We start from the raw sequence: 144179 nt of genomic DNA, 5'->3' as shown, positions 1-144179 counted from the left end.
CACCACCTCACCTGCCTCAGACTACCTCACAGTACCTCACTTGCCTCAGACTACCTCACACCTACCTCACCTGCCTCACACTACCTCAACAACTAAGGTCTTCGTTATCAAGTATTGTTCACTCCGTCTACAATAAATCGGTACACTAAATAATGTAGCCGATGATGTGGTTAGCCAGTGAGGGTCTTCTGGGACTATTCCTTGACACTGGGTGAAGCAGCTCGTTAACTTGGGGTGTGGTTGTTGTGTTGGCGATTGATTATACACCTTAAACAAATTCACGCCTAGGTGGCCCTTGGGTCGGTCATCCTCGAGGGGCAACCATTACTATTTCTATTATTATTATTATTATTATTAGTGTTAAAGGGGGCTTGTGTTTACTGACAAAAATACATGTTTAAAGACCTTAGTTGTTGTAGTGTAGTAATACATTATAATATCAACAAGACCTTAAACTCCAGTAGACAGTTCAATACAAGTCTTTCTTAGTTGACTGACTGACTGACTGACTGACTGGGAGAAACAACCTTCCGTGACCCTGGCCCGCTCTCAGCCTGCCAGGGGACCTCATCCACGCCCCACCACCTGGAGGCAACTGGTCACCACGTTGTACACATCTTCTACAGCTCTGGCCAGGAGTTACGAAGTCGTGACTATGATACTTTATGTAAGATCACCTGAACATTAGACACCCCAGCTTATTTAAACGTGAGATTAGACACCCCAGCTTATTTAAACGTGAGATTATATACCCCAGCTTATTTCACCTTGAGATTAGACACCCCAGCTATTTCAACGTGAGATTAGACATCCCAGCTTATTTAAACGTGAGATTAGACACCCCAGCTTATTTCAACGTGAGATTAGACATCCCAGCTTATTTAAACGTGAGATTAGACACCCCAGCTTATTTCACCTGAAGATTAGACACCCCGCTTATTTCAACGTGAGATTAGACACCCCAGCTTATTTAAACATGAGATTAGACACCCAAGCTTATTTCACATTGAGATTAGACACCCCAGCTTATTTAAACGTGAGATTATACACCACAGCTTATTTCAACTTGAGATTCGACACCCCAGCTTATTTCAACGTGAGATTAGACACCCCAGCTTATTTCACCTTGAGATTAGACACCCCAGCTTATTTCACCTTGAGATTAGACACTCCAGCTTATTCCAACCTTAAAATTAACCACGCTAACGTAACCCAACCTAACTCTTACCTAACGTAACCTAACCTAACTTAACCTAACCCGGCGTAACTTCACCTGGAGATGAAACACCCTAACGTTACATGAGGGTTGGTTAGGGTTAGGTTATGTGATACATTGTGTAAACTGTACCTACCTGGGGTGTCTGACCTGCTGACCTTAACCTCTACCTTTGAAGTAAAAAGTAAGAGGGAGAGGAAGTGGTGAAAGGTGAAGACCACTGAGTTTTGATCTTCATCTGGGGGAGGGGAGGAGGAATGGGGGAGGTAGGGAGGAGGTGAGAGAGGGAGGGAGGGAGGGAGGGAAGAGGAAGGGAAGGAGGGAGGGAAAAAGGAGGAGGAGAGAGGAGGGAGGAGGAGGAAGAGGAAGGAGGGAAGGAGGAGGGAGGGAGAGGAGGTGAGGGAAGAGGTAAGGGAGGAAGGAGGAAAGGAATGAGTAGGAGTAAGAGAGGGAGGAGGGAGGTACACCTGAGGATACACCCAACCATTATGACCAGTACACAAACTGGCCTCACCTTACACACCCCACAACACCCACAGGTGAGCCCAGGGGTGTGTTACCTGCCCAAGGTGTGTGTTACCTGCCCAGGGTGTGTGTGTGTTACCTGCCCAGGGTGTGTGTGTGTGTGTGTGTTACCTGCCCAGGGTGTGTGTTGCCCAGGGTGTGTGTTACCTGCCCAGGTGTGTTATCTGCCCAGGGTGTGTGTTACCTGCCCAGGGTGTGTGTTACCTGCCCAGGGGTGTGTGTGTTACCTGCCCAGGTGTGTGTACCTGCCAGGGTGTGTGTTACCTGCCCAGGGTGTGTGTTACCTGCCCAGGGTGTGTGTTACCTGCCCAGGGTGTGTGTGTGTTACCTGCCCAGGGGGTGTGTTACCTGCCCAGGTGTGTGTGTTACCTGCCCAGGTGTGTGTTACCTGCCCAGGGGTGTGTGTGTTACCTGCCCAGGGTGTGTGTGTTACCTGCCCAGGTGTGTTACCTGCCCAGGGTGTGTGTTACCCCAGTGTGTGTTACCTGCCCAGGGTGTGTGTTACCTGCCCAGGGTGTGTGTTACCTGCCCAGGGTGTGTGTTACCTGCCCAGGTGTGTGTTACCTGCCCAGGGGTGTGTGTGTGTTACCTGCCCAGGTGTGTGTGTTACCTGCCCAGGGGTGTGTGTGTTACCTGCCCAGGTGTGTGTGTTACCTGCCCAGGGTGTGTGTGTTACCTGCCCAGTGTGTGTGTTACCTGCCCAGGGTGTGTGTTACCTGCCCAGGGTGTGTGTGTTACCTGCCCAAGGTGTGTTACCTGCCCAGGGGTGTGTGTGTGTTACCTGCCCAGGTGTGTGTGTTACCTGCCCAGGGTGTGTGTGTGTGTTACCTGCCCAAGGGTGTGTGTTACCTGCCCAGGGGTGTGTGTTACCTGCCCAGGGTGTGTGTTACCTGCCCAGGGTGTGTGTTACCTGCCCAGGGGTGTGTGTTACCTGCCCAGGTGTGTGTTACCTGCCCAGGTGTGTGTTACCTGCCCAGGGTGTGTGTGTTACCTGCCCAGGGTGTGTGTGTTACCTGCCCAGGGTGTGTGTTACCTGCCCAGGGTGTGTGTTACCTGCCCAGGTGGTGTTACCTGCCCTGGGTGTGTGTTACCTGCCCAGGGGGTGTGTGTTACCTGCCCAGGGTGTGTGTTGGCCTGCCCAGGGGGTGTGTGTGTTACCTGCCCAGGGTGTGTGTTACCTGCCCAGGGTGTGTGTTACCTGCCCAGGGTGTGTGTTACCTGCCCAGGGGTGTGTGTGTTACCTGCCCAGGGTGTGTTACCTGCCCAGGGTGTGTGTTACCTGCCCAGGGTGTGTGTTACCTGCCCAGGGTGTGTGTTACCTGCCCGGGGTGTGTGTTACCTGCCCAGGTGTGTGTTACCTGCCCAGGGTGTGTGTTACCTGCCCAGGGTGTGTGTTACCTGCCCAGGGTGTGTGTTACCTGCCCGTGTGTGTTACCTGCCCACGGTGTGCTACCTGTGGTCTGACAACACACAAGGCTATGACAGGTATTCTGCACACCTGTGATCAACTCCACAAAACACTCTGGAGGTCACATAGGTCTGACCACACACTACTGATGCTGGCACTACTGTGTGTGTGTGTGTGTGTGTATTGTGTGTGTGTGTGTGTGTGTGTGTGTGTGTGTGTGTGTGTGTGTGTGTGTAGTGTGTGTGTCGGCATGTGTGGTCTAAGTTCTCGGTAGCAGGCAGCTAAAAACAGGAGGTACTACTGCCTGGGAAGATATTTGAAGCATAATGTGCCTAATGGTAGACCCTGCTGCTCATGTGACCCAGCCCAGGTTGCCGATCTGACTTTCTGCCTCATTTAACAATAACAGTCCCAATTGTTTCTCTTACTTTGACAACACACAACATACATATATTGTTTCTACTATTGATCTTTTTTATTTCTTTATGATTCTTTATTATTATTATTACATTTTCCCAGCCCCGATGTGGGTCAGTGACCTGTACCCGGGTGGGCTAATACCCAAAAAAAATAATAATAATTAAAAAAAAAGTGGAGTAGCGTTTGTGTGAATGTACAGATAAATCCATGTACACGTAAAGAAGAGCCAGTGTACATTCCGGAGCATTCATGTACGTAGAACTTAAGAAGAGCATGTGTGAGTGTACACGTTATGATCTTCATTAAAACACTGGCCACAGTCTGACTCGTCTGCTCAGTGTTGTCAACGTCATCACCACTAGACAGCAGCTGATGATTGTGGACGTTGGTACCACTGTTGGAACGACCAGGTGATTGGCTCATTATGACTCAATTATTATCGTTGCCAACCCACCACCACCCCCCCCCCTTCTTTTAATGATACACATACATACACATACATACATACATACATACATACATACAGACACACATACATACACATACATACACATACATACATATACTGTATTATTATCAACGTATTTTGTTAAGTATTATTATTAGTAAGAAGAAGAAGAAAAAGAAGAAGACGAAGAAGAAGAAGAAACAAAAGAAGAAACAAAAGAAGAAGAAGACGAAGAAGAAGAAACAAAAAGAAGAAGAAGAAGAAGAAACAAAAGAAGAAACAAAAGAAGAAGAAGAAGAAGAAGAAGAAGAAACAAAAGAAGAAGAAGAAGAAGAAACAAAAGAAGAAGAAGACGAAGAAACAAAAGAAGAAACAAAAGAAGAAGAAGACAAGAAGAAGAAGAAACAGAAGAAGAAACAAAAGAAGAAGAAGACGAAGAAGAAGAAGAAACAGAAGAAGAAACAAAAGAAGAAACAAAAGAAGAAGAAGAAGACAAGAAGAAGACGAAGAAGAAGACGAAGAAGAAGAAGAAACAGAAGAAGAAACAAAAGAAGAAGAAGACGAAGAAACAAAAGAAGAAGAAGAAGAAACAAAAGAAGAAGAAGAAGAAACAAAAGAAGAAGAAGACGAAGAAACAAAAGAAGAAGAAAAAACAAAAGAAGAAACAAAAGAAGAAGAAACAGAAGAAGAAGAACAAGAAGAAGAAACAGAAGAAGAAGAAGAAGAAGAAACAAAAGAAGAAACAAAAGAAGAAGAAGACGAAGAAGAAGAAGAAACAAAAGAAGAAACAAAAGAAGAAGAAGACGAAGAAACAAAGAAGAAAACAAAAGAAGAAGAAACAAAAGAAGAAACAAAAGAAGAAGAAGACGAAGAAGAAGAAGAAACAGAAGAAGAAACAAAAGAAGAAACAAAAGAAGAAGAAGACGAAGAAGAAGAAGAAACAAAAGAAGAAACAAAAGAAGAAGAAACAAAAGAAGAAACAAAAGAAGAAGAAGACAAAGAAGAAGAAAACAGAAGAAGAAACAAAAGAAGAAAACAAAAAGAAGAAGAAACAAAAGAAGAAACAAAGAAGAAACAAAAGAAGAAGAAGAAGAAGAAGAAACAAAGCAAGAAACAAAAAAAAGAAACAAAAGAAGAAAAAAGAAGAAACAAAAGAAGAAGAAGAAGAAGAAGAAACAGAAGAAGAAGAAACAAAAGAAGAAGAAGAAGAAGAATAAAAAGAAGAAGAAGAAGAAACAGAAGAAGAAGAAACAAAAGAAGAAGAAGAAGAAGAAACAGAAGAAGAAGAAACAAAAGAAGAAGAAGAAGAAGAAACAGAAGAAGAAGAAACAAAGAAGAAGAAGAAGAAGAAACAAAGAAGAAGAAACAAAAAAGAAGAAGAAGAAGAAAACAAAAGAAGAAGAAGACGAAGAAGAAGAAGAAACAGAAGAAGAAACAAAAGAAGAAGAAACAAAAGAAGAAACAAAAGAAGAAAAACAAAAGAAGAAGAAGAAGAAGAAGAAGAAACAGAAGAAGAAGAAGAAACAAAAGAAGAAGAAGAAGAAGAAACAAAAGAAGAAGAAGAAGAAGAAACAGAAGAAGAAGAAACAAAAGAAGAAGAAGAAGAAGAAACAGAAGAAGAAGAACAAAAGAAGAAGAAGAAGAAGAAACAGAAGAAGAAGAAACAAAAGAAGAAGAAGAAGAAGAAACAAAGAAGAAGAAACAAAAAGAAGAAGAAGAAGAAGAAAACAAAAGAAGAAGAAGAAAAGCAGAAGAAAACAAAAAGAAGAAAAAGAAGAAAGAAAACAAAGAAGAAGAAGACGAAGAAGAAGAAGAAGAAACAAAAAAAGAAGACAAAAGAAGAAAACAAAAGAAGAAGAAGAAACAAAAGAAGAAGAAGAACAAGAAGAAGAAGACGAAGAAGAAGGAAACAGAAGAAGAAACAAAAGAAGAAGAAAACAAAAGAAGAAGAAACAAAGAAGAGGAAACAAAAGAAGAAGAAAAAGAAAACAAAAGAAGAAGAAAAAAGAAAAAACAAAAAGAAGACGAACAAGAAGAAACAGAAGAAGAAAAGAAGAAGAAAAAAGAAGAAACAGAAGAAACAAAAGACGAAGAATAAAACAAAATAAGAAGAAACAAAAGAAGAAGAAACAGACAGACAGGTTAGGTTATGAGGGTGGTGATATGGTGGTATTGTGGCGTGGGGTGGGTGTTAGGTGGAGGAGGGCGGGGTCACTGGCCAACGGTGATGACAAACAAAGCCTGTGTGTGTGTGTGTGTGTGTGTATGTGTGTGTGTGTGTGTATGTGTGTGTGTGTGTAATAAAATCATAATGACAGGGGTTAACGTCAAACTTAAAGGTGAACTGCACACACAATAACACACACTGTTAGATAATGGAGCGAACTGGCTTGGTTAGGGTTAGGTTAGGTTAGGCTTATATCTACACCCTCATATTTGAACATGGCTGACCTAGGGTGAGGGTGTGTGGTGAGGGAGACTCTAGGGTGAGGGGTGTGGTGAGGGAGACCTAGGTGAGGTGTGTGGGTGAGGAGACCTAGGTGAGGGTGTGTGGTGAGGGAGAACTGAGGTGAGGGGTGTGGGGAGAGACTCGAGGGTGAGGGTGTGTGGTGAGGGAGACTCTAGGTGGTGTGTGAGGGGAGACCCTAGGGTGAGGGTGTGTGTGAGGAGACCTAGGTGAGGGGTGTGGTGGGTGAGGAGACCTAGGTGAGGGGTGGTGAGGAGACTCTAGGGTGAGGGGGTGAGGAGACCTAGGGTGAGGGTGGGAGAGGAGACTCTAGGGTGAGGGGTGTGGTGAGGGACCTAGGGGTGGGGGGTGTGTGGTGAGGGGAGACCCTAGGTGAGGGGTGTGGTGAGGAGACTCTGGGGTGAGGGGTGTGTGGAGGGGAGACCGAGGGTGAGGGGTGTGGAGGTGGTGAGGAGACTCTAGGTGAGGGTGTGTGGTGAGGAGACCTGAGGGTGAGGGGTGTGGTGAGGGAGACCCCAGGGTGAGGGAGGAAGAGGAGACCTAAGGTGAGGGTGTGGTGAGGGGGAGACTCAAGGTGAGGGGTGTGGTGAGGAGACTGAGGGGTGTGGAGGGGGGGACTCAGGGAGGGTGTGTGTGAGGGGACTTAGGGTGAGGGGTGAGGGAGACCTAGGGTGAGGTGGTGAGGGGACTTAGGTGAGGGGTAGGGGGACCTAGGTGAGGGTGTGTGGTGAGGGGACTTAGGTGAGGTGTGGTGAGGGGACTCTGGGGTGAGGGGTGTGGTGAGACTTAGGTGAGGGTGTGTGGTGAGCACCCCTAAGGTGAGGGTGTGTGGTGAGGGGAGACTCAGGGAGGGTGTGTGGTGAGGGGACTCTAGGGTGAGGGTGGAGGTGAGGAGACTTAGGGTGAGGGTGTGTGGTGAGAGACTCTAGGGTGAGGTGTGAGGGGACCTAGGTGAGGTGTGAGGAGACCTGAGGGGTGGGGGGTGTGAGGTGAGGAGACTCTAGGATGAGGTGAGGAGGGAAACCCAGGGAGAGGGTGTGTGGTGAGGAGACTCTAGGTGAGGGGTGTGGTGAGGGAGACTTAGGGGTGAGGGGTGTGGTGAGAGGAGACCTAGGGTGAGGTGGGTGAGGGGGACCTGAGGTGAGGGGTGGAGGAGACTCTGGGTGAGGGTGTGGTGAGGAGACTTAGGGGAGGGGTGTGTGGTGAGGAGACTCTAGGGTGAGGGGGTGTGTGGTGAGGGAGACTCTAGGGTGAGGGTGTGTGGTGGGGACCAAGGGTGAGGGGTGTGGTGAGGGACTCTAGGGTGAGGGGTGAGGTGAGGGAGACCTCGAGGGTGAGGGGTGTGAGAGACCTAGGGTGGGGGTGTGGAGGTGAGGGGAAACTCTAGGGAGAGGGGGAGGAGACTTAGGTGAGGGGTGTGTGAGGGAGACCTAGGGTGAGGGTGTGTGGGTGAGCCTGAGGGAGGGGCAGGTGAGGGGTGTATGAGGGAGACCTAGGTGAGGTGTGTAGAGAGACTCTAGGGTGAGGGGTGTGTGGTGAGGGAGACTTAGGTGAGGGGTGTGTGAGGATCAGGTGAGGTGTGAGAGGAGACCTAGGTGAGGTGTGGTGAGAAACCCAGGCAGGAGGGATGAGTGGGGCCTTAGGTGAGGGGTGTGGTGAGAAACCTAGGGTGAGGGTGTGTGAGGAGACTCTAGGGTGAGGGGTGGTGAGGGAGACCCAGGTGAGGGGTGTGTATGAGGAGACCCAGGGTGAGGTGTGTGGTGAGGAGACCGGGGTGAGGTGGTGAGGGAAACCTAGGGTGAGGGTGGATGAGGGAGACCCTTAGGTGAGGTGTGGTGAGGGAGACCTAGGTGAGGGGTGGTGAGGGAGACCCTAGGGTGAGGTGTGTGAGGGGGACTGAGGGTGAGGGTGTGTGTGGATGAGGAGACTCTAGGTGAGGGTGTGTAGGAAACCTAGGGGAGGGTGTGAGGAGACCTAGGGTGAGGGTGTGTGATGAGGGAGACCTTAGGTGAGGGGTGTGTGGTGAGAGACCTAGGGAGGGGGTGTGGTGAGGGAGACTCTAAGGTGAGGACCGAGGGTGAGGGTGATGAGGAGACTTAGGGGGAGGGGTGTGGTGAGGAAACTTAGGGGTGAGGGGTGTGTGAGGAGACTCAGGGTGAGGTGTGTGGTGATGAGGAGACTTGAAGGTGGGGTGTGTGGTGAGGAGACTTAGGTGAGGTGTGTGGTGAGGAGACCTAGGTGAGGGGGGTGAGGGAGACCCTATGAGGGGTGTGTGAGGAGACCTAGGGGAGGGGGTGTGGTTAGGGAGACTCTGGAGGGCAGGTGGTGAGGAGACCTGGGGTGAGGGGTGGTGAGGGAGACCGAGGGTGAGGGGTGTGTGGTGAGGAGACCTAGGGTGAGGGTGTGTGGTGAGGAGACTGAGGGGTGTGGTGAGGAGACTGAGGGCAGGGGGTGTGTGGGGAGACTGAGGGGGGTGTGTGTGGTGAGGGAGACCAGGGGAGAGGGTGGTGGGTGAGGAGACTGAGAGGGGTGGTGAGGGAGACTGAGGGTGAGGGGTGGGTGAGGGAGACTAGGGAGGGGGTGTGTGGGTGAGGGACTTAGGGGTGAGGGGGTGAGAGGAGACTTAGGGTGAGGGGTGTGGTGGTGAGGGAGACTAGGGTGAGGGTGTGTGTGAGGACCTGCCTGAGACAACAGTCATTTCACCAGGATGCCTCACTTTCTCTCACACCCACACACACACAACACACAACACACACACACACACACACACACAATCGCTAGATTAAGGTTAGATATAATACCTCAGCATGCCCCAAGCAGATGTAAACAAAACTCAAAAGTGTGTACACATATGGCCACACACTCTGAACACTACGTCTCGACTGTGTGAAGATAGAACCTTTTAGGGACAGGTCCAAGCAACACTGTGTGTGAAATGGCACAACACTTCATCTCTAAAGGCAAGATAGCCGACATATTAAGATTGTATCCACTTTGCACTTTAACTATATCAGTTCTCATGTACAGAACCAAATACACAATGTACTTGAATACTTTACGTAAATGTGAATAACAGTGTGAGGCCAGACATACTGCTTCACACGCCTGTACCACGCATTTGTGAATAAGCACTTTATATAGAACTAAACAAATAGAATTGAAATAATGTGTAACATTCAGTGCCATAATATCCTGACCACGGGGTTACTTATTAGACCTGTTGTAAACTCTACCGTATCTCATCTCTACCATATCAACCTACCACCTCAACATTCCACCTCTCAACACACTTCACTCTCAACACACCACTTCTCCACCACTACATACTCTCCCACCAGACCATCTTCCTACCATTATGACCATCAACGTGGGAATTATCTGTCCACGAGTCACATATATCACCAGTCCGACACACCTGGCACACACATGCACGGGAAGACAAGAGTCGAGGCGGCAGGGTCAGGGTGGTAGGTCGAGGCAGCAGGGTCAGGGCAGTCGGGGCGGCAGGGTCAGTGGTAAGGTCGAGGCAAGGGACCGGGCGGCAGGTCAGGGTGGTAGGGTCGAGACGGTGGGGTCGAGGCGGCAGGGTCAGGTGTAGGGCCGAGACGGTAGGTCAGGTGGGCAGGTCGAGACGGCAGGGTCGAGACGGCAGGGCTCACTGGTCTAACAGCTTTTCCAGTCTAGGTTCCACGTCATTTGTTTTTCCTGTACATCAATTAAATATTTCTGACCTATGACAGTGTTTCCAGGATGACACTAACTGGGCAATACTGTCAGATCCCGGACCTGCGACAGTGTTTCCAGGAGCCGACACTAACTGGGCAATACTCGTCAGGACCCCGACCTGCGACAGTGTTTCCAGGAGCAGACACTATCCGGCAATACTGGTCGGATCCTGACCTGCGACAGTGTTTCCAGGAGCTGACACTACCTGGCAATACTGTCAGATCCTGGACCTATGACAGTGTTTCCAGGAGCTGACACTAACTGGCAATACTGTCAGGATCCAGGACCTATGACAGTGTTTCCGGAGCTGACACTAACTGGGCAATACTGTCAGGATCCTGGACCTATGACAGTGTTTCCAGGAGCTGACACTAACCGGGCATTGCTGCAGGATCCAGGACCCATGACAGTGTTTCCAGGAGCTGACACTAACTGGGCATACCTCAGGATCCGACCTATGACAGTGTTTCCAGGAGCTGACACTAACCGGGCAATACTGTCAGTTTCCGGACCTACGACAGTGTTTCCAGGAGCTGACACTAACTGGGCATTGCTGCAGTGATCCTGACCTATGACAGTGTTTCCAGGAGCTGACACTAACTGGGCATTGCTGTCAGTTTCCGGACCCATGACAGTGTTTCCAGGAGCTGACACAAACCGGGCATTGCCGTTTCCAGACCTATGACAGTGTTTCCGAGCCGACACTAACTGCATTGCTGTCAGGATCCTGACCTATGACAGTGTTTCCAGGATGACACAACTGGGCAGCGTCAGATCCTGGACCATGACAGTTCCAGGAGCCGACACTAACTGGGCATTGCTGCCGCCAGGACCTATGACAGTGTTTCCAGGAGCTGACACTAACTGGGCATTGCTGTCAGGATCCCGACCGGCGACAGTGTTTCCAGGAGCTGACACTAACTGGGCATTGCTGTCAGTTTCAGGACCTATGACAGTGTTTCCAGGAGCTGACACTAACTGGGCATTGCTGCAGGTTCCAGGACCTATGACAGTGTTTCCAGAGCTGACACTAACTGGGCATTGCTGCAGTGATCCTGGACCTATGACAGTGTTTCCAGGAGCTGACACTAACTGCACATGCCGCCCAGGACCTATGACAGTGTTTCCAGGAGCTGACACTAACTGGGCATTGCTGTCAGGATCCCGGACCTATGACAGTGTTTCCAGGAGCTGACACTAACTGGGCATTGCTGTCAGTTTCTGGACCTATGACAGTGGTTCCAGGAGCTGACACTAACTGGGCATTGCTGTCAGTTTCCAGGACCTATGACAGTGTTTCCAGGAGCTGACACTAACTGGGCATTGCTGTCAGTTTCAGGACCTGTGACAGTGTTTCCGAGCTGACATCAACTGGGCATTGTCAGGATCCTGACCTATGACAGTGTTTCCAGGAGCTGACACTAACTGGGCATTGCTGTCAGGATCCTGACCTATACAGTGTTTCCAGGAGCGACACTCAACTGGGCATTGCTGCCGCTTCAGGACCCATGACAGTGTTTCCAGGAGCTGACACTAACTGGGCATTGTCAGGATCCTGACCTATGACAGTTTCCAGGAGCCGACACTCAACTGGGCATTGCCGCTCTGGACCTATGACAGTGTTTCCAGGAGCTGACACTAACTGGGCATTGCTGCAGCCTTAGGATCTGACACAATTACGACCATCCAGGGGCCCAACCAGCCACAAAGAACTCATCCAGGGGCCCCAACTAGCCACAGAGAATCCATCTAGGGCCCAACTAGCCCCAGAAAACTCATCCAGGGCCCAACTAGCCACAGCGAATCCATCTAGGGCCCAACTAGCCCCAGAAAACTCATCCAGGGGCCCAACTAGCCACGAAGAACTCATCCAGGGGTCCAACTAGCCACAAAGAACTGATCCAAGGGCCCAACTAGCCACAAAGAACTCATCCAGGGGCCCAACTAGCTGCCAGAGAACTCATCCAGGGCCCAACTAGCCACAGAGAACTCATCCAGGGGCCCAAATTAGCCACAGAGAACTCATCCAGGGACCCAACTAGCCCCAGAAAACTCATCCAGGGCCCAACTAGCCACGAAGAACTCATCCAGGGGCCCAACTAGCACAAAGAACTCATCCAGCCCAACTAGCCAGCAGCAGATGTAGGTCAGAGCCCCCGGAAGATCAAACACCGACAAGGCCGCCACACACACACACACACACACACACACACACACACACACACACACACACACACACACACACACACACACACACACACTTCATACATATTTATAGAACTTTCATCCACTCATACACACTTTCATATATGCATACATACATACATACATACATACATACATACATACATACACACACATACACGCAAACCTTCATACATACAGACACACATACACACATTATCTTCACTACTACACCAGCATGGAAAACACAATGACTGCCAGTTAATATTACCACGAACGTAATAACTCGAGGTAATGAACTTCAACAGGTGATATATGAACGTGTCTACCTGTGATGTATGAACGTGTCTACCTGTGATACATGAACGTGTCTACCTGTGATATATGAACGTGTCTACCTGTGATATATGAACGTGTCTACCTGTGATATATGAACGTGTCTACCTGTGATGTATGAACGTGTCTACCTGTGATGTATGAACGTGTCTACCTGTGATGCATGAACGTGTCTACCGTGATGTGGAACGTGTTCACCTGTGATGTATGAACGTGTCTACCTGTGATGCTGAACGTGTCCACCTGTGATGCATGAACGTGTCTACCTGTGATATATGAACGTGTTCACCTGTGATATATGAACGTGTCTACCTGTGATATATGAACGTGTCTACCTGTGATATATGAACGTGTCTACCTGTGAATATATGAACGTGTCTACCTGTGATATATGAACGTGTCTACCTGTGATATATGAACGGGTCTACCTGTGATATATGAACGTGTCTACCTGTGATATATGAACGTGTCTACCTGTGATATATGAACGTGTCTACCTGTGATATGAACGTGTCTACCTGTGATATATGAACGTGTTTACCTGTGATATATGAACGTGTCTACCTGTGATATATGAACGTGTACCTGTGATATATGAACGTTCACCTGTGATGTATGAACGTGTGTACCTGTGATATATGAACGTTCCTGTGATATATGAACGTGTCTACCTGTGATATATATGAACGTGTCTACCTGTGATATATGAACGTGTCTACCTGTATGTATGAACGTTCACCTGTGATGTACGAACGTGTCTACCTGTGATATATGAACGTCTACCTGTGATATATGAACGTGTCTACCTGTGATATATGAACGTGTTCTACCTGTGATATATGAACGTGTCTACCTGTGATATATGAACGTGTCTACCTGTGATATATGAACGTATCTATGAAATTATTTTACTACGCTCGCAAAAATAACAACAAAATCATAGGTTTGACTTCAGAAATACGAATAAAAAACAAGTGACGATCGATAATAATAACTCTATTCGCTTCCCAAACGTTTAATTTTTTAATGATTTTTTTGTTTGTCATGATATTGAGTGAAGTAAGCATGACCGAGTTTGCATTATTATTATTTTTTTAACTTAATAGTAACCTGTCGACACACAAGCTCACATGACCCTAAGCTAGTGGGTTAAAACAAATGAAACGAGGGATTCGTCCACTCAGCCTTTCACCCGTCTACTTTAGCCAGCCAGCCAGTCACACACTTATACTGCCAACCAGTCAGTCACTCATCCAGCCACCCACCTACCTACCTATACCTGCCCACTCACGTAACCAGCCACCCACCCTGCCAGCCATCAACCACCCACCTACTTAACTGCCCACCCACCCACTTACCTGCCCACTACCCACCTGACCAGCCACCCACCTACCTGCCCACCTAGCCACCCTGTACAGACAGCCACCACCTCCACCACCACCTGCCACCCACCCACCTGACCAGCAACCCACTTACCTGCTCACCCATCCACCTGCCCACCCACCAAACCAGCCAATCACAATACAGCTTCTTCTACCACTGACGTACTGTAATCAGCATTTTATAACGAGTTTAAGCTACACCCTGATGACTGAGGGTAATGTAGTGAATCACACACCTGGTAGTGAATCACACACCTGGTAGTGAATCACACACCTGGTACATTAAGAAACACGTAAAGTTAACAGAAAAAAATATTGCTCACAGTTATGATCCAAAATTAATCACCGTAATTAAAAAATAAAAATAAAAAAATAAAAAATAAAAATAAATAAAATAAATAGTAATAAAAATAAAAAAAATAGAAAAAAAAAAAAATAAAAAATTAAATAAAGTCACTCGTATTGTTTAAAAATATATGAAAGTCACTTAAATAAAAGCTAAATTAATTCATAATATGTGAAAAAAATAATCACGTTATGGTAATAGTTAAGATCTTTGTTGATCACACACACACGCACACATGTCAACAAAGGTGTGTGTGTGTGTGTGTGTGGCAAACATCAGAGTACTGTAGGTAACTGAGTTGGTGAGGACTGAGCACAGAGGTGGGAGGTGGTGGTGGTGGGTGGAGGTGTGGGTGGTGGAGGGTGGTGGTGGAGGTGTGGTGAGGTGTGGTGGGTGGTGGTGTGAGGTGTGTGGTGGTGGTGGTGAGGTGGGTGGTGAGGTGGTGGGTGGGAGGTGGTGGTGGGTGGGTGAGGTGTGGTGGTGGTGGTGGTGAGGTGGTGGTGAGGTGTGGTGGAGGTGTGGTGGTGGGTGAGGTGTGGTGGGTGAGGTGTGTGGTGGTGGTGAGGTGGTGGTGAGGTGTGGTGGTGGTGGTGTGTGGTGGTGGTGGTGGAGGTGTGTGGTGGAGGTGTGGGTGTGGGTGGTGGGAGGTGTGGTGGTGGGTGTGTGGAGGTGTGGTGGTGGTGGTGTGTGGTGGTGGTGGGAGGTGTGGGTGGTGAGGTGTAGTGGTGGGTGGGTGGAGGTGTGGGTGGTGGTGGTGGTGGGAGGTGGGTGGGTGGGAGGTGGTGGTGGTGAGGTGTGGTGGTGGTGAGGTGTGGTGGTGGTGGGTGGTTGGTGGTGGGGTGGGGTGTGGTGGTGGGTGGGGTGTGGTGGTGGTGGTGGGGTGTGGTGGTGGTGGGTGGTGTGGTGGGGGTGTGGTGGTGGGTGGGGTGGGTGTGGTGTGGTGGTGGTGAGGTGGTGGTGTGGTGGAGAGGTGGGGGTGGTGGTGGTGAGGTGTTGGGTGGTGGTGGGGTGGTGGGTGGTGAGGTGTGGTGGTGGTGGTGAGTGGGTGGTGGTGGGGGTGGTGGTGGTGGTGGTGTGGTGGTGGGTGTGGTGGTGGTGGTGGGGTGTGGTGGTGGTGGTGGTGGTGGGTGGTGGTGGGGTGTGTGGTGGTGGGTGGGGGTGTGGTGGGGGTGTGTGGTGGTGTGGTGGGTGTGGTTGTGGTGGTGTGGTGGTGGTGGTGTGGGTGGTGTGGGTGTGTGTGTGGGTGGTGGTGGGTGTGTGGTGGTGGTGGTGAGGTGTGAGTGGGTGGTGGGTGGGGTGTGGTGGTGGTGGGTGAGGTGTGGTGGTGGTGAGGTGTGGTGGTGGTGGGTGAGGTGTGGTGGGTGGTGGTGGTGTGGTGGTGGTGGGTTTGGTGGTGGTGGGTGAGGTTAGTGGTGGTGGGTGGTGAGGTGGTGGGTGGGTGGTGTGGTGTGGTGGTTGTGGTGATGTGGTGGAGTGGTGGGTGAGGTGTGGTGGTTGGTGGTGGTGGTGGGGAGGTGTGGTGGTGGTGGGGAGGTGTGGGTGGTGGTGGGGGAGGTGTGGTGGTGATGGAGGTGTGGTGGTGGTGGAGGTGTGGTGGTGGAGGTGTGGTGGAGGAGGTGTGGTGGTGGTGGGTGGGAGGTGTGGGTGGTAGGTGTGGTGGTGGTGGTGGGAGTGTGGTGGTGATGGAGGGAGGTGTGGTGGTAAGGTGTGGTGGTGGTGGTGAAGGTGTGGTGGTGGGAGGTGGTGGTAGGTGTGGGGGAGGTGTGGTGGGAGGTGTGGTGGGAGGGGGAGGTTGGTGGTGGTGGAGGAGGTGGTGGTGGAGGGAAAGGGGTGGGTGGTGGAGGAGGTGGTGGTGGTGGTGGGGGAGGTGTGGTGGTGGTGGGAGTGTGGGGGTGGTGGGGGGGTGTGGTGGGTGGTGAGGAGTGTGGTGGTAAGGTGGTGGGTGGTGTGTGGTGTGGTGGGGGAGGTTGGTGGGTGGTGGGTGGAGGTGTGGTGGTGGGAGGTGTGGGTGGTGGGAGGTGTGGTGGGGGGAGGTGTGTGAGGTGGTGGTGGAGGAGTCTGGTGGTGGTGGTGGGGGGGGAGGTGGGAGAAGGATGGCAACTGATGATGGGAAGTAGGAGGGAGAAGAGGTGGAGGAGGAGAAAGAGGTGGGAGGAGGAAGAGAAGGAGGAGGAGGAGGAGGAAGAGAAGGAGGAGGAGGAGGAAGAGAAGGAGGAGGAGGAGGTAGTATTACAGTTAGCCACCAACACCAAGACGTCATGAAGCACACGGAGAGAGAGAGAGAGAGAGAGAGAGCAGTAATACCACTCTCAGTTCCCACCACAACACCGCCTATTAATTACAACCACAAACAACCACAACCACAACCTGAATCGATTATACACGAAAATAACACACGAATACAGTCGTTTGTTTTGAATGAATACCGATTACAGGTCGAATACAGATAATAACCCCCCCCCTCTGATTGGTCACTGTAATCTGACTGTTATGTACGTCTAACAGCTGTAATAGTGTGTGTGTGTGTGAGCTCTACACCGTGACCCACACACTACTGCTGTATTATGTAGTCTGGAATGTAATCAACCAACAGATGGTTAAGCTCTACCATCACAAGAGTGTTTGCATCACCAGACACCCCAGCATAATGCCAAAGCAACCTAACCAAACCATAACACAGCTAACCTAACCTAACCTCCCTCAACCTAGCAACCCACGCTAATCTAAGCTAACATACCACTTCTAACCTAAACTGTTCGAATCTAAACTACAACCTAACCTACCTACCGACCTACCCCTGAGGCATGTTGTGGTCTATCATCAAAGTGAAATAAACTGGGGTGTATAATCTTCAGGTGGTCCTTATGTCAACAACACGCTATACTTATTTCTCCAAAAGTTTGTTGAGTCTGATAATTTAACAAACTCAACAAACTTTATTATTTTACAAACTATATAAAACCAGTTTTTTTATTTATTTATTTATTTTTGGTAAAGAGTAAATTTTAACTGTGTGTGTGCGTGTGTGTGTGTGTGTGTGTTTTGTCTAATGGTAGACCCTGCAGCCATATGGCATCACAAAATTGTAGACCAGTCCCCAGGTTGCTGATCTGACTTTCTGCCTCATTTACACACACAATTGCAGGATCTCATTTCTCTTAATATTGACAACACAACATATATTGTTTCTACTTGACTCGTTTTAATTTTTGTAATGGTTCTTTATCACCCCGATGTGGTCAGGGTGGGCTGATCCCCGTAAAAAACAAAACAAACTAATCAACAAACTTGGACCACAATATATTACAAAACACATCAACAATACGTTATCTTCACCAATAATACAGGAGAGCTTTACGTTATCTTCACCGTGGCGTCAACTATCAGGTGTGTCCAGATAAAGATCATCACGGTGCACCAGAAGACAGGAACCTAGTTTACACCATCAGACTCAGGTGTTCTCATCAGCTGGTTTTGATTTTGTTACTTAAGTTGAGATACTTCTCTTTCACCTCTCTCTCTCCTCTCTCTCTCTCTCTCTCTCTCTCTCCTTCCATCCTTTCCTCTCCCTCTTCTCCTCTCCCCCTCTCTCTCACCTTTGCCAGAATATTTTAAAGCAGTTAAAATTGAACGTGTGACCCAGTGCTGTGTGTTTAGAGATCACCGCCAACGACCACCCTGACCTACTTGGGTGGGTGGGTGGATGGGTGGGTGGCAGAGGTGAGTGGCAGGGGTGGGGCTTCCTCCTACCCCCATCCCTCTGCACCTGCATTCACTATCATCGTAGAGACTCGTAATCAATAACTCGTGAACTACTCGTAATGTTATGTGACCAGTGTCTTCCTAAGCCCCCCAAGTGAAGCCCCGGTATATGTACAACGTGAGGTAGGTCAAGAGGAAGGTTAGGCAGGAGATGGATAAAGCCATCAAGGTTAACGGGGGCTAACGGTATATGCAGTCTTAGTGAAGTTAGGTTTGATTAGTGTTACATTTAGGTTTGTTTAGGGTTAGGTTGTGTTTGGTTAGGGTTGGTTAGGGTTGTGTTAGGTTAGTGTTTGGTTAGGGTTGGTATAGGGTTAGGTTAGTGTTTGGTTAGGGTTAGGTTAGTGTTTGGTTAGAGTTAGGTTAGGGTTGTGTTAGGTTAGTGTTACGTTAGGTTTGGTTAGGTTAGGTTAGTGTTAGGTTAGGGTTGTGTTAGGTTAGTGTTACGTTAGGTTTGGTTAGTTTGGGTTGTGTGTTGTTTTGGTTGTGGGTGGTGTTAGGGTTGTGTTAGGTTTGTATTAGTGTTTGGTTGGGGTTGGTTTAGTGTTTGGTTAGGGTTGTGTTAGGGGTTGTGTTAGGTTAGGTCGTTAGAGTTGTTACGTTAGTTTGGTTGGTTAGGTTAGTTTGTTGGGTTGAGTTAGTTAGGTTGTGTTTGGTTAGGTTTGTTAGGTTAGTGTTACGTTAGGTTTGGTTAGGGTTAGGTTAGTGTTTGGTTAGGGTTGTGTTAGGTTAGTTGTGTTAGGTTAATGTTACTGTGTTTGGTTAGTTAGGTTAGTGTTTGGTTAGGGTTGTGTTAGGTTAGTTGTTAGGTTAGGGTTGTGTTAGGTTAGTGTTACGTTAGGTTTGGTTAGGGTTAGGTTAGTGTTTGGTTAGGGTTGTGTTAGGTTAGGTTGTTAGTTAATGTTACGTTGTGTTTGGTTAGGTTAGGTTAGGTTTGGTTAGGGTTGTTAGGTTAGTGCTACGTTAGGTTTGGGTTAGGTTAGTGTTAGGTTAGGGTTGTGTTAGTTTGTATTAGTGTTTGGTTAGGTTAGTGTTTGGTTAGGGTTGTGTTAGGTTAGGGTTGTGTTAGGTTAATGTTACGTTATGTTTGGTTAGGGTTAGGTTAGTGTTTGGTTAGGGTTGTGTTAGGTTAGTGTTACGTTAGGTTTGGGTTAGGTTAGTGTTAGGTTAGGGTTGTGTTAGGTTTGTATTAGTGTTTGGTTACGGTTGTGTTAGGTTAGTGTTAGGTTATTAAAAATAGTGTCAGAATAATCGAGAGAGAAAACTGTTGTCGTGAACTTCATGTTGTTGACCCGAGTGCTTGAGTCTCCCTTCAGATGACCTTTAGTGTGTGTGTGTGTGTGTGTGTGTGTGTGTGTGTGTGTGTGTGTGTGTGTGTGTGTGTGTGTGAGTCTGTGTGTGTGTGTGTGTGAGTCTGTGTGTGTGAGTCTGTGTGTGAGTGTGTGTGTGTGAGTCTGTGTGTGTGTGTGTGTGTGTGAGTGTGTGTGTGTGTGAGTCTGGGTGAGTGTGTGTGAGTCTGTGTGTGAGTGTGTGTTTGTGAGTCTGTGTGTGAACTAGATAATAATATTATATACTCAATTCCACAGTATGACTTCACTTGACATCATCTTCCACAGTATGACTTCACTTGACATCATTTTCCACAGTATGACTTCACCTGACATCATCTTCCACAGAATGACATCACTTGACATCATCTTCCACAGTATGACTTCACTTGACATCATCTTCCACAGTATGACTTCACTTGACATCATCTTCCAACAAACTACAACAATAAACAAACCTTCTACCACTACTGAGGCTACAGGGGGGGGGGGACGGGGGGGACTGAGTGAAGGGGAGAGGAACAATGAAAAAGAAGGAGGATGATCCAGGGAAGACTTGAGAGGAAGAAAGGGAGGATGAGGAGGAAGGAAGAGAAAGAGAAGAGGAGGGAGGAAGATGAGATATTATGAGGCGGGAAGATAGAGGGAGGGAGGGAGGGGGAGGAAGACAGAGGATGGAACATAAGAATGAAGGAAATTGCAGCAGACCTATTACCCCTATCACTCATATATCCATCCAACCTGTGTTTGAAGCTACTCAGCGTATTCGAGTTAATGATGATATTTGGTAAGTTGTTCCACTCGTCCACTACTCTATTCCAAACCAATGTTTACCTATCTCACGTCTAAATCTAAACTTGTCTAATTAAAAACCATTGTTACGAGTTCGCTCTGGTTGGATAGTTTGAGTACCTTTGTTATATCACCTTTCTTTAGCCCTGACTTCCATTTATACACCTTGATCATGTCGCCCCTCACTCAACGTCTCTCGAGGGAGTGCAAATTAAGATGCTTTAACCTGTCTCTGTACTCAAGGTTCCTAATGCCCGGGATTATTCTTGTCATTCTCCTCTGTATTCTTTCTAGAGATTCTATATCCATTCTGTAATACGGTAACCAGAACTGCATCGCGTAATCCGAGTGAAGTCTCACAAGCGCAAGATATAGTTTTAGGATGACCTCTCTAGTCTTGTAACTAACACTCCTTTGTTTGAACCAAAGTACTCTATTAACCTTGTTTCGAGCAAATACACATTGTTTACTTGGCTTAAGATTCCTACTTATCATTACTCCTAAATCTTTCTCACAGTCGTATTTCTCTATAACATCGTTGTTCATCTGGTTTCTCTGTTTACATCTCCTAGACTAAGTACTTTACATTTGTCCATATTGAGTTTCACCTGCCATTTTTCAGACCATTCAAAAATTAATTATCTTCCTGTAGTTTTGCGGAGTCCTCGTCAGATTTAATTACACGCCCTATTTTAGTGTCATCAGCAAATGTACTTGTGTTGCTGTCTACGCCGTTATCTATGTCGTTTAGGAAGGAAGGAAAGGGAGGGAGGGAGGGAGGTCTACTAATATTAGGTAGTGCAAAAACAGTGACAGGCTAATAAGACTTATAAGGGTGAGCAGTGCAGCCTTAACAGTGTGTGTGTGTGTGTGTGTGTGTGTGTGAAAGGCTTCGGGAATCAATGGTATGGCCAGCACACAAGGAGAGACCAAAGTCACAGATGACAAACCTAACCTAACCTAACCTAATCTAACCTAACCTAACCTAACCTAATCTAACCTAACCTAACCTAATCTAATCTAACCTAATCTAATCTAACCTAACCTAACCTAACCTAACCTAACCTAACCTAACCTAACCTAACCTACCCTAACCTAATCTACCCTAACCTGTCCTAACTTAACCTAGATTAAGCTAATAACCTCACGCTACCATAATCAAGCCAAAACAATTTAAGTTACAAGCACATTTCCCTTATCGTAACCGCAACCGCGAATAATCAGATCATAATGTTTACCGTTGTTTAACCGCGGCAGTTCTAACCACACACAGACACAAGGTTACACACGCCTCCCCTAACTTATACACACACACAAGCTAGGTCACACAACACAATCCTCCCCTTTCCCACACGGGGCCCGGACAAAAGCCCCCTAGGACAAAAGCCCCCTAGGACAAAAGCCCCCTCGGACAAAAGCCCCCTAGGACAAAAGCCCCTGACAAAAGCCCCCTAGGCAAAGCCCTCAAAAAGCCCTCGATAAAAGCCCCCAGTAAAATTTCAAAATAGCACAGAAGCCCCCTGTTTTTATGTTAAAGAGAGGGTCATTAGAATTTATTAAAAATATAGATTTAAATATGAAATTATTACAATTTAAATAATAAGAATATTTTACCTTCATGTTCATTCTGTATTTACTGAGGTGACTACAGCGAGGTCAGGGGAGTAATTAGGTTAGGTTAGGTTAGGTTAGGTTAGGTTAGGTTAGGTTAGAGAAGTGTTCATAAACTGTAAAAATATAAATTATTTTTAAAAATTCTTATTATTTCTCCTGGGGACTTTTGTCATACACCCACTATACCAACCCTATGGACACACACTGTATACCCTCATACGCGTGGATAGACAGACAGACAGATAGACATATAGTAGATAGATAGACATACAGTAGATAGATAGATAAGTAGATAACTAGATAGAGAAATATACTGAGCGAGATAGATAGATATATACCGAGGTATTTCTTCAGAAAAAATCCTCATACAAATTCACCTTGATGCAGCAGGTATATAAATAATGTATATAGACAATTATAAACAGTACGTCAAGTTAAAAGTGTGACGTCACTATGACATCACCAGGGTTTATAAACAGTACGTCAAGTTAAAAGTGTGACGTCACTATGACATCACCAGGGTATATAAACAATTCTAAACAGTACGTCAAGTTAAAGGTGTGACGTCACTATGACATCACCAAAGTATATAAACAATCATAAACATACGTCAAGTTAAAGGTGTGACGTCACTATGACATCACCAGGGTATATAAACAATTATAAACAGTACGTCAAGTTAAAGGTGTGACGTCACTATGACATCACCAGGGTATATAAACAATTATAAACATACGTCAAGTTAAAGGTGTGACGTCACTATGACATCACCAGGGTATATAAACAATTATAAACAGTACGTCAAGTTAAAGGTGTGACGTCACTATGACATCACCAGGGTATATAAACAATTATAAACAGTACGTCAAGTTAAAGGTGTGACGTCACTATGACATCACCAGGGTATATAAACAATTATAAACAGTACGTCAAGTTAAACGTGTGACGTCACTATGACATCACCAGAGTATATAAACAATTATAAACAGTACGTCAAGTTAAAGGTGTGACGTCACTATGACATCACCAGGGTATATAAACAATTATAAACATACGTCAAGTTAAAGGTGTGACGTCACTATGACATCACCAGGGTATATAAACAATTATAAACAGTACGTCAAGTTAAAGGTGTGACGTCACTATGACATCACCAGGGTATATAAACAATTATAAACATACGTCAAGTTAAAGGTGTGACGTCACTATGACATCACCAGAACAAACACAATCAGCTGTTACTGTGACGTCATTCAACACTTTTACGAAGGTGTCCGATGAAATTCAGAATGAACACACCGACTCCTGTCTCGGTAGGGTTGTCAAAATCCTTCGTCCGTTGACATATTGTTCACACACACATGTATACGTTTTGGGGGCGACTGTACGTAATACCAATTGTTCATGTACGTATTAATATTTTTTTCTGTACGTAATATAACTTTCAATCTCAATTGTTATACATGAATTTCTTGTCATTATTCCTTCCTTAACTTTGTCCAAGTCTTAATTAACATCCATTTAGATGGGCATGGTTAGGTTAGATCATGTTACGTTATGTTATGATAATCTCCACTCGGAGTGTTGCCGGTGTGTTATCCAGGTTGGATGTGAGTAAGGCGCATGGACCGGACGGAATACCCCCTCGTGTTCTGAGGGAGTGTGCTGAAGCCCTGGCCCCTGTGCGTGCTCGCCTCTTTTGCCTTTGCCTCAAAACCCAAACTTTTCCTTCTTCTTGGAAGCATGCCTTGGTTCAGCCCATCCCGAAGAAGGGTGACCATTCTAATTCCTCTAACTATCGCCCCATTGCCCTAACTTCATCCCTCTCTAAGACTTTCAAAACTATCTTGAACTCCCATTTTCTCCGTCACCTTCAACTCTTTTCTCTTTTGTCGGATCACCAGTCTGGCTTTCGCCAGGCGAGATCTACTGGTGATCTGCTCTCCTACTGCACCCATCTTTGGTCATCCTCTCTTAGGGATTATGGGGAAACTTTCGTCGTGGCCCTCGACATCTCCAAAGCATTTGACAGGGTACGGCAGAAATCTTTGCTTTCTAAACTTCCCTCTTATGGTTTCTCTCCCCCACTTTGTTCTCTAATTTCTAGCTTCCTTGAGAACCGAACCATGGCAGTTGTTGTCGAGGGAACGATCTCTCGCTCTTTCTCTACACAATAGTGGTGTCCCACAGGGTTCTGTTCTTTCACCTTTTCTCTTCCTTCTTTTCATCAATGATTTACTTCACACTACAACTAATTCTATCCATTCTTACGCTGATGATACTACTCTTCACTCTTCCCCATAACTCTCAAACTAGATCCATTTCTAGAGCTGATATCGTTTCATCTATCAATGCGGATCTGTGCAGCATCTCCGAATGGGGAGGTAGAAATTTGTTTAAATTCAATAGTAATAAAACACAGTATTTACCAATTACACTTTCCAAAATAGAAGATCTTCCACCAATCACATTTCAAGACGCAACCATTTTGCCAAATTCTAAAATACATATGCTAGGCCTCACCATTTCCTCTAATATGTCATAGAAGCCACATATCCTCAACATAGCTAAAGCTGCCTCCCGAAAGCTGTGAATACTGTACAGACCGTAGCTACTTCACTCCTGAGCAGTTGCGTCAAGTATATAAGGGATTCACTCGTCCTAACTTGGAGTACTGCTCTCATATCTGGGGTGTCTCTTCTTCTGCCCAACTGTTAAATAGAGTTGAATCAAAGGCATTTCGTCTTATAAACTCTCCTCCTTTAGTTGACAATCTCTCTTCGCCGCGATGTTGCTTCATTCTCTTTCTTTTACAGATACTTTAACGGGCAATGTTCGGTAGATTTGGCATCCTGTGTAACACTTGTCTTGCCCGGGGTGCCCACCGTTTCTGTGTGGATGTCGGTCCCACTAGACTAACCCGTTATAGTACACCCTTCTTTCCTCACACAGCCAAACTGTGGAATGCTCTGCCTTCTTGTGTGTTTCCATACTCATACAATCTGTCTCACTTTAAAAAGCTGGTTTTCCGGCATCTACTCGGTGTAGAGTACAGAATTTTCTCCTCTATTTTTTATTTTTACTCTTATTTTTACCCCCCCCACCCCCCTTTGTGGGTTCAATGGCCTGTGTCCGGGTGGGCTACTCCCCGTAAAGAAGGCTAGTTTAGGTCAGTGTCTAGACTGGAGTGTATGTGACCTCACCACCAAGATGGAGGCTACTTGTTTACCTGTTGTACTGTAAAAAACCGGAGCACCGTCTGAAGTCTCTCTCTCTCTCTCTCCACACACACAAATACTATCACCTCTCTCACACACACGCACCTCTCAACCCACATACACACAAGTACAATCACCCCACAGATACACACACGCACAAAAACACTATCACCCCTCACACACACACACACACACACACACATTAACAATTACACAGTTGAGAAATAAACCAATATAAGAAATTACCAGCTGTCTACCATTCTGTACCTAACACTGACATATCTACACATTACTGATAATAAACAGATTACCTTCCCCTGAGAGAGAGAGAGAGAGAGAGAGAGAGAGAGAGAGAGAGAGAGAGCCTAATCATTGTGACGTAACGCTTAGCTAATCCTCAAATATGTGGTGGAGGTGATTGTGTGATGTTTTATGGGGGGTTGGTAGTGAGTGATGGTGTCAATGGTGAGGTGATGGTTGTCAGTGGTTGTGATTGATGGTGGTAGAGGTGGTGAGAGAGTGGCGATGATAGTAGCAGTGAGCGGTGGTGGTTGATGGTGTCAGTGGTTGTGATTGATGGTGGTAGCAGTGGTGAGAGAGTGGTGATGGTAGTAGCAGTGAGCGGTGGTGGTTGATGGTGTCAGTGGTGGATGGTACTGGTAAATATCATGGTGATTGGTGGTCAGGCTGATTGGTTACCGTTAAGCTGGGGAGCCTATTAGAACTGGGGCCTAGTAGAACTGGGGCCTCTGTTAGAACTGAGATGTAATGGGAACTGGGGCCCTGTGGGAGCCAAGGGCCTGTTAGAACTGGGGTACCTGTTAGAACTGGGAACCCTATTAGAACTGGGTCTAATAGAACTGGGGTCTGTGGGACTGGGGCCTGTTAGAACTGGGAGATCTATTAGAACTGGGGCCTGTTGGAACTGGGGCCTGTGGGAGCTGGGGTCTGTGGGAGCTGGGGCTAATAGAACTGGGGCCCTGTGGGAACTGGGGCCTATTAGAGACTGGGGCCTACAATGGGCCTGGGGGCCTGTGGGCCTGGGGCCTGTTGAGGCCCCAGGGCCTGTTGGAACTGGGGCCTATTAGGAACTGGGGTCCTAATGGGAACTGGGGCCCTGTGAGCTGGGGCCTGTGGGGAACTGGGGCCTGTTGGGAACTGGGGCCTGTGTGGGAACTGGGGCCTGTTAGAACTGGGGCCTGTTAGACTTCAGGGCTAATAAACTGGGTCCTAATAGAACTGGGGCCTGTTAGAACTGGGGCCTGTTGGAACTGGGGTCCTATTAGGAACTGGGGCCTGGTAGAACTGGAGCCTATTAGACCTGGGGCCTGTTGAACTGGGGCCTGTTGGAGACTGGGGCCTATTAGAGACTGGGTCCTATTGGGACTGGGGCCTGTTGGAACTGGGGTCCTGTGTAGAACTGGGGCCTATTAGAACTGGGGCCTATTAGACCTGGGGCCTGTTAGAACTGGGGCCTGTGGAACTGGGGCCCTGTAGAACTGGGAGTCCTGTGTGGGGCAGGGCCCTAATAGAACTGGGGCCCTATTAGAACTGGGGGCCTGTAGAACTGGGGCCTGTTGGGGCAGGGGCCTGTTAGAGGCACTGGGGCCCTGTGGGGAACTGGGTCCTGTTAGAACTGGGGCCTATTAGAACTGGGGCCTATTAGACCTGGGGCCTATTAGAACGGGCCAATTAGAACTGGGTCCTATTAGAACTGGGGCCTATTAGAACGGGCCAATTAGAACTGGGTCCTATTAGAACTGGGGCCTGTTAGAACTGGGGCCTGTTAGAACTGGGGCCTATTAAAACTAGGACCTATTAGAATTGGGACCCATGCGAGTTAAAGCCTAACCTAACCAAGTTAAAAAGTAAACCTAACCTTTGTAAATTAAAATGTCAACTTAACCTAACCTTTGTAAATTAGAATGTAAACTTAACCTAACCTACACTGGTCCCCGCCGCCTACTATATAAACAACAGATATGTTACGACAACGACGGTGTGTGTGATTGGTTAATACTGTTGACCAATGACAGACAAGTGATCACCTGAAAATTAGCGCCCAGTTAATTTCACTTGATGATTAAACACCCTAACGTTACCAGGGAGGGTTAGGTTAGGTTAGGTAGGTTAATCTTTGGTTCAGTTTTGGTCACCGTGAGGAGGATGACAAAATTAACCCCAGGCACTAGGGACCTCGAGTATAGAGACAGATTAAGAAAACAGAATAAATGGAAATCAGGGTTAAATAAACACGATATAACTAATGTACTTAAACTATATCAAATCAGGAGCGAACACAGAGCAATAATAACCTTTAGACAAGAGAAAATATACAACAAGGAGGGAAATTAGATAAATAATGGTTTAGATTTACTTTAGAAAGAAGAATTGTTGATGGCTGGTACACTAGAACACAGGCTGGGGAGAATAACGTGTGATAACGGCTGGGAGTAAACAGAGCAGCCTAGTATGGACCAAGGAGATGTTCAGAACTTGAAGCGATAAAAATTTTCTGGTGGTCAAAATAACATTGGGGTTAGGTTAGAACACGGAAATGAATTAAGTTAACCTTCATTAACACTTAACACTAAAATACTCATGTATGTGAAATGTGTTATAGAAGAAAATACGAGTCACTAGGAGGAAGAGAAATAATAAAATAAAATAAAATGAAAATGATAAAATTAAACGAAAACAAAAACGGTAAAAATAAAACGGTTAAATTAAAAGAAAAAAACAACGGTAAAATTAAAATAAAACAGTTAAATTAAATAAAAAACGGTAAAATGAAAAAAAAAGGAGGAGGATTTAGGGGTATTCTATTGTGTAGAGGTCAGTGACAGGAGGTACGGTACCCAACCCACTCATCTACTGACGGGGCGCTACCAACACACACACACATGGGCCCCGTGAAGTTTAATCACCTTTATTAATGTTTAATCGCCTGTTTCAACTTAACGACGAGGATAACATAGCTGGGTTTAAAACACGAGTGACTTTATGCTAATTTTACCTCGTGTTAAGTGATGCCGTTTCTATTCTCGTTCAGTGGTTAATGAGGCAGGTTGTGGTTAATGAGGAGGGTGTTGTGGTTAATGAGGCAGGTTGTGGTTAATGAGGAGGGTGTTGTGGTTAATGAGGCAGGTTGTGGTTAATGAGGAGGGTGTTGTGGTTAATGAGGGAGGTGGTTATAGTTAATGGGGTTGGGCCGATAAGTAATTTGGCCAATTAGCGATTAATCGGCCGATTATTAAGAAATTTAAATGTGATTAATCTTCATGAAATTATCGGCACAGTACCACCAAGTTAAAGACATCACCCTAATGTTATTTTCGGCTTTAGTTTTGCTGCCCACCTGCCATCTCCTATATAGGGAGCAAATGGTTCTAGTATTTCCCACTCTTATAAAGCCTAGTGTTGTGTAGTTGTGCCTTGTAACATCTCGTTCTGTACATCCTGGTTGTAATTAGTTAGACGTTCCCATTTCTCTGGTTGTGGTCATTCTAGATGATAATATAAATGGTAGTGTGAATAACAATGTACCAGACCTCTCAATCCTTCTCCTAACTTCTCAATAACAGTCTATTTGGGACCTCAGTGTCTAAATATAATTATAGTTTGTATTTACTTTAAATATCACTTTTTATTTTTAATTCTAATAACAAATCCGTACATGTTGGTTGTTATTTGTTATTTAAGTAACACAAAAACATATCCCGCGCTTGCCTGAACATACACTTACAAGACATGACACACCAACACCGTATGATCAAGAGCCTTACCTGAATTATTAATATTTTTTTACCTATGTACTGTAGACTTGTAGGTTGGATGTTAATGTGCTGTAATATAAATGTTGAAATATTTCACATTTCTTGATTGCGATAAAAGGCAATTTTATATAATTTTCTCAATTTAGATCTGCAGCAATATTTATGTTGAATTCTATAAAATAAAATTAAAGTTGAATTTTGTTACTTTGGTTGATTAATCATGATTGATTCCTCGTTTGATATCAATGAGGTAACAAAATATTGTTGTTCTAAGTCAGGTAAACCAGACATACAATGTCAGTAAACAGCTTGAAAGTAAAAGAGATTTTTGTTGTTTATAAAAGAATTTGTTCTCTTATTTTCATAGTTTTCTGTCTGTCTATATTTTTAATAAGTTCCATAATATGGGAAAGAGAGTAAAATAGGAGCACATGAAACTAATATAAATAATGTAACTAATATACCGTACACTTATATAGGAACTTGCTAGAAATAAAAGCTTTGGAAAGAGGCGTCAACACCAGCAAGTGCAGCGTACTTAATATTGGAAGAACAAATACACCTTTTCATATATCCGTTGAGACATTGTTACATAACTATTTGACAAATTTCACTACCGAATGACAGAACACACATCGAATGACAATCTAAAATAACTGTTGGTGGTATGTCATTCTCCAATTGTTACATTCTCAAACTATATGTAGACTGTCGGTTTATTGTTCACGTCTGTCAACTTCATAACTTATGTCAATCACTTCCGTTAGCATGAAGGAACAGTTATTTTAGATTGTCATTCGATATGTGTTCTGTCATTCGGTTATGAAATTTGTCAAATAGTTATGTAACAATGTCTCAACGGATATGTGAAAAGGTGTACTGTCAATGTATACAGCCTTAACAACATCAACCTAGAGAAGTCGACTTGTGAAAGAGACATAGGGGTACTTGTAAGCCCGGACCTACGGCCTAGAAAACAGTGCGTTAATGTTCGAAATAAGGCAAACAGAGTATTAGGTTTTATATCTAGAAGTGTAAGTAATAAGGGTGCAGAGGTCTTATTGCAACTATATCTTGCGTTAGTCAGGCCGCACCTCGATTACGCTGTTCAGTTCTGGTGCCCTTATTATAGAATGGTTATCAATTCACTGGAATCGGTGCATCGAAGAATGACGTAAATGATTCCGGGACTTAGAAACCTTCCATATCAGGATAGGTTAAAAAAAATAAACTTGCATTCCCTAGAAAGACGAAGAGTGCGGGGAGATATGATAGAAGTATTTAAGTAGGTGAAAGGAATCAATAACGGCGATATCGATAAAGTTCTTATAATATCCGAGCAGGATAGGACTCCGAGCAACGGAATTAAATTGGATAAGTTTAGGTTTAGGAGGGAGATAGGAAGAAACTGGTTCACAAATGGGGTGGTGGACGAGTGGAACAAGCTTAGCAATTTGTAGTAAGTGCTGGAACGCTGGAAAGTTTTAAAAGGAGACTGGAAAGATTCATGGATGATAGAGAGTGGTAGTAACTCGCGACAGGAGCTGCCATGCACAGGCCAACCAGCCTATTGCAGACTCCTCATGTTCTTATCAGAGTTTTGGCCAGATCACCATACTGACATTAATACCTTATAGCGGTAAATATGAAATTACAGGGATAAACTTCAACTAATCGGCCCGATTAATCGGTCAAAAAGCCGATTACTGATTAATCAGCAAATTGGCCGATTAGGTGGAATACCGATTACCTACCGATTAATCGGTCCAACCCTAGTGGTTAACGTGTAGTTGTAGTTAATGAACAAGGTTGTGGATAATGGGGAGGTTGTTGTGGTCAGAGAGCTGGCTAGTGGAGATTTCAACGCTGAGGCAGCACATTATCCAGAGACACGTGTTGGTAAAGGGTATCGCCTGAACATTAGCCCTCCCCCCCCCAGCTTATATCACCTGGAGATTAATCACCCCTGTGTTACCTGGGGGATTAGGTTAGGTATGTAAGGAAAGACTGGGATAGGTAAGGTTAGGTTTGGTTAGGTTGTTAGATTAGGTTAGGTTTGGATAGGTTAGGTTATGCAAGGTTAGATTAGGTTAGGTTATGCAAGGTTAGATTAGGTTAGGTTATGCAAGGTTAGATTAGGTTAGGTTTGATCATGTAAGGTAATATGAATTCATGTTATACTGGTTAAAGTTCCGTTAGAATGATTAATAGTATTCAGGTGTAATGTGGTAGGGGGTGGTACTCCTGAGGTGGTCTGGTCCTGCTAGGCGGAGGTCGGCGACATTATATGTGTAAATAATGGCTCTCCCACACCACACTACTCATTTTCCCGTCTGTCGGTTTATAATCATCTGCATTTAGCCTGTATATGTTTCTTTGTTCCATATTACAACCATTTACGCAAAAAAGCCAAATACTGTAGTAACGTTTGTTTATGTTCTTCAATCATCTGTTTTTCTTTCCCCAAACTACATCCACCATTTTTCATTTATCTTATATTTATATCGTTTACGCTTATCTACACATACAAATAACGCTCTCGGTTTTTAACACTGATCATACTATGTCATGAGCGCATTTTATAACGTTAAATAAATTTCATCTTATTCTCGCGTCATCGGTTCCCAGGGATGGAGGCGCCTCACTCACTCAGTCTTCCTCGCCGGGAGTGCGCAGGCGTCGCCCCGCCCTCCCGTTACTCTCCGCTGGCTACAAGTGCATTATTTAATCATGTATACAACGTTTCAACTTCAAGCAGAATTATGCAACATACTGTCTCTGTTATTTTGACTGTTATTGTAGTGAACTGACTGTTAATCCCCCCACCTCAAGATGTAACTGTCTAATGAAAACTTATAAATACACTCAACTAACTGACTGGTGGATGTAACTGTAAAGGCTGACGAATTATGTAAATGACACCAACTAACACACTTTACTTCATTTACCTGCACAGAATACTAACGACAATTCAACTAATAATTACCAGAGCATCCTAAACACACATAGCAGTTGGTGACATCCTGTAACTAACATTAGAAACCGTTACAGTAATAAAACATGTAATTAGCTCACTTACCCTACGGCAGAGAGAGAGAGAGAGAGAGAGAGAGAGAGAGACTAAACTGACTGACTGACGTATTGTACCGAACCTATATACGTGGGCAGTGAGTCAAGTGGAAGCTGGCTACTGATTTTGTTTTATTTTATCTATCTATCGACTGAGTGTGACGTCACCACCGCCTGACGTATACACTGATAATATCGACCATCAGAACACGTCATCCTCAGACAAGGTCCAGTAAGCGTCACATACTTCCTCTCTCCAGGATATAAAGACAAGAAAAAACGGATAAATATTAATAACAACAGCAACACAACAATAACAATAATAACAATAATAATAATAATAATAATAATAATAATAATAATAATAATTCTCATGATTGATAGAATCTCACATTACACATGCAGTACTCCCTCACATGTCAGCACCCCGTAACTCCCCTCCCCACCCCTCACCCCCTGCCCACTACTCTCCCCACAGTGCGACACCAGTGACCTTTCCAAGAGGTCTACTGTGTTTACCCACCTGCCTCTTCCCACTCATTTCCCTCTCCCCCACTCTCACCACGGCCTTCCCTCACCTAGTCCTCTCAGTTCCTGCTTTACTTCTCTCCCCCCCCTCACCCACCACACTCCTCCCTCACCCCACCCCCACAACCCTCCCCTCCACCCACCCCACACCCACCTACCCTCCCCTCCCTCCCTCCCCCCACCCACACCCACCTACACCCATCCCTCCCTCCTCACCCACCCACACCTTCCCTCACCCACCCCACACTCTTCCCTCACCCCTTCTCACCCCTTCCCTCACCCCACCCCTCTTCCCTCACCCACCCACCCACCCACAGCCTTCCCTCACCCACCCACCTCCCTCACCCACCCACAGCCCTCCTCACCCACCCACTCCTCCCTCACCCACCCACACTCCCTCCCTCACCCCACCCCACAACCCTCACCCCACCCTCTCCCTCACCCACCCCACACCCATCCCCCCCCCCTCCCCACCCACCCCATCCCTCCCTCACCCCACCCATCCCCTCCCTCACCCACCCACACACCATCCCCCTCCCTCACCCCACCCACCCCTTCTCACCCCACCCACAACCCTCCCCCACCCCACCTCTCCCTCACCCCACCCACACCCTTCTCTCACCCATCCACAACCCTCCCTCACCACCCACAACCCTCCCTCACCCCATCCCCCCTTCCCTCACCCACCCACAACTCTCCCCTCACCCACCCACACCCTTCCCTCACCCCACCCACACCCCACCCACACTCTTCCCTCACCCACCCACACACCCATCCCTCCCTCCCCTCACCCACCCCACCCCTTCCCTCACCCACCTACACTCTTCCCTCACCCACCCACCCCATCCCCCCCTCCCCCACCCACAACCCTTCCCTCACCCACCCACACCCTTCCCTCCCTCACCCACCCACAGCCCCCCTCACCCCACCCTCCTCCCTCACCCACCTAACCCCCTCACCCACACCCACTCTTCCCTCACCCATCCTCTCCTCCCTCACCCCCCCCCCCTCACCCCACCCACCCACCCTTCTCTCACCCACAGCCTCCCTCACCCACCCCCACCCTCCCACCCACCCACCCATCCCTCCCTCCACCCACCCACCTCTTCCCCTAACCCACCCACTCTTCCCTCACCTCCCTCCTTACCCCAGCCTTCCCTGACCCCACCCTCCTTCCTCCCTCCTCCCCTCCTCACCCACCCACAACCCTCCCTCACCCACCCACACTCTTCCCTCATCCACACACCATCCCCCCTCCCTGACCCACCCACAACCCTCCCTCACCCACCCCCCTTCCCCCCCACCCACCCACACACCCTTCCCTCACCCACCTGACCTCCCTCACCCCACCCACACCCTTCCTTCCCTCCCTCCCTCACCCCACCCACATGAAGCCACCTGCTGCTCTAAGTCGACATTCTATCCGTTTAAAAGAAAATCAAACACCAAGACCCTTCCTAAAGCCTCTGTGTGTGTGTGTGTGTGTGTGTGTGTGTGTGTGTGTGTGTGTGTGTGTGTGTGTGTGTGTGTGTGTGTGTGTGTGTGTGTGTGTGTGTGAGTGATATGTATATGTTTGTGCGTGTGTGTGTGTGTGTGTGTGTGTGTGTGTGGTGTGTGTGTGTGTGTGTGTGTGTATGTATGTATGTATGTGTGTATGTATGTGTGTATGTATGTATGTATGTACGTATGTGTGAGTGTATGATGTATGTATGTACGTATGTGTGAGTGTATGATGTGCGTGTGTATGTATGTATGTACGCATGTGTGAGTGTATGATGTATGTATGTATGTACGTATGTGTGAGTGTATGATGTGCGTGTGTATGTATGTACGAGTGTATGTATGTGTAGTCGTAACTCACACCAGGTAAGGGATATAACTTGAAAGGGAGATTTAACCAGACAATATAACTGGCTGGCATTAAGTTCACGCTGGAGGAATTTGTTTCTAACCTAACCTAACTTCACCTAAACTACCTAACTTAACTTCACCTAAACTAACACAACTTAACCTAAACTACCTAACTTAACCTAACTTAACTTACCTAAACTAACACAACTTAACCTAAACTACCTAACTTAACCTAACTTACCTAAAGTAACACAACTTAACCTAAACTACCAAACTTAATCTAACTTACCTAAACTAACACAACTTAACCTAAACTACCTAACTTAACCTAACTTACCTAAAATAACACAACTTAACCTAAACTACCTAACTTAACCTAATTTAACTTACCTAAATTAACTTAATATAACTTAACCCACCCTAACCTAACGTAATATTACCTAACCTAACTTAATATAACTTAACGTAACCAAGTCTAACCTAACATAACTTACCTAAATTAACTTAATATAAGTTAACCCACCCTAACCCAACCAAGTTCACCTAACCTAACCTAACCTGACCTAACCCAACCCAAGTTCACCTAACCTAACTTAACCTAAACTCAACTAAGCCAACCTATTCTAACCTAATCAATTCTAATCCAACGTAACCTAACCTCTCTAACTTAACGTAACCCAACTTCATCTAACTTAACCTAATCGTACATAAATTGATCTAACTTAACCTAACAATCTAGTCTAATCTATAGTAACATCGCTTCACTTAAATCAGCCTAACTTAACCTAACCTAACCTACTGTACCTTACTCTACCCCTAACTTAACCTACGCTGAATATAACCAAACTTTAACCTAACTTAACTTTACCTAATCTCAGTAGTTCTTTACCCGGACAGGAGAGAGAGAGAGAGAGAGAGAGAGAGAGAGAGAGAGAGAGAGAGAGAGAGAGAGAGAGAGTTAAAATTACCCCTGATTCAGAATTCATTAAATTAACTATATATTCCTAATTAAATAAAAGAAAACGCAATTAAGTAAAACAGAACGGTAACTGAAATAAATACCAATGTCAACTTTTCCACTGATCTTCAACTCAAGGCTGTAAATAATATGGTTTTGTTTACGTAAAATGTTGGCGGGAAGAAGCAATGCAAACTTTTACATTGGTCATGGTCGAACGATTGGAAATATTACGCTGTCCAAAAAAATTAGCCTGTGATTATTTCAAACTAAATTAATCTATCTTGTAATTTAAACTAGAAAAAATTTGTCTTAATTTAACCTAATCTAGTTTAAGTTACAATTGATTTTAACCTTCGCTTGCATTAATCTAACTTACCCGTATTTACCCTGAGAACCGAGGTCTAATTTAACATTAACCTTAATTTAACCCAAAAATTTATACATAATTTAACAGAGGACTGGACATACAAAACCTTGAACATATGGTATTTTGTCCGCTATAGTTTCCATAGTGTCAATTTGTCCAGAGGCAAACTATTTAGTCCAGCGCAAAAAAACTAGACACCGCAGCTTACTTCACCTGACGAGTAAACACCTCAACGCTTATCTTTCCCCACCAAGTAACATTAGGTCATTAGGTGAGGGGAGGGGGGTCTAATCCATATCACGTAGTCGAAATTTTGTCCAGGGGAAAATTATTGTGTGGTGGGGGGTTTTGGCCAAGCACCCAGGAAGAGCGCGGTTCAACCTTGGACAACGACTCTTACTGCTCTCACGAGGGGGCAGCCATTGTTGTATTGTTGCCACACACTCCTGAACTTTGACTGTGGTAAGCTGTGTGTTCCTCATGCCCTCAGCGATACATCTCTCTATAAAACTTATACCAAAAACACCATTAAAACAAACAAACAGACAAACACACACACACTGTACACCGATCAAATCAAAACTATAACTAAGTAAATTATTGATTGTGCTGCTTGTGCATTAGAAAAGTAGCTACCATGGCCTCAAAGAACACCTCGCAGGATGTGTAAATGTTGAAGAACGTTGACCTTGAGTAGACACGCGACTCTTGTACTCAACACCACCTCGGGCTGATGATACACAAGTACTATTATTTATCATGCTTCAGTGAGTAAGCTTAGCCAGCGGTAACAGTAGAGCAGACACGAAGCTTTTGACGGGGGCTTTAAGACAATACAGGTTACTAATATCGACTTTTACTACCTCTATACAGTAGGCCACCAAGAAATACTGTATACATGATGCATTTTCCATCGTCGTTCAGTTGCAATTAGCGACGATATGGATTCATTCACCGTACAGATAATCCTAGTTAAAGTCACAGACAACTATAAATCGACCAAGAAGCAGAAACACCACACACTGGGCGTGGACATATTAAACTGTTGACTTGTAACTTGTGACCTCCTCTCCGGGCAATGTTCGGTGGCTTCATCCTTGTCTTGCCCGGGGTGCCCACCGTTTCTGTGTGGATGTCGGTCCCACTAGACTAACCCGTTATAGTACCTCCTTCTTTCCTCACACAGCCACACTGTGGAATGCTCTGCCTTCTTGTGTGTTTCCATAGTCGTACGATGTCTCACTTTAAAAAACTGGTTTTCCGGCAATTTTTTTTATTTATTTTTTTGTTTACAGGATTAGCCCACCCAGGCACAGGTCAATGACCTTTATCAGGGCCTGGGGGGCGAAATATAATAATAATAATAATAATAATAATAATAATAATAATAATAATAATAATAATAATAATAATAATAATAATAATAATAATAATAATAATAATAATAATTAATAAAAATGAAAAAAATAATAAAAAAATGAAAAATATTAAATAAAAATATAATAATTATATAATAAAGGACCTTAAATAAATACAAAAAAAACGGAGCAACAGTGAGAAATAATATATGTATGTTGTGTTGTCAAAGTAAGAGAAACAATTGAGACCTGCAATTGTGTGTAAATGAGGCAGAAAGTCAGATCAGCAACCTGGGACTTGATCACATGAGGCAGCAGGGTTTTACCACTGTACAGTAGATTAACATTTTTTTTTTCAGGTCTATTGTTTTCTCTTATTTCCCACCACAGGCCTCGTTGTGGGCCGATATTAATGACCTGTGCCCGCGAGGGCTATTCTCCGTAAAATGAATAAATGAATAAATAAATAAATAAATAAATAAATAAATAAATAAATAAATATATATATATATATATATATATATATATATATATATATATATATATATATATATATATATATATAATAATAATAATAATAATAAAAGTATAAATACTTTGGTAAGTTATGGTTTCCTAAGGTCAGATATTTTCAGATATACGTCCGATATCGGATGGTTTGGTTGGCAGGTGTTTGGGTACCTGGCAATTGATCACACAAGTCATAATTTTGGCTGCGTTAGTTTAGGTCAGATTAGATCGTTAGGTTAGGGTAAGTAAGGTTAGGGTAAGTTAGATTTGGCTGGGTTAGGGTAAGTTAGGTTAGATAGGGTTAGGATAGGTTAGATTAGGATAGGTTAGATTAGGATAGGTTAGATTAGGATAGGTTAGGTTAGGATAAGTTAGGTTAGGTTCCTGGGTACAGGAAACCTTACCACCCCATTGCCTATTATGACCAAGAAATCCTCTTTTCTGAAAATATAATTAGTACCATTTTACATACAAACAACGCTATTTTATCCGTAACATATAATGTTCATTTAAAGTTCGGGAGGTCTTGATGCGCCCCTCCTCCTCCTATGTATATTTAGTCCGACCTGCTATAATACCTCACTGGCACAAAGTCGAAGTGATAAAAACTCTAACCTAACTTATTGTATCATGCCAAAATGCAACAAGGTTCAGCCAAACTTAAGCCAACAGCTTAACAGAAGGGAAACATGATGGATCTTCAAATAAATGTTCTGGAATATATTATGTGTACAGTATTTGGCAGAAATCAGAGTCAGTTTTCGAATACTGAGTTCACCACAACAATACTTCGTACAGGTAAAAATGTTATCACTTCGGATAATACAAATAGCATTATGCAATTGTATATATATCTATAAAAACAGCATATTATACATAACTCCAAATACAAACTGTCTGACCTAAACTTTAAAGATCACTAACATTACCCAGACAACTTGTACAGACAGGTTATACAACCGTGATGAAACATTTCTTGGTCCAGTTGTGAGTCAGCCGCGAGCCCCACCACAACCTTGTCAATATAGAGGTCCTCCACACCCACCCGCCGCGCCGTCCAGTACGACCCAACCTTTACTGACATATTTAAGATGGCACAGTACACGCATACTGTATGACTACCGTGTGTTCTGCAACGCCTAGTATATGTCCATCATTATTCAACCCAATACGGTTAATATGTTTCATAACCTTACATTGTAATACGTCATTGATAAGGAAAACTTAATCGTCTGTACTATTATTATAATGTAAACACTGTGCACTGCCTGTTGTAAAGTTGTATCACGATCAACTCTGGTAACTTAGAGCTGTGAGGTCAGGTCGATGTACTGAGGAGGAAGATGTTACAAACCTGTAATATGTGAACCATACTAGCCTTCACACGTCTACTGTGGGTCTGTTTATAGTGATAACTGTTGTGCACCTATCTTAATTAACGCTGTCTAGTAGACACGTATAACACGAGGACTGTGGATATGTTGTAACTGATTATAATAGGTCTTGTGGACAAGTGAGAATGCGATAGGTAGTAGGCAGCTATCAAACAGGGAGGTACTACGGCCTGGGAACATATTGGAAGCATAATGTGTTGTCTAATGGTAGACCCTGCTGCCATATGGCATCACAAAAATTGTGACCAAGTCCCAGGTTTCTGATCCGTCTTTCTGCCTCATTTACACACAATTGCAGGGTCTCAATTGTTTCTCTTACTTTGACAACACAACATACTGTACATATATCGTTTCACATTTTTTTTTCATTTTTGTATTTCTTTATTTTATTATTATTATTAGTGTTGTTATTATTACTATCATTATTAATTTATTATTTTATTGTAAATTTTGTATTTTTATTGTAAATTTTATTTACTATGAATTATTATTATTATTATTACATCCCCCCAGGCCCCGATGTGGGTCAATGACCTGTGTCCGGGTGGGCTAATCGCCGAAAAAAGAAGTTCTAACCAGCAGCATTCAGTGGACACATATACTGTATAGTTATATATACTTCATAACAAGTGGCCTGATGGGCACGTTACAACTAACAGGTAGCTATTACGGGTCTGTTCATAACAACAATGAATAATTAGTATTGTGGACTTCCGTAGGAGGGCCCCAACCTATGTTAATACAGTATCTGCCAAGTAAATTACCTTAAAGACACAAAGCTTTCTTCAGTTCCACTCTTCCACTACCAAAAGTCTGATGACTGAGCCAAGTTTATTAGCATTAGCAACTGAAGTACTTTTACCCAGATATGTGTTTAAAAATATACATTTTTGCAGTGGAGAACGAAAACAGTTACAAAGCGAAAAAAACAATCTGGAAAATTGTTAAGCCGACATTATCAATCGGGTGTGACGCATGAAGTCTGCCAGCAAGAGGAAGGAATACATAAGATGAAGTAGAAGTGACGTAGCTACAGAACAATATGTGAGGTAAACAGGATGTAGTAAGAGAGAGATGTGGAAGTAAAAGTGTTGATCAGGGTCAGCTGAGGTGGTGTGGACATACTGAGAGATGGATGTTTGTAGCCCTTGTTATATACCACAAGACAACTATCTATTACAGCACTAAGACTGTATAAATGACACAATGAAACACGGATGCATATGTGTGTTTTGTTCCGTCCAATCTGTACTATAATACGAAAACGGCAAAAACGGATTCATTTATATTCTATCAAGTGGCCTATACCTATTCGCACCGTACATGACTTTTGATCCAAAGTATATAATTGTTCCATAGGTCACTGACCTTTTCAGCTATAGTTTTAAATACCTTCCCAATAAAATTTAATTGTAAAAAAAAAAGTATTGCTTAGTCTCACTGCAGCGTGGGAACACCGCACCTCCCGCCCGTTACTGGTGTTGTCAAGTTAGTAACGTTGTCAACTGTCATGGATCTCCGAACACCAGTATTCCCTACAACACTCCCGTTAGTTCGCCAGGATTCGAACCCTCGACCTACTGGTGAGGTCGTTGATTATATGTTCAAAGTCCGCATGTTATATGGACTAAAAATGAAGTATATATATGGTACCTTGTGTTTCATACCAGCTGGATTCGGTAAAATGCTACTAACACCACATACGCGGCACGGGCAGTTCCCAATGAGGTTCACGGCGCCATCAGCTTGATGAACAGGCTTTGTGTGAAATATAACAGAGCCTAGGACTGCGTTTAGTGTCCTTGTGGGTTGGTCGGTTGCGTTCCCTAGTCCCACCCAGTATGTCGAGGGTTCGAATCCTGGCTGGTGAGGTCGTTGATTATATTTATATATATATATATATATATATATATATATATATATATATATATATAAAAGAAACACTGTTTTAGTTAACAGGTGCACATTTTGAACCATTATACTGTATGTCAAATTGCCTCCGGAAAACTTGAGTCGCCCCAACTGGGTGGTGTATCAGTGCTCAACTCCAACTCCGGTGTTATTGACCGCTTTATGCCTCCACTAGGCACCATAAACTTTCATACTCATTTTCTTATCAAAATATCCGGGATAACCAACGCACCGGGTAAATGATTTATTAAAAGTAGGTGTACTGCTGAAATGTGTTGGCCAAAGCATAAATAATGATTCCACATCCAGAAGGGATTACCACGTCACTTTACAGTACGATACAGTGTGCAACTACTGGACAGTAACAAAAAACAGCAGACGCGTTTGTCAAACACTTACCGTGCCACTAGCTCCCAATATGTCTGAATAAATGACAAAACGCAAATAAATAAACAAAATACGACCGAACTTGCAGTATCTATCTCCATAAGGCGTTCTCTCACACCAAACACTACAATAAAGTACAAAAATCCCTCCAGTCGTTCTCCTCAAGAGTGGACACATATACAGGACAGGTGGACCTACAAACGGATATGGCCAAGATCAATAAGCCCCTGAATATAGTGGCGGTATATAAGAAGATACAAGGTAAAATTCTCCGAGAAGAATGCGCCATTTTCTTGGTACTGGCTGATAGTAGCTGGTGAAGCGAGGGCAACAACAGCACATTAACAGATCATTACTCAGTCCTCAACTAACCGAGAACTTTCTCCTGTAGTACACTGCCCAGCATCACAGGAATCAGTACTTCTAGTATTTACAGATGACTCACTTTATAGAATGGACTTATTTGGCCGCGTTTCAGTATCGCCCAATCCTAGACTGACTGATCCATTTTTTCGCGAAGAGGATAAGTTTTCTAGTGCGGCTTCACACACCAATTATTATTATATGGCTTTTAATGCACTCCAACAACTAAAGTTTTAAGATGCTTATTCGAAATCGGTAAATACACGGATATTACAAAGAATAATGAAATATTTGTTATTCATGTTGACGTACAGTAATGCATTACTTCATCAGCTAACGTCTTTAAGCGTGTGTATATATACTAGTCATCAACGGTATAAAAAAAAAAAAAAATAAAAACGTTAAACTATCTGCCAATTTCCATTTCTTGGTCACCGTTATTTAGTAGGCAGCTACCAAACAGGGAGGTACTACCGCTTGGGAAGATATTGGAAGCATAATGTGTTGTCTTATGGTAGACCCTGCTGCCATATGGCATCACCAAAATTGTGACCAAGTTCCAGGTTGCTGATCTGACTTTCTGCCTCATTTACACACAATTGCAGGGTCTCAATTGTTTCTCTTACTATTGACAACACAACATACATATATTGTTTCTCACTTAGTCTTTTTTTTATTTTTTTATTTCTTTGTTATTATTATTATTATTATTATTATTATTATTATTATTATTATTATTATTTCGCCCCCCAGGCCCCGATGTGGGTCAGTGATCTGTGCCCGGGTGGGCTAATACCCGTAAAAAAAAATAGCGCGTATACCGTATTAGGTGGGGGGGGGGCAGTAGTTACTCTAGTTTTATACTCAGCAAGTACATCCACATGCTCTTACTGCCATTTGAGTTTATTCCAGGTCGAAGATATCCAAGAACGTTTGTAAAAAGCAGTAGCTGAACCATAAAAAGTTGCGTTCGAAAAATATACGCCAACTCCCTTGAGTTACTTTGTTTTATAAACAAAATCCCTTAAACTGTACTTTACTTCCTATTCACGCTGATTTGTTATATTTTTTCTGTTTTTAAACACTTCCTTAGATTTTTTCTCTTATTTTATGATCATAGCAAACAAGACAGCTGTGCAAGTAAATGTCCGCCATCATCAAGTAATGTTTCTAATGCAAATAATTAATAATTTCAGCCTATATTTGCCAGCCAATGTAGAAATTTGATCTGAGAATCTTGGGGCAATCCTTGTTCCTCGTTGTAGTTGAGTTGCCAATTCATTAAAATAATTTCTTCGTTATTTAACCAAATATAAGAACAATTGGAAACTTCTCATGACCTTAAATAACAATGAATAGTTTATTATTATAATAATTCTACCTTTGGATTGTTTAATATTTATCCTGACAGTAATGCAGCCGAAAATAGATGCACCAATCACAATCACCTTTACATACAACCTTACTTTACCAAATATTGCCAGGTAAAATTGCGAGCACGAGACCCAGGGTGAGGTGGGTGCATCTTTGGCTGACTGTACGTACTAAACTTGTAATACGCGTTTAAACCTTAGTAGTTAAAAGCTAGGTAATACATTATAATTACATAACATCAACACTGTATCCCAACTTACTGTTTCATTCCGCTAGTCGATATCTGATGGCAATTTACATGAACAGGCAAGGTATTAAATTATCTTACCCGGGTCCTTTGGAAAAATAAACATCATCTTTGTCTCAAGGTACCTGTGGCAAGCTTAAAAGACCTGATTAACACACCTGGATAAAGATAAAATTACGATAAGCAATCTTGAGTACAAACACCACACCTCGGTGTTAATGAGATACGTTTTCAATTTTGTTTTAAACCTGACAAAAGTAGTGGTCACTCCTTCAGGTTATCAAAAAGTCACCATTGAAGTTACACAGATGAGACATTTTTCATCTTCAAATTTGGGCCACCATTTGATAATTTTTTTTTCATTTATTTACATTTTTACTTTATTTCTGAAAGTAACCAGAGATTCAACCTATATTTTCCGCCACTATCCACGCCCTCAAACCCCAAAGCTCTTCTGCCGTCATGGTACATCTACAATGGACAACGTTTCCCTTCACCTACAACGCATATCACTGCCGATCACATCCACTACAGACTTCTATGGTAACTCGAGCGGTCCTCAGATGTGAACTATACTGAACTAGTTTTGGAACGTCACTATCACTCTTCGACCACAATGTAACGTACATTTCTTCAGGAAGGTTCTCTCCACACTACAAACCCTGGACATTATACCGCTTTCCTAAAGGAGGGAAGTTTTTCCTGAATATACATAGTTTGTTCAACTAATTCCCTTCACTTTCTAATCATGTGGTTGAAAGAGGAAAGGAAACGAGGGGAAGAATAGATAGAGGAGGAATGAGGGAAGCGAAGAAAGGAAATGAAAAGGTGGAAAGGAAAGGAAAAGGTGGAAAAGGAGTTAAGGGAAGGAATGGGAATAATAACTACCGGTATTCTAAACATTTAACATCACGTGTAAACCAAAACTACTTCCGTTACATTTTGGGTTGAATAAACTATTTATCAACCAGTTTCCAGGGTGATAGAGGCAGGAACCACGGCACAGGGTCCTTGGGCAGTTCTAGGATGAGGAAGCGAATCGTAATTTGCCTCAATAAACTCGTCGATTATATAGATTATCAAAGTAATTAAGATGACTTGGTGCTGTAGCCTTAACACAAATTGAAACAGTCAGTTGATAATACAAATAAAAGGTGAACAGCTCTTGTGGTTTTCTGACTCTCCGGAAGTTCCACGGGTAAAGCATATAGCATCAATCGTTCACCTAATTTCGTCTGATAATCAACACGTTAAGTTTTATTTCCTCGTACTCGATAATACTTCCTGCAAGTTCGTTTCATAATGTCAAGTGTAATACTAACTTTTATCTGTCACAAGTGGTTCTTTTATGAATATACATTCTGCCATTATTATTATTTTAAGATGAAAACAAGAACGTTCATGGTGGCTTTGTTACACTCCCACATTTACAACACAACTTACATGGTCATAATTCATTACCTTATTTCCTTAGTTGGAGTACATGTTCGACAGTGGACACCATAAGTCATACTGTACAGTATCTCGAAATTATTATTCTATGTAATACCATAAACAGCGACGGTATGTGTATGTCTGTTTAGTTCATTATGTTTTATCAGGTTATTTGTTTAGTGAACTTTGGAGAATTAATGCAATATTCAACTTATAAATGTTTTGCCAAAATATATTGACTATTAATTACCTGTGACAACCTTAACCCAAGCTGTTCATGAACATCCTTCTAGGTCAAAATCATTATTCATGCGACTCCATACCAACATTAACCAGGTAAGTATATAGGTCTATTGTAGTTTATGGCGAGCAGTTTTTCCCTCGAGCCTCACTAAAAGGTGACCGTGGGTACGTATGTATTTAACAAACTTTCCTTTAATATTGAAAAACATACGACGCAGCTTTTTGTTGGGTCAATCAGATTACCCAAAAATACTATGTTTATGCACTTTTGGGGGAGGTAGGTTGTCAGTGAATCAAATTAATGTTTACTACTACTACAGACTACATAGCACTGCTACTATTATTATTGTTACATAGTGCACTTTTTAAACTCATCACCGTTATAACAATTATTTCAGAAGTATTAGTTTTCAGCGCGTTCAATGTGGCGTGTATGAAAGTCAAAAAAAGGTTATATAAAGTACTGTATACAATATACAGTAGTACTCACGTGAACCGTCCATACCGGCCAACACTATAAAAGCTTCAATAATGATAGACGTTTACTTGAACAAGAAAACCAAACATTTTGTTACTTCCAGATGTGAGATGGACAGTAATGCAACTTTTTAATACAACACAAGGACAACCATCACAGCCTGACAAAAATTATCAATATAGCACTCAGACAGAAGACTCAAACCCTCACTGCAGTGTAGACCAATATATTTTTTTTCATCTAGCTAAAGAACATTGTAAAAAAGCAACTTTTGGTTATCCAGCACAAAAACACGCCTCCAGGAAAATTCTGGGTCAGTGGGTGTTGAGGTGGACACAACACGCGGCCTCCAGGATACATCCGCCCTGCCTGCACTATTCATTCAACACCCAAGTATGAATCGCAGGTTAAGTTACTACACATGATAAATCAACTTATCATTTGTTTTTATTGCATCATGTAAAGCATGGAAACATATAATCGACAGTGAATAAAAGCGTCCCTGCCTATCCGTCGGCAAAATAATGAGCTAACCAGCTGTCGCAATGAGAAAAGTCCCGTTAACTGGAATTCAAACGTGTTTCCCCAGACAAATTATGATTAATATTATTATGTCAAAGTTAGTAAATTACTAATCACAAACCCGTATACTGCATATTGTTACTCAAAATGCAAGCATAATCATTTCGATACGCTGTTGAAGTTATTGGCCAAATTTTGTTCAACCTTGTCTCCTGCGAAAAAACACTGTTGTTTCTTACGTACCATAGACTTGAGAACAAAAGATGTATTACAAGCAATAGATAAAAAATAAACTGTATACAGCCTATGGCTTCTAAAGTTGACGTTGACATTTATCTGGTGTACAGTAGTCACCAACATACGTTCGTAGGCCGCCTTGCTTCCTACGACTATGGAATGTTTCTGAATTTTCACACCAACGTACGCACATCACACACAGTATAATTTCTACAGCAAATCATCGGATATATCTTCTAATTATAATGTCAAATCATTAAGAATCAATGTACAGAACAACACTTAATATAGCCAAGGCCAGAATACACCACCACATCCTTACCCAATTTTTCGTTGAAACCCAGAAATACCAATAAAAATTTTTTTCGAGTTTTGTACATTTACATTACGGTGACTTTGTGCCACGCTATTTTTAAAGACTTCTATTGTAAACCTACCACCAGTACGGCTAGTAAGCTGATAAATGGTGAAATAATAATAATAATAATAATAAAATCTTGGTGACCAAATGCGTTAATAAACCTGTAACTTGATGCAAGTGAAAAAAAATACTTTAGTAATTGTGATAGTCAACCAAATTTACGCATGTATTACACCTTTTTGTTTTTAGTACCATCTTACTGTTGAATGTTGGGTCCAAGAACCAATTTATCATACAAACATAACGCTAAACCTTAGCATACTTTAAAGTTTAAAGTCTTCCCGTCAGTGACTGCAGTTTTCTTTGCAGGTGTAGTCTAATCAAACAAAAGCGTATAATTTATCCTTTCAATTACTATCTCATCAATTGTACATCAAGCTATTTTCCAGAAATAGATCAGCGAACCAAACGTGGAATCAGTGGCAGTGTTCCAGTACACCTGCAGCCTAGCGCTTGGGAGGTGCCACAGTGGGAGGGGGGGGGGAGACTGACGTTGTACACGCATTGTGTTCTTCCAGGATCTTTATAACTGCGGTGCACATGATGGAACTACAAATAACTATAATTTACTTAATTTCAATGACCGGGTTTCTAAGGTCGCAGCATATGTGTATTCTTTGTTCGAAAAAGACAATTGTAATAGATATCTAGTTCATGATTTATTTGCTGAGGGCAGCAAATAAACTTTGGTCATTATCTCCCGACACGTCCCACATTTCCTCCCTCCTCCCTCCACATCACTGGTGGGTACCGTCCTGCACCAAGCCTCTGTTCGCCTGGAGTTGAGACAATATAATCCTGAACAAAGTGAAAGCTCATTAGTAACTACAATCTTAATTGTATAATTGTGGAAACGTGCACCCATCAAACACACTCGTAGAAAAACTGACCTATCTTGCATACCAGAAACACTAACGAGAAGAGATTACCACGAAACTGTCGCATAAAAGCAGGCAGTTAGTGACCATAGTACAATGCATGTTGGTATAGGGTAACATTAATGAAAGCACTGGTGAAGACCTACAAAGTTTGTCATGAGTGTTAACGGTACTTACATCCTCAGAGGGGATATCGTAGCACTCGGCGATCTTTTGGTAAAGTTCCTTGACATTTGTGAAGCCCGAGATAATGCCTGTAGGGGATCCATGAGCTTGCTGACAGTGGAACACTAACTTGGGCCGTGTAACAGGTGGATCTGGGGGCGTTGTGTGGCCATTTGTGGGCGGCCTGGTAGTGGGGTGATGGGCGTGCGTGTCGTCCACACCATTGCTTCCATCCTCACGTTTCCTAGGCTTGAACAGTGGCATGATGGGTCACGCGTATGGCGCGGGGCCGTGTACACTATAACACATGCGCTCTTTGGCGCCTCACTATTAATACAGACGGCGAAGCGGTAGCAACAGTAGCAGTTCCACTAAAGCTATAACTAGCTGTCGCAGCGGCGGTACAGCAACACTATGGTGGCCTCACACTGACTGACTGTCGGGCGGCCGCGGTAGGGCGGAGTTCCGGTGTTCTCCCGGTCACCCTCCCAATACTACCGTTCACCGCCACCTCACCATCCATTTTATGTATTGCTACTCATGTATTCCTTCATTTATTATATTGAATAATTTCAAATAAGTGATGGATGTGCAATGATGCAACTATTTTCTATAATAGATCATTAGAAATACAGTATCCCCTTTTGGCCAATGTGTTTTGAAATGTGAGCGTTGTTCAGTGAAATATTGGAGTACGTGTCGTGTGCAGCAGCTGTGGCGGGAGGCGAGACTTGCCTCCCTGCACAGCTCTCCAGGTAATACTCTACCTGCTTTATACTTCACTTATTATTATATCGTAATGCTCGTATATTTTTTTCGTCTATTCAATGATTAGTTAATCTATTTTGATTTTCAGTTCAAGATCATTAGCCACTGGTGCATTGTAGTCCTTCGCTGCTTGTTTTGATGGCTGTCAATGTTTTCTTAAACGATGTTTATTAAATCATCAAACTCGATATATTTGTGTATATATAATGGACGCGTCTCAAGATGTCTATTCATATAATGTCACTATTAATAACGGGGTCGTTGTATTACGTCACCCCCTGCGCAGTTCAAATATTTCTGCTTATCATGTCGGGTTTATCAGATGGCTGTCACTGTCGCCCTTGCTCGTCACCACTTTTATCTAGTAATATTATTTAATCAGTATGTTATACCAGACACCAGTTATGGGCCTCGACACCCAGCAGCCACGAGATAAATAACTATTACTTTGCTGGTATGTTAAGTTTAGCAGTAATGTCTCTTTAAGTTGAACTCATTACCAACAGATCTCACGCTCTGGTTAAAACAATGATGTCGCCCGCACTATCTGTCCGTCAGTACTAGTGCCCTGGGACATACCCCGACTGATACCTCTTGGAATGTTAAATATATATATATATATATATATATATATATATATATATATATATATATATATATAACCCAGTGTGATACCTACACCTAGGAAAAGAGAAATATAAAAATAGCATTTTTTCTTCATTATGATCTATCACAGGGACAAGCTAAGTCTTACTCCTTATCAGCAGTGTCCAGGAAAGTGCTATTAACAAAATATTTGAGATTGAGGTTGTATCCTATGTGTAGGGTCCGGTAGTTTTCAAAATGTTACAGACCATTTACCAGTCTCTAGACCATTTATACAGCTCATGCAGGTCTTTCTACAGTGGTGCGACATCATCTTGACTTGCTTCCTGCCCAATTATCTTCGTGTCGTCCGCAAACTTGACTATGTGGCTTAATATATTTTCATCTTATCATTTATATAGATCACAAACAGGCTGGGTTGCCTGTCTTCGAGCCAGTTGTCATCCAGTACAAATTTTTGGGGTGAAATAAACTGGGATATCCAAACTTCAGGTAAACCCATATATACCTGTAGATACAAAAGATATGAATATTCAAACACACGGTGATAATTAGAGGCGTCTATATACAGTATATATTTATTCAGTAGGATTCTCGGGGTACAGGACAACTTTTTTCTATACGAGTCTCTGAAAGTGCTAGTTTAGGTGAACAAGAAAGGTAAAAACAGTACCATTTCTCCGATCAATAATTCTTTGACAAATATAGATTTTTCGTTGTTGTGAAATTACACAGAATGTTGTAATAGAGGGAGAGAAAGATATGTTGCCCCCAAGTACTGTACTGTGGGGTACTGGTTGTTTGGTTCACACTCGGGATGCGGTCCGACTAATTACCCAAATGTAGCCGCAATGAAGTCAAATAATGGTCGTACAAGCGTAATTCGGGCTGTGAATCACTTCTCGATTATTATTTGGTCATAATAAAAAAAATTGGTAAACTCAATTTAATCTGAGTAATAGATCACATGCATCGACGGAGCGAGAATTACCCAAATGTACTGTAGTGGACGTCCCTACAACTGCGTAGCCGCATACCACCTGCTACGTCTTCCCTAGCAACCAAACGAGCGGCCCAAGGGGGGGGCGTCATCAGATGCCACAGTATCCTAGCAACGGAGTCAAAAGAACAGGGTTTCCCACGGATGACTCACGGGTGACTCACGGCTGCTGTGTATATAAGCTCTGTCTCTCCATTGAGATTCATTCTGGCCTCTCTTCTTGAACACGCAACACCTCCTCCTCCGCTGCTGCCTGGCGGTCCTCTCTCCCGCTGGTGAGCATGGCGACCCACCAGCTGTCCTTCTCTGAGCGTCCTCACCAACCAGCTCTCTCATTCTGCTCTCGGTTCCTGAACACGCAACACCTCCTCCCAGCAAGCTCCTCGCTGTCCCGTTCTCATTCAACCTGGAGGCCAGCAACAGGCAACATCTTCTCTAACGAAGCTCCTGCACCTCTACCTCCTTCAACAAGCTACTCACCGAACGTGCCTACTGAGCAGCTCCTCACCACACGGCACCTCCAGCACCAGACTGTCTACCATATAACTTATATTATATAAGAAAACCACCTTAGAGTTTCCATCCATCCTGAGTGCTAGACAACATTATATCACGAAACCCTACAGGTACCCAAATGTAGCCGCAATGAAGTCAAATGATGGTCGTACAAGCGTAATTCGGGCTGTGAATCACTTCTCGATTATTATTTGGTGTCATAAAGTCAAAAAAATTGGTAAACTTAATTTAATCTGAGTTGTGTTGTGTTAGGTTAGATTAGGTTAGGTTAGGTACATGCACTTGATCTATTAACTCAGATTAAATTAAGTTCACCAATTTTTTGTGACTTTGTGACACCAAATACTAGTCGAGAAGTGATTGGCAGTCCGATTTATTCATCTAGGACCATTATTTGACTTCATTGCGACTACATTTGGGTAATTCCTCGCTCCGTCGGTACATGCACGCTATCTATTAACTCAGATTAAAGTAAGTTTTCCAATTTTTTGTGACTTTCTGACACCAAATACTAGTCGAGAAGTGATTGGCAGTCCAATTTATTCATCTAGGACCATTATTTGACTTCATTCCGGCTATATTTGGGTACATTTGGGTAATTAGTCGGACCCTCAGGATGGGATGGAGAATCTCTAATGTACTCTCTGTATACATGTTGTATTAGATATTACTAATGCAACCTTGGTGCTGGGAAGGCCCAGCATGATTACAAGCATTGTGTAGAGAGAGAGCTGGTTGGTGAAAGTGCTCAGAGGAGGACCAGCTTGTGGGTCGCGCCATGCTGCGCAGCGAAATCCCACCAGGCAGGAAAAGGCTGGAAGATGTTGTTTGCTGGTGGCTGTGGGTAGTGGAGTGTTCACCTGCCACTGGGTGTATGGGTCGCCATGGTCGCCAGCTGGGCGAGGGCCGCCGGGCAGGGCAGGAGGTGGTGGTGACCCACTTGCTGCAGCTGTGGCTAGAAAGAGGTGAGTCTGCGGGTCAGGTCTTATATATGCGTGGGTAGGCGTGGCTTAATAGTTGACCTCCGTCATATGAAGCGGCGCTGGTTGACCTAGACCACGAAGCATACACTGGGGAATTCGCGGGGTCGGCTACTCGGCGACAAACAGTGTTTGTAGGGGAGGAATCCACTAAAATACTCCCCCTTCCCTCCAGGCGGTGTAGGAGACTTGTTGTCTGCAGGATTGCATGGCACATGTGAGGCAGAACGGGCGGTGCATGCCACATGTGAGACATATCGGCGAGGGCGTGGATGAGCCGGCCGCTAAGGGGGGCAACTCTGTCTAGATACACGAGATCTGTGGGAGAAAAGAGGGGGAAGGAGGGTGTGTGGGGGCGATGAATGTTGTGCTTCCCTCGCGACAGGTACAGAGTCCTCAGATGCGCCTGCTGGGGTATGTGGGTCTGGGTCAGGAGCAGGGGCTGCGTAAGAGGGTCTATGACAACAGCAGGGTCCACGACAGCAGCAGGGTGCAGAACAGTAGCAGGGAGTACCTGAGGGAAAAAAGAGGGGTCTGTGGGTCGCACTCAGGCGCATGGGCCGCGTCGGGAGCAGGGGCTGCCAGGCAGGAGCGGAGGAGAGTCCAGGACAGTGGCAGGGGGTACTGCTGGGCCGGGGGCGGCGTCTGAGGCAGGACGGGTGTGCTGGGATCGGTAGGACGTGGTGCTTGGGGCAGGAAGAGGAGCTGGTGTCTGCTTAGAGAAGCAGTGCTGCTCTAGGGTGTCTAACCTGCGGTGTAGAGACAGTAGTTGTAGAGCCGATGAGAGCTGCTTCTGTGTGGATAAGCCAGTCTTCCATGTTGCTTGAAGACTGGGAGAGTGATCAGTTTCTCCTCCATCCTGTGTGAGTGGTCACTCCAGGGTCACCATTTTTGGGGTAAGGGTTATTTTGGTTCACACTCAGGATGGGATGGAGAAAGGAAACTCACAATGTGCTCTCTGTATACATGTTGTATTGGATGTACAATGCAGCTTGGTGCTGGGAAGGCAGCATGGTTACAAGCGTTGAGTAGAGAGAGCTGGTTGGTGAGGGTGCTCAGAGGAGGACCAGCTTGTGGGTCGCCATGCTCGCCGGCAGGAGTGAGGACTGCCTGGCAGGAGCGGAGGTGGTGGTGTTACTTGCTGCAGCTAGAAGAAGAGGTAGGTCACCACGAGGTCAGGTCTTATATAGTGGAGGTAGGCGTGACTTAATAGTTGACCTCCGTCATGTAAGGCGGCGCTGGTTGACCTAGACCACGAGGCATACACTGGGGAATTCGCGGGGTCGGCTACTCAGCGACAAACAGCGTTTGTAGGGGAGGAATCCACTACAGTATCACCATCAAAGAAACTGAAGACATTTCATGGCACACTATTAATTTTTTCCTTTCAAATTTGTGTAGGTTAATAGGTTCAAGCCGATTTATCCAATTAAATTATAACCCTTTTGGTATTGTACCGAAATGTTTTGTTCACAGCAAGGTATATAGCATGATAATTCACCTTTCTTAGTTTTCAGGTGTTGTGTCAGCAAGTGAAGGAATTCCATATCAAACATTGTCAGTTGCATTTTCTTCCATAAACACATTTAGTGTGGAAAAGATGTACAAATTGTTATTCTTAACTTTTTGTAGCCAGACATCCAGCTTCATGTGAAAGGCATTCATTATTTCCACAAAATCCTGTAAGATGGCATTTTCTTCATGAAGTGAGAGATTAAGTGAAATCAGAATAGTAGTGTACTGTTATAAAGAAATCCATTAAGTGCATAATTCTGGGCATCATAATATATAAAAATTCAGATTTACTCCACACAGCACAGAGGCTACTTTAATAGGCACCCTCTTGATACATCCTCATAATAATTGAACATCACCCATCTGAACATTAGAACCAACATATTTGGACAATACTGTACTGTTGTGGAGAAGTTTCAGTGGTTTTATGACCCTGAAGAAAAATGCTTGGTGGCCCCTGAGTTACAGGATCTAGCCGGCAGGTAGCCCTCAGTAGTCGGGTGCTGTACCTCTCCTCCCCCTCATTCAGGTCAATAATAGATTTCAGATTCATTTAAAAAAAATTTATTTACAGGGTTTTTTTTTTGTGTGTGTGCTCATAAATTACCATTTTGGGATCAAGTGGAACAGGACATTTAACATACAGTTTTGGATTTTACTATCAAACTTATCTAAAAACTGGGACCAGTATCAAAAGTTTAAATTTTGACCACCCCCCCCCCGTTCTATCATACCCAACCCTACCCTCCTAACCCATCCTTACCCTACCCATTCCAACCCTTCCCTCCCCTACACAACCCTTTCCCTCCCCTTCCCTCTACCACCAGAATGCTTCAGTAAAATAATTGTATAAATATGAGCCATAACCAAGATGCATCAACAGCACCATCCATACTCCTACACTGAACATAAGAGATGCCATTTTGACAAACATAATTCTGTATCTTCCACAAGTTTCACTTGTTATCAAAGTACAGTATATCTGATCAATTCTAAACATTAATATGAAAATCAAGTAAAACAAATTTATTTAAAAATTAAATTAATTTAGCATTAATAAAATAACTCTAAAGAAAATGACAGGCAAATATGTTATTAATACAAGAGGTACTAAAAATATAAATACTTTTACGATAAAAACTAACCTATGTGATAACCATTAAGCTTTTAAATTCATGCAGTAAAAACTGCTCACAAATGTTTACCAGGTACTGTACAGTTATTTAGATAAGAGGATGTGATATAATCATCATCTCTCTAAGTCTACATACATCATATAAAAACCGAATAAATTAACTTACATGCTAATAATTATCAGTAATTAAGTGTGCACCAGTAATTTATTAGTGGTGTCACTGACAGTACAGTATGCAGAAGTATAACAAAATAAATATTGCAACTGTGAAGGATAATGTTTTGTTTAAGACAATCACAGACAATGACCAGTTATGAAAAACTATTCCATTACTCCTGTATCTACAGGAAATTCAGTAGCATAAAATTTTATGTCTGAGACCCCTGGGTAAAAATTTCCAATCTTTCTATTGAATTTTTATGCATCCCAGAGTCAGGGATCCTTGCCATCAGTTCCCACCCTGTGGCCTGGCATTAGGCTACAAAATTTTGCTTCAACATGTCCGATGGCAATTGAGTCACCAGAGTTGTGCCCATCTCCTGGACTCTGCTGCATTTTCTGGGCTGGTGCCCTGGGTCTGTAGTGGTAAGTGGGAGGGCATCTCATATTGGTTTTACCCAACAATTGCCATTAGGTTTTTGCAGCTATCCCACACAAGCATGGAAAATGGCCATAAAACATTGAGGTTTCTAAGATACTGTAATGGATGGAAATGTTCCCAAACAATTAGGTCAATTAGTGACACATGGTGATCTATGGGTGAACAATCCAGTCCACTGCAAAATATAGTATCATTGAGTTGATGTCACACAACCTCACCATTGCCATCGACCTGATTTGACTTTAACCTCTTGTGTGACCCAGGAACTGTTGGCAGTGACAATTTTGACATCAAATTAATTGGAATCCAATCAGCAGAATTTCAATGTATCCAACTGTATACCCACTAAAAATTACTACTCTGCATAATCAACACAGGATTGTGTGTAAGGGACAAGGAACCTTGCATACAAGTTAATCCAGTGCCAGATTTTGGAGTGTTCAGAGTGTGTGGCCAAACAGGACCCTCACATTTTTACGGGCACCCTCCTTTAAACATAGAAAATAAGATATAGAGAGCTTGTTCCTTTAGGTTTATGTTTATTGGTACTGCCTAGTTAGTTTTCCATTGTAGTAGGTAGTTGGCAATCTGGGAGGGGGGTGTGTATAAGTTAGGATACACTGTTACTTACTTAGAGGTTAAAGGTAAAAATAAATTTATAACATTCTTGGTCTAGGGTAATCAATGTTTTTAGGGTATATTACTTTTATAACAGAACGACTTGTGGGTGTGTTACTTAAATTAGGAAGTGTGGAGCTCAGGGCCCCCACACGTCTGAACCGCACAGGGTCCCCACAGGTCTAAATCCGGCACTGAGTTAACTACAGTATATTGTCACCTTAGGAGAAATTGGGTTTAGTCTATTCCAAATTAAATGTGGTGGAACCAGTACAAGAATCCACAGTAAAACATGAGAACTGCAAACAGTACTTAATACTGTATAGCCATAAAGTTGTTTAGTCACTGATACTGTATTGACTACAGCTAGACCCAGACTTACGACGGGGTTAGGGACCCAAATCCAGGTCGTAAGTCCGAATGGTCGTAAGTCCGACATAGATAAAAAAAAATATATATATTATTTTTTTTTTAATAAAAAATCTACAATGAAATACAGTACAGTAAAAGTAATAAATAATGAGGAATGGATACAGTACAGTGAAAGTAATAAATAATGAGGAATGGATACAGTGTGACTGAGCACTAACCTTTAATGTAGTCAGCTGAATGCACATGGGGCCCTCATAATTTTCTAATTATACATGGAGACTACATTAACTGGAAACGTTTCGGTATAGAAAATGCGTCATTTGGAGAAGAAAAAAAAAATGGTCACAACTGCGGCGGTCGTAAGTCCCGACGGTCGTAAGTCGAAGCAGTCGTAAGTCGGGGTCTAGCTGTACTTGACTCCAAAATTGGTGGGTGATCTATCATCCAAATTTAGTAAGGCACATACTGTACTACAGATTGGCCACTTCATACACAAACAAAGACCTTTTTCTTTTCAGGGTGAAAGTGGCCAAAACTTCTGGATTTAAAACTAAAATCAATAGGTTCCTAGATACCAGGTATGCTTCAGAGTAACTCTGAAGCATCTAACACGTGGAAACCAAAATATTACCAGATAGACAATTTCACTTTTTTTTTCATTTCAAATTCTATTATCCTGTCATAATCCTGGTACTGTACAATAAACTCTTGCCATTCGCAGGTTTGCGATCCATGATTTCGACGATTTACAGTAAGCAGATGGTGGCTACGATGGCTAGCTTGCGAGCCTTTTCCCTCAGCGCAACGAGTCACACCATGGTTGAGCGTGAACAGAGGGAGTTCTGTTCACGTTCAACCATTGCCTGTAACGCAGCATCTCGTGTTGTACTCTCAAAACTTTAGTGTTTCTGTGTGAAAATGACCCCTAACAGACTGCCTAGTGTCATTGCTAGCGATGCGAGTGGAGTGAAATGTAAAAGACAGAAATCAGTGATGACCCCGACAAAAAAAGTTGAATTATTAGACAAGTTAAAGGAAGGGATGATTGCTGCAGCAGGTGGTCGGTTGTTTGGTATAGGTATACAGTAGTGCACTAAGGTAGTTTAAGTTGCTATTCGCGGTTTTGCCAATTTGCGCCATTCCTCGGAACCTATCCCCCGCGAATAACAATGGTTTACTGTACACTATTGACATGTCCAGAAACATGAAGTATGATAAAGCATAATGGTTGAAAGAAAACTAAGAAATGAAATTCTAAGCATAAAGCAGAAAGACTAACAATACAAAAATACATTAAAAAACTTTGGATACTTTTATAACCAACAAGATGCAATTTTTTAAATATTACACCAATGAGCTTGTACGTTTAACCTAATGAGTTCCCAGGAACCATACACATTTGCATTTGTGTTGTACAATACTTGAGAAATAAAATAAAATTATACAACTAAATGCAAGATCTTTCTTGGTCCAACTGCAGCCCCCCCCCCCCCCAAATAGGGGTCAGCATTGAGGAACCAGCTGTCCAAAGGCAAGAGCGAGTTCATACTGCCATGCCACTGCACATGTGCCCCAGGAAGCCTATAAAAAAGAGACCCAGGTTCAACACCTCAGCAGCCCGAGGGAGGAGGGAGGAATCTTCTGAGTTACCCAGTCAATGCTACTTTTGAAATTAAATTTACTGATCACTCCCTCACCTACTGTATAACTGATGCTGGGGATCAGTGACTCAGGTACACTCACACCAATGGAAGTAGGGACTTCAAACAACATCACATCTTTCTATCTTGGGAACCACAGTAAAGAGCACACAGGTTTCAAGTTGCCATACAAGCCAAATATCCAAATGGATTGTCCCTATTTTCTAAGAGCACCATATCTAATATCCATAATCCTCCCCAGAGGAGTGACTTCAAAAGCAAGTCTCACAAGAAGGTCAAGAAAAATGCAGTTCCCAAGGTCACACACACACAAGGATAAAACCTGGCTGAACGAGTTTATGATGTGTACATTTATGGTAAATCAAACAATTCCTCCACAAAAGGTGGATTTGGGGAAAGGTACAGTATCTGAAGTGTGAAATATGACAACAAAGATAGAGTGGTGAAAAGGTTTAAATGTTAATGTACAGTGTTAAGATAGCTTACAGTATATTCTTGTTTGTAAAATGAAAAGCACAAAGTGGAAAGAGTGACAAGCTATTTGGAGTTTAAAAATCTTAAGATACAAATAAAAGATGCACTCTTATGTATACTAAGGAGACCTCAGTCACCATCATAAAGAGGGTAAGAGGAAGCAGATGCCTGAGCAGGTCCTCTTTCACAGGTACATCAATAAATTAGATGATAGGATGGAAAAATTACAGTTATCAGATATGATATGATAAAAAAAAATCATTAAAATATCAGTTGGATTAGTGAGCCAATTCAGGATACATAGAGAACACTTACGGCAAGAATGAATAAATGAAAGACATGAGTGAGGCGTCCAGCAGGTCCTGAGAAAACTTAAGGTAAGATGAACGAGTGAGGAAAGACATATCTGCTGAGGAAATTATAGTCTAGAGGAGAGGAAATTTTTCAGTACTGTATTGTACTAACCTGTGAGAATGTTAATTGAAGTGGTAACCCAAAGATCAGGACAGTGTAAGTGTATACAGGTACTGTACTTGTATATAATGAGAAACACCAAGTCAAACACTGTACTAAGAGATCAACCATGTTTACCAGGGTATTCAAATATCCCTGATCTAAATTTGATATTCTACATTAAATTAAAGTCATTACCTTGCATAATATTAATTGACTGTTTTTCCACATCTTATAAGGGCCGCCACCCTCTTTTCATATAAAAGGGACCTGGACCCCCCTTTCATACATTTGGACCCAATTTTTATGATTTCTGGTATTAATTACCAGTAATTTGCCTAATGGCTCCAGGTACAGTATTTTGCCATACTGTAATCTGTCCTTGGTTATACTTTATATTTTTATTATATGTGAACTTCTCTGTAACATCATTACTTCTACCAAATCCACATGCACACACTGTCTGAACCACCTTCTGAAAATCCTGGATCCGCCCGTCTTTATTTATAAATGCAACTAAACATCAGCCTATCTTTCAACAAAAAGATAAACGTCATCTATATACAATAGTTACCTACGTAAGTAGAAAAAAAAATCTTTTGAACCATTTCCCACAACAGAGGGATGGTAACTCCCATGTGTAGTTTATCCCAGGACATTGATGAGGCTGGTGGCCCCTCACACCACATATTGAATTTGTCTATCATGGGTTGAGTTCAGAACTCTTACCAAGAAAGCCATGAAGACATTTATCTACAGTATCTATGTAACAAAAAATTTCAACACAAAACTAATATTATATTCTTTGTTACTAAACTCTTTCTCTCTCATAAAGTAAATGGGTTGTCAGCTAATTTCAAATTTGAATTAGGCTGACAATAAATTTCTTCTTCTGAATCAGAGTCAAATATAGTACCAATTTGAGTCCTATTTTTCCTTAAGACATTAAAATCTGGAGGTATCTTCCCCAGCATTCGATACTCTCCTGAGCTGTTCCTGATTCCATAACAAAAATATGTCAGCAGCCCTGAAATTAAAAGGTGACGATAATTCAAAATGTTTCACTAACACAAAAATAAAAATGTATCAATTAGTTTTGAAAGATATAAATATCATCATTAATCATAAATATATATATTTTGAAAAAAAAAAAAAAAAATTCAGGTCTTACCATTGTTATTCATCTTCGAAATTGGGTTCCACTAAAGCAAGCCCAGAGCAGCAGAACAAGCTTTCTGAACAATTATAGGTGATGGCAGTTAGGCTGAGACACAGTGAGGTTGTCATGCCACTCTCATGGACTACACACTTCATGCTCATCTAGACAGTACAGTAGTATCATGCAGAGGAGAGCAGAGTGGGGTTATATGGCTAAAGGTCAGATGACAGATACAATAAGGCACTATAGTTAGATAATAAAGTCTTGTTTCAACCATCAATAACCCTTAATGGCGGCTAAGCAAAGGACTCTGACACCCATATTTGCACAATGGAATACAAGGTACATGAAATGTTCACTGTTGATGGCCAACATCCCTACAGCTAACTTCCGCTGATGATGGCCACTGTCCCTACAGCTAACTTCCGCTGATGATGGCCACTGTCTTCCACAGCTAACTTCCACTGATGATGGTCACCGTCCCTACAGCTAACTTCCACTGATGATGGCACTGTCCCTACAGCTAACTTCCACTGATGATGGCACTGTCCCTACAGCTAACTTCCACTGATGATGGCCACTGTCCCTACAGCTAACTTCCACTGATGATGGCCACTGTCCCTACAGCTAACTTCCACTGATGATGGCCACTGTCCCTACAGCTAACTTCCACTGATGATGGCCACTGTCCCTACAGCTAACTTCCACTGATGATGGCCACTGTCCCTACAGCTAACTTCCACTGATGATGGCCACTGTCCCTACAGCTAACTTCCACTGATGATGGCCACTGTCCCTACAGCTAACTTCCACTGATGATGGCCACTGTCCCTACAGCTAACTTCCACTGATGATGGCCACTATCCCTACAGCTAACTTCCACTGATGATGGCCACCATTTAAGGGTAAAGTTATAAAGGACACACCATTAAGACACAGATTTCATATGAATCCATGACTGATATAGAGTACTAGAATAAAAAAACCTGCTAGTATGGCACAAATACACTTCTCACATAACTAATGTTTTAGTTACTCAGTTAATGCAGTATGGGAGTGACCACCACAGCAATGTTGCCTTTATATTTTGGTGAAAGGTCAAATGAGCACCAATCCTGATAAGCCACAACTTATGCTACCCAAACCCATTTTCTATAAATATCTTTACATCTCACTTCTGTGTTTGAAATAGAAGTTATGGGCTAAATTAGCTTGTCCTAAAGGGTCCTAATTCCAATCCAATGAAATTTATTTACTTTTTAGATGCAAATTGCCTTTTAACAACAATTTAATATAAGGTACAGTACTATAAACAACACATCCTCTCAAGTTGATCCATATGAAGAAGCAGACGTCGGAACAGAATAAGATCAAGAGGAGGTCTTCTCAGCTTAATGAGGCAACAGAAACTAACATGACTGGAGCTAGAACTTTCCTTTAAGGCTCAGAGGGGTTCAAACTGAATGAGCTGTGGGTTTCATCTTCTGACCCGAAGCACTGAGTCGGCCATCAGATAAAATGAACCTGAATATTTAATGATGTGAGAAAGTGCAGCTCACAATAAAAATTGTTCCACCTTGTCGATTTTGATACTGTACTGTGAAAAGAAAGTGGGTCCCATAGGTATGACTGCCCATTAGTGACAGTGTGGAACTGCATACTAAGCCTTTGGTATACAAGGAGTCAGCATGGTCAGTACTGCACTTGACTGTCTTCATTTCTCCAAGTTGTAAACTGAGGTACCCATTTACAGCTGGGTGAACTGGAAGTGGCCAAGAATTGAACCACCGACCCCCAGAAGAGAAGGCAATACTGTAACCTGCTGTAAAACATGTCAGGGACAGTACTCTGATAACAGGTAAGCTCTGACAGGGTATTGAGTGGCACTGATCTCACAGGGGTCTAATTGAACCTTCCAGTATGTTGGTAAAAAATTAAATCGGAGAACATACTGTACAGAGGAACTTCAAATGTCAACAAAAAACAGCAAACATTTGTTGATTGGGATGAAGTATAGTATATAGCTGGAATATTGGCAATAGTGGTAGATGGATAAGTACAAGAGCTCACACATCTAATGCAAGTGGTAGCAGTGGTACAGTATTATCATTAGTACAGTACTGTGGTGGTAAAATAGTACACAGGAACCTCACACAATTACTTATGAATAGACCATAACATCCATACAAGGCAGTGGTGGACTGTCAGGTGTAATAAACTTTGTGTATTCAATTCCCATACATTAAAAAAAAAGTTCCATCATCAAATATTCTACAGGAAGAAGATGAACTAAATGTAAGAGTAATCTACCAAGGCATCCTACCGTCTGGGTTATCCTTTCATCCCTGCCCTCATATTAAGTCATGTCTAAATGAACATGCATTGGAGATCATTAACATCACCAGCACTCACTGTTTTACAGTGTGGGTTAGCAGTGATTATCTGATGACATGGTGTCTTGGTTGTCATCAGGCAAATTTGAAACAAGTTTTATGGCTTTTACTGACACGAGCTTCACGGCTGGTGACAAACTATGGGGTCGTGTAGCTCGTGACCCCAGGCAGACAGTGGGCCTCTACCTATCTAAATACATATATGTACATGACAAAACTGATATAATGTGACTCCTGTGTACCAAAAGCAGAAGGAACTGGAAGTAAGGCAGTGGCAGTAGTAGTGGTGGGTGTCAGACAGTTACAGTAAGGGTTGAGAGCTACAGATACAGACCTAAATCTTGAGCAGTTTTTTTAAGAGACAATTTGCATTTATTATGTAACTCAAGTAAGAATAAGTTAAGCATTTATTTGTCAGTAATATGGATGTGGCTAAAAGATGAAACATTTGTTAAATTATTTATTGTTCATTAAAATACATAAGAGTATTGTCATCAATACACACCCAAAGAGTGAGAGTAAGAGTATTTCTGATGATAAAAACATCTTCACAGGGCAAGAGGAACAGGCTGGGAAGGATGGAGGGCAAGAGGAACAGGCTGGGAAGGATGGAGGGCAAGAGGAAAAGGCTGGGAAGGAAGGAGGGCAAGAGAAACAGGCTGGGAAGGATGGAGGGCAAGAGGAGCAGGGTGGGAAGGAAGGGAGGAAGGCAAGAATGAAAATAAGTGCACATAAGTGTCTCTAATGTTAAAACATACAATATTCATGTAGCTGGAGGGACTGGCAGACTGTTTCAGGAACCTCAAGATTACCAGTAATCTGCCTTTTTTATAAAAATTGTCAATACAGTACAGTAATATATTCAGAAACTTTACCTACGACTGTAAATATAGGAAATACCGTACTGCATTCTATCACATCTGGTAATCATATATCAAACATTATCACAAGAGTCAAGAACCTTCATCTACAACAAACTTAAGTGATGTAAATACAACATCTGAAGCAATGCAAAGATGAAAAGCTATGAACATTATCTACAACATAAGAACATTCAGTATAAGATATAAAATTCAATACAAAGTGTACATTTGAGAATCATAAATAAAATAAACTTATAGGTCAAGTACAGTATTGCTTTAACCACTTCTGTATAAACAGCAACAACACCCTTCCGTAAGACAGTTTTGCATACAGTACAGTACCACCCATAAAGAACTCACTGTAAGGCATTCTTCTCAAATACAGTTATCATAAAAACACAATTACAACACATTCAGGATTTTTTTAAGAATGTTTTCAGTTTCTTGTCCTTTAGATTTTATAACACACTGCTCAGTATAAATATACCTCTAATAAAAATGGTGCTTACTACTTGCCATATACAGTGGCCCCTCGATTAACGAGCGATTCAATGAACAAAATTTTGGCTAACGAATTAGCTCCCACAAGGATTTTCAATTCCATTAAAGAACAAAACTTTGATTAACGACAGCCTTATGAAAAACACACTTTGTTGTGCGCATCAGCTAATAGGATAGTCTGCCATTACAGTATGTGGTTCTGTCTACATTCATTTACAGTTGAGTAAATATCAAGAAAGTTGTGCTCTTGAATATTTTTGCATTTTTTATATTAAAATTCATGGTCATTCTGAAGTTAAGTAAACATATTGATAATATATATACAGTACAGGGAACAGTTTTTGTGTGCCAATCAGCTGATCAAATCACCCACCAACGCTTCTCAGTTTAACTTTGTTTACAGTGGAGTGAACATCCAGTTTGTTGGTCTCTTGATATTTTTGCATTTTTTACATTAAAATTATTGGTCATTCTGAAATTTAGTTAACATATTGATAATATAAAGTGTAGAAATTATTATGAAACATGAAGAAGGCATTAAAACCAGTGCACTCTGTAAAGATATGGCATGTCATCATCGACTGCCTCTACAATCAGCTGTTTGATATGTAAACAAAGCTGCCGGGAATATGACATACACACCTCAAAGTAAGTTAAAATGTAGCATTCTATTATTTATTATTTATTATTGTGCATTATACAGTACAGTACAGTACAGTACTGTATTTAGTTTATATTTAATGGTTTGTTAATTGTATTACCGGTATACAGTACAGTACTGTACTTTATATGTACTTTTTCTGTGAGTTGGAACCAATTACCCAATATCCCATTGAAATAATAGATTCAGTTAACGAAATTTTCGGTTAACAAACGACTCTGTGGAACCAATTGTGTTCGTTAATCGAGGGACCACTGTACTGCCATTAATTTGATCTTTTTTTTTTGTTAAATGATTCTTAGTACTGTAGCTACAAAACAGCAATTGTAAGAAAGAGTTCCTTAGGGGTAGTACAGTTACAGCACACTACAGATTAAGCCTGTTTTAGGTACAGAGAGACAGTGAGGCTGGCAATGTACTTGACTACTTTCACTTACCTAACTGTAAGGTTATTTACCCTTTCACAGTTGGGGTAAATTTGGGTTTCCTCAAGTGCAAATCAATGACACTCAGGAGAGGAGGCAAAGAACTGTACTGTATACACCAGGCCTCTGCACCCTTACCAAACACCTTTATTAGCTTATTAAAGCTTTCATTACATAATTCCTAATAATTGCCAATTAAGGCTATTGTGTCTATCAACATTTGTTAAATTATTTTAACAGATTGCATACTACCTGGCAATCATTAACCCAAGTTTATCTAAACCTCTGTATAAAATAATTCCCTATTTGTCAAAGACTGTCTAATTTATTATAAACAAATCTTGTTTGAAATTTTCCACTAATTATCAAACATTGCCTTTAGTTTTTTAAAACTACCGTATTAGTAGAGGAAACACTCTATGAATACCTCCAGTTTCATTATCTTGTAATTTTTCGTCTTTATCTCCTTTATGAGCATCATCCACAGGCATGCTCACAGGGTCTATCCTTTCAGTTGTTTTCTCATTCTCAGAAAGTTCATTTTGTTCTTTTGGCTTTTCTTCAGTTATGGATGATACCGGTTCACTTACCACCAAATCTCTATTTTCTTCAGTATGAATCTGTACATCCTCTGTTGAGTTATCCAATTTGTTATCAACCTAATTTTTTCCCAATAAATTTTCAGCAACTGAGTTTGTTTCAACAGATTTTTCAGAGATTGAATCTTTGATCTCTATTTTCTCTTCATCACCAGAAAATATTTTACTTTCCCCCCGTTCCCTTATAGTGTCAAGCCCCTCAGACAATAAAGATCCTTTGCTGAATACTTTCTTAAATTCCCTAGTCGGACTTGTTATGGTAGGACTAGGGAGGTCATCTATAAAGCTGCCAAAACTTGCTCCGGACAAGACACTTTCCAGGGAATCATCACTTCCCACAGTGAACATTTTGCGTTCATTATTCTCTTCTTTCTGGTCTTCACTTGCAGCCATTTCAGAATAACCTTTTAATTTAGAATTTATCTCATTCATCAGCGTTTTTTGTGCATCTGTCTGCTCTAGAAATGGGTCTTTCTTGTCACCCAGAGGACTCACAAGAGGTGATACCTGATTGCTGCTGTCATTATCAGAGCTACTGCCTGGCTCCTTAACTGGAATAATGACAAACTTGTTACCTAAACGACGAGCAAAAGGACTGTCTGGAGATGATGGTGGTATGCCATCAAAGCTAGAATTTCGCTTTAATTTTTTAAATGGGTGTCTTTGTGACACAGGTGAACTTGGTACACTACTGTGGAAGGATGGCAGGAGTGGTACAGAGTGGGAGCCTTTTAAAGCTGGACCATCTTCAGTTTTATTTCTAACTAATATATTATTATTTTCTAATTCATTTTCTAGAGGATCAACTTTTTTCTTCATTTTTTTATCAACCTTGGCATAAAGAGGTTCTGTGTCTTTCTTAAACTGATCTGGTGATTCAGGTTTTCCCTCTTTCTGCAAATTCTCTGTTGACAAAGTTTGTTCTTTATCCTCAACCTCTGCCTTAACTTCCCCAGTGGTCTTTTCTGTGTCCAAAAGCTGAGCCTTAACATCCTTGAGAGCTGCATATCCAGGATCAGTTTGATCATCTTCCATGTCACATAATTTGTCTTCATTTTCCTTAAAATAAATTTCAATAGATTCATATTCTGAACTACTTTTTTCTTTCTCAATAAATTTAGGTTCTTCATTTCTTCCTGAAGAATCGTTTTCAACTTCACTGTTGCTTACAGAAGATATTTCCCCTGGTAGAGACGGCAACTTTCTGCCCTGAATTTCATCACCGGACAACTTATTGCAGTCAGTAACTTCTTCCGGGCTAATTTCATCGTCGGACAACTTATTGCAGTCAGTAACTTCTTCCGGGCTAATTTCATCGTCGGACAACCTATTGCCGTCAGTAACTTCTTCCGGGCTATTATCATTTTTCTCAAGATATGTTGCACAAGTCTCACTCTCAAGTCGTTCTTTTTTCCCTCTTGCAGGCTCATTAACCATTTTATCAAGAGAAGCCAAGGCATTCTGAATTTCAGGGTCACAAAGACTGTCATTCTTAGAAGCACTAGTACCTGCAGGCAGCACATCCTGAACCTTTACAGTAACAAGAGGAGACTGTGGTAATGCAGTACTCTTCTGTTTGGTTTTGGGCACTGCTTTAGGAGTGTTAGGTTCAGAGTTCATGGGTGTGGCCGGCTGTATCTGAATAGTGGGAATTACAAGCCGATTTGGATTCTTTAAGCCATCTCCAATGAAACCTGGATTGTTTAACCCATATCTAGGATGACTTGGTGAAAGTTCCTCTGAACTGTTCCTCAACCCATAGCCAAAGTAGATAACAAAGCCTACATGCAAAGGAAAGTGCAAAAAACAAAGTGTTAGTGCCATGCAGTGGTTAGTAAAAAGCAATAAGTTTAAATAAGCTGTACATTATACAGTACTGTACAACAAATCAGAAAAGGATGATACACCAGAGTTAACAGATATTATCAGCTGAACTAATAAGTAAGAAAATAAATGTTAATTCTGTTTTTACTTTTTAAGCAAACGTTTATTTTTAGTGTTCACAATGATGCTCTTACTGTACCTGTTACAATGTTAGTGTAAAATATATCATACAGTACACCAGGAATAAATGTTATCAGAGGATCCCACTTCCTAAGAGTGCTCACAATTATTAGACAAATATTTCTTATATGAAATTTTTTTTTTTAACTGATGGTGTGGGCAAAATTTAAGGTGAACACTTAGGGGCTCATCTTCAAGTGATCCATTAAAGCTTAAATTGCATATGGTCTTGTTCGTGGTCTCAGGGTTAGTCTTGTCAGCAGGTAAGCCTTCTTCAAACTATTTTTTATTACTTGCAATAAAATATCAGCAACAGTTAGATCTAAGATACAGTATTGATACACTGATTACTTCTTAAGTTGAGGGGGAATGGGTAGGGGAATATACTACAGGTTGTACCTCTCTAGTCTGGCATTCTGTGGTCCGGAAACTCCCGTGGTCCGGAACGATTTTAGTTTGTCCAGTAGGTAGATAGGCAGCTTTTTTTTTTGTTTTTGTTTTTTTTACTTATCTGAATTATTATTACAGGACTATTAAATTTTTGCCCCTCAGGCCCCAATGTGGGTCAGTGACCTATGCCCGGGTGGGCTAATCCCCTTAAAAAAAAAAAGCCGCGGGAAATTAAGGTTTGTTTACATCCGGCAGTTCGGCTGCTCTCTCTCTCTCTCTGCTTGTCTATACAGAGTACAACATTTAACCCTTCAATATATATGAGCAGTAAATAAGTGTTGCTTTCATATTCTTATGTAGAGTAATGACGATATGTTTTCACATGTGCGCACTTACATACGCGCAGTCTCACTTTTTTTTTTACCATTAATGGTTAGCTACTTATATTGTTCCATTTATTAACATTAAATAACATTACAGGTACTTCAAACAACCATATTATTTTTTTTACATTAATTTTACTACAGCTAAAATCAGGGTCTTATTTTCTTCAGTTTTATATGTCGAACCAATCAGTCACTGGTTTCGTAAGCTTTAACATAAACAATGCCGGCAGCCGTCTCGTCTCCTCTAATATTCCACGTATTATTAATAAATTGTATTGTTAATTTTGCACACACAAACATTAATTGAATAAAAACAAATTCAGAAACATTAATTAAAATATATATGAACAGTAATAAGTGTTGCTTTCATATTCTTATGTAAAGTAATGACGATATGTTTTCACGTGTGCGCATGCGCACTTACATACGCGATCTCTCTTTTTTCTTTACCATTATCGTTAGCTACTTCTATTGTTCCATTTATTAACATTAAATAACATGACAGTCGACCCTCGTTAAAACGGACTAATAGGGGGGGAAGGGTGTCCGTTTTAGCCGATTGTCCGAATTAACCGATTTAGGGGTTAATATTGCATTATACAGCTATGTGTATGTTTATTTGAGTGCCCCGTCATAGGAGTCCGTTTTCTCTCACTTCAGCACTCCTGAGTCGTCCGTTTTCTCTTAATCTTAGAGTGCACCAGAGACTGTTATATCTTAGTGGTGACACAGAATTTGATATTGCAACTGGGGTTGCAATTGTTGAGGCAACTTAGGTATGTCTGATTACAGTTGGAATATTCAAGATCCATTGTGAGTGATGTTTAAAGCTTCAACTGTCTTTATGGTTGGTAAAACTTGTCAAGTCTGTCAGTCTGAATGGCATGTGCGAGGCCTTGTGTTTGTACAACCGCTAAATATATAAATATATAATGTTATGATAATTATCAGAAACACATAGGCATAATGAGGTTTATTACAAAGTGATGAAAAGAATACTGTACAGTGGCTAGTCCACAAAACATGTAGCCATGTCTCTTTATTTGAGTGCCCCGTCATAGGAGTCCGTTTTCTCTTAATCTTAGAGTGCACCAGGGACTTTGTTATTTCTTAGTAGTGACACAGAATTTGAAATTGCAACCCCAATTGCAACTGGGACAATCCCAGAACCAGAAATTTGATATGGATAGTTCAGATTTCGTCCGATTTATCCGAAATCCGGATTAAAGGGGTCCGAATTAACGAGGGTCGACTGTACTTAAAACAACCATATTAATTTTACTACAGCTACAACCAAGGTCTTATTTTCTTCAGTTTTATATGTAGAACCAGTCAGTCACTGGTTTTGTAATCAACGAAAACAATGCTGTGTCATTTCCTCGTGTGTTTTAATATTCTACGTATTATTAATGAATTGTATTGCTCATTTTGCACACATAAACATTAATTCAATAAAAAAGACATTGAGTAATAAACAATAATGAATCTTTTGTACAGAAGAGAAATGACGCTGTTTACATGATTATGCACGTTGTCTGCACGTTGGCGGGCCGTTCAAACCCGTCGAAATTCAAGTTTCCGCCGTCAAAATTTTTATTTATTTATTTTTTGTGTGTTCCAATAAAATACGTTAAGAATTAAAAACTCGCGAAAGTTAAGAAGCTACTATACGACATTTAACCCTTCAATATGTCTTCAAAGAGACCATGATGCAGAGAAAGTGGTGCTAGTGCTTCCAAGCATAAGCACAAGTCACTATCTATCCAGGAAAAGGGTGAATTTCCATGGTCCGGCACCGGTCAGGTCCCAAGGTTGCCGGACTAGAGAGGTACAATCTGTACCGGGTATGGGGGAGTGTATTAGTCAGTGTGAGGTGTAAAGGCAAGAGGTTTCCTTCTTTGTTAGTACTGTACTGTGCATTAAGTGTCATGCTCACTTAATGTAACAAGAGAAGCAAACTACAAAGAATATACTACATGCATAGGGTCTAAATGTATACTTACCAATGACCATCCAAATCAGAAATCGTTCCCAGGTTTGATATGGCAGGTTACACATTAGGTACAGGTTAAAGAAGGCACTGAGGGCAGGGGTCCAAGGCACAAATGGCACCTGAAAATACAGTTAAGAAAATCAGCTATGCTTTTTAAATTAATGTTCTAAATGTTTCAACAAAAGAATTTTGTACCCAACAAGTAAACACAGTAAACCTTCATCATCATGAGTACTACAGTACAACCTTTTACTGTTGTACACAAGTACCTGCTGCCTGTATCAACATAGTCACCAAACCATAAACTCATTATTGCAGTACAATGGTGAGAGATGCTAATACAGGTATCTCACATTACTAATTACAACCTAATCTACACTACATCATGTTCCGTCCATCACAGTTGTTACTGTATTAAAATAAAATCCATGAGTAAAGAACTACAGTATATGGAGGAATGAATGTTTAGCGTGAGGTAAACTGCTTGCTGTGCTTGACGACACTTAGTCAAACACAATACAGAAGTGCTGTAAGACCTAATTAATTAATAGGCCCTATTTAGCGATATGTATCATATGCAATATCTGAAGGAGTGATTTGCAGTTAAGGAAGCCAAACACAAGCCAATGTGTGGATGTGGTGATGTGTGGATGTGGTGATGTGTGTGTGTGTGTGTGTGTGTGTGTGTGTGTGTGTGTGTGTGTGTGTGTTGCAGCCTAAGCACTGATCAACTGCTCGAGAGACCTCTCAGTAATTTGTTACAGCCAAATCTATATCCTGTACACTATAGCATAACAATCATCGCTACGAATTGTCTAATAACCATCTGTTGAAATCCCTGGAGCCCGATGTTCAGCTGTATCACGACCACATCAATGCTAGCCGTCAACAAAACATTACCTAGTTCTTCACCCGCCAACCACCACAGCCAGCCCAAGTCAGTGATAGTGAGGATATGGACTTCGAGGGGTTTGACGGGGAGGCCCTGCTAGCCTCTGTGGTGGATAGAGATACAGGTGAGGGCCAATAATCTGCCCTCTGCCTCGGAACCAACCCCCATCCCCGTGTGCCCAGCCATCTCTTCTACTAAAGTAAGTGTTAAAAAACCTAATATTATTGATATTTCTCTTATATATTAATTGTGTGTGCAAACCATCATAAAATTAAGATGTTACTTTTACTACACTGTATGTATTGTGTCGGCAATAGCCAAAAAAAATGGTAGTCTGGCGGTCGGTCCGGTCTCTAATTCAATTAATCCCATAGGTTCTGTTATTTTATTTACGCATTTCGCTTTATACGCGGACCTCCATGGGTTTAATTAACCTCGTAAAACCAGACTATAGTGTATATATATTTAGTGATTTAAGGGCAATTTAGGGATTTTTAGGAGTTTCTTACTTAATGCGAGGTCCCAAGAATGTAACCCCCGCGTAAGTTGCGAGTCTACTGTACTGTACCAGCATTGTCTATACTGAATCAATGCAAAATTGTAATAATGATTTACTGTACGTGTATAAGTATCTATCTACAAAATATATTGTATAAACTCTTAAATTAAATTTTCTTGCATTCACACACAAACTTATAGACATACTGTATACTGATAAAAACACTATATGGACTCCAATACACAAACAAATACTAAAAAGCATAAAAGTGTAATAATAATAATAATGATAAACTGTGATTGTATAACACTATAATTACACAAGATACCAATAACTTTTTTCTTTGTATTTTTATTTTATCTTAACACTGTACCGATGTTATGTAATGACTAGACAGTATTATGGTACAGTATTGGGGTGGACATATTGGTACAGTGTCTCGGTGATCCCTGGACCTTTATCTTTATATTCCCATTACAGTACAGTACTTCATGATGCTCTAACTGCATGATGTCACAATAACCCAACTCCTTCAGGAATGCTCACCTGTGTAACAATGATGACTTTCTGATTTACATATAACTACATGCTGAAATATTTCATTAGGGTACAGACCCATCAGCTACTGTATCTGTCTCTGTCTGTATATCATTTCACAGATAATTCATTCTATTGACAATATTCTTATACATTATCTTGAAGTTTCATGTATTTTAGGGATTTCTCAAACACAATGAGGAAATTTTCCCTTTATTCAATAATGAGAGGCTAATTTTCTGCAATTTTCCTTAGTGTGAACTTCAGGATTTCCCTAAAATTTCTGCCTTTTCCCTCAGTTTTTTCTTACAAGGCACAATAAACTTCAAAATGCCAATTATTCTAGTTTCCTGTTTGTATGAGAACTCTTTTAAACAAATTCAAGCTAATCAACATGAGTCAAAGCTTCCTTTACATTCTGTACTATACTATTATAAAGTACTGTAAGCTGAGTCACGCAGACACTCCTCCACATATCAAACATTTCTCAAGATTTATTCCATCAAGACAATCCTCTAGAGCAGTGGTTCTTAACCGTTTTACTACCTCGCCCCCTCTAGGAATTGGTCCTTCCCTCCACGCTCCCCTTGCATCTATGAATAAAATTCCCTCCCAGATTTTAAAGAAATATGAAAAATATTGTGTTTTTAGTCTTTTTATTGAGTATAAATTAGTGAGATACTTGACACTGCTTCTTAGCTATTAGATCTTGAATGCGTGGTTGAAAGCCAGAGAGTGCACAACGTAAATCCCCTTCAACGTTCAGCCTGTTTCTGTACTTGGTCTTGACAGCAATGAGCGTGGAAAATGCAGCTTCACAAAGATACGTAGATCCGAACATAGTTAGAATCCGAAGAGCCTGATGTGAGATCAGAGGGTAAACAGGAAGGTATTTGACCCAGAACGTCTCAAGATCCAGTTCTTTGAAGTCTTCCTTAACTGTGGAGTTGAACTTCAACTCAAGAAACTCCTCTTGCACCTCATCCGAAACATCAGCTACTTCATATTGAAATGGGTTCCTGATGAATTTCCAGGCTTCACGCTTCTCATCAATCTCTGGGAAGTATCTGATGAATTTTGTTTTCAAGTCAGTTAGATGAGTGATTATTTGTTTCTTTAACTCAGATTCAAGGTTACCGTGAATGAAAGCAGAATCCAAGTTACTAAAACTGGCTGTATTTCCCTGCTGAATTCGACACTTCCAGAGGTCGAGTTTGGACATGAAGGTTCGAATGGTGTCGTGGTGCATGATGATGTTGATGTTTTTCCCTTGTAGTTTAAGGTTAAGAGCATTCAACGCTTCGAAGATGTCCACCAGGTAAGCTAGAGATAGCTGAAAGCCTTCAGACTGGAACTTGTCATGGAGATCTGCCTTCTGCTTCGAATCAAGAAATATTACTACTTCTTCTAGTAGTTCATAAAGCCGTCCAAGCATATTCCCCTTTGATAGCCATCGTACGTTCGTGTGAAAAAGCAAGGTTTCATGTTCAGATTCCATATCCTTACACAGCAGTTTGAAGAGACGACTGTTTAAGGCTCCAGCTTTGATAAAGTTGACTACCTTGATAGCCACGTTCAGGACATCCCTCATTTCAGCAGGTAAAGTTCTGGATACTAAGGATTCACGATGAAGTATGCAGTGTGTACCTACAACAGACGGATTTTTTTCTTTCACCATTGTAATGAATCCAGACTACAGACCAAGCATGGCTGGAGCCCCATCAGTGCACACCCCTACCAGAGAGTCCCACGAAAGTTGGTTTTCCTGAAAGAAGTTTGATACATCATGAAAAATAGCTGCTGCTGTTGTACAACTTTCCATGGGGTAACAGAACAGCATTTCCTCTTTTACACTGTTGCCTGACACGAAACGAGCATATATCAGTAGCTGAGAACACTGAGCGATGTCAGTCGTTTCGTCACACTGGATGGCAAAAACAAGAGACTCTCTTACTTGGTCGAGAAATTGATCGTGATGTCATGAGACAAATCATCGATCCTTCAAAACTTGCGAATAACAAACAGAGCAACACATGCGTGTTCACAATTCACCAATAAACTTATTTTTTCATAACCTTCTAAATATTAGCCCACGCTCTTGTTAAGAGAATAAAAACTATAATTATAATTAGAGAAATTCCTACTTTTTCCGTAGGGCTTGCGCTCCCCCTGGAAATTACTGACGTACCCCAGGTTAAGAACCACTGCTCTAGAGCAACATCAACTTCACTTTACTCTCTCATTACCACCATTTACCTCTTATACAGGGCTGTACTCCTGTTAGTCATTCACATTACAAGGTCCCACGGTCTCACCATCCATATTTTCCTTCACAAACTCATAACAGTTGATCTCTTTTTAACGTTCTCATTGTTTCCAATTGAAATGTACACTCAACCAGAACATCCTTGTATCCTTGTCCAGTATGTTTCCCAGTTTTTTAAAGATAAGTACTGTACTGTACTGTTAGTTATGTCTGCTGTAGGAGTAAAATTCAGAATACCATGCATTTACAAGAGTTGTACTGACAGGGTATCTACAAGTAAAGACAACTTACATGAAATAAATACAGACCAATAACCAGTACAATATATGATGTGCCCCATTTGTACCTGTTGAAACAAAAGGCATGACTCTTGAAGTAAACATCATTACCAATAGTTTAAACTTGACTTACACATTCACCTTCATGATGGATTAATCATGAAATTTTATTTTGCTGGTGGAACCTGTAGCCAAGTGGCTCTTGCAATACAGGAAAACTTCCGAGTGATTTTTGATCCCTTTAACTGCACTCTTTGTGTCTGCCAGGGGTGGTCTGTTAAAAATCATCTCACTGGTCACCCTTCCTTTACACCCCACCCAAGCGGCTAACGAGCTGATCAGTGGTGAAGAGGATAAAGTAAAAGTAACAGCCAACCTCCTCACAGAAGACATACTGTATGCTCAGGTTGCCCACTCCCATAGAGGAGGGATGAGGGACAAAAGGTTGGAGGTTTGGCGTGAACCAAAGTCTAATAATTCAGTAACAACCATAGAATTACAGGACTGTGAGGGAAGGTACCTGATATATAGTGGACTGTGAAGGAAGGTACCTGATATATAATGGATTTTCACGTTCACTGCCTCATTATCATCATCATCAATGCCACCAAAATTATACTCACACAACCCAGTCCTACTAGCAAGGGATGAACCAACAGCAAGATGGGATGGTTCTTAACACTACCCTTATTTTGCTGAAATCTCTTGAAACATTTGTGGCTCAATATAATGAACTTGAAAAAAGAAAGAAAGAAAAAAAGATGGTACTGTACATAGATTTTTGGTACAACATACTATCAACAGCAAGTGACATGGGTTTGGTGCGATATAATGTACATTGCATGACTAATCCCACACGATTATGGTCATGTTTCCAAACTCAACTAGACTCCAAAATAAAAGTTGCAAGGTGAGATCTTCTTTTTTGTAGCCGATATATTGCCTCTGAACCTGTCTAAATGTATCAATGTATGTGGTGAGATTGTGAGAGGTTTGGTTTCGGAGGTCAACTGGATGAACTGATTGATGATGAAATTTGATCAGTTCTTTAATACAGTGACCCCTCCGTTAACGAACTCAATCCGTTCCAGAAGGTCATTCGTTAACCGAAAAGTTCGTTAACCGAAACCATTGTTTCAATGGGTTTTTGGGTAATTGGTTCCAGCTCACCGAAAATTTCCTAAATTCAACAAAAATGGTAGAAAAGTTCACTTACTTTGAGGTGTGTATGTAGAAGGCTCCTGGATGATGATGATGATGATGGGATTTAGAATAGGGGTGGAGGAGAAGGAAGAAGAGAAGGCATTGGGGTGGAAGAGAAGTCACCCCATGGCGCCATTCCACCCATAAAATTTTAGCTCCCTTGGTGTAATTCAAGATTATTTTCTTTAAATCAACACTGCACTGCATTATATATTGTCAATATGTAAAACATATTTCAAAATGACCAATAATTTGCTTGGAAACACAGAAAAAAAGCGTTTAGTTGAAGAGAGTTTCAAGCAAGATGTTACCTCCAGTGAAAACAGAGAGAGACTAACTCCTGTTTGCTGTGTTAAGAGGCTGGATGCCGCGCATTAAACTAGTCACTTTACCTTCAATTATGTTCAATAATTGTTAAAATGACTAAAAAATTGAATATTAAACTTTTAAAATTATTGAATAGTATAAACTTCTTGATATTTACTAAAATAGTAAGGAATTTAAGCCCTAGAACCGATTTAATGTATTGGCAGACTGATACTAAAGCTGGTTGCCCGGTCAGTGCAAGCAAAAACATGTTGAGGTCGGTTCGTAAGAACTTCGTTAACCGAATTTTTTTTCGTTAACTGAATTGAAGATCCTTATGGAAGGCAGTTCGTTAATCGAAATTACGTTAACCGAGGTGTTCGTTAAACGAGGGGTCACTGTATATCTAGATTATATTTACTCCCTAGACTTAGAGAAGTGTCTTGGTAAGGAGGTAGAGTAACTCAACTGTTTCAAATGGATAAAAAAAAAGAAGTAATGCAGTACTGAGAAGTTCATGTACCACCTGATATATGGTAAGAATTTGAGATCATGCTACTTATATACTTTTGTCTGATGGCCAGGAAGCATAGCATTCAACGATCATTCTTACACCTGAAACTCCTCAAAAATGATCTATGCCCCATGATGGATGGCTCTGAGCAGACCTAATTAGTTGTCTCTGATGAGTACCGAGACATTTTGTGCGGCCTTAACTTCAACATAATAAATGACTGCTAACAGGAAAGCATGGAAGGTGTTTATTACATTAAATTATTATTATTTTTTTTTATACTTTTGTAAATACAGTTTTAAAGCATTGTTTCAGTAGCACCAGGGCCACCACAGTGTTTAACCTGACACTAACAAAACTTAACTTAAGTTGGCTCACACACCCCTTGAGGAATTTATTTATGGTTTAACACTTAATCAAATATATGCCCAGTAAATCCTCATCAACAAGGAATATAGACTTTAACATGCAGGCTCGTCAAACACCACACTGTATCTAGCCAAAACAGACTCGGCTACTAGCCATCCTATACATATGAACCAGTTTTGTGGGAACCACAGCAAGACCCACAAATAAATGGACTGTTTTGTGGGGAAACTACTGTAAGTCCAAAACTCTGGTGCTCTGACTAGCCACTTGTAGGATGCTAACCAGGTCTCAGAAGGGTGTAAACAAGCATTCGAAACAATTTAAACACAAAATTAAAATATTTAACAACACCTGATCCAAGGTAAACCCCAGACAATCACTTTCTACAATTGTGTCAAGAGATTTATCTTTGAAGTAACCATGCATTTCAGGTAAAGACGATTAGACATGACCAAACACTGTTGTAGTTAGCCGGGAACGGATATATGTTAGGTATGAGAAATCTGGATTAGTGTGGATTCACAGACTGCAGCATTATGGTATGGTGGGAGCTGAATGGTTAGATTCACTTAAAGCAAACTGCCTGCCTTCTTCCCCCTACCTACCAGATCCTTCCAAGGAGGAGGACAACTGCCTCACATGCCCTATTAATTGAGGATGCCTCTGCAGGAAAAAAGAAGAGTGATTATTTAGATAATAATTAACAGATCAACCCTGGCATAGGGGCCTAGTCAAAGAGCAAAGTTTATGGATATAATAAGAGGCGTTTGGCTTAGGGCATTAACTTAGAAAATAAGAAGACACTGTCAAATGGAAACTTCAGTTATTGAGACTGTGAATAAATAAAAATATGAATAAATGAATAGATAGACATTCCAAGCAGGTCATATAGTTTGATGCTCATTCACTGTGAAAGGTTACACAACTGTTCTCCTGCCAAATACCTACAACAACCTACCCCAAGTTCAATTTTCTTTACATTCCTTACAGTATATTCAGTACTTCTCACACCTAAACAACTAAAGCAACTCCAAACTACAAGAAGTCAGGAAGCTCCTTGTGGTTGAATGAGTAGAATGGGTCAAACCGAGTCCACCTGGGAGGTCAACACTCAGTTCACTTTTCTACACAATGACTGTCAATGTTACCTCAACACTCCACACCACTTCTCACCAAATCCTTCCTTACCCTGCCTCAGCATAACTCACTCACTTGGCTTTGTGAATACCAGAGACAGGTGTTAATTATATTTTCCTTATTTTCACCACAATGTTTCCTTATACCAGATGAAAATTATTGAGATTCCATAACATGTTACTTCAGCATAACGTACAAATACAAACCTTGAAAAACAACGCCTTTTTAGATTCTGGTTGACGGGCAAGTACGATGATATTGATGAGACAGAGGATGGCAACTATGACAACACCAGCTATAGCCAACCCGTTAACATCATTAAGTTGCTTCTGTAACAGTCTCAGCAACAGAGCGAGGATTAAGGCGAGTACACCTGCAAAACAAGAAAATTTACTCACCATTATATTAATGATGAAGTAAGGTATACATACAACAAAGCAATAGTTATTCTGTTGTATGAAAACATGTGTATTCAAAAATAAACTTTACTGTATAAAGAATATCATAAATAAATCTACCCCCCTTTCAGGATGGAGATGTGTGAGATACAGTACAGCTCTTGGTTAACTAGACACACAACACAGCAGATAAACGCTCACGGTGACAGGTTCCACTTCCTCCACCTTCATCCAAAACTGTGAACTATCCCCCAAAATATGATCTACCATTACTGCAAATTTAAACCATGGTTTGTGCACACTACTGCTACCAAGTACTAATAGAACTGATTTAGAGCTGTGGTTTGGGCCTTAGTTTATCACAAAAGATTTTTTTAAATTTAATAATTTCTGGTCCATGATGTCACTCAAGATATGAACCAAAAATGGCACCACACATCATCAGAGGTCAACCCATGGTGATTCATAATATTACAATGGCTGTCATCAACCAATCACTCAGGCAGTCTCTCACATGCCCAACATAATGTGTCTTCACTTGTTGTCTCTACAGGAAAGTAAAGGGTTATTGAAGGAGATAAAAGCAGCTCCAGGGTGTGTGTGTGTGTGTGTGTGTGTGTGTGTGCACCTCTCTTAGCCAGTAATTGATCACCATCCCTACCCCATCTAAACACACACACACATGTAAGCCGTGCCATGCAGGTGTTATCTGAATCCAGTATAGCTTTTCTCAAACAACCAGGTTTTGGGGAGTTGTTGATGTTTCATCCTGGATTACGCAGTTCAGTTTTGGTCACGGTATTACAGAATGGATATAGAATCATTGGAAAGAATTCAGAGGAGAATGACAAGACTAATCCCGGGCATTAGGAACCTTGAGTATAGAGACAGGTTAAAGCATCTTAATTTGCACTCCCTCGAGAGACGTAGAGCTAGGGGCGACCTGATAGAGGTGTATAAGTGTAAGTCAGGGCTAAACAAAGGGGACATTACAAAGGTACTCAAACTATCCAACCAGGAGCGAACTCGTAACAATGGTTTTAAATTAGACAAATTTAGATTTAGGCGTGAAATAGGTAAACACTGGTTCGGAAACAGAGTAGTGGATGAATGGAACAAGTTACCAAATATCATCATTAACTCGAATACGCTCAATAGCTTCAAACATAGGTTGGATGCTTATATAAGCAATAGGGGTTGGGTGTAAACGGGACTGCCCAGTATGAGCCAATAGGCCCGCTGCAGTTTCCTCCATTCTTATGTTCTTATGGTTCAATTGCAGCCCCTGTGGTGTAATCAACTTGGGAAGTACTGTATGCAGGTGTTTTCAAAACAATTAAGAGCTCCTGCCTATCTCAAGTCACACTCCGGGAGGGTTTGAGCCTCGGCTGTCTCTGTAATTTATACCTCAGAGAATACATCCCTAATGTAAATACCGTATATACTCGTGTATAGTTCGAGTTTTTAAGACCAAATTTTTAGGCAAAAAATTGGGGGTCGTCCTATACATGCATAATAGTTTTGTTAGGTTGAACCCATGCATGATGGGAAGGGTGAGGAGCAACTTTTAGCTTCAGACATGAAAAATATTTACCATTTACTGCCAGTAAACAATGGAAACGTAAAATATGTACCAATTAGTAATGAAAAGTTGTGCAGTTCCTTCAGCAAATGAAGCTCACCAACTTACAATAGGCTAAATTACCTTACAACGTGCTTTCAGTAGTCTATGTTGAAGTTCTTAGCACAGGCTAACTTATCATATCATATACGGTATCACAGTACTCATTGATCTACAAAAAATACCGGTAATAAAAACCTTTTCGATATTTCAAACTTAATATAATACCCGGTAATCTACTTCAACCTCCTATTGTTTACAACGACGCATGATACATCATGCACCACGAGCTATTGCGTGTATCAGCTAGAGGGTATGTGTTTTTCGAATCGTTTTCAGTTAAAAAACTGTTACATCACATGTATATTTTACCTTAACTGTGCCTGAATGAATATATTCTCGGAAATAAATAGTAGTTTTGCTGAAACATGATGTATTTTAATGTAAAATAGGATAAAATACATGACGAAAACAAAAGATTTTACCTAACCTTCCGATGTTCAAGAGAAGTTACTCGTTTTTTAATAGTTTTTGGTTAAAATATTGTTATATTACAATGGTATTCTATTCATACTGTGCTTGATATAATGCATTCACGGAAATGTAATATTTTTGCTGAAATGACGTACGTATTACAGTGGAAAGTGGGATAAAAGTGTGATGAATACAATGACTTTCGCTTTCTTTCGTTCAAAAGATGTTACAGTAATCGCTTTTCGAATGGTTTAGTTAAAAAAACTGTTGTATTACAATAATATTCCCTCCTAATTGACTTGAATAAATACTTGAATGGAAATATACAATATTTTTGTTGAAACTACCCGCGTTTCAGTGTAAAGTGTCGTAATAATAAATGGTAAACAATTTGCCTTCGGCACTCGGTGTTTCAGGCACGGCGAGCCTCAGTTTATAGGACGTAGAGCGTTTTTACTCAAGGTTTTGTTGTTCCATTACCCTCAAAAATGTGGGTCGACCTATAAACGAGGAATATCATAAATTAACGATTTCTTGGTAAAAAAATCAGGGTCGACCTATAAACGAGGGGGGGGTTATAGACGAGTATATACGGTATATACATTGGGATTTCGTTTAAACCCTTACTATAAAGTGCTTACATAGGGATGGGCAAACTGAGTACTGTGCTGTACTCTGAAAGAACCGAGTATTTCAGTACTGATTACTCGTCAGAACCGATTAAACAGAGTACTAATTGATTACGTTTTTAAATCCGGCTTGCTTGTGCCATAAACTGCTTGTTTAGCATGTTGTGTACATCAGAGACCTACATTTTGATGTAAATTTTGATTAATATAGTCTAATGTTATCAAAACAGTTTTAAAATACAGTGGTCCCTCCATTAACGAATACAATTGGTTCCACAGAGTCGTTTGTTAACCGAAAATTTCATTAGCTGAATCTATTATTTCAATGGGATATTGGGTAATTGGTTCCAACTCACAGAAAAAGTACATATAAAGTACAGTACTGTACTGTATACCGGTAATACAATTAACAAACCATTAAATATAAACTAAATACAGTACTGTACTGTACTGTACAGTATAATGCACAATAAAAAATAAAAAATAATAGAATGCTACATTTTAACTTACTTTGAGGTGTGTATGTCATATTCCCGGCAGCTTTGTTTACATATCAAACGGCTGATTGTAGAGGCAGTCGATGATGACATGCCATATCTTTACAGAGTGCACTGGTTCTAATGCCTTCTTCATGTTTCATAATAATTTCTGCACTGTATATTATCAATATGTGAACTAAATTTCAGAATGACCAATAATTTTAATGTAAAAAATGCAAAAATATTCAAGAGACCAACAAACTGGATGTTCACTCCACTGTAAACAAAGTTAAACTGAGAAGGTTAGTTGGGTGATTCGATCAGCTGATGGGCTCACAAAAACTGTTCCCTGTACTGTATGTATTATCAATATGTTAACTAAGTTAGAATGACCAATAAATTTTAATATAAAAAATGCAAAAATATTCAAAAGCACAACTTTTTTATATTTACTCCAGTGGAAACAAATGTAAACATAGAACCAATTACTGTATTGGCGGACTAGCCGATAAGCTGACGCGCACAGCAAAGCGTGTTTCTCGTAAGGCTGTCTTTAATTGAAGTTTTGTTCGTTAATGGAATTGAAAATCCTTATGGGAGCTAATTCGTTAATCAAAATTTCGTTAATTGGACCATTCATTAATCGAGGGACCACTGCAGATACAAATTCCATTTGTTGGAGCTCAGGATTTCAATAAAATTTCTGTCTTTTCCTTCATTTTTTTTTTTCACAAAATAACAAAATTACCCCGATGTGGGTCACTGACTTGTGCTCTGGTGGGCTAATCCCGTAAAAAAAAAAAAATGCTGAAAACCTCATAAGATTTTCATATCACGACATATGTGAAGTTCACAGTAACAGCTGATAGATAGCTTTTGTGAGCATAAATTCTTTGGTTAAGAGCTCACAAGATAATTATTTGGTTCAACAATGAAGAAATATACAGTACATAATTCTATGTGAGTAATCAATGGTTAATAATTATTTGTTGGAAAACCATACATTCTGCTTAGACTATTTGTTCAAGATATAATAGGACTACCAAAGGCACAATAAGTTCAATAACTTGTCATAATAGAATATATGCTCCTGTTGGTATAAGAGGATCCTTTTGTGGATAAAAATTGCACAGCAAAATGAGTTTCCAAATCATGATGCTTTATAAATATTGTAGAAAAAATAAAGTCATTAGGTTCATAATTTATCTTGCAAAGTTTACATCTCCTACATAAAAAATTGGACATATATAGAACTATGAAAGCTCTACAATTTTTATAATCGAGCATTAGAGACGGATATTTTTAAAAAACAAAGTGAAAAGTAATCAAATTCAAGAACTGAATAAACCGAGTACAACCCGAACCAAAATGCCCATCCCTATACTTATGTAGAGTCATAGTGGACAGTGCTGTAACAGTGAACAAAGAGAGATTATGGGTAGCTGCTTGACCAGATCGCTACTTATTTAACCTCTCCAGAGACATCCTTACACACACACAACTAACACCACCCCTACCTCCTCTACACACACACACACACAACTAACACCATTCCTACCTATGATCTAATTACCTGTATTAAGAATATAGTAGCATACAATCAACTTAAGTAAGAGGGTGAGTGTGGTGAAAACAGAGTTTAGACTACACACACAGATCCCATTGTTTTAATATTTTCTGTATAAAACTACCATATCCATTATGTTCAGTATCTGTTATGACTAAATTTAATATAAGGTTGTAGTATATAGAGTACAAATGTGCCAATTATTAAGACACTTGAATCAATTAACTCATGTGTAAGCAAAGGTTTGGCAGCATTACCGTGTTCTAAATGACACTGCTACCGACGAGATTCATTAGGATGTGTTTATATTCCTTTAAGGATTTAATGGGTTAAAGGTCCAACACCTATAAATGTATATTTTGAGGTGCTGTTCAGACATTAATAGACTAATAAAGACAAAAGTTGGCCTAAATATACCTCACTACAAGCACCACATATGGACACCATTTTACTGGAACATTTGCTCCCTTACAGTCCTACCCAATGGGGGATATATACGACATGGAATTCCCTTGAGAATGTTGTCCTCTTTTATTAATAATAAATATTAATTTATGTCATGAAGAAAGGTAGTGTAGTATGGACATGCTGGGAAATGTACCCGGGAAGATGTGAGCATGGAGGAACACAGGTTTTATTGTAAACATCAGATACAACATGTTAGATACTGACTCAACCCTTCAACTATATTTACCTTGAGATAAACTGAAACTTATAAAATACTAATTGGTCAAATTTTACTTACAATATACTATAGTTGCATAGGTGACTAGTGAAGATGTGAGGTCAGTTGGGTTCTTTAAACACTTCTGGTTAAACAACTGATTTACATAGTCCATCACTGTATGGGTTGAATGTACCGGGATATCTGTATGATGTCCAAGTTCAGTGAAGCTTTGTGCATCTGTATCTTCATCCTCAGCATACCTGAAGCATTTATAAGTCTATTTAATAATAATAAAACCGAGTAAAATGAGATACTGAACCCTCACTAATTTTATACCATCAGGGCTCTGGGTGAACCTGATTACTGTGTTCCAAACAATAATATTAGTGATGGTTCAGTGTATTACTACATTAACTATCTTAGCAAAACAACTATTTCACAGGCTAATATACTATCACATAAGCACATGCAGAAACAATAGATTCATCCTAAAACCCCATACAGTATTACTGTATAGCCATCTCAGTGACTAAGACTTGCAGTATACACAAAGTCGACAGTCAACAGTCAGACCTCCAACAGTGATGGCCAAGCTCATTAAACAATGAGTAATCCTCTGCAATCTTGCATTTATAAATTAAGTTTGAACCTGAAATCCTGTTTCAAAATTGGGTCAGGATCATTCAGCCCCATACAGTTGATAAGTCTCAGGGGTTAAAACAGAGGTTGACCTAAAACTATTTCAAATTCTACCTCACCTCCCAAGGTTGAGGGTCAGACAATACTGTACTGTATATAGTTTTCCTGTAAACTAATCTAAGCCAATAATTCTATACTTATGAAACACATACAGTACTTACTGGTGAAATAACAACAACAACAACAACAACAATAACAATAATAATAATAAACGATAATAGCTGGCATTTTCTTTCTCAAAAGTGCCAGTTTTTCTAAAGAATTCATTAGTGCTTGAAACAAAGTCAAAGTCTTTAAAATAAAAATAAATATTGTGCTGTACTATAACAAAAGTTCACAAAAAGTGATAGGTCGAATTCTGTCACTTACATACCCTTAAGTTTTAAAACTTCCTAAACCCTGTAATTTTCCATCACTGTAGCTTGTTGAGGATCATAAACTTAAAAAATAAAAAGGTCTCAAGTTGTTTCTTAAGTATCGTAGGCAGGGAGGGATGGTAGGCAGGGAGGGATGGTAGGCAGGGAGGGATGGTAGGCAGGGAGGGATGGTAGGCAGGGAGGGATGGTAGGCAGGGAGGGGTAGGCAGGAGGATGGTAGGCAGGGGGGATGGTAAGCAGGAGGGATGGGCAGGGGAGGGGAGGCAGGGGAGGGATGGTAGGCAGGGGAGGGATGGTAGGCAGGGAGGGAGGGTAGGGATGGTAGGCAGGGCAGGGGGGGATGGTGGGGAGGGATGGTGGTGGGCAGGGGGATGGTAAGCAGGGGAGGGATGGTGGGCAGGGGGGACAGGCAGGGCAGGAGGGATGGTGGGGAGTGGGAGGGGAGTGGTGATGGTAGGGAAGCAGGAGGTGGGGCAGGGGAGGATGGCAGGGATGGTAGGCAGGGGAGGGGAGGAGGTAGGTAGGGGAGGGTGGGCAGGGAGGATGGTGGGCAGGAGGGATGGTGGGGCAGGAGGGATGGTGGGCAGGGAGAGGGATGGTGGGCAGGGAGGATGGTAGGCAGGAGGGGTAGGCAGGAGGATGTAGGCAGGTGAGGGGATGGTAGGCAGGGGGGATGGTGGGGCAGGGGAGTGGATGGTGGCAGGGGGGATGGGAGGGGAGGAGTGGTGGGCAGGGGAGGAGGGGCAGGTAGGCAGGGAGGGATGGTAGGCAGGCAGGGAGGAGGCAGGGGAGGTAGGCAGGGGAGGGATGGTAGGCAGGGGAGGGATGGTAGGCAGAGGGATGGTGGGCAGGAGGATGGGGCAGGTAGGCAGGGAGGGATGGTAGGCAGGAGGAGGTAGGCAGAGGATGGCAGGTGGAGTGGATGGTAGGGGGAGGGATGCAGGCATGGTAGGCAGGGTAGGGGGAGGGACAGAGGCAGGAGGATGGTAGGCAGGAGGGATGGCAGGAGGGAGAGAGGCAGGGAGAGAGGGATAGTAGGCAGGAGTGGACATTAGAGGGATGGTAGGCAGGGAGGGATGAGGGGGAGGCAGGGAGGATGGTGGGCAGGTGGGGATGGTGGGGCAGAGGATGGTGGGCAGGGTGGGCATGGTGGCAGGAGGAGGGTGGGCATGGTGGGCAGGCATGGTGGGCAGGAAGGGATGGGATAGGCAGGGGAGGGATGGTAGGCAGAGAGGGCAGGGGGATGGTAGGCAGGGCAGGGAGGGACAGGCAGGAGGGATGGTAGGCAGGAGAGGTGGTGGGCAGATAGTAGGAAGGGAGGGATGGCAGGGGCAGGGAGGAGGATGGTAGGCAGGGAAGAGGTGGTGGGCAGAGAGGATAGTGGGAAGGGAGGGATGGTAGGCAGGGGGAGGATGGTAGGCAGGGGGTAGGCAGGGGGTGACAGGGCAGGGGAGGGATGGTGCAGGCAGGAGGGATGGTAGGCAGGGAGGGGGATGGTAGGCAGGGGAGGCATGGAGTGGATGGTGGCAGGGGAGGATGGTGGGCAGGAGGGATGGTGGGCAGGGGAGGGATGGTGGGGCAGGAGGATGGTGGGTAGGGGAGGGATGGTAGGGGAGGATGGTGGGCAGGGAGGGATGGTGGGCAGGGAGGGGATGGTGGGGGCAGGAGGGATGGTGGGCAGGGAGGGATGGTGGGCAGGCAAGGGAGGTGGGCAGGGAGGGATGGTGGGCAGGAGGATGGGCAGGAGGATGGTGGGCAGGAGGGATGGGGGCAGGGGAGGGAGGAGGATGGTGGGCAGGGGAGGATGGTGGGCAGGGGAGGGATGGTGGGAGAGGGAGGTGGGATGGTGGCAGGGAGGGATGGTGGCAGGCAGGAGGGATGCAGGCAGGAGGGATAGGCAGGAGGATGGTAGGCAGGGAGGAGTAGGCAGGGAGGATAGCAGGCAGGAGGGATGGCAGGCAGGAGGGATGGTAGGCAGGAGGACGGTAGGAGGAGGGTGGTAGGCAGGAGAGGGGTAGGCAGAGAGGAATGGGCAGGAGGGATATTGGGTACAGGGAGAGGATGGTACAGGAGGATGGTAAAGGGAGGGATGAGGCAGGGAGGGGATAGGCAGGAGGGATAGGGCAGGAGGGAGGTGAAGGAGGATGGCAGGCAGGAGTGTAAAGGTAGGTGGGGAGGGATGGTAGGCAGGGAGGGATGGTAGGCAGGAGAGGTGGGATAGTAGGCAGGGGAGGGATGGTAGGCAGGAGGGGATGGTAGGCAGGAGGGATGGTAGGGGATAGTAGGCAGGTAGGCAGGAGGGAGGTAGGCAGGGTGGATGGTAGGGAGGGAGGGATAGTAGGCAGGGGGATAGGGAAGGAGGACAGTGGTAGGCAAGGAGGGATGGTAGGCAGGGAGGGATGGTAGGCAGGAGGATGGTAGGCAGGGAGGGATAGGCAGGGAGGGATAGTAGGCAGGAGGGATAGTAGGCAGGAGGGATGGCAGGTAGGAGGGTAGGCAAGGAGGGATGGTAGGGGCAGGGATGGAGAGGATGGTGGTAGGTGGAGGATAGTAGAGAGGGAAGGAGGGCAAAGGTAGGCAGGGGAAGAGGATAGTGGGCAGAGAGGATAGGCAGGGAGGGATAGCAGGAGGGAAGGAGGGATAGTAGGAAGGGAGGGAGGCAAGGAGGATAGTAGGCAAGGGGAGGGACAGGCAGGAGGGATAGTAGGCAGGAGGGGATAGTAGGCAGGAGGGATGGTAGGCAGGAGGGATGCAGGCAGGGGAGGTAAGGCAGGGGATGGTAGGCAGGGAGGGGAGGAGGAGGATGGTAGGCAGAGAGGATAAGAGGGATGGTGGGCAGGAGGATGGTGGCAGGGGTGAGGTGGCAGGAGGGATGCAGGGGTGGAGGGATGGTGGGCAGGAGGGATGGTGGGCAGGAGGATAGGCAGGAGGGATGGCAAGAGGGCGGATAGGAGGAGTGGATAGGAGGCAGGAGGGATGGTGGGCAGGAGGATGGTGAGGGGAGGGGATGGTGGGCAGGGGAGGATGGTGGGCAGGAGGAGGTGGCTGGTGGGCAGGGCAGGGGGATGGGGAGGGATGGTGGGCAGGAGGATGGGGCAGGTGGGGCAGGGAGGATGGTGGGGCAGGAGGGATGGTGGGCAGGAGATGGTGACAGAATGGCATTTAATAATAATAATAATAATAATAATAATAATAATAATAATTAACGGTTTATTGAAAACTTGGCAGTCAGAAGGCTGAAAATATACAGTTACATATTTGGGGAATGGGTTTCGAATTACAAATAATATACAAGTAACATAAGTGATACAAATAAGATATATAATAACTAGATGGGGAAAAGCTCAAACTACAGGGCATTTCAACATAGTGACTGCAAGGAGTAGTGTTTACTGGGAGTGAATACACTGGTTTATTACAAGTTATTGATAATTTTTACAATGGTTGGGACTGGGCTGTTCTTATAGCGATCAGTTCGTGCACGTATGGGGCTGGATGCGGTTGTGGTGTTGAAATGTTACCTCGGGCTAGGGATCTCAGGTGGTAGGAGGGATGGAAGCAGGGAGGATGGAAGTGGTGAGGGATGGTGGGCAGGGAAGTGACAGCAGGCAGGGAGGATGAGGGCAGGAAGTGATAGTAGGCAGAGGGATGGGGTAGGAGGGATGTAGGCAGGGAGGATGGTAAGTAGGGAGGATGGTGAGCAGGGAGGGATGGTGGGGCAGGGAGGGATGGTGGGGCAGGGAGGGATGGTGGGGTAGGGAGGGGATAGTAGGCAGGAGGATAGTAGACAGGAAGTGATAGTAGACAGGGAAGTGATAGTAGGGCAGGAGGATAGTAGGCAGGAGGGATAGTAGGCAGGAGGGGACAGGTAGGATAGTAGGCAGGAGGATGGTAGGCAGGGAGGGATAGTAGGCAGGGAGGGATAGTAGACAGGGAGGGATGGTGGGCAGGGAGGGATGGTGGGCAGGGAGGAATGGTGGGCAGGGAGGGATGGTGGGCAGGGAGAGGATAGTAAGCAGGGAAGTGATGGTGGGCAGGGAAGTGATGGTGGGTATAACAAGAGGTTGGAGGAAATAATTTTCTTGGTGCATCAGAACACAAAACACACAGGTGCCGGTTAAACTCTACAGTAATATTGAGGTACAGTACTTACGTGTTCTTGAGCAGGGTGTACTCAGACTTGCCAGTGCTCATATCAATATCTGTGTATCTGGAATAAAAATACACACACAAAGACTGAAATATACAACGGACAGGACATTAGTTTCGATGTTTTACTGCAACAATAAAAAAGAGATCAAATGAAGCACACACATACAGTACACACACATAGGTGGATAACTTATCAATAATTTGGCAACATTTAAAAGCTAAGAAGAGGAAGTAAACAGTGAAGACCCCAAACAATGTACAAAAAGTGACCAAGAAATAAACAAGACAACAATTAGTTCCATAACTCATGTCAATAACCACATATTTATTTTTATACTAAACCTTCACTACAGATAGTATTAAATTCATGAGCCATTCCAAAAAGGCATAGATATAAAACTTCCTAAACTCTTGATGTTAAATGTTGAAAGCAGAGAAACCCCACACAATCTCCCCAGTCACTTTCATGAACACATATAGTGGGTCACACAAACTACCATGGAACCAGATTATAAAGAACTCGGCTATCAGGGTGTGGAACAACCTGAAACACCAGTTCAAACAACACTTATCCTGCCTGAAATAAGTTGTACTAAATATAATCAACTTGAATATAGGAAGACAAACATATTGGTAAAAGCAACACCATAATGAAATTCAAGTAAAACAAGCCAAATACTTGTTACATGCCAAAGATTATAAACAAAGTGAATGAGCCATTGGTAGCTCTCTGACGTGCACTTATGGGAACAAAGCCTTGGAGGGCCTCTCTAAGGGGATGAGATGCATGTTGGTCGAGGTGTAGTTTACATCTAGAGAGAAACTGGCACTTATATTTGTGCACAATTGTTCAAACTGAAACAATGTAAATCAAGGGAGCTGGTGCTCTGAACACTGGTGAACAAAACATAAGTACTGTATACAGCAACACCTGAAAAAGGATTTTATGTACAGACCCAACTTGATTCCCAAATAGTATATATCAGAACCTGTCATGTACACAGGTAATTCAATGTAAACAATTTACACTTTTGGGTGCCAGGTTTTGAACACAGACCACCACAGTTGCTAGTCAGGCTACAAGAGAGTAGTTAAAGTGGGGTAGCTTTTGTCTATTGTGGTCTAGTGGAGAAGCTGCCTGCCAACCAACCGTGGTGATCCAGGTTCGAAACCCGGCAGCCAGAGGTGTTAATTATTTACTCCCGTATAGTAATCATGGCAATACTTCTCCACTCACTTTCAGAATGACATGTTTAGTATCTTGCTATATAATGGTTGCCCCTCGTGTAATGAGGATGGCCGGCCCTAGGGTCACCTAGGCGCGAATTTGCTTAAGGTGTAGAAGCTGTCGCCAACACAACAACCACACCCCAAGTAAACGAGTTGCATGACCCAGTGTCAAGGAATAGTCCGAGAAGACAGGACAACTCGCCAACTGCACTGGCTAACCATTACTCCGGAATACGATCTGCAAATCGATTAACATCCAGGTCCTCAATTACTGCTGGGTAGACAGAGGCTACAACACCCACACCACACCACGAATCCACTGATCAACATGGGGCAGATCCCCAGTAAACTAAGATCCAAAGAAACATTGCATCAATAACTTGTTTATAAACATAAAGAGTAATGAGCAACACACTGTTAATTGTGTACATCACTCTGCACTTTTTCAGTCAGTTTGACCAATGATAGCTAACAGAGCCATTAGACGCTTATTTCCAGTAGGGAACTTATGCCAACAACATCTGGTGTTCCTAAGTGGTCACCCATCCAAGTACTGTACTAACCAAATCCAGTGTTGCTTAAATTGGCTGATCGGACGAGAAGCAACATCAGCATTCCCTTTATTAAGCTACAGTATTACCATACATACATATAGATGATACATAAAATGAATAGGTAAATTTTTTTTACCATAACTGTGTTTTCCAGCACAAAATCCCTCATATGCATAAAAAGAGACCTAGAAAATAGTTGGTTTCTTTAAACAAATCTTGCCTGTGAGGTCAGAAGCTTGTTGTGAGGCTGAGCCTGCTTCCTACTACAGTAAGTAACTACAGTAAGCCTTAACAAAAGATAAAGATGGGCAGATCACACAGGCACTATGTGATCAGTGTGACTCTTAGGACAAGGGCAGTTTCTTAACAGTTGGGAGGGAGGTTATTAGTTTGTTGGGGTGATGACTGGTCTTCAGATCTGACCCAGTCACTGTAGGTCAGAGCTCCTCTAGGTGCCAGCCTTCATCAAGTCTTTCTAGACAGGTGTTCATTACATAAGTTATACTTCTGTAAAGCATTTTTAATATACTCTCGCTCACAAGGTGATTATGGATAAAAAAAGGGGAGGGGGAGGGAGGAATAACAGAACCAAAATACCAAATCCCATTTCTCTGGGAGAGGAAACAGAAGATAATAATAGTAAAGAAAAAGAGGAAGTGTATATACTAATAGAGACCATGAGAGTAAGAGAGGAGTGAAGCAGGTTAGTAAGCCTATTATACATTTTGACAGGTTTATCTCGTGGCAACCCTCCAATTGGACTACTCAGAAAGAATGAAAAATCAGAGATATCAACAAAGATACAGTACAGTCTCTCCTCGACTGACGACATATTCGACAACCCGGACATGTTTGTAATTCCCTTTAAAATGGCTGGCAAGCGTAAAAGTGAGAGTTCTCGTGGTGCTGAGAAGAAAAAGAGACACCCATTTTAGAATTTCTATGTACTGTATTATTTTCGCCTTTTCGACTTACGCTCTGGTCGTCGGGACGGAACCCTGTAGTAAGTCGAGGAGAGACTGTACTGCACTGTATATGTGGCAAAATGTACATCTATATACAAGTGAGTAGGATATATACAGGTATCCCCACGTTACAGAAACTCAGGTTGTAGAAATTGGCCAATCTGTAGTTGGTAAATTATGACCACTAAATTTGGGATACGGCTCGTAAATTTGACCATACGGAAACGGGGTAAATTTTCAAAATTTTTAACAAAAAAATTGGGATATAGAAAAAAAAATCAGAAATTATAATTAATTGGTATTGATATTTTTTTTATGTTTGCTACCACCAAGAGCGCGTGCACTGGCATACCCATGCTGACTCAGTGTGATGTCACCTCCCAGCATGTGTGGTAGGCTTGATCCCTTGATCCCAGCTCTTGGATCTAACACTTATGTGTGTATCTTATTCAAGACTGACCAGTGTATTACCCTTATTCAAGATGGGTAGAAAGAGGCCATCAAGTGCAAGTGAAAGCAGTGGTACTAAAATATCCCATAAAGGAACTATGTTGGAAATAAAACTTGATGTTTGACGGAGGTTTGATGCAGGAGAAAAACCAAGCCAGATTACAAAACATTAGGGCTTGCTACATCTACAGTGAGGACAATACATGATAATAGAAACAAAGTTAGGTCAAGTGCTCAAGCAGCTACTCCTTTAACTGCCCATATGTGAGGCTCAATTTGGAACGACACCTCACCTAACCTCATGCTACACTCGACATCATTTGTGGCGAGTTAAATTAAAGTGTTTTGTGTTCTGTTATATTTATTTATTCCTCACATTTACTGGTAGAGCATATATTATTTTATGTACAAAGAATGGCTTCTTCCACCCTCAAACCATCCTCTAGGCAACAAGACACGTCACTCAACTCACCACCTAAGTCACATTAGAGTATTGTAATGATTTTATTTATCTTATTCTCAAACGATCATGGACGAGTGATAAACAAGCTGAACTAGCGACAGATGGTGGGTGGGTTGGCTCATGCAAGAGCGAGACCTAAGCATCAGACACGTATGTGTTGCTATGTACTGTACTATGGATAGATGTACTCCGAGATCCTACTGTATCTATTATTATATTAACCCATAAACCATCCACCAGTTCTGGTAAAAGTCGTCCTGTTAAAAAAGTGTAATATTTTGTAAGAAAAAAAAAGAGATAATTCTGCACTTTGGGTATTTAAACTTCTTGCTACACATTAATATGAGTGCATGTGTCTCAGGAAATTCCCCCAGGACCTCTCAGGCAAGCGAGCCAAATATAAATGTTAAATGAATTTTTTCTATGTTCCATTCATTAATATTCTATTTCTTTACTCTCATTACTCACAAACTCATGGAAAACTAAGTAATAAATAAAAATTATAAGGTTTTAATACTGCAGTTCCCTTTTCATGTATTTAGGCTGTAAATCTGTCACTGGTGAGGGCAGGAGTCATAAATACAGCAGTGCTTTAAAACAGCGGTAATGCCACAGTGATGATGCCATCTTGCTATTTTAGAACAGCGGTGACACTTAATGGGCTAATATCATAAAATAATCAATGTTGTGTTTAAAAATGTTCATTTTCAATCATAAAAGTGTTTTTATTACTTCTTTTTGCTGACAAAAATTTCCTTAGGAATGCATCTCCATTTACATAATGGAAGTCAATAGGAAAATGGGGTTGACGAGATAGACAACTTTTCAAGGACGCACCTCTTCTGTAACCTGGGGATTACTGTAGTCTGTAAATATTTTTCACAAAGGATTTAAGAGTTGAAAACAAACATAAGCTTCCCAACACAAATTCTGTACTCAAATAAGAATACTGCACAATCTTCCCAATTTCTCAATGAACTCACTCTTTAATACTGTACTAACACACGTTTACTACCGAGCCTACCTGAGCAGCATGACGCACACAGCTACTATACTGTAGGCAAGAAGAGTTCCAATGCTCATCATGTTTACTAGTTCCTCCAACTCAAACATCATTGCCATGACACCTGTGGATTAATTGAGACAAATACAATTTAAATTAACAAACTGTTGTGTACTACAGCAGGTATCAGAGAACCCTTATACACAGATCTGTAAAGTAAACACAGGTGCAATAAATATTTAAAAACAAAAAACAAACATTACAGGCCAGATCATACAAAATTATAATCACTGCTGATGGTTAAAAAACTGTCATCATAGAAACTGAGCCAATAAAAGAAAATATCCTCTCTGGGAAAACTGTAGGACTGATCCAGACACAGTACTGTACTGTACCTCTTCTTCTGGTGGAGCTCTAAGCCAGGCAGCTCTAATAATACAATGCAATGTACAGTCAGGGTCAAAAGTCTTTAACACTTAGCAATATCTGACATCTACTTCTGAGTTATACATATATGATTGGGATATAATAATAACACTACTTGTCATCACCAATTATGCCTGAACCACAAAATGGGATAAAACTCTCCTTAATACCTAAGATCTTCGGGTACTTACATGCCAACTACTGTCAAGTGTTCAAGACTTTTGACCCCATACAATACCAAGAAGTCCATGAGTCCACTTGACATGATCTTCCAATGTCAGCCTGGGTTAACTTGTTAATCCCTGGGATAAATCAATTATCTTTAACTTTCCCCTACACTGTCAGCCTCAAATGAAGGGGCACAACACACCAACTGAAAGTCTAATAAGAGCCTTGACAATCCACCCAAACAGTCAGTTGCCACGACAATTAGTTCTGCAATATAAGAAACTAAGTGAATTCAAGTGAATATGACTCAGACCAAAATAACCTGAGCAAGCCCAGACCAAGTTCTTGCTGACTAGTGATGAAACCAAGGGAGACGGACGGGATGGTTCCCCCTGCATGACCTAGAGTCCTACCAGAATAATGGCTGCCAGGATCAATCATACACTTGTGGCGGTCATCCTCAGCATGGACAGCCATCACTACCCAGACAATTCACTTGGCATACTGAATAAATTAATACTCTACTCCCTTACTTTGTTAATGTACAAACCTGGTGTAATCTTGAATTCCATAGGAAAGGTTAACTTTCAAAATTCAGAGCCCCATATAAATATGAGACACTGTACACCCCGAGAGTCAAAACAGTGGACAACACATCCCTTGCAAGAATCATAAAATAGTGGATTGAAAATTATGGTCTAAATTGGTTAATCTTGGTCTGGACATATGGAGAGAATGAGTGGAACGGCTGGCAAAGAGAGGTAGCATAAGTGAGTTGCGAGTCTAAGAAATGACCAAAATTATATGGAAGGATAGTGAGCACATGTACACTCTCCAAAGAGTATCTTTAGGATTTTGTGTGACAATATGACACAACAGACGAAGGACTTTGACAACCCTACTGAGGCAACAGGAGTCACAGTGTTTATAGTGACCCCTCCATAAAGATATTTATTGGAGCGAGTGTATAACAGGATATCAAGTACAGTATAACCCTTTTAATCTGGACTAACTGGGGGAAAATCCAATCCATATTAAGTGAAATTCGGACAAAGCGATTTCTGGAGGGGTTTACTTAATCCGGATAGTCTGGATTAAGCGCACACGAGCACCACTTAACTCCCACGGACTATTTGTGACATTATGGACTAATTACTATGGCTTCCAAAGGCAAGACAACTTCAAAAGGAAGTCAGAGGAGGGCCAGAAGGGAGTTTAGCTTGCAGGACAAGCTAGGAGTTCTATAAGATCATGAGAAAGGTGTGTAGGTGTGCCTGCAAATGTTTTGATGGAAAAATGTAACTTGAACAAAGATAAAATGAAGAAGTCCTCTGCCTTTACCTAAGAGGTAGAGGGTCACCTCTGGCAGTATATGTGAAATAGAGTGAATCATCTATTTCTCTACCTCCCTGCAGCTGATAAAGAGCTTCTACACCATATGGGTCAGACAGGTCTTCTTTCGTGCCTACACCAGTCGTTACCCCTGAGCCTCCATTAGTGGTGATGGTGGGGGAGGACAGTGATTAACTTTATTTCAGTGCTGTGTAAATAGTGCAATGTTTAGTGTACAATGTACAACAAGTAGTAGGCAGCTATCAAACAGGGAGGTACTACTGCCTGGGAAGATATTGGAAGCATAATGCATTGTCTTATGGTAGACCCTGCTGCCATATGGCATCACAAAAATTGTGACCAAGTCCCAGGTTGCTGGTCTGACTTTCTGCCTCATTTACACACAATTGCAGGGTCTCAATTGTTTCTCTTATTATTGACAACACAACAAACATATATTATTTCTCACTTTTGATCTTTTTTCATTTTTGTATTTCTTTATGGTTCTTTGTTATTATTATTACAGTGTTGTTATTATTATTATTATCTTCATTATCTTATTATTTTATTTTCATATTCTATTTTTTATTATAAATTTAATTTACTATGAATTATTATGATTATTACAGTAAAGCCTCCAATATAATAACAACGGTTCGACCAACAACTTTTCATATTTAAGATCCCAGTTAATTTAGGACCCAATTCAATTTATGTCCTTATTTCATTCGTATTTACGACCAAAATATAATAAAATTACATTTTCATATAAATAATAACCAAATCCCGATATGTAATATAAAAAAAAAAAATACTGGCGGGCCTTTTGTTTTCATGCATCTGGAACAGGAACAGGAGAAAAACTTTCCCAGGTTTCGTACAGTATTTTTTGCATCCCTACTCAACATGACCAAGACAGCAAGTGATGGTTGTGTTGTTTCAAAAGCTAATAGAAAGTGTCAAAGCTTAGCCGGGAAACTATGTGTTAAAACGATATGAAAAAGGTGAGAGGTCTGTGGATATTATATGGAGCAAGCAATGAACATATTTTCTGAAGTGGATCCATTTACAGAACAAAGCATTAAAATTTAAATAAATGCAAATGACCTCTACATAAAGATGCATAATGAGAAAAGAAAGAAGCTGTGCAAGGTTCTTTAGACAGCTTTATTATTCGAAGGCCTAAACCATCAACTTCAGCTACACCATCAACTTCAGCTACACCATCAAATTCAGCATCATAAGCAGCTTCAACATTAACTTCAGGTTCAGTAACAGTTTCAGCACCAGCTTTATGGAAAGCTACAGCTTCAGCCAGAGTTGAACATACAGCTTCAGCCAGAGTTGAACCTGATGACTCTATCATCTGAGTAAAAACTTGCACAATATTCATTGGCTGTCCTTATGTTTTAGACTTTACCACCATTGGTGAATAGAATTTTTGTTTTACATTCGTAAATATTATTTTAAACATATATGAACAGTAAATAAGTGTTGCTTTCATATTCATATGTAGAGAAATGACGATATGTTTTCACATGTATGCACTTACTGTTCATACGTTGGCGTTCCCAATTGTCTCGCATTATTTCTTTACCATTAGTGGTTAGCTACTTCTAGTGTTCCATTTATTAACATTAAATAATATTACTTAAAACATACATACAGGTACAGTAAAAGTCCAAAAATCCGGATGCCAGAAATCCGGACTTTTCGAAAACTCAAACTTTTTTTTTTTTTTTAGCTGGCTTTTGTGTGTATGTGCGCATGCGTGAGCGCCACAGCTGCACAGCACCAACAAGCGACCACGCGGTCGCCACTTTAAAACGAGAAATCAAACTGTGACAACGTATGTAATTTTGAGTCCTACTCTTTCCATTTACAGAGTATACAGCTAGACCCCGACTTACGACTGCTTCGACTTACGACCGTCGGGACTTACGACAGCCGCAGTTGTGAGCATTTTTTTTCTCTCCAAATGACGCACGCATTTTCTATACCGAAACGTTTCCAGTTAATGTAGTCTCCATGTATAATTAGAAAATTATGGGGGCCCCATGTGCATTCAGCTGACTACATTAAAGGTTAGTGCTCAGTCACACTGTATCCATTCCTCATTATTTATTACTTTCACTGTACTGTATCCATTCCTCATTATTTATTACTTTTACTGTACTGTAGTTCATTGTAGATTTTTATTAAAAAAAAAAAAAAATTTTTTTTTTTTTATCTATGTCGGACTTACGACCATTCGGACTTACGACCTGGATTTGGGTCCCTAACCCCGTCGTAAGTCGGGGGTCTAGCTGTACTGTACAAGCCCATAATAATGGCTCCTAAAGTAGATAAACTTCGCTGTGTGAAGAGAAAGAAGAACACGTTGAAATTGAATGACAAACTTTAAATAATTAAGAAAATAGAACGTGGTGTGAGCAATATTGTTCTAATGGAAACATACGACATTGGAAAGTCTACAATTTATGATATAAAAAAGGCAAAGAATAAAATTCTACAATTCACAGCTTTTTCTTTAAAACTGCTCGTTTTGATAAATGAAGAATGCTATATTTGCTAATGAATAAACTATCAAAATATACCTGTTCATCTCTTCTTTATTCCTCCTTAAATTTGAATTTTCAAAGTACAGGTTGTACCTCTCTAGTACGGCAACCTCGGGACCTGACCGGTGCCGGACCATGGAAATTTCCGGACCATGGAAATTCACCCTTTTCCTGGACAGATAGTGACTTGCGCTTACGTTAGCACCACTTTCACTACTTCGTGGTCTCTTTGAAGACATATTGAAGGGTTAAATGTCGTACAGTAGCTTCTCAAATTTTGCGAGTTTTTAATTCAATGTTTTTTATTTGGACACACAAAAAAAACCACTACATAATTAAAAATTTTGACGGCGGAAACTCGAATTTCGATGGGTTTGAACGGCTCGCCAACGTTCAGACGACGTGCACAATCGTGAAAACAGCGTCATTTCTCTTATGTACAAAAGATTCATTATTGTTTATTACTCAATGTCTTTTTTATTGAATTAATGTTTATGTGTGCAAAATGAGCAATACAATTCATTAATACTACGTAGAATATTAAAACACACGAGGAAATGAGACAGCATTGTTTTCGTTGATTACAAAACCATGGACTGACTGGTTCTACATATAAAACAAGAAAATATGACCCTGGTTGTAGCTGTAGTAAAATTAATGTAAAAAATTAATATGGTTGTTTTAAGTAACGTTATTTAATGTTAATAAATAGAACAATATAAGTAGTAAACCATCAATGGTAAAGAAAAAAGTGAGACTGCGCGTATGTAAGTGCGCACATGTGAAAAACATATTGTCATTACTCTACATAAGAATATGAAAGCAACACTTATTTACTGTTCATATATGTTTTAATTAATGTTTCTGATTTTTTTATTGAATTAATGTTTGTGTGCAAAATGAACAATACAATTCATTAATACTACGTAGAATATTAAAACACACGAGGAAATGAGACAGCATTGTTTTCGTTGATTACAAAACCATTGACTGACTGGTTCTACATATAAAACAAGAAAATACGACCCTGGTTGTAGCTGTAGTAAAATTAATGTAAAAAATTAATATGATTGTTTGAAGATATTTGTTTTAGCTCATAAAATTCATACAAATTACCCGGCCAGAATATAATTTACATTGCTGGAATTCTTACAATTTGATGATCATTTTGAATATAAACATCATAGATTTTGCATTAGACATACAAATTTTAGATATAATGTTTACTCTGAGTAAATATGTTATCTTTTGTGCAAAATATATGACTTTTGTATTCAAAATATTCCTGGTCTTACAAGGAATCCAGTAATGTCAATTATATTATCCTAACTTTAGTTTGAGGTATTATTTATTACTATACCTGGTTTTCCCCCTAAAATTTGTCAGAGAGGGAAGAGCCAGCGAGTGTAGTGTGAGAAGAGGGGGAGGGAGTTGAGTCCATTATTTGAATGGACATAACTTGGCGACTGTATTTCTCTATTTCTCTTAAGTATTAATTGTGTGCATGTACCATCATAAAATTAAGATGTTATTTTTACTAGAACATAGGTATTGTGTTGGAAAAAGTGGAGTTTGGGGGTCGGCCCGGTCTCTATTTCATTTAATCCCATATGTTATGTCATTCACTTTACGCATTTCTCACTTTCCGCGGTACCCTGTGGGTTACATTAACCGCGTAAAGTGAGGGTTGACTGTATATATAAAAAAAAAAAAGCACCTTCATCCTCCACCACCAACACCATCAGCAACATCAACTTTGTGGTAAGCACTGTATCTCCAGTATGTAAAAAAAATAAATATATTATTCTGCAGGTTACCGATTCAAACGATTGAAAAGCAATTACTTATTTTTACCACCACGTGGGTAGAGGCAGACTACTTCACGTTAATCCAGATTAACATAAATTAGTCCAGAATGGTTTGCCAGTCCAGAAAAAAGAGTGGATTAAGAGGGTTTTACTGTAAGTACGGAGAGAAAAGGTATAAACAGTTAGCTCAGAATATGAAATAGGTTCACAAAGGGCTCTTGTTACATTACATAAACCGAAGATTTATCAATAATATATGAATGAAAATAAAACATATTACTCACCAGAGAAGAGGCCAGACAGTATAGTTGCTATGAGAGGTGTTTGAAAGCGCGTGTCGATTTTGGCTAAGAAGCGGAAAACCAATCCATCATTTGCCATGGCATAAATCACTCGGGGAAGGGGAAACATTGCCCCAAACAAACTGTGGAGGATATATATCATGTCATTAGAAACTATTAACATATAATCACTTCAATTTTCTTTTTACATTCAACCTGTTACAATATTACTTGAATACCATTAACAAATACTTCTTTCAAAAGACTGTTTAAAATAGAATGTTAATAAACCTTCATGATTCACTTTATAGTTTCATGTACCGGGTATATCATTCAGTCAAGATGCCATCCACAGGTGTGAGGGTTGGCAACCAAAGCCAACCACTCTAAATATTTTCCCACTGTTTTTTTTAACTAAACTTTCCAGACTTTTCATCTCTCCAGGGACCAGAGTTTTTAAAATCAGTCCTCCATTCAAGTCTCAGCCTTCCCCTGGCCCTCCTACCTTCAGTTGTAATTGTACTCATTACTATCTGCCATTATTCCTTCATTTAGATATGACCAAAGAATCTCAGATTAAGTTATTCTACAAACTTCCAGAATTGCCCGTTGCTCTGCTCCTTCCCATCTTTGCGAGTCTTCGTTAACTTTCTTATAAATTATCTTTACTATCCTCCTGCAGCTACATATAGTATATCAAAAGCCTCTGGTGTCTACTGATATTAATCCAGGTAATCCTTGTTTATTGCATGGGTTCTGTTCCTAATAATCCTTGGGCTGATTATTTCTATGTTCTCCCCCTCACACGTGTCTGCCAGCTCTTGTTCCTTCACTACACCTACGTCATTTAATTATGTCAAGTTTCACACACACACACACACACACACACACACACACACACACACACACACACACACACTGCAAATTTGGTGAGAAGCTTCTGCACCATCCTTGACACTGGCTCCTACTACCACCTGAGATCCCTCGCCCGAGAATTGCTGTTTGACACCACAACCGCATCCAGCCCACACGAGCATGAACTGATCGCTATAAGAACAGCCCAGTCCCAACCATTGCAAAAATTATCAATAACTTGTTATCAACCAGTGTATTCACTCCCAGTCAAATCTTACTTTTTTCAGCACACTTACACACACACACACACACACACAATACAAGTTAACATAAACACCATACCATAATGCACCATACAGTACAGTACCTTGCAGAAAATCCAAACAAAGCACCAATGCTAACAATCCATTTGGAGACATCCCACCCGAGGCGGACAAAAAGTTGCACTATTGGAGCGTCTGGGTCCTGAAACACATTGAGGAGAACAATATAGAGGAATAAGGTTACATGATTCTGATTAATGATGGTGGTTTTAACTGCCTGAATGGTTAGGAGGCTGGAGAAGAAAAAAAAATCAGTAAAGCCTCTCAATCGGGGACTTCTTCATAAGGGATATCCCCAATCAGGTAAGAGAGACACCACCACTACTACTACTATTAATACCACTGCTACTACTACTACTACTACATCCTCTTCACTTAACTGTAACAAAATCACTAGACTAGAAAGGAGATAAATAAAACTAATGTCCAGTGAGGAAGTCTTCCCCGTTAGAAGTAGGGAAAAGGAATAAACTTCATTAACCCCAACAATAAAATTTTAAAAATTATTCAAGAAATTTTGAAGGACACATTGCCAAATCCCGTGACCTGCTGGAGCTTCAGGCATAGTCCCCTGACCCTATCTGACCCAGGAATGTCCTATAGTACAATATCTGACAGTAACTGAGGCTCATCTGAAATGTAGAGCACCAGATTTGAAGGAAATTGGGAGATTTTTGAACACTGGAAAAGAAAATAAATAAAAAATAAAATAAAATAAAATCACCAATTACCAATCCCTTTGAATGGTTTATATAAACATGCATGAAAACACACACACACATTTTATAAATATACAGTAGGTATGCTTTAAATCTACAGTTTTCTTACGTACCTCTATGCAGTAAGCGAGGGCAAGTGTGAGGACTGAAGACACACAAAAGTATGCCACAAAAATTAACGTAAGAGAGAGGGCAATAGATGTAGGAATACTGCGTTGTGGGTTCAATGCTTCTTCACCTGAAACAGAAAGAATTAACTGAAATAAACATCAATGTTACTGTAAATTAAACTGTATATGTACAGTCTCGTTCAAGATTCTTCGAACACTGCTGGAGACAGCAGGCGACTCGAGGACGTTTGTTCACTATAGTACGTAGTATAATATAATGCGAAACAACAAAACCCAACCATTAATTAAGCAACGGGGAACTAAGTAACCAATCACGGATAACTTTTACATTTATTCATATTTTTTACTACGTACAGTAAAAGTCCAAAAATCCAGATGCCAGGAATCCGGACCACCCGAGAATCCGGACTTTTCGAAAACTCAAACTTTTTAAATTTAGCGGGCTTTTGTGGGTTACGTGAATGAATGGAGTTGCTTTAAAAAATAAATTTACATAATTCTAATAATAAAAGTAATTGTAAATTATAGGTAGCTAATTTTGTTAGTTTTGTAATTAGCTTGAACTGAAATGTAAAATTTGAGGCACTATAAATCTTTTGTGTGTATGTGTGCATGAGTGAATGCCACAGCTGCACAGCGACAACAAACGACCACGCGATCCCCACTTTAAAACAAGCAATCAAACTGTGACAACGTATGTAATTTTAAGTCCAACTCTTTCCATGTACAGAGTACAAGCCCATAATAATGGCCCCTAAAGTAGATAAATTTCGTTGTGTGAAGAGAAAGAAGAACACATTGAAATTGAGTGACAAACTTGAAATAATTAAGAAGCTAGAACGTGGTGTGAGCAATGCTGTTCTAATGGAAACATACGACATTGGAAAGTCTACAATTTATGATATAAAAAAGGCAAAGAATAAAATTCTAGAATTCACAGCTTCTTCTGAGCCTTACATTAAAATTGCTGAAAGAAAAAGTTTACATCGGCCAAAATTAGAAAATCTTGATAAAGTGTTGCAAGAATGGTTTTTGTTAAAACGATCAGAAGGTACCGGGTATGGCAATTTCTGGGCCGATGCTTATTGCCAAAGCAAAGTCTTTTAAGGAGCAAATGAACATTAAATCAGAGTGCGCATTTAGTGATGGATGGCTTAGGAATTTCAAGACTCGTGATGGAATTAGACAGTTTGTTTACATTTTTGTCTAGTGTTGAGTTTATTTTTCTTTAAAACTGCTCGTTTTGATATATGAAGCATGCTTTATTTGCTAATGAATAAACTATCAAAATGTACCTGTTCATCTCTTCTTTATTCCTCCTTAAATTTTAATTTTAAAAGTACTGCCTGAAAATCCGGAAAATCCGAAAATCCGGGCCGACCCAATCCCCAAGCAGTCCGGATATTTTTACATCTACTGTATTATAGTAAACAAATGGCCTTGAGTTGCCAGCTGTCTCCAGCAATGTTTGAAGAATCTTGAACGAGACTGTACCTTAAATTTACACATCCATTACCTACTCATTAGAGCATGTTTGTTATACTGTACTGTATGGTCTAATAACCATAAGCATATTGTGTACAGTATATACAGTACACTCGACTGCTGTACCAAGAATCTGAATATAAATTTTTCACATATAATAAATTTTCTGAAGAATTCTCAAACAACTGCACTGTACAGTATAATTATATACATACACAATTCTTTAATCTTATTAGAAAAATTATTAAGAACTTACCAGCTGTAGCAATGCAGTCAAAGCCAACAAAGCCAAAGAAGCATGTGGCTGCTCCCTGCATGATGCCACTGAAGCCAAAGGGAGCAAAACCCCCACTTCCCCACTTTTCCTCATTGGACTCGGTATCTTCTGAACAAGTTATATTCAGATCACTGCCGCTCAGTTGCCAGTTTTTTAAATTTGCTGCAACACATCCATAAAATAGTATATTTAATTTCACATTTATATTTACAAAAATATTTAGTGTTTTAGAGTCATCTATTCTTTTTGTTATGGATATATAGCTACTTCTTACCAAAGGTATCAATACAGTGGCCCCTCGATTAACAAGCGGTCCAATTAACGAAATTTTGGTTAACGAATTAGCTCCCATAAGGATTTTCAGTTCCATTAACGAACAAAACTTCGATTAACGAAAGCCTTACGAGAAACACGCTTTGTTGTGCACGTCAGCTTATCGGCTAGTCCGCCAATACAGTAATTGGTTCTATGTTTACATTTGTTTCCAGTGGAGTAAATATCAAGAAAGTTGTGCTCTTGAACATCTTTGCATTTTTTGTATTAAAATTATTGGTCATTCTAAAATTTAGTTAACATATTGATAATACATACAGTACAGGGAGCAGTTTTTGTGTGCCAATCAGCTGATCGAATCACCCACCAATGCTTCTCAGTTTAACTTTGTTTACAGTGGAGTGAACATCAAGTTCGTTGGTTTCTTGAATATTTTTGCATTTTTACATTAAAATTATTGGTCATTCTGAAATTTAGTTAACTTATTGGTAATATACAGTGCAGAAATTATGAAACATAAAGAAGGCATTAGAACCAATGCACTCTGTAAAGAATATGGCATGTCATCATCAACTGCCTCTGCAATCAGCTGTTTGCTACGTAAACAAAGCTGCCGGGAATACGACATACAGTCATTTCTGCTACAACGCGTGTTTTGTCAACGCAAATTGGCTATAACGTGATTGATGAATAGAAGAACGATATTTGTAAAACGCGAACGCGTGTTGGCTGTAACGCGATTCCACTCGAACGTTTGAAGTGGACTGTCGCTTGGCGCGGGGTTATGCAGTGTTTACAGTTCACGTTCGACATCACATGTTCACTTGATTCATGTGTTTTGTTTGTGAAGTGTTATTTGATAGGGACACTATAAATTTCATCCTTTTTTTGCAAATTTAGCTGTTCCCATAAATACTGTATAAAAAAATACATAAAAACAATGTTTCGCAGTGCGGACTAATAGCGTTTTACACCCTCGCTCTCTGTTTCCATCACACGATCAGTTGAAACACGTGGGTTGTTTTGAAGCATCCTCAGTGATTTTTGCTTACTATTTCTCTAATTTTGTGGTATTAATTATGTTACATTTACTGTATGATTTCATTATTAGATATAAATGTAACATTTATTTTGTGTTAGGCTAACTACTTAATTTTTTTTCAATTTCGAGTAATCTGCACCTAATCCTATTTTCTCCATAAGCCCTGTTATTTCTATTGCGCGAATTTCTACAACGCGAGGTTTTACAAGAACAAAACTATTGCATTGTAGCAAAACTGACTGTACACACCTCAAAATTAAAATACAGTACTTTATTCTATTGTTTTTTATTTATTATTGTACAGAATACTGTACAGTACAATACTGTACTGTATTTAGTTAATATTTAAGATTTTGTTAATTCTATTAGTGGTATACAGTACTTTGTATGTATACTTTTTCTGTGAGTTGGAACCAATTACCCAATATCCCATCGAAATAATAGATTAAGTTAACATAAATTTTCGGTTAACAACCGACTCTGTGGAACCAACTGTGTTCGTTAATCGAGGGACCACTGAACATATAATTAAAAGAGGATATAACTGATATATGCTCCATAAAATACACTCTGTAATGTTAACTAAGGGTGTGAGAGTGAGCATGGCAAAAAGAAATGAGTATCAACAATGGTGAAGGACTTGTGGCCAAAAGCTGCCTGTAAGAAAAGTGTTGCCAGAAATTCAACAATGTGCAGTGAGTGTGGAAGGTGGGTACACAAGAGGTTCACTGGTGTAAATGGTAAACTACAGGATGTTGCTGACTTTTAACCCATAAAGTGTCCACCATTTATGGTAGAAGTCGTCCTGTCATGTACAGATATTTTTTAAGGTGTATTTTGTTTTCAAGACAGAAAACTTGCATAATTTTGCACTCTAGGCATTTAAACTTTCCACTATACATCAATGTCTGCATGTGTCTCTGGGAACTCCACAGTGCCTCTCAGGCAAGTGAGTCAAATATGAATGTAAAATAATTTTTCTCTATTTTGCATTCATAAATATTTATTTTTTTACTAATTATTCTAAAACTCATGGGAAACTATGGAATAAATGAAAAATATAAGGTTTTACTTATTGTTTTGCCATGATGAATGTTTTTATAAGTAGAGAATTACAAGGACCAAGTGGCAGCAACAAACACCCCTTCACCATATGGCAAGACTGACTGAACATAAAATTTTTGTTTTCTTTCAATAAATTAGATTTTGTCATTGTTTTCTACCTGCTCACATAAATGTTATATATTTTATTTATTTATATAACTTTTCAAAAAAATATAACAAATTATTCATTTTAAACACTGGATCATAAAGTAACATGATAATGGCAAAACCTCTAGTCCTACACGTGTCACCACTCTCTCACGTCACCAAGCAATACAATGTTCTTTGTAAGATATGAAAGGAATATGTAGCAATGCAAAGACACTTGATTAATAGTTGTTATGACCTCTAAGCTATGTAGTGTGACATGCTAGGGTGTCTGTGTCAAGGAAACTGTGAACAAGGGAGGGACAAATATGGGCTAAGGCAGGGAGGCCAGCTCTGTCCTTCACACCCACTCCCCAACCCACTCAAGCATCTGGGACAGTTGCTACTAGTCCCATTTTAACTTATTTTGGTGTAAATCTCTCACTAGTGACCTCTGGAGATTCATAAATACAAAATGGCAGTGATGCCATAGTAACAATGCCACCCTGCCGACGGTGATGGTTAATGAGTTAAATGTACTGTGTGTGAAGATCGTCATGTGGTCCCCATCAAGGACAGAGAAGCTCAATATTGGGAACAGACCACTGGAACGTCATGATGAGTTCTTGTACCCGAGTGACACTATCAGTGCTGGAGGTGGTGCTGAAGCTAGCTAAGGTGCAAGAATCACAAGTGGCTGGAGGATGTTTTCTCATATCATCCCCATTCAAAATAAATAAAAGGAAATATTCACAAACCTTGTGTTCCAGCAGCTATGACAAAATAAATTATCGCCAGCAAATTGATGGAGGTAAACACGTTGTTCATTTGTGAGGAGTTCTTTACTCCAAGAGATAAAGCAACTGTAAATAAAGAAGAAACTTAATACAGGACACTGTCTTCAACATACAATAGCTACATCAATAACAGGCAGGAATTTACACAATATATAAGTATATGCATTAGAATCAATCATCATCATCATTGATGTCTTACCCAAGTATTTCATTTCTAGACCAAAATGACTGCCTCCTTTCTGAACATAAAGCACAGTAGGATCTCATGTTGAGCGACTAATTGGTACCGGTTTTAGCGTCGTGAAAGTTAAAATCGCGAAACGAGTGACATTGAAATACATATAAATAAGCCTAATCAGTTCTGCGGCATCACCCAGACCCCCGTATAATGACCTACAACCCACCAAGAAAATGACATCACAGTAATGTATTCATACATATTATATTGTACATATTGTTGATAACAATATTTATATACACTCATACTCTATAATAACTTACCTTGATGGAGTCAGTGAAATGCTTGACGGGGCTGGTTGATGGGGAGGGCTGGTTACTGCCCCCTCCTCTAACCTCAGCATCAAATCCCTCAAAGTCTTAAGGCAGCTCTTCCACCAGTAAGTCACCCAACACATCAATATCATCATCGGTGGTGCCATCATCATCTAAGTGATGTTTGCCAAGGCATTAACAGGCTGGGCCTTGCGCAGGTACCGAGTAATAAAGGCTGCTGACGAGCATTAACACGGGACATGTATAAGGCCTTATATTCCTCCATACCCTTATCAAGGGCAGAGCACACGAGGATGAGGCCTGGTATCGCATTCTTCTAGCTGTTCACTGAGACGTGCGATGTTTGTGAGCAACTCAGTCAGCTGGCGTGTTGTAGGCTCACCAGGCTTAACATCATCCTCTTGTGTTGGTTGCTGTTCTTCTTGTTCATCATCATCTTCCAACATTTCTTCAGTTGTCAGTTGCTGCTGATGTTGACCAACGATTTCTTGCAAATCTTCAACCTGAACATCTGAAAATCCCGGTGCTGGGATTGACTGCGTTGCCTCCACTGTGTCCATAAGTGTTGCCGCCACAGACTGCCTCTCCCTGCTTGCCTCGGTCTGCTCTGCCCCACTTATCTCAGAGTTAGCGAACAAAGTCTTCCGTGCGTGTAGCACTGTTGCAACATTAATCTTACGCCATGCCTCAACAATTCTGTCCACTGCATTTTTAATATTATATTTTTTCCAAAATTCACAAACTGATAAAACTTCACGGTTGTGGGGTGGAGCGTGTGAGGTGCTAGGAGTCAGATCATCTACTATCTCCTCCTCCTGGTTGGCTGGTAGAGCTTGGTCACTGTCAGAGAGTTCTGCCTTGATTTGTTGTAACTCAACTAATGAGTCTGTCTGCTGATGAAAGTCTTTATAGAGTGACTGATAGTAGAACAGTTTAACATTACTGATGAATTTGTGGTCAAGTGGCTGCAAAAGTGATGTGGTGTTAGGAGGAAGGAAGATAACGTGTACATTAAGGTGGCGTCCAATTAGAAACATAGAGTGTCCAGGAGCATTATCCATCACCAGGATCACTTTGAAGTCAATGTTCTTCCTCCAGCAGTACTGTTGGGTGTCAGGAACAAAGTGCTTGTCAAACCAATCGGTGCATAAAGACGTTGTAACCCCAGCTTTCTTATTAGACGTCCAATAAACATTGAGCTGCAACATATTGGCATGACGGTAGGCTCTAGGACGGGCAGCATGGCTATCAACCAGGGGTTTCATCAAGAAATCTCCACTTGCATTAGCTGTGAATAAAACTGTAATCCTATCTTTTGAAGTCTTTACACCCCTGAGGTGAACACTTCCAGAAAATACCAGTTTCGTCACAATTGAAGATCTGGTCTCGGCAATGGACACCCTCTTTCACAAGAGCTTGAAAGACAGGTGGATATTTTTCTGCTGCTATGACATCAGCCGATGCACTCTCCCCATGGTAGTGGGCAAACTTGACTTCATAACGCTTCTTAAAGGCAGCCAACCAACCAACAGAAGCATTGAACGGTGGTGGAGAGTTAATGAGTTTCTTCTGTGCAACTGCAGCGTAATAAACACATTCCTGATGCCTTATCTGTGGCCCAGACAGGTCGTCTTGCTCACGATTCTTCTTTCCACCCACTTGTGAGGGTAATGTTCTGTGATAACAAGCAGTAGGTGTCGTTGTGAGGTATCGGAGAATGTCCTGCTACTAGAAAATCTTGAGAATACTTTCACAGAAGCAGTTAAGGCTTCCTTCTTCTTCTTAAGGGAACGTATGGTTGATTCGGGGCAGTTGAACCTACGCATGATTTCACAGGTACAAGCACCACTTTTGATCATTTCAAGCATCTCTTGTTTAATTTCAAGGGTGTATTTTCTCTTCTTGACCCCCTTACGGTAGTCACGCTTGACTTGGGGCTTTCCTTGTTGACCTTCTCTACGGCCATCATTACCACCAGAACCGCTCCCGACATTTACATGACGCACTTCACTTATCGTTAATATACAAGAATCATTAATAGTTAAACAAGAATCTCGCAAAATGCAAGCACAATGGGTTATACAATTCAAGGTCACTGCACTGCTCGCTCATTCAAACTAACTGCCGTTACGCCGGAAACAAAAAACACTCGGCGGGTCGACGGTAATAGAAGACCGTGACAATGCGTGCTGTCCACTCAACAATGACTTGCAAAACTGGTAATGAAAATCGCTATTCTTGAGAGGCTGGAAATTTTAAAAGTGACGCAAAACATATGAATCGCGAATTTATAACTCACTAAACTTGAGATCCTACTGTACATAAACACTGTAAGATCAATTTCTAAGAGGTGCAAACGACATAACACTAAAAAACTGTCAAAGAACATTTGTCATATTCTTGTGAGTACAGGTATACCTCGCTATACATTGTTTGGCTTATGTATTGTTGATGAAGTACAGAAGAAATACTCTACTGTATTAAAAAAAAAATCCCCCACCTGTTATGCACTACTTTGGGTAGCCTTAGAAAGTCGAACAACTTCCAAATTCCTCCACCATGTCCCCTTCCCAGCATCAGTTTATGCATCACTGCCACATTTGCTTGATCACGTTAGTTTACAATGGGTAAAATGAGTGGAAAATGCCCAGCAAGTGATATTTGTGCCTATGGTAAACAAAAAAAAAATCTTTAAGATAAATTATATATTTTTAGGGCTTATGAAGCTGATGAACAAATTGTTGACATCACCAGACTGTTTGGCCTGCCTGCCATCATCAGTGAGTGTGATCCAAACAGTGAACGAAGCTCAACAGTTAACAAGTTAATAGCCAATAACATTAACTACTAAAAGGATCTATACAAATAATAAAGAGAAAACTGCCCAGCTGTCTTTGGACTGATATTTCCAATGTCCATCCTTAGTTGAAGAAGCAGGCAATCCTACTTTATTTTTTTTACTTTTATCCTCTTCACCACTGATCGGCTCGTTAGCCACTTGGGCGATCGGTCACGTCTCTGTCACGCACTGTTGGCAAGTACTGGGCATGCACCGGCTCCTGAATGTACCTGAACCCGCTCCAGTGTTGGTCAGGTCTGGTCTTGAAAGAGCTCACACTCGGTGCCGACACAACATTTTCTGGCAGCTTCATCTCCATAACTCCACCAGCCGGCCTCTACACACAGTTTCCTCAACTAATCTCAGGTAAGTCATTAGTTCATCTTAATGACAAACAGTGTTTATCTAAATATTTATTTTAGCTTATAATAATATACTCTAGTTATTTAAATACAGTAGTACCCCGATTTACGCGGTCAATTGAACCCACAGGGTACCGCGTAAAGTGAACAACAGAACATAGGGGATTAATTCCAATAGAGACTGGCCCGACCCCCAAACTCCACTTTTTGACGACACACAACTCTGTTGTAGTAAAAATATTATCTTAACTTTATGATGGTATGCACACACAATTAATAATTAAGAGAAATATCAATAATATTAGTTTTTTTAAGACTTACATTAGTAGAAAAGATGGCTGGGCAGATTATTGGCCCTCACCTGTATCACTTGTATCAATTGTATCACTATCCACCACATAGGCTTGCAGGGCCTCTTTGTCAAACCCCTCAAAGTCCATATAAGTCCATATCCTCACTATCACTATCACTGACTTAGGCCGGCTGTGGTGGGTGGCGGGTGAAGAACTCGGTAATGTTTTGATGAATGGGCGACCTTGTGCGCATCCTGTCCGCGCCGCTTCCCGCGTACATGAGTAGATGCACCGCGGAAAGTGAAAGTTCGGTTCTGGCGAGGCACCGCGTAAATGAGAAATCGCGGAAAGTGAAACCGCGTAAAGCGGGGTAATACTGTACAGTATTATTTGGGTAATAAAATTTTGACCACAAATGTTGCCCACAAACATAACCCCTACTTATATCAGTAGGTCTATGGTAAGCTTGTACAGTATTAACTATACTGTACATTAGTTCACTTAACGCTGCACTTTTCAAGAACACGTCTGACATACAGTGAGGTATAACGGTAAACACAGGAGGAGCATACAGGAGAGTTATGCTGACAGAACCTTTAAAACCGTTTTTAATTCAATGTTGTCTTAACTCCCCTAATAGAAGGAAAAAACTAATGATTATAACCTTGTCTGCATGACTGTTGGGTAACTTTATACTCAAACTTTCATCAAAATGTTGCTCAATTTGCTCAAGTTAACATGTTTAAGAGTGAGACACTGCTCATTGTCATGCCTTCATAAATGCTTTGTATATTTAGCTCCCTGACTACAACAACTTGATGGAGGACAATCACTAACTCCAGTCAGCCTCCACTTATCACAGCTATCAGTATAAGCTTTATTACTTCACACGAGGCCAAGTGCCCACACACCTCCATTATTCAAACATCCTTCTTCCTAATTAGTGCACACTATTGGACACCGTGAACCATGATATAGTTTGTATAATTGTAGTTTCTTTATGGTATTTAACTTTACAATCAGTAGGATCCAGATACCTCACACCTCAGCCTTTACCAAAAATTAATTTAAGAAATGGGGGCGCCGGTGGGTAGAGCAGTACCGCTCTTGCCTCGCAAGCAAGATGTCACGGGTTCGATTCCCGGGCCGGTGGAAGTTGTTCGGACACACTTCCCAGCCTCCCTTGATCCCTGTTCACCTAGCAGCAAAGTAGGTACCTGCTGTAAATCGAAAGTTGTGAATTCATATTCAGGGAAAGTTGTTGGAGCTTCCAATAACTTGCTTAGATATAAACCATTGACTCTTCAGGCTTCTACACCCTTGACTTAGCATGCTTCCCTGTTGGGTGCTGTAAACGCTTCTGCGCTTCACCTTACACAAGGATGTAGGGGGTGCCCCCAAAAAAAATAAGAAATCAAGATTCATATAATTAATTTCAAAACAGTAATGTACAACACAACATAATTAAAAATATATCAGTGAACAAGAAGGAGTCATGTAAAACTTACTTGAAAGTACAAATGAAAGGCCAAAAGCCAAGAAGTCTGGATATTCGGAGAGAAAGGGAATGTTGATGGGCATTGCCTCAGTTAATGCCTTGGACATTACTTTGCCAGTAAGTTCATTAACATAACCACTGAAGCCAGTGGCAACACTTGCTGTTCCTAAAAAACACAAATTTTATTCTAAATAAACTACAGTACAATACAACAAAAACTAATTTATATTTATCATAACTCAAGTTCATCTCTATGTTGGATCCTAGAGGACTTAGAGGTCATATACTGTATCTTGAGGTCACTTACAAAGAACCAGAAATCTTAAAATAATCTTTAATACTGTACAGACAAAACACATCTTAACCCCATCACTACTGGGACGCCACTTTTAATAACTGACTTAACTAACGCCAGAAAATTTTAGTTAGCTTATAGACGACCCATACACAGGGGGTCAAGAGTCACATGAATCCTGGCATGTATAAAATTTTAAGTCTAATTCCTAAGTACCAAATTCTATATACAGCACAGTCCACTATATAAAAAATACAGCTAGTCCTACTTACCAATTACATATTCCAAAATCAAATTCCACCCAATTACAAAGGCAACAAATTCTCCCACACACACATAGCTGTAGACATACGCAGAACCGGCCTTAGGCACACGGGCTCCAAACTCCGCATAACACAGACCTGGAGGAAAATAAATAAATATATATATTTAAGTATCCCATTACTGAACTACATCATAAATACATCTAAAGTTTCTAAGGTCTCAAAAATCTCCTTTAATAATAAATCTAATTCTAATCATCACACATTAACAATACCAAAATAGTACAAGTTAAATAAGGATTATACACTAAAGACACGAACTACTGGGAACAATGGTAATAATTTAATAACATATGGCCACACTATTACCCCTCTGTACAAAGCCTCTCTGTATTACCCCTTAACTTGGGTCCAAACTACAGTATTTTGTTTTTAAGACGTCTCAAGCGAGTCTTTCAGTTATGTTCCTAAAGTGAAACTCAAGACACACCTGCTGTACTAACAAACATACATACAGTACACACACTCATGGAGCTCATCCCTGCTGAGTTTGAGAGAGAAGATTATAACAGAGAATGATCTCTCTCTCTCTCTCTCTCTCTCTCTCTCTCTCTCTCTCTCTCTCTCTCTCTCTCTCTCTCTCTCTCTCTCTCTCTCTCTCTCTCTCTCTCTCTCTCTCTCTCTCTCTCTCTCTCTCTCTCTCTCTCTCTCTCTCTCTCTCTCTCTCTCTCTCTCTCTCTCTCTCTCTCTCTCTCTCTCTCTCTCTCTCTCTCTCTCTCTCTCTCTCTCTCTCTCTCTCTCTCTCTCTCTCTCTCTCTCTCTCTCTCTCTCTCTCTCTCTCTCTCTCTCTCTCTCTCTCTCTCTCTCTCTCTCTCTCTCTCTCTCTCTCTCTCTCTCTCTCTCTCTCTCTCTCTCTCTCTCTCTCTCTCTCTCTCTCTCTCTCTCTCTCTCTCTCTCTCTCTCTCTCTCTCTCTCTCTCTCTCTCTCTCTCTCTCTCTCTCTCTCTCTCTCTCTCTCTCTCTCTCTCTCTCTCTCTCTCTCTCTCTCTCTCTCTCTCTCTCTCTCTCTCTCTCTCTCTCTCTCTCTCTCTCTCTCTCTCTCTCTCTCTCTCTCTCTCTCTCTCTCTCTCTCTCTCTCTCTCTCTCTCTCTCTCTCTCTCTCTCTCTCTCTCTCTCTCTCTCTCTCTCTCTCTCTCTCTCTCTCTCTCTCTCTCTCTCTCTCTCTCTCTCTCTCTCTCTCTCTCTCTCTCTCTCTCTCTCTCTCTCTCTCTCTCTCTCTCTCTCTCTCTCTCTCTCTCTCTCTCTCTCGTGTCATGCCTTCAACCTTACATCTTTGTCAATCCTCTATGGTTTCTGTTGCATTTCTCTATGCAGTCTAAGACCTTAGCATTAGTACAGTATAGCTTTCATTAATCAATATATTCTTCTCTATCATTTAATTACACAAATTTATCAGACTTTATGGACAACAAGAGAAACAGTTCAAGTCATCATAAATATACGTGAGATGATAAAGAACACACAGCTGTCTTGCGTGATAATACCATAATTCTCTCTTATTTTCCTCTCATTAACTCTACACTACCAAGAGCTACTGTCATCTAGTTTAAAAAGACTAAGAAAATCTTTCTCTCTTCAAACAATAAGCACTGTACCCAACTCAACTAATCACCCATTCTGCTACACTAAAAATGTTTCACGTGCAAATGTGCAATCACGACTATACTGTTTTTTCCCCTAAATTTGAAGGGGGCAAAATGACTTCAACCCGTTCTGTACAGTAATGAGTGCTTATACTATACGTACTATATACATTTGGATATAGAAGAGAAATTCCAAAATTTATTACCAATTATTTGTAAATTCAGTATACTGTACTGTACTGTATGTTGGTACAGTAATATAAAATAATTCATAAAATTCTTATTTTAATTGGAGTTAATTTCATGTTCAGGTGCTGAGCTGCGGGTTATCCTAGTTCTCACGGAACAAACAAAATATCAATAATTTTTCTCTCCAATTTCTCCTGAAATAGTAACAGGTGAAGCCATGTAAGCAAGAGTAATACAGTAACAGTACTGTAGCAGGCTTCACAATGGCCCTGGGAGAGACTGGTCATCTGTAGTTGTGGTGGTTATTACTGTACACCCACTAAAAAATTATTCGGCACCCGTGCCGTATTGTACCATATACTGTACTGTACTCTACCTAATGAAAATCCCATAACCATTTTGTTCCCATTAAATAATTCCTTTAGAAAACCAGCCCCTGTGTTACACATGATGCCCTGCTATTACTGTACAGGTTTATTATCTTCTTATTTTTATGAACACTGTTTTCCCCTGCAGCTCCACACAACACTGCATCTGACATCAGATACTAATTTAACAGTTTAATGTTGTTTCGTTTAAAATCGCACTTTTGGGAATGTATATACAGTACAGTACACTGTATAATATTTAATGGTAACTACCTGCACATGTTTTACTAAGCTAATATAATAACCATTTGTCTTTGTTACATTACTGTATACTTGAAGATAGAGAAGAGGAAGTACAGTACTTACCAGCAAAAACTGAGGCGATGGCAGCAATGAGGAATGATATTATGACTGCTGGTCCTGCTGTCTGTTTGGCAACTTGACCAGCAAGAACATAGATGCCAACACCAATAGTCGAGCCAACACCCAAAAACGTGAGATCAATCGTAGTCAAAACTCGAGGTAGTTCTGTATTTTCAAAAGTAACAAATTTTCGTCTTGTCAGACGATCAAAAAAGTTTTTCATTGTGGAAAGAGTGTACAGTATCCACACCCAGATGACCTACATAACACAAGTCATCTGAAAAATATAAAACAAAACATAAAGATGAACTACATAAATCATCTAAAAAAGTTATTTAACATCAATATACTGTACAAGGCAATGTATCCTATCCATCCCAGACAGACAGACAAATATATTGCTATAGATAGATAGATAGATAGATAGATAGATAGATATATACTTATTCATTAAAATTATCATAAAAGTTTACAATGCTTCAGAATGTACAGTAAAAATCAAAAGTTTGCCCAAAATCCCCTGTTAACATTGTATTACTGTTTTTAACACACAGATGGCACTCTTTCCACCAACAGTTCAGAGCCGTTGATAGATAAGAGTTTGGTCAACTCAGTGATCGAACCTGATTGGCTGAGTCGGTCCCGTGACACATGGGCGCCATGTTGTTACTCAGCTGAAGAAGAAGTTTGAGTTCATACTTTAGACGATGATGATAATGATGTTTATTCAGTAAATTTGTCATACATGTTTACAATTGGATAAGCATTTTTATAAACTATGCAGTTCAGCATGAATATAGTCAATGTGGCTACTTTATACGGTATACGTAGGCCGTGGGAGTACAGTGTACAGTTTCCTGTGTGCAACAACTGTAAAATAAACAGAACTGAAACTTCACCAAAGGATATCCGGCAAAGCTGTTGGAACATAATGCTGGTTGGGGATTTTCTGCAAACTTTTGATTCTGACTGTACTGTAAAGTATCTAAAAAAAAAAAAAAGCATCTGTCCACACTGTGTGAAACATTATGAGACCATGGGTGATAGATATTGGGATTTGTGTATTCCTGTCCTGTATAGATTAACATACATAATGCAATGTGTATTTATTTTTATTTTGGTGCAATTAATATGACGTTCAGTTACCGGGACATCACGAGTTACATGTAGCATTTCACAAGTCATTGGACTCATCCTGGCAGATAGTGAACATAGACAATGCAGGTATAAAAACAATGATAAAGAGTAAATCAATTCGACCATAGATAACCCAACATAGCCATCACATAATTATTTCCATTAGGAGCCTTTGTTTAAGCTGAGGGACTAATTTAGACTATCTGAGACTAATGGATCATTTCCACAATACAACATTAATTGTTATTAAGACAGTCAAGAGCTTGCCTTGTTAGATATTTCACTGAGGTACAGTTGAGATGGTTTGTGTGTTTTCACATGATACATAAAACTCAGTCAATCTTTGGAGTTTTTTTTTATCCAAAATATATGTACCAGTCTTCTCAAGATGTAGGGATAATTTGTTGTCTCTTAGTCACTGTTAAAAATAACATCAGTTCAGATGATAACACGTTAACTATATCAGCTGCATCTTTACCTGAAAATGGCACTGTCATCAGCATACAGCAACAGTTCACAGATACTGTGTACTGTAACACCAATGAGCATGTCATATACTGTACTGTACTGTAAATTGCAAATAAAGAGTAATGGTCTTAGGGACTCCACAGGCTATCGACACGTGCAATAATAATTTGTTTCCTGTTGTTAAAATAAAACTTAAGCCAATCAACAAATCTAATGCCAATAGCCAACAATTTTTCACATACAACACAGTATCATGATCCACTGTGTTGAAGGCTTTTTGTTAATCTAATGTTACATTCATTGTGTAATTTTCACGAGTAATTTGGATCCTCATAAGGTCAGTGAGATGGATGAAGCAGGTGGCAGTTGAGTGAGAGCCTCAAAAACCTGATTGATAGCTGTACAAAATATTATAATCACAGAGATATCGTTTTACCTCAACACCTACTGTACTGTAATTTCTGAGATTTTAGATACAGTGCTGTACACAAATAACCAAGAGACATGTAGTTACTGGTATCTACACCACATCTGTCACTTTTCTTGTGGACAGATGTTACAAACTTATGGTCACCTAATAGGGTATTGGGGCTGATGGAAAACTTCATTACTGTATTAAACAAAACAGCCCCAAGGCATCATGGATGGACATACGAGATTCATGATTTGACGAACACAAGGACAGATGAATGAAAAAAATGGGTGTTGCTGGCGTCTCTTCTCCTTCATAAAGCAATGATCAACTAAATATTTTGTGATAATTTTTGTTCCCTTTTGGCATTGCCCACAACTTGTAGGGTTGTAGTCCCAAGATGATATGGGTTACCTTAGCCCAGAGCATTTACAGTAAGTCCGAGCTTAACGTCGTCCAGCTTAATGTTGTTTCGGTACTATGTTGCTAAGCTTTAGAGACCAAATTTTTTCTTAAATCCCGGTGATCCGATACTAAGTCGTTTTGCGTCGTCACAGACTACATTTTACGGTGCATCACCCGCTCTCATCTGGCCGCCCTATGCTCTCTCGGCTTGGCGCAGAGTCTCAGTGATTCACCACCCTCCTCCTCTCCCACCCTCCTCCGCTCCCATCCTCCCGCCACATTCCTACCCTACCGCCATACTCCTCCCCTCCCGCCATACTCCTCCCCTCCCGCCATACTCCTCCTCTCCCACCCTTCTCCTCCCCTCCGCCATCTCCTCTCCCATCTCCTCCTCCCCTCCCGCCATACTCCTCCCCTCCCGCCATCCTCTGCTTCACTACCCACCACACACTCACTCTACCACCTCCGCCCATCAGTGAGTACCAATACAAACTTAGTAGTTGTATATGTATGCATTATTTTCTATAGAGATGGCAATGATTTTCTGTGTATGTAATGTATTTCATGGGGCAAAGGGAGGCTCAGGAATGTAACTCCCGTATTTTATCTATTTCTTATGGGGAAAATATATCCGCTTAGCGTTGTTTCGCATAACGTCGCGTTTTTTAGGAACATAACCCCGACGTTGAGCGAGGACTTACTGTATGTAGTCAGTGGCACACTACAACAGCTGACACTCACTTCAACTTTGGCTGGCCATGAGACTGGCCCCGAGTCTCTCTTTTTATTTCTATTTATTTATCATTTCATCACTTGAGGTGGTTGGTCTGTTCTTTGTTACTGTATTATGATCTTTATTGTCCAATGTTCTCCAGTGTGACACATTTAGCATCACGCTGGAGAACACTGGGCCAGGGAGTGATCCTTGAACATAGTAGTGAGAGATAAACATATTACCACTAACACCCTTTAGTTCAGAGCCATCACCTGACCTATGGTACTACGTCATGTTTTACTGTACACATATAATGCAGTAAAGGGATTATGTAATAGAGTACAGCTGTAATTCAATCTATGTATATCTAACACATAATATACTGAAGCTGCCTCAACTAAAGCACATTAGTGAACTATGAATACAGTAGAGCATAAATCTGAAACGACCGTATGTACACACATCTATAAAAATTCCTTTTCAAAAATAAAAATATAGCTATAAATGTAATACAAAATCATAAAATCCATACAATTAACAAGCACAAATATGCATATACTGTATGACATAAGAGCAGGTACAATGATATACAAGAAGGGAACTATTACAGCCATAGTTATAACTTTCACCCCTAACACAAGTACTGTACTGAAGTAAACAACTTATAAACAATCTTAACAATTTATTATCTTTTCTTCTTATTCTTACAGCCTAAAGAGCACATTATTATCTTATCACATTGTTCAACACACCACGCTAGACCCTTGAGTACGTCATATCAAGATCACTCTCAGCTCAAGTCTCCACCACGTAAATACTACGGAAATTCCAAATTTTTTTCACATTCAATGGTTATATAGACTTGCATTACCTCTCAACGTGTAATATCTAGTCATTCTCATTTATAACCTAATCCAAAAATAACAAATTACATTTCAAGCAAACTGACAAAAACAATTCACCATAACTTCCACACACACTCTTAGGAAGAGTTAATTAACTCACTAAATAAAAAAGGTGTGTTGTGTCTGCTGTATATTACACTGTACAGTACTATATTTACTCATTTATCTCTTGAAAATCGTGCCAAGAACCATGAGCCTTATTTTGCCTAGAACCATGAACCATATTTTGCCTAAGTTATCATGTATGTACTGTACATAAACAAACCATAAATCCTGTAAATTATTAATAATTTTTGCTTACTGATGTTAATTTTAGAATGAACTTAGAATATTTTAGTTAGATATTTATTTACTTAATGAATTATTAACCCTTAAATGGTGGCCATCATTGGTGGAAGTTAGCTGTAGGGGTGGCAGGGTCTCAATTGTTTCTCTTAATTTCGACAACACAACAAACATATCCAGTGGTCCCTCGGTTAATGAACGGTTCGGTTAACAAATTACCTTTCATAAGAATCTTCAATTCGGTTAACGAACAAAAATTAGATTAACGAAATCCTTACGAACAACACGTTTTGTTGTGAACATCAGCTGATGGGCTAGTCTGCCAATTCAGTAATTTGTTCAATGTTTACATTCGTTTCCAATGGAGTAAATATCAATAAAGTTGTGCTCTTTAATATTTTTGCATGTTTATAATAAAATTATTAGTCATTTTCACATTTATTTAACATTGATAATATATGCAGTACAGGGAACTATTTTTTTGTGCGCTCATCAGATGCTTAAGTCAGCCGCAAGGCGTCAGTGGGGGTTTTGAAAACAGTGGAGTGAACATCTATTTTGTTGGCGTCTTGAATATTTTTGCATTATACATTGAAATTATTGGTCATTCTGAACTTAAGTTAACATATTGATAATATATAGCGCAGTGTTGATTTAAAGAAAATAATCTTGAATGTACAAAAAAAAAATCTTTTCCAACCTTTAAGACACTGGACCCTCTGACCATTTGAATGTTCCACCATTACTTTCCACATATTGTGGGGCCATCTCCTTAAGGTGTGCAAATGACTTTCTTTAGTCCATCAAAGTTGAGAAAGCTTATCATCCCCCATAATGTAACCTTCTACACCACCTTTTATACAGCAACCACTGGGGGAAGGTGGCCAAATGCTGTTACCGTATTCTTAAAACATTCTCCACCTCAAATATCCTTACATCACGAGGCATAAACTGCCAAAAGGTAGTGAGAATGTCACTTTGGGACCAGTGGAGGGTGTAGATCCAAGACTCCATTTCAGACAACACTAAGAGTCACACCAGGATCAAGAACAAGAGCCTCTGTTTGGGAATTTTGTCCCACAGCTGGAGTAGCACTGAAATTCCCAGCCCCAGGCCCTGATGTGGGTCAGTGACCTGTGCCCAGGTGGGCTAATCCCCGTAAAAAAAAAAAAAAAAAAACCTAATTGGTTCCTTAATGTTCTCCTCCAGGAACATTCAATAACCTCCAACCATCATTCAACACACAACTTTCAGTATTTTAATTCAATTACTGAACACATCCCAGTGAATTCTGACACTATATTTACCTTCACCTGGTAAAAAAAAAACTGTCAGGACAAACCTAGTTTCTTTCCATGAAACTTGTGTACACTGTGGGTAATGTCAGCCACACATGTTGACATGGTCAGCTCAAACTGGGTACAGTAATTAGCAAATAAACGACTCATGAAACATAAAAAATAACAATGGAAAATTTGTTCTTCTTGTGATAATAATGTTAGACTGTATGGTTTCTGCTTATAACTGTTTAAGTGCTAAGGAAGAGGCATCTCCCCAGCCCAGAGCAGCACCTGGAACTAATATGTGAAGCTTATAATGACAGATTATGTTCAACCCAAGTGTCAGATGATGTGTGCACAGGCTGATGTAACGTCATGACTTATTGCCTTTGACCTTGAGTGCCAACTACCTGTGTTTTCAACCCTGTGACCTTACTGGGTAATATGTACATGAGTGACCTGGTCTAGGATCTAGACCATAATACCCACACCAGTACAGTTAATACAAAATACTTGTGGAAACTGACTGGACACTGCACACCGGAGACAAACTAAACAGGAAACATGATTAATGCAACACTAAAATCTTACACATGACCAACACCACTGAAAAATTTGAAGGCTAGAATTTGTTGTGAATCACTGTACTGTACTTGTATGTAATCAGGTTCAGTTCCCCCTAATTACCTTAGAATGGATTAAGAATAACAAAATAACCATCAGCTTGGCTTATCAACCTGCATTAATTAGTACCACAGAGAGATAGTGTAAATTTACCATATGATCTTGAATGTGTTTAATTTTGACATTAAAATACTGTACCTTCTGTTATTTCACAAATCTACAAAATTACATCATAACTGTTTCATAAACAATACAGATCACACCAAGTAAATATTTTATTTTAACCTACATATTGACATCTGAGTTAATCTTATCAGCTAACAAATATAATGTACTGACGAGCTATAAGTGGGTTTTTTTTTTCATTTTCTCTTACAATCAATCTTATCTCAAACACAATACAGGACAGTAAATTGATGGGGAAATTATCAATAGTCTCGGAACGCTTCTCTCAAACTCTGTGAGCAAGTCATACATAATTCCGGGAAGATTAAATCTTGGTTGTGTCCTTCAAAAAGATTAAGAAGAACGAGTAAAACTAAGCGGAAAAACAAGATAACACATTTCAGTCACAAGTGATAGGGACATTGATAGCAGCCAACATGTTATGCTGCCTTCTGTAATGCAATACTATACGGTACATCTCTTGAGCCAGTTTACCTCCTACACTTCAGTATTTAAATGATACCTTATCTAAATCAATAGTACAGCAAAAGTATGCCATACTATATGTTGAATATGTATACAGTACTGTATATTGTTTGACTTATATGCTTTTTTTTTATCACTTATCAACTCACTAGCCATTTGGGTGGTTGGTCTATCTAGTGTTATTACAGGAGGAAACAGGAGGCCAGGAAACCTGTGATATTTAGTACAGTAGTATCACACTGAATAACACCTTTCTCACATGTGCCTGGGCCAAGCAGGATTCGAGCACTTGACATTTTGGTGAGAGCTACACATATTACCGCCGTACCACCAACAAGCATTGATCAAGTGCCGTATTTCTCCTTTGCTTCCCCTCCTAGCATCAGTTTACATATCACTCCTACATTCGTTTGATCTCATCTGTTAACTGAGTAAAACTATCTCAAAACTCTATAAAATTTGTGGAAAATGTCCAACAAGTGATATTTGTGTCTCTGGTAGTAAAACACCAAGGACCAATATCTTAAACATCCATCCATGGACTAAGAGGCAGACAATCCTGCAGCTTTATCTCAATAACTCCACCACTCCCCACCCTGGCCAGCCTCAATCATCTTGTAATTTTTTTTATATCTACAGCAGTTACAGTATTATCAGATCTATGGTAAACTTTTGTTCACTAGAGGTTGCTTCATTGTACATTACAACTTGAAGAACACACATCTGACAATATAGCAAGTTTTTACTGCACTGTACTCAGTATTATAAATACATTATATAATATCCCCATTGCCATATTTAACATCTGACCTTCAGCTGGGACATGGACCTCTGACATAAAATTGAAGGAAGAATTCTGCATTTCTGCCTCAAGACAATACTGTATACCTGCATAGTGGTAACATAGGCATCTCTCACCACTGTGTCCCAGGTTTCATCTCCAGCCCAGGAGAGAAGTGAGATTTCCTCCAGTGCTAATATTGGGCAGTAAAGATCATAACAAAGTACAATATACTAAAGAAAAGACCAACTGCCCAAACAGCTAGTAAATTGATAAGTGGTGATATGATAAACAAGTAAATTTTATGTTTCATTACTTAGGTATCTACAGTGATAATGAAATATGCTTCAGACAAGATAAAGTTTATGGGAAACAAGACAGACAAACTCACATCAAAATACCTCTGTTTTCTTCTTAACAGTACTGTACTGTACTTCACTTTATGACTCACTTATATAGTTATTAACTGTACAGTATTTACTGTTCTTCAGTATATTTTCTTATGTATGTTAGAAAATATTGAGAATGAATGGTGTAAACACTTAAGAAAAACACAAAAGTGTCTCTCCCTGTTTCACTCTGACATTACAGGTATTTGTTTGGTCAAACAAAGTTTCTAAATCTATTCCACCATAAGCTTTAATAACCACCATATACTGTCATGTAATATAAAAATCAGAATTTAACTTATTTTCTGTCAAAATATTGTACACCCAATCCCCTAACAATAATGAATCCTTCACTGGTGATTTGAACCATCCCAAGACACTTAACCTAACTATTAACCATTAGCATCGTAAGTTAGCAAGGCGTGTTAAGAGTGAGGACACTACCAGCAAGCATTTGAAGCCCCTTCCACAAGCTGCCATGGTGCACTGCCATACTGTATACCACACCCTGGCCACCATTACCCATTTACATCTTCGCGCAACAATAAGTCACAACCTTGTATTTGACCACAAATCATCCACCTTGTCTCTCAAGATGCTTCTCCTACAGGCCAGAAAAAAAATAGAAATAAATAAAATCCTTCAGCAAGCTTAAGTAAGAAGTATCAGATGAGGAATCCTTACTTCAGCATCCAAGAGAAGATACTTTTGTTGGACAATGACTGGTGGTGAAAGTACAGTCAAAGTAGCTGTAGCTATACATGGAGTTTCATAAAGTCTAAGAGTTCATCCTCCTAACTCTTCATGTCCTCAAGATCAACTGAGATACCACTGTACAGTACTAAAACACTCTACAATACAGTATGATAAACCATCTTATAAGTTTTCATACAAGTATCAAAACTTATTTTTAAGATATAAATTTTCAAATATAACTACACTAGTCAATACATACACTATATATCAAACTCTCTATCACAACTCTACCCCAGAATCTTTCATACAGACTTGCATGTAAGAGAAGCTCCACGGATAACATTTAGACCAAGATCTCAACGAGCGTGTAATCTCGGAGATAGCCACAAGAGCCTCTTCTCAGATAAACCACATGGTGATTATCAGTGTTTCATAACCCCATTGTAGCATACTTGACATCAAAGGACATTCAGATTTAATATTTGGTAATAACAACAAAAACAAACAACTACAGTAACTACTCTTTTTGTTCAAGTCGGAATGCGACGCTCGGCAATGTTACCTAGGTATGTTAATTCCTAGCTAACTCGCCAAGCCAACATACAGGCAATTAAAACATCTAATAAATACTTAATAAGTAATATTAGGAGGACACGTCGCTACCTGGCTTTTAATTGCAATTCTCAAAACCCCCTCCTTCACCCCCCACCATACGCATCACAACCTTCATCTCTTGCCTGGCGATTCAGCTGTAAATACACACGAAGGAGAGCTCCACGAATTTGTGTTGCACATACTGTACAGTACTTAACATGGAAAGAAAGACTGAAGCTTTCCCTATATAGTTTTGCTGTAATAAAAAATTCCAAGATAGAAAAAAATGCTGTGGAAGCAGAATAATGAAGGTACAGTAATGAAACAGTACTTTCATGACATAATAAATTTCAAAAGTTTAAAAGTTTTAAATTAATGTACTGTACTGTACTGTACATCATTCCCTGTCAAAGCAAGTTAATTATTCTACTTAAAGTACAAGCAACTGGTCTAACGAACTGATAATCCTGGATATGAGAGCCAATTAATCTATGAATCTTGTACTGTACATGTACTTAATCTGGCACATTACAGGTAGTCTGAAGGTGTAATGCAACACCATCTTATAATACAGTACAGCATACATCTGTGTACTATTTCATTAAATCTCTCACCTGGTTAAGAAGTTATGGACCAGACACAAAATACAAGACAAACAGAAGAACAAAGACACAAGACACTTCTTGGCAACCAGGGATGAGGTGAAGTCAGACCAGATGAGAAATGTTTCCATGATTTCTGTTTCACCTTCACACTTGAGGACTGTACTGGGAAATTAAACTTCAACAAAACGAATGACTGATCCTGAAATTACATTTTTTGGCTGAGTTTGGATCTAGGCACCCAAGTGCCCACATACACTATGATGTCAGTCTAGGACATCTGGACATCCTTGACAACACTGACAGACTATTCTTAATGGTTACCGGTAGTTAACATTACCAAAAGAACAAGAGCTCCAGAAAGGAATAATTAGAAGTCCATGTTTCACCTGTCATGTAGAGGGAGATCAGTAACTTAACTCTACAGTACTTTCTAACAATTGAGTACATTAAGGAAGAATGATAATTATATCTTACAAACTTCCCAACACCACAGTAGTTTTTTTTTTTTATAGTCCAAATGGTTCACAGATGTACAAGCTGAGAACCAGGTGACTCTCGGCTGGATAGCAATAAAAAACAGCTATTGTATAGTACAGTACTGTACTCCTTGAGGAACCCCATAAAAAATATAAGGCCCCTTAGGCCATGAGCTCTGCCTTTGAAGTCTAGCTGAGTTAATGATATGGCTTTCACAATCATTATGGGTATAAGCCTAGGAGGCTCATAATTTGCTATGATTAATACTGTAATGATTATTTATGAAACGGGTAAGCTATTCTTAGTAAGTCCTGACATGACATAATGAATAAAGTGAACCAACTTTCAGCTTCTTGACTGAGAACAAATTTCCTAAATCAATATGTTGAGACTGTCAAAAAATCATCAATAATAATTAAGTGCTTCAACAACTATAATCTGTACAGTATAGTATATGAATTAAAAATCAAGAGACAACCATCTTTTTCTATGTTTTGGAATCTAACAAGCGACAGGTAACGGTACAATGAAACCTTGTTAATCCAGATAACGTGGTGAGCGTCTCTGAATCTACTGTATGTCAAGCAATGTGTGAATTCCTGGCCCCTCCATTTCTTTCCATTCTGGTCGAAGTCTTAGAGGAGTGTCAGGTCTCAGTGTTATTACTGTACTACACCTCCTGAACCTTCTCAAAATATTTCACAATCTGATGAAAAACTACAGTATACAGTACAGTATACAGTAAGTGTTTAAGTGCAGATCTTCGAGATAGTGACTCAAAATTAGTGTATACAGTAATTGATTTAGTAGTACATGAGTACTGTACAGTACTGTAGTACAGTATAGTGATCAAAAACTGCCCCATACTACCTACCTTCACTGCCTCTACACTACAGTACCTTCACGAGCCAGGAGCCCTTTGGAGATAAAGGTAGTCACTTATTTAAATATATAATCACATTTATTTGTGTTTTACAGGTTATTGTTATACCTTTTCAATACTGTACAGCTATGAATTAGCCAATTATCTCTATGTAGTAGGCCTTAGGGATTTGAAATTTGTAATAATCTGGTTCACATTTCCCACCAATTAATTTGGAGTAACAAGTTTCACTGTATTTCCCAACAATATCCCACATTACAGTATAGTGAAAACTTGGTAATATTATAACCCAGGCATGTCCTGTGCCCTAGTCCCATGAGGCGGTCACACCACCATGTCAGAGAGTTAACCCCCGGGTGTTTCACCGAGGTGAGACTCCAGTTAGATTTGTTATACGGCTTTACATTAATATTAATATTTCTGAGTTTATTCTTTGATCCATATAATGTTGCTTCAGTCATCCCAAGATACAGTACTGTATCAAGATTTATCAACCATTGTTTAAATGACTCGGTTCAGATGATAACATGTTAGCTACAGATCGTCCTTTGATCTCTACCTCACACAAAAGTTTACAATAACACCAATAAGCATGTCATTAACACAGTAAAAGTGAAGGTGCCAACATACTCCCCTGTATGACTCAATAATTATTATCAAGGATACTGATTTGGTATCATTTACATTATCAATTGTTTCCTGGTGCTATGATATGAGCCAGTGAGCAGAACCAATTCAGTACCATGAACCTGCAGTTTTTCACACAGTATATCATGATCCACTGTGTCAATGGTTTTCTGTAAATCTAACATTACCATCCCTGTGTAATTTCCACATGTTATTTGGGTCCTGATATGACCAGTAAGATGGCTGACACAAGTGTCAGTTGAATTACATCTCCTAAAACCTGACTGATAACTGTACAAATTACTGTAGAGGTATCATCATTACAAAGCTACTGTATTTTCTACTTGAACGTACACCACTCTTTCAAAGAGTTCAGATGCAATACACAGGATACTATTTATATCTGATCTGTCATTTTTCCAAGACAGGAGTACTGGTGGCAAATTTATTTTCATATGGCACTTAGTGTTAATGGAACTATTGTATTTATAACAAGTGGTAATGATAATTTTAATCCAGTAGAACTATCTCTTAAAAATCTGGCTGGGATATCTAACATCTGGCTAGTCATCTAAAGTTCAACCCTGACTTTCATCTTTATCTCCTTTAAATGGTAATACGCCATAAAAAAACAACAGTAAAAGTACAGTACAGTAGTTCTGAATGTCTCCTAAACCTACACATGCTCCCCCCAAAAGACAACACACCATCAAGAATTCATGTGTGATTTTAGCAGCAACAGACCACTGAACAATCAGTGCTAGAAACAGTAATGCTAAAATTACCAACACTAACGATCTGTTACAGATACCATTAACGCTGCTAATTTTAATTTTTTGTTAAGAAAACATTAACGGCATTTAGACAAAACCAATTAATAATTTATCCAAATATGTTGTACTAATTATTTGGTTCCCCAAGTGCAATCGACATTATACATGACTGAGGCAGCACTGACTGCAAAATGTAACTTGCTGGTCAGACTCTGTGTTCACAGTTCTGTTTGTCATAAAAACAAGTTGTTGCATAACACTGATTCAAGCTTGGACAATAGCGGTTACAGAACCAGTGTGTTTTGCATTTGTCTCAGGCCAGTCATAATGTCTGCAACAAATGAGGACATCCCTGTGGCCATGTTTCAAAGATGCCAAAGAATGAGGCGTACACTACAGTATGCGCCCACCCTTGGCCATATATTAATGAATATTTCTTTATTGGTGATAAACTTTGGAAAGAAAGTTTGAACCTTACGTGCAAGTTATGTGACCAGCTAAAAAAAAAAAAAGTGAGGCTAACAGCAGACATGGGGCGATTACATTGGTAATACAGTAGACAGTCTCTCCTCCACTTACGACGGGGTTCCGTTCCGACGACCAGGTCGTACATCGATTGAGTCGTAAGTCGAACAGACGAAAATAATACATAGTACAGGTAACAATTGTAAAACTTTTACCTTTTTAAGACAAACTGAGCGGGATACGACATGAATGCTGTACACATGTGGCAGCGTGCCAGCCGAAGTTGTCGTAAGACCTTATGACCAAATGTCTAGATTTGAAAATACAGTCGGCCCTTCACATACGTGGGTTTAGCATTCACAGATTCGCAAATACGCGGATTGCCCCGCCAGAGGAATATTCTGTACTTTGAAGTAATTGAAGTACATTCAAATCGCGCGCCATTCAACTCGCGCGCGGCACCGAACACGGGACACCGCTCGCTCCCGCAACCTCACACACACACACGCATAGCTCTCCCTCACTCAGTCAGTCTCGCTGTAACCACGCTTGTGTTGACATCAGCATTGTAGTTGCAAAAATATTACATTTCCGTGAATGTATTATGTCAAGCACAGTATGAATAGAATATCACTAATATAAGAGTATTTTAACCGAAAACTACTAAAAAAACGAGTAACATCTCTTGAACATCGGAAGGTTAGGTAAAGTCTCTTGTTTTCGTCATGTATTTTATCCTAATTTACATTGAAATACATCACGTTTCAGCAAAAGTACTATTTATTTCTGAGAATATGGAAATGTAATATTTTGCTGAAATGACGTATGTATTACAGTGGAAAGTGACGAAAGCAATGACTCGCTTTCTTTCGCTCAAAAGATGTTACCGTAATCGCTTTTCGAATGGTTTTCAGTTTAAAAACTGTTGTATTACAATAATATTCTATCCTAATTCACTTGTGATGCAACAGTTTTTTAACTGAAAACCATTCGAAAAGCGATTACGGTAACATCTTTTGAACGAAAGAAAGCGAAAGTCATTGTTTTCGTCACTTTCCACTGTAATACGTACGTCATTTCAGCAAAAATATTACATTTCCGTGAATGTAGTATATCAAGCACAGTATGAATATAATATCATTGTAATATAACAGTATTTTAACCGAAAACTATTAAAAAACGAGTAACATCTCTTGAACATTGGAAGGTTAGGTAAAGTCTTATTTTTGTCATGTATTTTATCCTATTTTACATTGAAATACATCACGTTTCAGCAAAACTACTATTTATTTCTGAGAATATATTCATTCAGGCACAGTTTAGGTAAAATATACATGTGCTGTAACATTTTTTTAATTGAAAACGATTCGAAAAACACGTACCCTCTAGCCCTGTTCAAGAAGAAGACTGGGAGGTGCTGTTTGGTGCTTAAGACGATGACAAGGAAAATGATTTTGATGGATTTTAATGAAAATATTCAGAAAGACCCTGGCACTGTCAAGGAAAGTGGCTGCTGAAGGCTTCCAGGACATGGCAGAGGACGAGATTAGGGAGCTAATTGAAGAGCAAGACACTGAGCTGACCGAGGAGGATCTACAGGAGTTAGTAGACTCAGGCAAGGAAGAGGAAGCGAAAGGGAAAGAGGATGAGGAAGAGGAAGAGCACCAAGAAATAACGTTGGAGAAGTTGGGGGAGATGACCAGGAATATTGAGGCACTGAAAAACCTGGGCTATAGTATGGACCCCTCCATGGTGCGTGCCCTGAAATTCATGCGAGGGATGGATGACGTTTTCGCTCCATACAAAAACATCATGGAAGAAATGAATGAAAAAGACGACAACTCCCCATCACCATGTTCTTTGATCACCGAAGGAGAGATTTAACACCATCAATCACTGGCGGCAGTGAGGAAGCAGCTGAATCCACCGTCGCCCCCACTTCACCACCCATTATGGAATTGAGTGACGATGAGCCCGAGGACCCCCGTCCTGTCGCCAAGGATAGGAACTGTACATTAAAGTGAAATTTGTATCTCTTTTTTTTTATTAGCTTTTCTTGCCATGTTTATTGTTTGTAAAAATGCACAGCACAGTACAGTTCAGTACTGTACATAGGAAGTGGAGGTGCAGTTATTCACAAAACATTTGTGTTTGTTGTCGGCAGTAGCGACGGTGAGGAGGTGGAGGAGGCAGAGGGAGCGAGTTGGGAGGAGTGGTGACCTTGGACGCGGGAGCAAGGACGAGATGCCAGCCAGTACATTACGGGTGTATTAATTGTTTTTATAGCTATTTTTGCATTTTAATATTAAATACTGTACATTACGTTTCAACAAAACTACCATTTATTTCTGAGAACATGGAAATGTAATATTTTTGCTGAAATGATGTATGTATTACAGTGGAAAGTGACGAAAGTAATGACTCGCTTTCTTTCATTCAAAAGATGTTACCGTAATCGTTTTTCGAATGGTTTTCAGTTGTGGGATTATAAGGCTAATGATAGGATAGAATATTATTGTAATACAGTACGAGTACAACAGTTTTTTTAACTGAAAACCATTCGAAAAGCGATTACGGTAAAATATTTTGAACAACGAAAGAAAGCGAAAGTCTTTCATCATGATTTTATCCCACTTCCCACTATAATATGTACGTCATTCCAGCAAAAATATTACATTTCCATATTTATTTCCGAGAATATATTCATTCAGTCACAGTTAAGGTAAAATATACTTGTGATGTAATATTTTAATGAAAATCTAGTATCGTAGTTTTCTCTTGTTTCAAAATTAATTAACAAAGATTGATGTTTCAAATGTAATGAACAAAAATTTATGTCCAGTATCTATAAATTAACTTTAATAAATGAATACTTTGTTTTACATCATCCTGTGCTACCATACCATGGATTTGGCTACTTTGGGCTCGCAAGAGATCTGCCCTGGCAACTGTACCGACACTCACAGCTGGTGGTGTGTTGGTGCATCGTTTCCATTGTTTACTGGTAAATATTTTTCAACCTAACAAAACTATTACCCGTTTAGAGGTCGACCCCCAATTCTTTCCAAATAATTTGGTCTTAAAAACTCGAACTACACACGGGTATATACGATAAATAAGGACATGGGGGACCAGGGATTTTTTTTGGGGGGGGGGGGGCAGCAATAGTACACGGATTTTTAACATTCACGGGTATCTCTGTGACCTAACCCCTGCGAATGTTAAGGGCCGACTGTAATGTAAAATATTTTAATATAATATAACGACAATGACAGCCGTAAGTCGAGGAGAGACCGTAATCGATTACCAAAACTGTACATGGTAATTTTATGATTACGATTACATGATGTGTAACCATGATTACTTCAAAAGGAATATGCATATATAAACGAACATACTACAAGAACTCAATTTACTTTGCTGTTTGTCAACCTGGTACAATTAAATCATATTTTCTGAGACATAATGCATTACCGTATACATAATGGTACGGGCATTTAATAGACAAGACAAAATCAAAATCTTTAATATATGGATCCAAATTTTCATAAGATTAATATGGAAATTATAAACACAGAAATGTATCTGACCTAAATAACTGTGGAGTGTTCTGAAGTTTTGGAATATCATGAACAAAAATGCTTATAAGAGGATAGTATAGGTAATTTAGTGGTCTGATAAAATTAAATGTACAGTGCCTGTATACTGTTACTCAGATATACCAAAGACATTACTTTCAGTAAATGTAGATTATCAAAACAATAGTGTATATTCAGAAGTATTACGAATTCAGTTTACAAAACAATAACACAAATAAAATCAGTGAGACAGTTGACACGTCCAGTTTGTGTGTGGATTACACTTACAGTCTGCTTTAATCTCATAATAATACACAAATTCGCACTGTAACGTTGCTGAAGCGTCACTAAATTGATAAAATGGTAACCCTAAGTCTGTGTGCTAGCAGATTCTGTGTATGCTTAGACATAAATCAGTGGTTACCAGCATGAGTGTTTAAAAACTTACTGTCTCGATATTTTGTTACTACTGCAGCAGTTAGAGTATCACCGACATAATGTGGATGGTGAATGTTTGCCGAGTCATATAAAGGGCCGAATGTAGATGACTGAATTGAAAATCATGAGCTCAGTATTGTAAGAAAAGGAAATGAAGTACCGGTACTGAATGTACTCACTACTGTAATCATGAAAGTAATCGTGGTTATGATTACATTTTGAAAGTAATAGATTACAATTGTGATTACTTTGCCAAAAATAGGAATGTAATCAATTACGAATACATACTTAAAAAACTGTAATTAATTATGATTACAGATTATGATTACCCCATGTCTGGCTACATACACATTTTGTTATGTAATTTTATAATTTCTTTCAGCTAATGTATTTGCATTGAATATAGACTTATAAATTGAACAACATTAGCAGCACTACCTTTAGGAGTTGGCAACAACAGCACTGTGAACAATACTATACTAAACAGTACTCCAGTCTGGCAGTGCTCATTGGAACCTTTCCAATAAAAGCTGATAATTCAGTGATTGGTGTCATTCGCAGGTGTGTGTGGAAAGCAACAAGCTAGTGACCTACAGGCTGTCAAATAAGTTAGCTAAGGTACTGAAGTTAAATAAATTAAAAGATTACAGTACGCATGTCATATCTTCAAACATATTATATTAGGAGAGTATTATTTGGGTAAAAGTATAATTTATGTAAGTTAATTACAATGAATATAGTACTTGGGACTAGCAACATTCAAGTTTAGCGATTCGCGTGTTTAGCTGTCAAGCTAAAATTCCCCAAACATCGAGTTTAGCACAGGCGCTAATCTAGCGGCTGTGTACTTACACTCGTGACGTCACGCAGCCTTTGTTTTTTAATCTCTCACCAGTTAGTCACGCACACTGTTCGAGTTAGCGATCACCTCTACTGTGTAACTTCATGATGAGTCCTACTGCAGTGGCTAAGTTATATGGATGAATCAATGGGGCGTGAGAGTGAAGAAAGAGCAGAAAAGGCAGCTTTTGTGTGCTGCAAGGGGTGGTAGTGTTGCTTCTGTAGTACAATTGTGGCTATAGATGGGCTGAAATTGTAAAAAAAAAAATAAAAAAAAATAAAAAAATAAACGACATTGGCACTGGGCTCGGGAACGAAGCACGGTCATTACGTATCTCAAGTTTAGCGGCCGCTAGATTGTATGAAGTGACTGCTAAACTTGGATACACACTGCGTGGTAATCAGTGCACAACCCTTAAGTACAGTACTGTACTGGAAATAAGTCTTGATGTTTTGAGTTATCCTCAGAGTTCTATTACCTATACAGATACAGTATGTACTGTACAGTACTTTATAATATTGTGGTTTTATTCAAGTTTTCTTTCATTGTACATGTGGTGAATTCCTAATACGAATGGGGATGAACTTGAAATTTACAGTATTTTATTTACCTGAAGACTTATTTTTTAATTTCATTTACTGTATTTTGCCATTCTATTTCTTCTCGTCTTTCATAGGTGATTTTAGAAGTATATAAAGACTTAGGCTATGATCTAGTGGGATTTTAAATATTGTTCTGTAAGTACAGGATACATATAGCATGTGTTCCATCTTACGTACAAATCAGACTTACAAACGCTCTCAGAAACAGAACCCGTTCGTAACCCGGGGACCTCCTGTACTGTACAGTAAAATCAAATTGAGCCTTTTATTCCATAAACAGAAGTGGTGTACAGTACAGTACATGGAAGAGTGCAGGATGTTGCAGACTTTAAGTGCACTGTATGTAATATGCCGGCAGGGGCGTACTTAGAGTATTTGGCACCCGGGGCGGACCCTTCCTTTGCAGTCCACTTCTTGAAGGCTGATTTTGGCAGCTTTCAAGTGTCTCCAAAGTCATCCAGTTTCCACACTAATATCCTCATCAGAGAATTCATCGAACTTTTAGTCAATTTTGGGATTCATTTCCGAAGTTCTTCTTCTGTTGCAACAACCGAAGAGTTTGGCTGAATAGCAGCAAAGATTAACAGGATGAGATCCATTGCCTATGAAAGAATCTCCAATTCTTGATGAAAGTAATCAAGGCATTCAAACATAGCCCTTTTCACCTCCTCTGGCAATGTGAGTCCAACATCCTTTGCCATCTCTTCTCTCCATAGAAATGCCCATTTCCTCACATGAATTTTGAACAATCCAGTGAGGCCAGTGAAATAGTCAAAAGTAGAGATATTGTGTATTTGCTTCTAAGAACGAGCTTTTGACATTGCTTACTGTGAAATTACACCAACGTCTTTGTTCCGCATTTGGCACAACATATGACCCTTCACATTTCTACAAATTTAAATTTGTGTAATATACATGTACAACCTTTCAAAATTTGGGCATTTTATTCCTGTCGGTGTTACGCCATGATTGTGGGAAAAAGTATTGCTTTTTCACTATTTCCATAGAACCTATTTATCATTTCATAAAACATTGGCGAACAACCGTCACAAGTGATGAGATACACACAGAAAACTTAAGAAAATAAGAATAGAGGAAATTGCAGTGGGCCTGTTGGCCCATACTGGGCAGTCCCATTTACACACAACCCCTATTGCTCATATATCCATCCAACCTATATTTGAAGCTATCCAGCGTATTCGAGTTAATGATGATGTTTGGTAACTTGTTCCACTCGTCCACTACTCTATTTCCAAACCAATGTTTACCTATTTCGCGCTTAAATCTAAATTTGTCTAAATTAAAACCATTGTTACGAGTTCACTCCTGGTTGGATAGTTTGAGTACCTTTATAATGTCCCTTTTGTTCAGCCCTGACTTCCATTTATACACCTCTATCATATCGCTCCTCACTCTACGTCTCTCGAGGGAGTGCAAATTAAGATGCTTTAACCTGTCTCTGTACTCAAGGTTCGTAATGCCCGGGATTAGTCTTGTCATTCTCCTCTGAATTCTTTCCAAGGATTCTATATCTATTCTGTAATACGGTGACCAGAATTGAACTGCCTAATCCAAGTGAGGTCTCACAAGCACAAGATATAGTTTTAGGATGACCTCACTAGTCTTGTAACTAACACTCCTTTCTATGAACTCAAGTACTTTATTAGCCTTGTTTTGAACAAATACACATTGTTTACTTGGCTTAAGATTCCTACTTATCATTACTCGTAAATCTTTCTCGCAGTCGGATTTCTCTATAACATCGTTGTTCATCTGGCTTCTCTGTTTACATCTCCTAGACTAAGTACTTTACATTTGTCCACAGTGAATTTCATCTGCCATTTTCAGACCATTCAAAAATTTTCTTTGATCTTCCTGTAGTTTTGCCGAGTCCTCGTCAGATTTAATTACACACCCTATTTAAGTGTCATCAGCAAATTTACTTATGTTGCTGTCTATGCCGATATTTATGTCGTTTATGTATATAATAAATAGTAATGGTCCAAGTACTGAGCCTTGGGTAGTGATGTTGCTCCAATCGGATTTAGTGCCGCTAATGCTAACTCGCTGTTTCCTGTCCTGTAACCACGCCTTAATCCATTTTAGAATATCTCCTCCAATGCCATGAGCCTCCACTATTCTTATTAGTCTTTCGTGGGGGACTCTGTCGAAGGCTTTGCTAAAGTCAAGATATACTACATCTTAATTGTGCCCCTCGTCCACTGATTCGAAAACAGCTGAAAAGAATGTTAATAGATTAGTCAGACGTGAACGCCCACTTGTGAAGCCATGTTGGGAATCATTGATCAACTTGTGCTTCTCCAGGTGATTTCAAATAGAGTTTGAAATGATTGCTTCCAGTAATTTGCCTACAATTGATGTTAAACTGATTGGGCGGTAGTTAGAGGATAGTGATCTATCTCCCTTCTTGAAAATCGGTATCACATTCGCTATCCTCCAGGATTCTGGTAGTACACCCGTTTTTAATGACATGTTAAACAACTTTGCTAAGGGCATACTACAGTAAGCTCTTCCTTACATTCCTTTAATACTCTGACAAATATCTCATCAGGACTTGGCTACTTATTAGGCTTTAGCTTGTCTATTTGCTTACTAACATAGTTACTAGTCACTACTATCTTGCTTAATCTATTTTCTTCAATATCTCTGTATGCAGCTACTCCCTGACTTACGACCTACTCGACTTACGACCACCCAGACATATGACCGCCTCAGTCGCAACAAAATTTTGTCAAATTACGTATTTTCGAGTCCCAATGTCAGTGATTGCGCTGTGTACTGACAAATTTTCGTTTATAATTCACTTTAAAATGGCTGGCAAGCTTAAAAGTGAGAGTTCTGTGGTGCTGAGAAAAAAAAAAGAGACACCCATTTTAGATTTTCTATGTATTATTTAAGCATTTTCGACTCATTACCTAGATTTGGGTCCCTAACCCTGTTGTAAGTAGGGGAGCAGCTGTATACTCAGTGCCTCGGGAATCATGTTTAAATTTTCGGTCGTGAAAACTGCTGAAAAATATTTATTCAGATCATTGCTTATTTTTCCGTCGTTATCAGTTAGCTCACCGGTATCTGACTGTATTGGTCCAATTTTTTCTCGTGTTTTTGTTTGATACATTTGATGGAATCTCTAGGGGTTTGACTTCGCCTCCCTTGATACCTTCAGTTCATTACAGTATTCCTCTTGGCTTTTCTGATCTCGGTCTTAAACCTACCGACCAATACCTTATAATAATCTCGGAGGTAAACTTCACCACGATTTATTCTCCTACCTGTAGCCTTCCTTTGATAAGTAAGAATCCGCCGTGAAACTGTGCAGTACACTGACGGGAAAAATTCTCACATCTAAAAAAAGCTGAAATAGCCTTATATAACCTAACCATAATTTTTTGTATTGTACTTATATGTGTAAATACTGGAAATTATTACTGTCAAAACTAACACCCACGAGACAGAACAAAATTTCATCATCAAAATAACATAAGCTAACCTAACCTGACCTTTCATAAATCAAATTAGTAATAACACCTAAAATAAAATTGTCTTTGTTGTTTTCGTCATGCTCAACTAAGTATCACTTGTTACCGCTAGCTTCCTGCAACACCATTATTGTCTGTGTATGCGAGCATCAAGAGACAAATGTTTCAGAGACATTAATGGATCTGTTCCAAATACTGCACTACACACAAAATGGTAATACTGTATTAGACAATTTTTGTAGACGAATAAAAATATTCTGATAATAATATGCAGTACAGCTACTCTCCCACTTACGACCCACTCGACTTACGACCACCCGGACATACGACTTGGATTTGGGTCCCTAACCCCGTCATAAGTCAGGGAGAAGCTGTAATGTACTGTACTGTAGCATCAAATAAAAACAATTTGCAATTTTCATTTTAAAGTACCTGTATTAGTTTGGTGATTTTGCCTGAACAGCATTTCAGACACCCGAACATTTCCCAGCAGCTAATGATTTATCATAGATAAACCAACCAAACCTAACCCAACTTAACCTAACTCCCCTGATAGAGAAATGCTTGATTAATGCTAAGTCATTCACTGGGAAGTGTGTCAAAAGTTGTCCACAAACAGTATTCTCCTGTACAGTAGTTAAAACAACTTATCTGTGAATACTTTGTGGGAAACAATATGAAACCGTGGATGATAAATTTTGGTGTATGAGAGCTGTCACTAGTCACACGTAAAATTTTGGAGTATATCGACCCCCCCACCTGCACAGATAGTTGTTTTAGCTCCTGTACAGTACATGGACGACCATTTTTACTCTTAACAAAACTTAGGGAAAAACAAAAAGCAAATAGTAATTCCTTCACATCATCAGGATATCCTCGAGGCAAAAAAGAAGTTTTCTTCAATTGAAAGTTTTACTGAAATTGCTCCTTTTCATGAATCAGTCTTTCAGACTATTATCAATCAAAGAGGATGACATATGTAGGCTTGAGCGAGATGATGAGAAGATGGTGAGATGCATGTGTAATGAGACACTGAAAGACAGGAGGCCCTGTTCAGAGCTAAGAGGGTAACTGGGTATTCAGAGTACAGTACAGTATTAGTAATGTTTTGGACAGAGGCAAGTTGAGATGGTTTGGGGGAAGCCAACCTGATCAAGAGCTGCAAGAGTCTATATGTGGAGGGGAGGAGAGCCTGGGGCAGGACAAGAATAAACATGGAGAGAGGTTGTAAGAAATGACCTCATAGTTAAAAACCTGATGAGAGACACTGCAAGAGACTGCACCATGGAGAACTGCCTTCAGGTAATCACGAATAACTCACTCAAGTGTGAAAAACGGTCATAAATCAGTGATGACAATGGTCACCTGAGGATTCGCCCTAGGCCTATTGCATCTCTAAGTAGATTAACCACCATGATCGTCACTCTATGTTCAACTATAGACCGGTGAGCTTAACCAGCATAATATGTAAATTATTTGAGAGTATTATCAGAGATGCCGTGATGGAACATCTACTAGGGAACAACCTTGTAAAGGATTGCCAACACGGTTTTATGCCGGGGTGTTTCTACTTAACACAATTGCTCAAGGTATTGGGTATTTGGACCCATATTCTGGAACGGGGTGGTAATATCGACAAAATATACCTAGATTTTGCCAAGGCTTTCGACAGTGTACGGAATTCGGGGAAATGTCCTAGCGTAGATAGAAGACTTTCTACATGAACACCAGCAGTGTGTGGTGATTAATGGCACAAAATCGTCATCTGTACCTGTCACAAGTGGGGTGCCACAGGGCAGTGTATTGGGCCCGCTGTTGTTTGTTTGCTTCATAAATGACATGCCTGACGTTGTACACTCCTCCATACAAATGTTTGCCGATGACGGCAAGTTATTTCGGGAAATCAAGAGCCACGCGAACTGTGAAGAGCTCCAGGAATGGTCGAGGAAATGGCTGCTGAGATTCAATGTCACGAAGTGTAAGAGGATGTACCTGGGGCGTACCAACAGTAAGGAGGCGTATCATATGTCCCAATGGGATGAAGAAACTGCACTAGTTGAGACTGAATGTGAGAAGGACCAAGGTGTGTATGTTGACAATGAGCTGAAGTTCTTGAGCCATTGCGAGAAGAAGGTAAACCAGGCAAATAAAGTATTGGGTCTTATAAGAAGGTCGTTCAGATATCTAGACTGTCCGTCCCTCGTAACGATCTTCAAGAGTGAAGTGCTTCCCCATCTGGAGTACTGTCACCCTGTCTGGTCCCCGAGATATGCTAGGGACTGTCAGTTGATTAAAAATGTTCAAAGGAGGGCCACCAGACTGGTGCCTGCACTTCGGCACCTCAGCAACCCTGAGAGATTAGAGCGCCTGAACTTGCCTAGCTTATACTACAGATGGGCAAGGGGGGACCTAGTTGAGGTGTATAAGCATCTCAGAGGGCACTACTCAGTTGAGTGTCCTTACTTGGAGCTGGCAGACGCTCGCCCCACAAGGGGTCACAGCTCAAGATTGAAGAAGCCGCAGGTCCAGAAAACTGTGAGGGGTAACTTTTTCTGAGTGAGAGTTGTGAACTCTTGGAACAATCTACCAGAAAGTGTTGTGACGGCACCGAGTGTGAGCTCTTTCAAGACCAGACTTGACCAACACTGGAGCAGGTTCAGGTACATTCAGGAGCCGGTGCATGCCCAGTACTTGCCAACAGTGCGTAACAGAGACGTGACCGATCGCCCAAGCAGCTAACGAGCTGATCAGTGGTGAAGAGGATAAAAGCAAAAAGCAAAACGTAGGTTAATGTCAGGGAAGTTAATCTTAAAGTGATCCCCAATAGGATATTGTCAAATCTAATAACCATTTGTAAATTGTCACATTAAGCACTCAACATTAGTTAAATTTGAATATGCTTTATCGAACAACATAAGTTAACGACAACTAAAATATTGTGAAATTGTGACAACGTTAACGTCACTTGGTGCAGCCGTATGTTGTGTTGTCAAAGCCTAAGGAATAGTATTTCCCACACATAATGATGACCAATATTAGTCCTAAAGCCAAATTTGATATTAATTAAAACAATGCGGCTGGTAACTAGGAAAACGAGAGGAAGAAGGTTGCACATCCTTACCTCCCTGCGACGCTCTTCCAACTGGTATCAACAAGTGACTGTAGTGACATGATAGTTGACAAGTGGATGAGGTCGGCTCGGTTGTGAGGAGGAACTGATAAACACGCAGCTCACTCTCTCATAAAAAACTACTCTTCGCTTTACTTTTAACTGTAACTAACATATATTTCTTCTAGTGCAATGAGGCATAACAATATCATGCATGGAGTTAAAAAAATGTCTAATAGGAAAGGCAAAGAATAGGAAAGTAATATATATATATATATATATATATATATATATATATATATATATATATATATATATATATATATATATATATATATATATATATATATATATATATATATATATATCAAGAAGTTCAAGTGATATATATATATATATATATATATATATATATATATATATATATATAAATATATATATATATATATATATATATATATATATATATATATATATATATATATATATATATATATATATATATATATATATATATATATATATATATATATATATATATATATATATATATATATATATATATGTAAGACATATTTGGTACACAGTGTGACATACAAAAGCTTACTTACAACACATGAGGTCAAGTCAAAATCACTTGACATCCATTAATCCACACAACAACCACACAGAAACAGCTAAAGTTTCTCCATTGTTTCCCTTTTCCTTTTTTTTTTCTTTTTTTATGAGATTAGCCCACCCAGGCTGGAGTCACTGACCCACATCAGACCTGGGGGCAAAATTAATAATAATAGTAATTCATAGTAAATAGGTATAGTAAAAAGTAAAATAAAATAATATTTAACTTTTCTTAATAATGATAATAAAAGAAAAACAATAATCAATAGTGAGAAGTACTATATATATATATTAGGGGGCAGTGAAATTTTGCTCAAAGCTGCACTCTTCAGGCATTGTTCCTTATACATATCTAAGACTCCATGCCAAATTTGAAGCTGATATGTCGAGGTTTAGTCTGCCGCATTTTCTACTGAAATTTTTAAATTTACCTACAGTACTAGCCAAACAGCCGCTGTGGCGGTGCAATGTTCTGTTCAGTGTTTATCAACTTTTTTTTCATATCTCTTATTTCATTTAAGTTGTCTTGTTGCAGATGAGTATGGTGCTATGTCTATATTGATTATCAGCCTTTTCTCATTTCATTTCTCAATGTTGTGTTACTGTACTGTAATGTAGGGGAGACCTGGGTAAGTTGGCGCATGATGCGGACAGAGTTAGGAGACAGCTTGAGCAAAAACATAGATATCTGGTAGCTGGAGATATTCCTTATGTTGAGGATAATTCAGATGATTCAAGAGATATTCCTCTCGTCAATACTGATGCTGATTTTGTCCCTGATCCAAGGGCTCTGACAGACACCAGTTCACAGAACCGGACAAGACTCCCTACACTGGCTGCCGCTTGTGACCGATACTTGATTAGTGATTATGCTGGAGCTGCCATTGCTACTGCCACCTTAACTGACTAAGGCATTATCACAAAGGATGACAAGAGTCAGGTTATTGGACCACATAAGCTGCGGGATGCGAGACAAAAATACCGATTTAAGAGGCAAGAAATTGAGATGGCTAGTTTAGATAATTTGACGTCACTCTATTTTGATGGTAAGAAGACCGCCACTCGTGTGATGATAAAGAATGAGAAGACGGAGAAATGGAGTTCGAGGATGATGGTGAAAGATCATTATGTTGTAGGGGTATCGATATATTAATGTTGTCTAGCACTCAGGATGGAAGGAAACTCTAATGTGGTTTTCTTATATAATATATATAAGTTATATGATAGACAGTCTGGTGCTGGAGATGCCGTGTGGTGGGGAGCAGCTCAGTAGAAGACGTTCGGGAGTATCGTGTTGAAGGAGGTAGATGTGCAGGAGCTTCGTTAGAAAAGGTGTTGCCTGTTGCTGGCCTCCTGGTTGAATGAAATGTTAATAGCGTGGAGCTTGCTGGAGGAGATGTTGCTTGTTCAGGAAAATGGGCAGAATGAGAGTTGGTTGGTGAGGAAGCTCAGAGAAGGACATGCTCGCTGGCGGGAGCGAGGACCGCCAGGCAGGCGGAGGAGAGGCGAGGGTCGCCAGGCAGCGGCAGAGGAGGAGGTGTTGCTTGTTCAAGAAGATTGGTCAGACTGAATCTCAAGGGAGAGACAGAGCTTATATACCCCGCAGCAGCCGCTATGAGTCATGGTGGGAAAACCCAGAAAGTCGCCGGTGAAGAGTTTCGTTGCTAAGATACGGTAACATCTGGTTGGTTGCTAGGGAAGGCGGCACATTGGAATGTGATAGCAGGTGGTGGGCTGCTAAGCAGTTAGTTTGTAGGGGAGTCGTCCACTACAATGTCATCATGGTTGAGCCTGGCAATGAATATCTCACACATGTGACTCCCAAGACTGGACACGGAAAGCAGATTGCCAAAACTATTCACGAGTTTCTGGTGGAGAAAAATCTAACCCAGCAGCCCATTGTGTGTGTTGGTTGTGATGGAACCAATGTAAATGTAGGATCAGAAAATGGAGTCATTCATCATCTTGAAATGTTACTTGGTCACCCGCTCCATTATTTCATATGTCAGCTTCACGGAAATGAGCTGCCTTTCCGCGCAGTTTTTTATCACTATGATGGTAAACCAAGTGGTCCTGAGCATTGGCGTGGTCCCATTGGAAAGCAGATCAAGGAGTCTTTGTCTGAGCTTCCAGTTGTCGCCTTCCAGCCAGTCAGTTTCCCTGATTTCCCTGTGTTTAATGATGAAGTGGAGAAAGATCTGTCCTGGGATCAGAAATACCTGTATAGGATTTGTAAAGGAGTTATCACAGGTGTTGTTGAAGATGACTTGGCTGCTATTGAGCCAGGTCCTCCCTGTGTGTCAAGGTGGAACACCTTATGGAGTAGAATCCTCAGGCTGTATGTAGCAACATCAAGACCCAGCCATGAGTTGAAAAGAATTGTCATTACAATAATATAGTTCAGTGCTCTAATGTGGTTTTACATCAAGATACACCCTTACGTAACACACGGCTCAAGGAACGTATTCCAGTCCCTGCTATATATGAAACACCTGAATAGTGAGGAGGAGACGATAGTGAAGAAGGCTGTCCAGAGAAATGCATACTTCGCCCACACAGATCAACTTCTTCTTGGTATG

The 144179-nt window shown here is 40.7% G+C and overlaps 2 protein-coding genes across 4 annotated transcripts in view; both read right to left on the bottom strand.

Moving 5' to 3' along the window:
• The window catches only part of LOC121853518 (PDZ domain-containing protein GIPC1-like), a 120778-nt gene extending 72682 nt beyond the window's left edge, over positions 1–48096 (bottom strand). Inside the window, 1 exon segment of the mRNA XM_042347674.1 lies at positions 47659–48096. Within this exon segment, the coding sequence (XP_042203608.1) occupies positions 47659–47910 (252 nt within the window). The 5' untranslated portion in view covers positions 47911–48096.
• Positions 48097–64173: 16077 nt separating this feature from the next.
• On the bottom strand, positions 64174–141074 carry LOC121853517 (cationic amino acid transporter 3-like). 3 transcript variants are annotated; one of them, XM_042347672.1, is made up of 16 exons: positions 140995–141074; positions 115746–116019; positions 113190–113318; positions 112633–112788; positions 107079–107183; positions 103794–103976; positions 102035–102159; positions 101247–101344; positions 100028–100167; positions 93470–93572; positions 88785–88841; positions 83634–83815; positions 77927–78093; positions 69730–69838; positions 66258–66727; positions 64174–66209 (listed from the first exon to the last, which is right to left on the bottom strand). In XM_042347672.1, the coding sequence occupies exons 2-16, from the start codon at positions 115963–115965 to the stop codon at positions 65007–65009; spliced, it is 3447 nt and encodes a 1148-aa protein (XP_042203606.1). In that variant the 5' UTR covers positions 115966–116019; positions 140995–141074; the 3' UTR covers positions 64174–65006. The 3 variants fall into 3 exon arrangements, with proteins under 3 accessions (XP_042203606.1, XP_042203605.1, XP_042203607.1); XM_042347671.1 differs by having other exon boundaries at positions 64174–66727; XM_042347673.1 differs by lacking the exon at positions 88785–88841 and having other exon boundaries at positions 64174–66727.
• Positions 141075–144179: the final 3105 nt, after the last annotated feature.

The sequence above is a fragment of the Homarus americanus genome, unplaced genomic scaffold (assembly GCF_018991925.1).
Source record: "Homarus americanus isolate GMGI-L3 unplaced genomic scaffold, GMGI_Hamer_2.0 scaffold4896, whole genome shotgun sequence".
Taxonomy (NCBI): domain Eukaryota; kingdom Metazoa; phylum Arthropoda; class Malacostraca; order Decapoda; family Nephropidae; genus Homarus; species Homarus americanus.
This window is presented reverse-complemented; position numbering and strand designations above follow the sequence as displayed.

What these genes read in the sequence shown, in the direction of transcription:
- LOC121853517 (XM_042347671.1), bottom strand. Translation starts at nt 115,965, where the DNA reads ATGAAAAACTTTTTTGATCGTCTGACAAGACGAAAATTTGTTACTTTT. An exon ending in ACTGTCTGGCCTCTTCTCTG is followed by an intron (nt 93,573 to 100,027) that starts GTGAGTAATATG and finishes ATTAATCCACAG; the next exon opens with GTGTCATGGCAATGATGTTT. An exon ending in TACACCCTGCTCAAGAACAC is followed by an intron (nt 83,816 to 88,784) that starts GTAAGTACTGTA and finishes TAAATGCTTCAG; the next exon opens with GTATGCTGAGGATGAAGATA.